At 42.2% G+C, this 144,179-nt stretch overlaps 2 protein-coding genes across 8 annotated transcripts in view; one reads left to right on the top strand and one right to left on the bottom strand.

Annotated features, from left to right (window-relative positions):
* pds5a (PDS5 cohesin associated factor A) overlaps positions 1-15,594 on the bottom strand; it is a 215,291-nt gene extending 199,697 nt beyond the window's left edge. Inside the window, exons 1-2 of one of the 7 annotated variants that reach the window (XM_067988550.1) lie at positions 15,537-15,594; positions 14,225-14,307 (exon numbers count right to left, since the gene is read on the bottom strand). In XM_067988550.1, coding sequence (XP_067844651.1) covers positions 14,225-14,307; positions 15,537-15,594 — 141 coding nt within the window. Of the gene's footprint in view, positions 1-14,224; positions 14,377-15,294; positions 15,431-15,536 lie in introns of those variants that run through there. The other 6 variants (XM_067988542.1, XM_067988526.1, XM_067988505.1 and 3 more) reach the window with 6 other exon arrangements.
* A 23,386-nt stretch (positions 15,595-38,980) lies between these two features.
* n4bp2 (NEDD4 binding protein 2) lies at positions 38,981-125,385 on the top strand. The gene is made up of 16 exons (XM_067988482.1): positions 38,981-39,342; positions 49,283-50,819; positions 57,926-58,050; positions 61,424-61,512; positions 67,491-67,567; positions 81,372-81,527; positions 82,717-85,046; positions 86,271-86,356; positions 88,185-88,230; positions 92,378-92,643; positions 95,950-96,071; positions 103,669-103,798; positions 106,787-106,975; positions 111,696-111,864; positions 114,269-114,392; positions 116,057-125,385. Exons 1-16 carry the CDS (start codon positions 39,066-39,068, stop codon positions 116,100-116,102), a joined length of 5,769 nt encoding a protein of 1,922 aa, XP_067844583.1. The 5' UTR covers positions 38,981-39,065; the 3' UTR covers positions 116,103-125,385.
* The last annotated feature ends 18,794 nt before the right edge of the window (positions 125,386-144,179 follow it).

Genomic DNA, 144,179 nt, shown 5'->3' with positions numbered 1-144,179 from the left:
AAGAATGAGAGGATCCCATTGAAACATACAAAATTCTTACAGGATTCGACAGGGTAGATGCAAGGAGGATGTTTCCCCTGGCTGGGGAATCTAGAACCAGGGATCACAGTCTCAGAATAAGGGGTAGGCCATTTAGGAGTGAGACGAGGAGATATTTCTTCACTCAGGTGGTGGTGAATCTTTGGAATTCTCTACCCCAGAGGACTGTGGAGGCTCAGTCATTCAGTACATTCAAAATAGAGATCGATAGATTTCTAGATATTAAAGGCATCAAGGGATATGGGGATGGTGCAGGAAAATGGCATTGAGGTAGAAGATCAGCCACGATCTTGTTGAACGGCGGAGCAGGCTCGAGGGGCCGGATAGCCTACTCCTGCTCCTATTTCTTATGTTCTTATGCTTGTGTGTGGACTTCAAAATAAATGCGGAACAAGCATTTAGGCTAATCTCTATTTAAATATTGCCAGCTCCAGTAAATCACATGCATGAATTTGAATCAAAAAGAAAAGAAAGAATTTTGTAGCATAACAGAATTGAGATTTTACGGTTATTCACTTTATTTAACCTCATCCACCAATGAATAAAGCAATGGATCAACAAACCTATAAAGTTTCACATTATTTTATACACAATTTGTTCAATCTGGAATTACAAAGAATTGATATTTAACTGTGGATTTCCATAATCTACAGATAAAACAGCCAATCTGCCAATCTCTACTGAAGACCATTTTTCAAATTAAACAAGAATAGAAAATACTAAAAATGATTTATATTTTGAGTGTCTAGACGTTTAAAATTCTGCTTTCTATTGAAACAATTTAGCCTAGTAAGCACCAAAAAGACATTTTCACAGCTTTCAAAATAACTTTTCATAAATTTCTAATCATTATTAAGTACTATATGTCAACTCCCATGGCACCGCTAGTGCAGCCAGTATTCGGGAGTGCGAGGGGAACAATAGCAGGAAACGAACTGTCTGTTGAATTGCATGCCAAGGCAGATCAGTGTCGGGTTGGACAGAGAAGAGGCTGGTGAATGGCAGGACAGAGAAGCAAAGTTAGACATAGAGGCTGAGTGGGGTAAAGGGCTGTGTAGATTTGAGTCAGGCAGAGAAGAGGCGCTCAGTAGGTCATGAGAAGAAAAAAGTACTAAAAATGATATTCAGAAATCTCATTTAAAAAAAAGATTGCTTTTGAAGAGGTGCAGTTGTATGTAGTATCTTGGTTGGGGTGGACCAATCAGCATTACAAGTTCACTACTCTATTAAAGACCTGCAGACAGTTAGGGGGTGATTTTAAACCCCGAGAACGGGTGGGTTGGGGGCGGATGGGGGTTGAAAATAATTGTTTTTCTGGGTCGCAACCGCAAAGTTTTCGGTCTTTGAATTCCCAGTGGGAAGCCTGTACTTTTACGCGCCGACATTAAACCCGGAAATAAAGCCAGGTTGCAATCGCAACCCAAGAAACAACTATTTTCAACTCCTACCTGCCCCCAACCCACCCGTTCTTGGGATTTAAAATCACCCCCATAGACTCTCAGACAAGATTTTTTAAATAACAAATATATACAATGAAGAGAACCACAAAATTATTTCAGAGTACCCTTAGAACAAGTTTTTTTCTGAATTATGGTAAAGAAATCGAAGTGCAGGCTCAAGAGTAAACCATATTTAGCATGCTCAGCACGTGGAAGAGGGCACTGACATTTTTTAAAAACGCGGGAGAAAGTGCAGAACCCTCGGGAACCTCACGTTAATTGAGAAAGAGTTGGAGGATGAACCAGCAACTACAGCACAGCTACAACAACGAGAGGAAATTAGACAGCCATTACAAGAGTTTTGGTGGGTAGCCATATAACTTGTTCAAAAGTGCACAATGCCAGATCCTGTCAAAGACTTTATTGACATCCAAGGCAATGACAGATGATTCATTGAAGTGCTCAAGGACTACGTTCCAAGGTATTGGGAGCGCTTGCAATTCTTATAGTAGCCAGCATTATGTACAATTTGCATTTCGCAACAAGTCCTAAAAATCTGAAACAAAAGTGACTGATTTTGCAGCATTATAGAATCATAGAACGATACAGCACAGGAGGCCATTCAGCCCATCGTGCCTGTGCCGTCTCTTTGAAAGAGCTATCCAATTAGTCCCACTTCCCTGCTCTTTCCCGGTAGCCCTGCAAGCTTTTCCCCTTCAAATATTTATCCAATTCCCCCTTAAAAGTTACTACTGAATCTGCTTAAACCACCCTTTTAGGCAGTGCATTCCAGATCATCATAATTCACTACTTAAAAAAAAAATTCTTCTCATCGCCCCTCTGGCTCTTTTGCCATTACCATAAACCTGTATTGTCTGGTTACCAACCCTCCTGCCAGTGGAAATAGTTTCTCCCCATGTGCTCTATCAAAACACCTCGATTAAATCTCCTCCTTACCTTCTCTGCTCTAAGGAGAACAATCGCAGCTTCTCTAGTCTCTCCACATAACTGAAGTCCAGCATCCCTGGTACCATTCTAGTTAATCTCCTCTGCACCTTCTCCAAGGCCTTGACATTCTTCCTAAAGTGTGGTGCCCAGAATTGGCCACCAGTACTCCTGCTGGGGCCTAATCAGTGTTTTCTAAAGGTTTGGCATAACTTTAATCCCACAGGCTTCAATTTTGATAGCAAGTTTATTATGTGGTACTTTATCAAACACCTTTTGAAAGTCCATGTACACATCAACCACATTACCCTCATCAACCTTCATCAAAGAACTTAATGAAGTTAGTCAAACATGATTTGCCTTTAACAAATCTGTGCTGGCTTTCATTTATTAACCTATATTTTTTCACATGACAATTAATTTTCATAGAAGTAGAATCATAGAAGTTACAACATGGAAACAGGCCCTTCGGCCCAACATGTCCATGTCGCCCAGTTTATACCACTAAGCTAGTCCCAATTGCCTGCACTTGGCCCATATCCCTCGATACCCATCTTCCCCATGTAACTGTCCAAATGCTTTTTAAAAGACAAAATTGTACCCGCCTCTACTACTGCCTCTGGCAGCTCGTTCCAGACACTCACCACCCTTTGAGTGAAAAAATTGCCCCTCTGGATCCTTTTGTATCTCTCCCCTCTCACCTTAAAGTCTCCCCATCAGCTCTATCAGCCTGACTGGCCTGTAGTTTCCGGATTAATCCCTCTCCCCTTTTTTGAACAGGTGTGTAACATTTGCAATCCTCCAGCACCGTCCCCATATCTAAGGAGAATTGGAAGATTGCGGCCAGGGCCTCCGCAATTTCCACCCTTACTTCCCTCAGCAACACAGGATGCATCCTATCCGGACCAGGTACTTTTCTACTTTGAGCACTGCCAACCTTATAAGTACCTCCTCTTTATCTGCAGTTAGCCTATCCAATTTCTCTACCACCTCCTCCTTTGCTGTGACATTGGCAGCATCCTCTTTAGTGAAGACGGATGCAAAGTACTCATTTAGTACCTCAGCCATGCCCTCTGCCTCTAAAAGATGATCTTTTTGGTCCTTAATTGGCCACACCCCTCCTTTGACTATCCTTTTACATGTTTAAAAAAGACTTTTGGGTTGCCTTTAATGTTGTGTGCTAATCTATTCTCATACACTCTCTTTGCCCCTCTTATTTCCTTTTTCAGTTCTCCTCTGTACTTTCTGTATTCAGTTTGGTACTCTACTGTATTTTGAACCTGACACTTATCATAGCTTTTAACATCTTCCAGTTCTGATGAAAGGTCTTTGACCTGAAACATTAACTGTTTCATTCTCCACAGACGCTGCCTGACTTGCTGCGCTTCTCCAGCATTTTCTGTTTTTATTTCAGATTTCCGGAATCCACAGTATTTTGCTTTTGATTTACCATAAACCTCCTTTTTCTGTTTCATTTTAATCTCTATATCTTTAGTCATCCAGGGAGCTCCAGCTTTGGATGCCTTTCCTTTCCCCCACCTGGGAATGTGTCTAGTTTGTACCCAAACTGTTTCCTCTTTGAAGGCCTCCCATTGCTCATTTACTGCTTTACCTGACAATCTGTGATTCTAATCCACCGGCGACAGATCCCCTTTCAACTCACTGCAATCAGCCCTCCTCCAGTTTAGTATTTTCACATTTGATTCTTCCTTGTCCTTTTCCATAACTACTCTAAACCTAATGATATTGTGATCACTGTTTTCCAAATGCTCCCCCACTGAAACATGCTCCGCTTGCCCTACCTCGTTCTTCAGAACCAGATCCAGCACTGCTCCCTTCCTTGTTGGGCTGGAAGCATACTGATCAAGAAAGTTCTCATACGCATATTTCAAGAATTCCTTTCACTCTTTGCCCTTTACACGGTTATTTCCCCAGTCTATATTAGGGTGATTGAAGTCTCCCATCATCACTACTCTTGCATCTTTCTACAGTTGGCCTGCAAATTTGCTCCTCTATCTTCGTTTGACTTACAGGGAGAGGTTAGACAGACTGGGACTTTTTTCCCTGGAGAGTAGGAGGTTAAGGGGTGATCTTATAGAAGTCTATAAAATAATGAGGGGCATAGATAAGGTCGATAGTCAAAATCTTTTCCCAAAGGTAGGGGAGTCTATAACGAGGGGGCATAGATTTAAGGTGAGAGGGGAGAGATACAAAAGGGTCCAGAGGGGCAATTTTTTCACTCAAAGGGTGGTGAGTGTCTGGAACGAGCTGCCAGAGGCAGTAGTAGAGGTGGGTACAATTTTGTCTTTTAAAAAGCATTTGGACAGTTACATGGGTAAGATGGGTATAGAGGGATATGGGCCAAGTGCAGGCAATTGGGACTAGCTTAGTGGTATAAACTGGGCGACATGGACATGTTGGGCCGAAGGGCCTGTTTCCATGTTGTAACTTCTATGATTCTATGATTCTTCCCACTATTTGGTGGCCTAATCACACATATATACATACACAGTACATTGATGCATAGTAATATATCAGCTGTTGAATAGTGGTGCTCCAGTTCCTAGTTATTATTTGGGCATCCTGGCATTTAAATGCACAGAAAGAACAGGCAGCCTAAACTTCAGTGGCTGCATAGTGTGTTGCTTAGCAACATGTAAATGCTGTTCCCACGTCTGCAGACCTAGTGATTCCAGCTTGTGTCTTTACTTAGAATTTACAGCACAGAAACAGGACATTCAGCTCAACAAGACTATGCCAGTGTTTATGCTTCACATGAGCCTCCTCCAATCCTTCTTCGTCTAACTCTATCAGCATACCCTTCTATTCCTTTCTCCCTCGTGTTTATCCAGCTTCCCCTTAAATGCATCTATGCTATTCGCCTCAACTACTCCTTGTGGTAGCGAGTTCCACATTCTAACCATTCTCTGGGTAAAGAAGTTTCTCCAGAATTCCCTATTGGATTTATTAGTGTCTATCTGGTTTTGGTCTCACCCACAAATCTCTGCGTCCACCCTTTCGTAATCCTAAAGACCTCTAACAGGTCTTTAACCAAGAGATTTGGCAGAGAAATCTTATTTAAAAAATTTGTTGAGGGAGTTCTATTTCTTTCAAAATGTTATCTCCAGACTTACTCATATGCTTCAAATCTGCTCAGTTCGTGGCCCACTGTTCTAGAATGTGCAACGGAATCTCAAGAATATATATGCTCTCAAAAACTAGAACTCCCTCAACAATTGAAATAGCATTTAATTTTAGTACATGATGCATTGATTACAACATATTCTTATTAATTGATCTTAGCAAAAAAGTGAAAATATAAGAAAGCAATTTAAGTTTCTTGCAGAAAAATATTCATAATGAACTATTTTGCAGTACAACTATGAAATTGGCTATATTTTGAAGTGATTCTTAATTACATTATTTAGAATCATTTCTAGTTATGATTAAATGTATGTATGCTTCAAATTCATGTTAGTTACAAAAGACATCGGTAGAAAGAACTTGCATTAATAAAGCAGAATCACAAAGATGTGAAATAGTTATCAAAGAAATTGATAAAAAGCTATCACATATACAAGTACCAAATTATCTTCATTTTTCAAAAAAAATTGACAACAAAAAGTAAACACCACTCGTGCTTGCTCAATTATTGCTACTTTCCTATTTTTATTTTAACTTTAAGATTTTCGAATAATGTATTCTACCATTTTCTTCCTTTTTGAGTTTAAAATAATTTATTTGCCTCCTTGCTCCCACTGTCCATTTGAAGGTGGTAGTACTTTTGAATAAAAACGTATTTAATTGGTTAAAACTGACTTCAACTAACCAAATGAGAAAGACCTCAAAACCAATACAGTCATAAGGTAAATTTCTGATATATTTTTCTGTGCCCAAACAAGAAGCGATTTCTGATTGACTAATATGCTCAACTCCTAGAAGAGCCAAGAGTTTCTTCAACCTGAACCCTTATATTCCTTTCATAGAATAGCATTCTTAGCTCTTTGCTGCCTCCTTCAGTCAACACCAAGGGGCAGACCAGGTCACAAACTTCTCCACAACCCTTTTCCAATTCAACAGTCATATGAGGTGCAGGAACAGTGTGTCATTTGAACATTTTTCATCAATTCAATAAATCAATATTTTGGATATTTTCACATCACACATCATATAGTGATTTGAACATAATAGCACTGGATATAACCAAATGCACTAGGAAACCAGATTACACACCAAAGTGGTAGAAATTGATGACATTGGGCAAATATTAGTAGAAATAAGAATTCAAGTTGATAGAAAAACAAAATATCACAATCCCAACTCTGGTGTATTCGATACATGGCTAGACAAAATTCCAACATTTCAAAAATTCCATTATCAAACTTAGCCAGTTGCAGCAATTCTCAAATATTCCAAGGATTTTCTAATATTTTAACAAATATATTCCACCATCTGAATTATCCTCACACATTTTAGAAAAGTAAGTCATCACTGTATTACTGCAATGATCTATACAGATAATACAAATTTTCTCTTAAGTACCATTAGAATATTACACTCAATTTGGGACAAACAATTCTCCAAAGTAGCAATACCATTAAACTTTATTCGGGGTGATGGGGGTGGAGGAGGGAAGGAAGGAGAGCCACTGGGTAGCTCCCCCACACCCTATGTCTATGAATCCAACAAGAACTAAATTCCCATTTGTAGAGAACAAAACAATTTAGCCTTCCAAGGTTGACCAATGGCAACAAGATTGCACACAGACATATAACAGTCAATTTATGGTATTATTCAACTGTTTCTTCAATGCTTCACCAACTTGAAATCAATTATATTTGCATCAGCTGAAACATGTTGTCGCCGCCCAAATCCGTGTCCATTTTTCCCGCCACTCCATGTTTGAATCCCTCCAATCAGGTTTCCACCTCTGTCACAGCACTGAAACGGCCCTTATCGATGTCGCAAATGACGTCCTACGTGACCGTGGTAAACTATCCCACCTCATCCTTCTCGACCGGTCTGCAGCCTTTGATACTGTTGATCACACCATCCTCCTCCAACGTCCAGCTGGATGCGACTGCCCTCGCCTGGTTCCATTGTTATCTATCCAGTCGTAGCCAGAGAATAACCTGCAATGGCTTCTCTTCCCGCTCCCTTACCTCTGGAATCCTTGGCCACCTCCTATTTTTCATCTCCGTGTAGACCCTCTGTGACATCATCCGAATACACATCAGGTTCCACATGTACACTGATGACATCCAGCTGTACCTCACCACCAACTCTCTCAACCCCTCCACTGTCTGATTTGTCACGCTGCTTACAAAGAGACTACAGCCCAAAAAAAGGCCAATGAGCCCAACTTTTCTATGCCAGCGTTTGTGCTCATGAGCCTCCTCGCACCCCTCTTCATCTACCCCTATCAGCATACCCTTCTATTCCTTTCTCCTTCAAGTGCTTATCTAGTTTCCCCTTAAATGCATCTATGCTATTTGCCTCAACTACTCCTCTGGTAGCGCATTCTACATTCTTACCACTCTTTGGGTAAAGAAGTTACTTCTGAATTCCCCATTGGATTTGTTAGTGACTATCTTATATTTACGACCTCTAGTTTTGGACCCCACCAAGTGGAAACATTTTCTCTACGTCTACCCTATCAAACCCTTTCATAATCTTAAAGACCTCTATCAGGTCACCCCTCAGCATTCTCTTTTCTAGAGAAAAGAGCCCCGGCCTGTTCATCCTTTCTTGATAAGTATATCCTCAGTTCTGGTATCATCCTTGTGAATCTTTTTTGCATCTTTTCCAATGCCTCTATATCCTTCTTACAATACAGAGACCAGATCTGTGCACAGTACTCCAAGTGTGATCAAATCAAAATTCTATACAAGTTTAACATAACTTCTCTGCTTTTCACTTCCATCCCTCTAGAAGTGAACCCCAGTGCTCGGTCTGCCTTTTTTATGGCCTTAATAAACTGCATTGCTATTTTTAGTGATTTGTGTATCTGAAACCAGAGATCCCTTTGCTCCTCCACCCCAAATTAGACTCTTATCCAAGCAGTATGTATCCTCCTTATTCTTCCAACCAAAATGTAATAGCTCACACTTATCTATATTGAAATTCATTTGCCATTTCCATGCCCATCCTGCAAGTTGATTAATATCTGTCTTTATTTTGTCGCATTCTTCCTTTGTATTAACTACAACTCCCAATTTGATATCGTCCACAAATTTTGAAATTGTACTTCCAATTCCGTCCAAATCATTAATGTAAATTGTGAACAGTGGTCCCAGCACTGATCCTTGTGGAACACCAATTCCCACCTTTTCCAGTCTGAGTAGCTACCCCATAATCCCTATTCTCTATTTTGTAGCCAGTTTGCTATCCATTCTGCTACTTGTCCCGACTCCGTATGCTCTGACCTTAGTCATGAGTCTACTATGTGGCACCTTATCAAATCTTTTGGCCTTTTGAAAATCCAAATATATTACATCTACAGCATTACCCTTGTCTACACATTTTGTTACTTCTTCAAAAAATTTAGTAAGGTTGGTCAAGTATGACTTTCCCTTTTTAAATCTGTGCTGACTATTCTTTATTATATTTTCAGTTTCTAGATGTTTTTCGATTACATCTTTGAGTAAAGATTTCATTATCTTTCCTACCGACATTAAGTTAACTGGTCTATCGTTCCCTGGACTTGCTCTATCTCCCTATCTCGAGGGGTTTTATTTTCTCTAAGTTTGATTAGTTTAAAAATGATCTCCCCCCTTTCTATCTTAAATGTCTTTATATCTTTTTTGATCTCTTCATCTAATGTTGTGCCCACCTTGTTTGCCTCCTTGGTAAATAATGAGGCAAAGTAACTATTCAATATTTCTGCCATTTTGCTGTCATTACCTGTGAGTTTATCTTGTGCATCCCTTAGTGGCCCTATCCCTATCCTGATTTTTCTTTTGTTATTTATATATCTGTAGAATACTTTACTATTTCTTTTTATATTCCTTGATAATTTAATTACGTAGTTCCTCTTTGCTTTCCCAATTGTTGTTCTGTCTTTTTTAACTTTGTCACATTCCCTTTTGTCATCCTGTCCTTTATTGTGTCTATACATAAAAGTATGCCTTTTTTTGTTCTAATTTTACTCATATCTCTTCATTCATTCATGGTGTTTCATTATTGTTCTTGTTTTTATTTTAAAGAGGAATATATATCTCCTGAATTCTAGTGATCACCATTTTAAATATTTCCCACTGCTTTTCTAGCTCTTTGACTGTCAACATTTTTTTCCAGTTTACCTTCCCTAGTTCCATTCGCATTGCCTCAAACTTAGCTTTTTTCCAATCTATTACTTTGGTCTTTGTCTTATGTCTTTCTCAATCATTATTTTAAAACTTATTATGTTATGATCGCTATTGCCTCGATGTTTCCCTGCACTCACTTCTCATCTGCTCTGGTTCATTTCCTATTACTAAATACAGCAGTGATTCCTCTCTTGGGCTTCTCACCTACTGGGTAAGAAAGGAGTCCTGTACACACTGTAAAAACTCCATTCCCTTTTCCCCTTTCCCTACCTCTTCTTGCCAGTTTATATGGGGGTAGTTGAAATCTTGCATGATTATTCTATGTCTTTTACTCATTTCATAGATTTGTCTACATATTTCTTCCTTCCCTTCACTTCCCTTCCACTATTATGTGGTCTGTAGAACACCCCTATTAACGTGATCGATCCCTTCTTATCCTTTGTCTCAATCCATATGGATTCTGTTTCTATCTTAGTATTACTTATGTCCCATTTTTCTACTGCCAATGTTATCTCTAATTAGTACAGCTACCCAATCCTCCTCCTTCCTTTGCTATATATTTTTTTAAAGATGTTGTATACTGCAATATTTAATGGTCAGTTCTGTTCTTTATTAAACCATGTTTCAGTTATCCCTACTACATCTGGCTCCTCACTACGAATTATTGCCTCCAGTTCCCCCGTTTTGTTTCAGATGCTGCACAAGTTAATTTGTTTTTATTAATTGTTCCACTCACTATTTTTAACAGTCATTTTATACTTATGATCTACAACTGTATTTGTTCCCTGGTCGTATGTTACCCTTATTCTTTACCTTGGTCTGACCTTTACTCTCATCTCCTATTTCTTCAAGCTTATGTTATCTTCACCAAATCCCTCCCCCCAGTCATACTAGTTTAAAGTCCTATCCACAGCCCTATTTATCCTTTCCACGAGCACACTGGTCCCATTCCAGTTCAGGTGGAGCCCGTCCCAGTGGTACAGCTCCTTTCTGTCCCAATACTGGTGCCAGTGTCCCATAAAATGGAACCCCTCCTTCCCACACCAGTCTTTCAGCCATGCATTCACCTTTCTGATCTGTCTACCCTTATGCCAATTAGCACATGGTAGAAGTCCCGAGATTACCACCCGTGAAGTCCATTTTTTAAAAATTTAGTTCCTAACTTCTGATACTCCCTTAGCAGGATCTCTTCCCTTTTCTTCCCTATGTCATTGGTCTAGACATAGACCACGACAATTGGATGTTCCTCACCCCTTTCCAAGTTCCTCTCCAGTTGCTCCGAGATAGCCTTAACCCCTGTACCAGACAAGCAACACACACTCCTGGGCTCTCAGTCGTGACTGCAAAGGATGCTATCTATCCCCCCAATTATCGAATCCCCTATGGCTACATAGGGGGTTCCATTAATTAGGAGGCTAGATCGTGGGGTAGACTACTATTCTGCTTCTTCCCCCCCCCCCCCCGCCTTGGACTGCCTCCAGCTCTACGGTGCCATTGTTAGCATTCTGGCCATTTACCCTGCAGTCTTCATCCTTCTACTCACAGGTAGCAAGTATATTGTACCTGTTGGATAGGACCAGTGTCTGCAGGACCTCCTTCGCTATCTGCTCTTGGTGCACCATACCCTGCTGACTGACAGTCACACTCTCCCCTTCTTGCACCGTGCTTTCCTCTGAGCTGTGACTGTACTCTGTAGAAAACTATCAAGGAATTCCTCCCCCTCCCTAATGTGTCGGAGTGTCTCCAACCCGCACTCCAGCTAATGACTCTGTAACCCCGCTTTTCAAAAAAGGAGAGAAAACAGGGAACTCTCCGCCAGTTAGTCTGATATCAGTAGTAGAGAAAATGCTAGAATCAATTATTAAGGACATAGTAATAGGACACTTCGAAAATTATAATATGATTAGACAGAGTCAACACAGTTTTATGAAAGGGACATCATGTTTGACAAAACTATTAGAATTTTTTTGAGGGTGAAACTAGCAGGGTAGATAAAGGGGAACCAGTGGATGTAGTATATCTGGATTTTCAAAAGGCATTCAATAAGGTGCCACACAAGAGATTGTTACACAAGATTAAGGCTCATGGGATGGGGGGTAATATAAATAGCATGGATTGAGGATTGGTTAATGGACAGAAAACAGAGTAGGAATGAACGGGTCGTTTTTGGGATGGTAGATTGTAACTGGTGAGGAACAGCAGTGATCAGTGCTAGAGCCTCAGCTGTTTACAATATATATCAATGACTTAGATGAGGGGACCGAGTGTAATGGATCCAAGTTTGCTGACAATACAAAGCTAGGAGGGAAAGTAAGCTGTGAGGAGGACACAAAGAGACTATAAAGAAATATAAACAGGTTAAGTGATTGGGCAAGATGGTGGCAGATGGAGTATAATGTGGGGAAATGTGAAATTATTCACTTTGGTAGGAAGAATAGAAAAGCAGAATATTTTTTAAAAGGTGAGACACTAAGGAAGGTTGGTATCCAAAGGGATTTGGGTGTCCTTGTACACGAATCACAGAAAGTTAACGTGCAGGTACAGCAAGCAATTAGGATGGCAAATGGTATGTTAGTCTTTATTGTAATGAGGTTGGAGTATAAGAGTAAGGAGGTCTTGCTGCAATTGTATAGGGCTCTGGTGAGGCCACACCTGGAGCATTGTGTACAGTTCTGGTCTCCTTACCCAAGGAAGGATATACTTGCCATAGAGGGAGTGCAACAAAGGTTCACTAGATCGATTACTGTTATGAGAGTGTTGTCCTACGAGGAGTGATTGAGTAGAATGGGTCTATATACTCTGGAGTTTAAAAGAATGAGAGGTGATCTCATTGAAAGGTATAAATATTTTGAGAGGGCTTAACAGGGTAGATACTGAGGCTGTTTCCCCTGGCTGGAGAGTCTAGAACTAGGGATCATAGTCTCAAGATAAGGGGTCGGCCATTTATGACTGAGATGAGGAAAAATTTCTTCACTGAGGATTGTGAATCTTTGGAATTCTCTACCCCGGAGAGCTGTGGATGCTCAGTCATTGAGTATATTCAAGACTGTGATCACTAAATATTTGGACACTAAGGAAATCAAGAGACAGGGCGGAAAAGTGGAGTTGAGGGAGAAAATCAGCATGATCTTATTGAATGGCAGAGCGGGCTCAAGGTGCCGTATGGCCTACTCCTATTTCTTATGTTCTTATGACACAAAGCAGAGACATTTTCTGCACACTTGGCAATCCAAGACAGTCTTGCTGTCCACAAACTCCCACATGCTGCAGTCCCGACACACTGCCTGCGCTGCCATCTCTGATCTTTACTTATTTATTAGTTAGCAGTAATTTATCTCTAGAAACAGTACTGAATGAGTAGAAATTTCCTCCAACTAAATATTGGGAAGACCGAAGCCATTGTCTACGGTCCCCGCCACAATCTTCGTTACCATCTCCATCCCTCTCCCTGATCACCGTCTGAGGCTGAACCTGACCTTTCGCAACCTTGGAGTCTTATCTGACCGAGACGAGCTTCCAAAGAAATATCCGCATCGTCATCAAGGCCGCTTACTTGCACCTCCGCAACATCACCCGTCTCCGCTCCTTCCTCAGCTTATCTGCTGCTGAAACCCTCATCCGTGCCTTTGTTACCACCAGACTTGACTATTCCAATGCTCCCCTGGCCTTCGTCACATCTTCCACCCTCCATAAACTTGAGCTCACCCAAAACTCTGCTGCCCGTATCCTAACTCACACCAAGTCCTGTTCACCCATCAACCCTCTGCTCGCTGACCTACATTGGCTCCCAGTTAATGCCTCGATTTTAAAATTCTCATCCTCGTTTTCAAATCCCTCCATGACCTCGTCCCTCCCGATCTCTGTAACCTCCTCCATCCCCAAGAGATCTTTGCACTCCTCCAATTCTTGCGCATCCCTGAATTTCATCACTCCATCATTGGCGGCCAAACCTTCAATTGCCTGGGCTCTGAGCTCTGGAATTCCCCCCCCCCCAAACCTCTCCACCTCTTTATACACTTTTAAGACGCTCCTTAAAACCTACCTTTTTGACCAAGCTTTTGGTCATGTCCTAATATCTCATGTGGCTGGGTGTCAAATTTTGTTTGGTAACATTCATGTGAAGCACCTTGGGACGTGTCAGTACATTAAAGGCACAATATAAATGCAAGTTGTTGTTGTTGAAACACAATGAGATCAGAAGCTGTCAAGAGCAATGCCACATGAGCTGCCATATGTTGCAAATCAGACAAAATGATCAAAAACACTGCGCTGAAGGGATGTAAGCATATTAGAAATACCTTACAGGTAATCTTCAACATAAAAGGAAAAGAAACCAGCTTTCGAGTCTCACGTTCTGATGAAAGGTCATTATCTCTCCACTGATGCTGCCTGACCCGGAGTGTTTTCCAGCATTCTGTTTTTAAGTCTTAAGTTGATGGGTCTTTCAGAAAGCAAAGTCCCAAAGCATTAAAAATGAATGTTTCTTAACCATACCTTTAGTCTTTTGACCAATTCATCGTTGGAGATTTTATCAGTAATTTCCTTAACACCAGGAGGGTAGATGATGATCTTTCCATCTGCAGGTTTCGGCAGTGGGAAGGCCATCCTTCAAGTTTTCCCTTTCTGTAGATCACTACCGGCCTCTGCTGGTCAGACACAAGTTTAAAATGTTACTCAACGCTTTTCTCTCTCTCTCTCTCTCTCGATCCACTCTTTTCCCAATTAAATAATATTTTCTTACAAAAAAAGATACACGGCAGGCCCGCGTTCACCGTCCTCGCCCCTTAAGATGCTGAGTGCTGGCGGCCGAGCTCAGTAAAAGGGTGACTCGAGTCCTTGCAGGCAGACACAGCCACAGCGTGTTTTCCCGTCACTTTCTGGGCATCGGCGCTGCGTACGGAGGGAGGGGGGGGGGGGGGTTGGGATAGACGAAACGGCCGAAAACTCCTCTCAATCGGCCTGCATTTTTAAATCAAACCGGGCGGGAACCGTAACTCAGAGATGGACCTCCCCCCTCCGCCCTCTCTCTCCCCCCCCCCCCCCGACACCGGGCTGGAGCAGCTCGAGCGCCCCGCCATCCTCGCGCCAAACCCGCAGCGACAAAAAAAGTTCTCGCGCACGGGCTCCTCGGGCCTAGAACCTTAGGCCTCGGCACCAACGACAACAAGAGATTTACAGCGGCCGCGGCCCCCGTCCCGAACCGCGCTCGTTTATTTACAACTTCATTGTGTGTTGGGGAGGGGAGGCGGGAGGGGAGGGGGCGCGGAGGCGAATCCGGGAAAGACCCGGGAATATCCCGCCACAAATATCAGGGAATCGGGATCAGGCCTTAGCCGAGTTTAGACCGGCCGCCGATTCACCGACTTGTTTTGTTTCCACAACTTCGGTCTCCGCGGCGGATTGTTTTTTTTCTCTCTAAGGAACGGCCGCTCGGCTCGGCTCGGCCTGGCCTTCCCTTCGCGCACCGTCCCGCTCGAGTTCTGAAATAATCCGGCCGACGGAGCGAGAGTCGGGCCGGGTGCGGGTGCGGCGCCTCCATTCCCGACGCTGGCAGCGGCGCTCACCTCATGAATCTCGCCGGATCTCTCTCAGGTGTCCAGGGAGCAGGAGTTTCGCAGACTCGCACCGAGCGGCGGCAGCAAGATAGCGCCGGGGAACAACGGACAGAGCGGCCACAACGCGCCACAGCGACCCGAGAGAGACAGCGCCACCTAGAGAGGAGGAGCTGGGAGACACCGTTGCAACCGCAAGGGCGGCGGCGGCGGCAGCGCCACCTACAGAGAAGGAGCGGAGGTACACGCACCACCGGCAGCGACAGCGCCACCTACAGAGGAGGAGGATTTGTTTGTCACGTCGAAATCCATGATGGTGCTGAACAGTCTTGAGGGGTGACCTGAAAAAGGTCTTTAAAATTATGAAGGGATTTGATCGGGTAGACGTAGAGAAGATGTTTCCACTTGTGGGGAAGTCCAGGGCTGAGGATCATGAATGTAAGATAGTCACTAATGAATCCAGTAAGGAATTCAGGAGAAACTTCTTTGATATGTTGATGGGGTTCGATGAAGAAGGGTGGGAGAAGACTGGTCTGGAGCATTAACTACAGCATGGACCTGTAAATTCTATGTAATTCTTTGTCTAGAGAGTGGTTGGAGTGTGGAGCTTGCTGCCATATGGATGTGATAAATGTAAGGAATCTTACAACACCAGGTTATAGTCCAACAGTTTTATTTGAAAATCACAAGCTTTCGGAGGCTTTCTCCTTCGTCAGGTGAGTGTGGGATTCCATGGAAGGTACCGCATATATAGTCAGAGAACAATGCCTGGTGATTACAGATCATCTTTCCAACTGCCCGCTGTCAAGGCAATCAAAGGAGTCGAATAGTGTTCAGACAGAGAGACATTACATACAGGACGACTGAATATACAAACGGTCAGAACCCAAAGACAGAGAGAGAGAAACATCCGAAAGGAAGAGAAAGAGAGAGAATGATCAGTTGTATTAAAAACAGATAACTCTTTTTTCGCTGGTGGGGTTACGTGTAGCGTGACATGAACCCAAGATCCCGGTTGAGGCCGTCCTCATGGGTGCGGAACTTGGCTATCAATTTCTGCTCGATGATTTTGCGTTGTGTGTCTCGAAGGCCGCCTTGGAGAACGCTTACCCGAAGATCGGTGGCTGAATGTCCTTGACTGCTGAAGTGTTCCCCAACTGGGAGGGAACCCTCCTGTCTGGCGATTGTTGCGCATATCGACACAGACATCGAGTTTTTACAGAGCTGCAAGAAAGCAGACAAGATCCCGAAAGGACTACAGATCACGAACCCACTCAAGTCGACATACAACTCAGATTACGCTGAGAGACACTGCCGTCATACCTCTCGCACACTCCGCAACCATCTCGTACACCAACTCTACAGCAGACGCCGCAACCTCGAAACCCCAAGATAGAGTCCATACTCTCAACCTGTACTCAGGACACAGCAGACCAGCTACGAGACACCGCCAAACAGACGAGGTAACGGAACTACGCTGACTACATGAAAACCAAGAGCAGGAAGCTTGAGAAACTCGGCATCACCACCAGCATCAACCAAGCCTCCCCCGGTACCACGGTTGCAACCACAGGGAAGTCTATTGTCAATTTGTCCAACCACACCCTTCAACCAGACGAAATCGAAGTTCTCAGCCAAGGGCTCAATTTCTGCCCCACCACCAAAATGGACCCCATTGGTCTCGCGGCGGATACAGAGGAATTCATCAGGAGAATGAGGCTCCAGGAATTCTTCCACAAATCCCAAGATTTCAGCAGCGAACCCAATGAGACAATCAACGGTCCGGAACAGCAGACAGAGGGATCCGCGATACAGCAACCGAAGAAGAAAGAATCAAACTGGACTCCTCCTGCCCTCAGCTGGACATGTATGCTCAAGCTGTCAGGAGATGCGTCAATGCCAGATTCATCAGCCGCACTCACAAGACAGTCCAGAATGTCACCCGAGCACAACGCAACGCCATCGACGCTCTCAAGACCAACCGCAACATCGTCATCAAACCAGCAGACAAAGGAGGAGCCATCGTTATACAGAACAGAACGGACTATTGCAAAGAAGCATACCGACAACTGGACAACCAGGAACACGACAGACGGTTACCCGCAGATCCGACCAAAGAACACACCCACCAGCTCAACAAACTGATCAAGACCTTCGATCCAGACCTTCAAAGCATCCTACGCGCTCTCATCCCACGTACTCCCCGCGTGGGAGACTTCTACTGCCTCCCAAAGATACACAAAGCCAACACACCCGGACGTCCTATCGTATCAGGCAACGGAACCCTGTGTGAGAACCTCTCTGGATACATCGAGGGCATCCTGAAACCCATCGTACAGGGAACCCCCAGCTTCTGTCGCGACACTACAGACTTCCTACAAAAACCCAGCACCCAAGGACCAGTTGAACCAGGAACACTTCTCACCACGATGGACGTCTCGGCACTATACACCAGTATCCCCCATGATGACAGCATCCCTGCAACAGCCTCAGTACTCAACACCAACAACAGCCAATCTCCAGACGCCATCCTACAACTCATCCGCTTCATCCTGGATCACAATGTCTTCACCTTCGATAACCAGCTCTTTACCCAAACACACGGAACAGCCATGGGGACCAAATTTGCACCCCAATACGCCAACATTTTCATGCACAAGTTCGAGCAGGACTTCTTCACTGCACAGGACCTCCAACCAACGCTATACACCAGATACATCGACGACATTTTCTTCCTATGGACCCACAGCGAAGAATCACTGAAGAGACTACACGATAACATCAACAAGTTCCATCCCACCATCAAACTCACCATGGACTACTCCTCAGAATCGGTTTCTTTCTTGGACACACGAATCTCCATCAAAGACGGACACCTCAGCACCTCACTCTACCGCAAGCCCACGGACAACCTCACGATGCTCCACTTTTCCAGCTTCCACCCTAACCACGTCAAAGAGGACAAGCCCTGCGAATACACAGGATCTGCTCAGATGAGGAGGAACGCGATGGACACCTACAGATGCTGAAAGACGCCCTCGTAAGAACGGGATATGACGCTCGACTCGTCAATCGACAGTTCCGACGGGCCACAGCGAAAAATCGCATAGACCTCCTCAGAAGTCAATCATGGGATGCAACCAACAGAGTACCCTTCGTTGTCCAGTACTTCCCCAGAGCGGAGAAACTACGCCATGTTCTCCGCAGCCTTCAACATGTCATCAATGACAATGAACACCTCGCTAAGGCCATCCCCACGCCTCCACTACTCACCTTCAAACAGCCACCCAACCTCAAACAGACCATCGTTCGCAGCAAATTACCCAGCTTTCAGGAGAACAGCGTCCACGACACCACACAACCCTGCCACGGCAAACTCTGCAAGACATGCCAGATCATCAATACAGATACCACCATCACACGAGAGGACACCACCCACCAGGTACATGGTTCATACTCCTGTGATTCGGCCAATGTTGTCTACCTCATACGTTGCAGGAAAGGATGCCCCGGAGCATGGTACATTGGCGAGACCATGCAGACAATGCGACAACGGATGAACGGACACCGCACAACAATCGCCAGACAGGAGGGTTCCCTCCCAGTCGGGGAATACTTCAGCAGTCAAGGACATTCAGCCACCGATCTTTGGGTAAGCGTTCTCCAAGGTGGCCTTCGAGACACACGACAACTCAAAATCGTCGAGCAGAAATTGATAGCCAAGTTCCGCACCCATGAGGACGGCCTCAACCGGGATCTTGGGTTCATGTCACGCTACACGTAACCCCACCAGCGAAAAAAGAGTTATCTGTTTTTAATACAACTGATCATTCTCTCTCATTCTCTTCCTTTTGGATGTTTCTCTCTCTCTGTCTTTGGGTTCTGACCGTTTGTATATTCAGTCGTCCTGTATGTAATGTCTCTCTGTCTGAACACTATTCAACTCCTTTGATTGCCTTGACAGCGGGCAGTTGGAAAGATGATCTGTAATCACCAGGCATTGTTCTCTGACTATATATGCGGTACCTTCCATGGAATCCCACACTCACCTGACGAAGGAGAAAGCCTCCGAAAGCTTGTGATTTTCAAATAAAACTGTTGGACTATAACCTGGTGTTGTAAGATTCCTTACATTTGTCCACCCCAGTCCATCACCGGCATCTCCACAACATGGATGTGATGGAGGCGAATAGCACAGAAGCATTTAAAGGGAAGCTAGATAAGTACATGAGGGAGAAAGGAATACCAACGTACAAATCATCTCCTTCCCTCCCTTTCAGCATTCTGAAGGGACCGTTCCTTCTGCGACACCCTGGTCCACTCTTCCATCACCCCCAACACCCGCTCCCCTTCCCATGGCACCTTCCCGTGCAAGCGCAGGAAATTCAACACCTGCCCTTTCACCTCCTCCCTTTCCACAATCCAGGGTTGCAAACGTTCCTTCCAGGTGAAACAGCGATTTACTTCTACTTCTTCCCATATAGTGTACTGTATTTGCTGCTCTTAATGCGGCCTCCTCTACATTGGGGAGACCAAACGAAGATTGGGTGATCGCTTTGCTGAACACCTCCATTCAGTCCGCAAACATGACTCTGAGCTTTCAGTCACTTGCCATTTTAATTCTCCATCCCACTCTCACTCTGACCTCTCTGTCCTCAGCTTCCTACACTGTTCCAATGAAGCACTTTACAACCTTCCGAAATCAACATTGATTTCAATAACTTAAGATCATAACCACTGCCCCCATTTTTTGGGACAGGTGCTGGTAATGGTTCGGCTGTTTCTATTTACAGCTCCTCTAGACCGATCTTTTGTTTCTTTTCTTGTCCCATTACCACCCTCCTTGCCTTGCACCATCGTCCCTTTTGTCATTTAATCACTCCTGCCCTCCACCCTATCACTGACCACCCCTTGCCGCCTTTGCCTGACTGCACCTGCTTAAAAACTATTAAATCTTTACTTCTTCCAGTTCTGACGAACGGTCATCGACCTGAAACTTTAACTCTGTTTCTTTCTCCGCAGATGCTGCCTGATCTGCTGAGTATTTCCAGCATTTTCTGTTTGTATTTCAGATTTCCAGCATACGCAGTATTTTGATTTTGATTGAGTGTTTAATTCACAGCCACTTCTCTTCCAGGAATGCCCACCTTGAAGAAGTTATGCTCTTCTCTCCGATGGGATTTCTGTTTGTCTCTTTTACCTTCTTCACCTTCACTGCTTTCTGTTTCCCTTCTCATGTTTGATCAGGTTTCTACTAAAACTCGCTTTCACAGCCACATCTCTTTCCTCAGCAATTGTCTCCGGCTCCAACTTATTCCACATGGATTCCAACTTAAATTCCACCCTTCATGTTTCAGATCCACCCATGATTACAGATATCTCCATGATATTCAGCGTTCCTTGAACCACTGTTCTCGCTGTTTCCTGTGATCCACACTCAGCACCATGCGTTGCCTCATGCACACTCTTGACCTCTCTCTTCAGCATCACCGACTCACTCTACTTCAGAGCTATCCTGGTCCACAGTTCCATTTTATTGTTCGCCCCGTCCGGCGCTTTAACAAAAAACTTTTTTTCTTCCTTTCAGGTGTCAAGCACCGCAAGCTTAAACAACACTTAGATACCAGCGTCCCTTCACTTTCCTCTGACTCCACCCTTCCTTCCAATCTCACCCTTTGCCGTGTTTTCACTATCCCCTCTGACCTTCCCCTCTCTAACCCCGAATGATGAGTCCTCAATAAAGGCCTCAGCTTCATCCCCATGCATCCCCACCTCAATGAATTTCAAGCTCGATACGACGCTGAGCTGTTCTTCCATCCCCTTCGCCTCCGTACCCATTTTTTTGGCCAGGAATCTTCCCCCCGCGCAGCGGACCCTTTCCCCCGTCTTCAGAATTCTCGTTCCACCTGGACCCCTCCCTCTGGCCTCGTACCCTCTCTTGATCTTTTCACTGGGAACTACCGGCGTGACATCAGCCATCTCAATTTCTCTACTCCCCTCACTCACTCTAACCGAACTTCCTCTGAACTCCCAGCACTCCATTCTCTCAGGCCCAACTGTGACATTGTCATTAAACCTGCTGACAAGGGCGGCGTTGTTGTTGTTTGCCGAACAGACCGCTACCTTGCGGAGGCTGAATGCAAACTCACCGACACCTCCTCCTACCTCCCCCTGAACCATGACCCCACCGCCAAACATCAAGCCATAGTTTCCCAGACCATCGCTGACCTCATCTTCTTTGGAGATCTTCCCCCCCTCCAACCTCATCGTCCCCCAAACTCACACAGTCCGCTTCGACCTCCTTCCCAAGATCCATAAACAGGACTGCCCCGTCATGAATCCAGAGTCATGAGTTCAAATCCCGCCACGGCAGCTGGCGAATTTAAATTCAATTAATTAATTAAATTCAATTAATTAAATAAAATCTGGAATTAAAATACTAGTATCAGTAATGATGGCCATGAAACTACCGGATTGTCGTAAAAACCCATCTGGTTCACTAATGTCCTTCAGGGAAGGAAACCTGCCGTCCTTACCCGGTCTGGCCTATATGTGACTCCAGACCCACAGCAATGTGGTTGATTCTTAATTGCCCTCTGAAATGGCCTAGCAAGCCACTCAGTTGTAAAATCTCGATACGAAAAGTCATAATAAGAATAAAACCGGACGGACCACCCGGCATCGGACCACTAGGCACCGGACACGACAACGGCAAAACACCAAGCCCAGTCGACCCTGCAAGGTCCTCCTTACGAACATCTGGGGACTTGTGCCAAAATTGGGAGAGCTGTCCCACAGACCAGTCAAGCAACAGCCTGACATAGCCATACTCACAGAATCATATCTTTCAGCCAACGTCCCAGACTCTTCCATCACCATCCCTGGGTATGTCCTGTCCCACCGGCAGCACAGACCCACCAGAGGTGGCGGTACAGTGATATACAGTCAGGAGGGAGTGGCCCTGGGAGTCCTCAACATTGACTCTGAACCCCATGAAATCTCATGGCATCAGGTCAAGCATGGGCAAGGTAACCTCCTGCTGATTACCACCTACCGTCCTCCCTCAGCTGATGAATCAGTCCTCCTCCATGTTGAGCACCACTTGGAGGAAGCACTGAGGGGAGCAAGGGCACAAAATGTACTCTGGGTAGGGGACTTCAATGTCCATCACCAGGAGTGGCTCGGTAGCACCACGACTGACCGAGCTGGCCGAGTCCAGAAGGACATAGCTGCTAGACTGGGCCTGCGGCAGGTGGTGAGCGAACCAACACGAGGGAAAAACTTACTTGACCTCGTCCTCACCAATCTACCTGTCGCAAATGCATCTGTCCATGACAGTATTGGTAGGAGTGACCACCGCACAGTCCTCGTGGAGATGAAGACCCATCTTCGCACTGAGGATGATATCCAACGTGTTGTGTGGCACGACCACCGTGCTAAATGGGATAGATTCAGAACAGATCTAGCAGCTCAAAACTGGGCATCCATGAGGCGCTGTGGGCCATCAGCAGCAGCAGAATTGCATTCCACCACAATCTGTAACCTCATGGCCCGGCATATTCCTCACTCTACCATTACCAACAAGCCAGGGGATCAACCCTGGTTCAATGAGGAGTGTAGAAGAGCATGCCAGGAGCAGCACCAGGCGTACCTAAAAATGAGGTGCCAACCTGGTGAAGCTACAACTCAGGACTACATGCATGCTAAACAGCGGAAGCAACATGCTATAGACAGAGCTAAGCAATTCCACAACCAACGGATCAGATCAAAGCTCTGCAGTCCTGCCACATCCAGTCGTGAATGGTGGTGGACAATTAAACAACTAACGGGAGGAGGAGGCTCTGCAAACATCCCCATTCTCAATGATGGCAGAGTCCAGCACGTGAGTGCAAAAGACAAGGCTGAAGCATTTGCAACCATCTTCAGCCGGAAGTGCCGAGTGGATGATCCATCTCGGCCGCCTCCCGATATCCCCACCATCACAGAAGCCAGTCTCCAGCCAATTCGATTCACTCCACGTGATATCAAGAAATGGCTGAGTGCACTGGATACAGCAAAGGCTATGGGCCCCGACAACATCCCAGCTGTAGTGCTGATGTCTTGTGCTCCAGAACTAGCTGCGCCTCTAGCCAAACTGTTCCAGTACAGCTATAACACTGGCATCTACCCGACAATGTGGAAAATTGCCCAGGTATGTCCTGTCCACAAAAGCAGGACAAATCCAATCCGGCCAATTACCGCCCCATCAGTCTACTCTCAATCATCAGCAAAGTGATGGAAGGTGTCGTCGACAGTGCTATCAAGCGGCACTTACTCACCAATAAACTGCTCAACGATGCTCAGTTTGGGTTCCGCCAGGACCACTCGGCTCCAGACCTCATTACAGCGTTGGTCCAAACATGGACAAAAGAGCTGAATTCCAGAGGTGAGGTGAGAGTGACTGCCCTTGACATCAAGGCAGCATTTGACCGAGTGTGGCACCAAGGAGCCCTAGTAAAATTGAAGTCAATGGGAATCAGGGGGAAAACTCTCCAGTGGCTGGAGTCATACCTAGCACAAAGGAAGATGGTAGTGGTTGTTGGAGGCCAATCATCTCAACCCCAGGACATTGCTGCAGGAGTTCCTCAGGGCAGTGTCCTAGGCCCAACCATCTTCAGCTGCTTCATCAATGACCTTCCCTCCATCATAAGGTCAGAAATGGGGATGTTCGCTGATGACTGCACAGTGTTCAGTTCCATTCGCAACCCTTCAAATAATGAAGCAGCCCGAGCCCGCATGCAGCAAGACCTGGACAACATCCAGGCTTGGACTCATCAGTGGCAAGTAACATTCGCGCCAGATAAGTGCCAGGCAATGACCATCTCCAACAAGAGAGAGTCTAACCACCTCCCCCTGACATTCAACGGCATTACCATCACCGAATCCCCCACCATCAACATCCTGGGGGTCACCATTGACCAGAAACTTAACTGGACCAGCCATATAAATACTGTGGCTACGAGAGCAGGTCAGAGGCTGGGTATTCTACGGCGAGTGTCTCACCTCCTGACTCCCCAAAGCCTTTCCACCATCTACAAGGCACAAGTCAGGAGTGTGATGGAATACTCTCCACTTGCCTGGATGAGTGCAGCTCCAACAACACTCAAGAAGCTCGACACCATCCAAGATAAAGCAGCCCGCTTGATTGGCACCCCATCCACCACACTAAACATTCACTCCCTTCACCACTGGCGCACCGTGGCTGCAGTGTGTACCATCCACAGGATGCACTGCAGCAACTTGCCAAGGCTTCTTCGACAGCACCTCCCAAACCCGTGACCTCTACCACCTAGAAGGACAAGAGCAGCAGGCACATGGGAACAACACCACCTGCACGTTCCCCTCCAAGTCACACACCATCCCGACTTGGAAATATATCGCCGTTCCTTCATTGTCGCTGGGTCAAAATCCTGGAACTCCCTTCCTAACAGCACTGTGGGAGAACCGTCACCACACGGACTGCAGCGGTTCAAGAAGGTGGCTCACCACCACCTTCTCGAGGGCAATTAGGGATGGGCAATAAATGCTGGCCTTGCCAGCGACGCCCACATCCCGTGAACGAATAAAAAAAAAAGACCCAGCGTTTCAACCTGTTCTTGCCCCACGGACCTTATTTCTTCCTATCTCAACTCTTTTTTTCCCCCTCGTCCAGTCTCTTCCGACCTACGTCCGCAACTCTTGCGATGCCTTCCACCACTTTAATGGTTTCCAGTTTCCCGGCCCTAACTGTCTCCTTTCCACCATGGATGTCCAGTCCCTCTACACCTCCATCCCCCACCAGGATGGCCTGCAGGCCCTCCACTTCTTCCTTGAACAGAGGCCCAACCAGTCCCCATCCACCACCACCCTCCTCCGCCTGGCTGGAGAAGTTGTTCAATGTTCTCACATTGAACAACTTCTCCTTTGACTCTATTCACTTCCTCCAAATAAAAGGTGTTGCTATGGGAACCAGTTTGGGTCCTAGCAATGCCTGCCTTTTCGTGGGATACATGGAACATTCTTTGTTCCAGTCCTACTCAGGTCCTCTCCCTCATCTCTTTTTTCCGGTACATTGATGACTGTATCGGTGCCACTTCCTGCTCTCGCCCCAAACTGGAAAATTTTATCAACTTTGCTTCCAACTTCCACCCTTCCCTCGCCTTCACATGGTCCATCTCTGACTCTTCCCTTCCCTTCCTCGACTTCTTCATCTCCAGTCTGGGGCTAGGCTGTCAACCAATATCTACTATAAGCCCACCGACTCCCACAGCTACCTTGATCTCAGCTCCTCTCACCCTGCTTCCTGTAAGGACTCTATTCCATTCTCCCAGTTTCTCCGTCTCCACTGCATTCGTTCCAATGATGCCACCTTCCACACCAGTGCTTCCAACATGTCTTCAATCAAGGATTCCCCACCACTGTAGTTGACAGGGTCCTCAACTGTGTCCGTCCCATTTCCGCACTTCAGCCCTCGCCCCTTCGTCTCCCTCCCAGAACCATGATAAGGTCCCCTTTGTCCTCATCTTCCACCCCACCATAAGACCATAAGAGATAGGAGCAGGAGTAGGCCATTCGGCTCCTCGAGCCTGCTCCACCATTTAATGAGATCATGGCTGATCTGATTTTAACCTCAACTCCACTTTCCCGCCTTTTCCCCATATCCTTTGACTCCCTTGCTGATCAAAAATTTGTCTAACTCAGCCTTGAATGTATTCAATGACTCAGCCTCCACAGCTTTTTGGGGTAAAGAATTCCAAAGATTCACAACCCTCTGGGAGAAGAACTTCCTCCTCATTTCCGAGTTAAACGGGCGACTCCTTATTCTAAGACTATGCCCCCTAGTTTTAGATTCCCCCATGAGGGGTAACATCCTCTCAGCACCAGCCTCCACTTTCAATGGATCATATTCCGCCATTTCTGCCACCTCCAGCACGATGCCACCACCAAACACTTTTTCCCCTCCCCTCCACTTTCAGCATTGCAAAAGGACCATTCCCTCAGTGACACCCTGGTCCACTCTTCCATCACCCCCAACACCCGATCCCCTTCCCATGGCACCTTCCAGTGTGAGCACAGGAGATGCAACACCTGCTCTTTCACCTCCTCCCTTTCCACAGTCGAGGATCCCAAACAATCCTTTCAGGTGAAACAGCAATTTACTTATACTTTCAATTTAGTATACTGTATCCGCTGCTCACAATGCAGTCCCCTCTACACTGGGGAGACCAAACGTAGACTGGGTGATTGCTTTGCTGAACACCTCCGTTCAGATGCTGCCTGACCTGCTGAGTATTTCCAGCATTTTCTGTTTTTATTTAAGAGGGATATGCTGATAGGGTTAGATGAAGTGGGGTGGTGAGAAGCTAGTGTGGAGCATAAACACCAGCACAGACCAGTTGGGCTGATTGGCCTGTTTCTGTGCTGTAAATTCTCTGGAAACGTATGTAACTTACCAAGCCACTAAAAATTCAGCAAAGGTAGAGTTATTGTTTGCCTGACGTGGAATGCACGCTCTCCATTTAAGGGGCTGCAGGAACAGAGAGACCTGGGAGTTCACATACAAAAATCTTTGAAGGTGACAAGACAAGTTGATAAGGCCACTAAAAAAGCATACAGGATCCTGGACTTTATAAATCGAGGCATAGAGTACAAAAGCAAGGAAGTTGTGCTAAACCTTTATTAATCACTGGTTAGGATCTGCTGGAGCATTGTGTCCAATTCTGGGCACCACACTTTAGGAAGGCGTTGGAGAGGTTGCAGAGGAGATTTACTAGAATTATACCAGGGATGAGGGACTTCAGTTATGTAGAGAGTCTCGAGAAGCTGAGATTGTTCTCCTTAGAGCTGAGAAGGTTAAGGGGCAATTTAATAGAAGTGTTCAAAATTATGATTGGGTTTGATAGAGTAAAAAGGGAGAAACTGTTTCCACTGGCAGGAGGGTCACTAGCCAGAGGACAGATTTAAGATAATTGGCAAAATAACCAGATGGGAGATGAAGAGAATTTTCTTACGCAGTGAGTTGTTACGATCTGGAATGCACTGTCTGAAAAGGTGGTGTAAGCAGATTCAATAGTAACTTTCAAGAGGGAATTGGATATATACTTGAAAGGGAAAAATTTGCAGGGCGTTGGGGAGAGAGTAGGGGAGTGCGACTAATTGGATAGCTCTTTCAAAGAACTGGCACAGGCACAATGGGCCAAATGGCCTTCTTCTGTGCTGGATGATTCTATGATTTAGTGATACACTTCCCTTACCTAAGTCCAGAGATCTTTGGCATTTGTTAGCAACAATCAAGGTTTAGGGACCCCTAAGTGTGCACAGGGCACGGCTATGAGTTAACCAGCTAAATAACAACAACTTGCATTTATATATTTTTTTATTCGTTCATGGGATGTGGGCGTTGCTGCCGAGGCCGGCATTTATTACCCATCCCTAATTGTCCTTGAGAAGGTGGTGGTGAGCCTCCTTCTTGAACCACTGCAGTCCATGTGGTGAAGGTTCTCCCACTGTCCTGTTAGGAAGGGAGTTCCAGGATTTTGACCCAGCGACAATGAAGGAACGGCGATATATTTCCAAGTTGGGATGGTGTGACTTGGAGGGGAACGTGCAGGTGGTCTTGTTCCCATGTTAACATATAACATATAGCTTCGTTAACATAGTAAAACATCTCAAGGCGCTTTACAGAAGTGTTTTCAGACAGAATTTGACACCGAGCCATATAAGGAGATATTAGGGCAGATGGGAGGTAGGTTTTAAGCAGCGTCTTAAAGGAGGAGAGAGGGAGAGATGAGGTTTAAGGAGGGAATTCCAGAACTTAGGGCCTAGGCAGCTGAAGGCACGGCCACCAATGGTGGAGCAATTAAAATTGGGGATGGGCAAGAGGCAAGAATTGGAGGAGTGCAGAGATGTCGGAGGGTTGTAGGACTGGAGGAGGTTACAGAGATAGGGAGGGGCGAGGCCATGGAGGGATTTGAAAACAAGGATGAGAATTTTAAAATCGAGGCATTGCCTCACCGGGAGTCAATGTAGGTCAGCAAGTGCAGGGGTGGTGGGTGAACAGGACTTGGTGTGAGTTAGGATACGGGCAGCAGAGTTTTGCGTGACCTCAAGCATATGGAGGGTGGAAGATGAGAGGCCGACCAAGAGAGCATTGGAATAGTCAAGTCTAGAGGTAACAAAGGCATGGATGAGGGTCTCAAAGCAGATGAGCTGAGGTAGGGACAAATCACCACCACAAAGCACTGGTAAATGTTCCATTGCCATCCAACCAGGAACACCTTACCTAACAGGGCAGTGGCTTGCAGGGTTATGTGGAGGTGCGTGAGAAGAATCCCAGTTCCCAGTGCAGTTCAATCAGCAATCCACCTGGCTTGTTATTCATAAACAGTGGCACAGAGTACTTTGTACCTCTCTGGCTCATATATTAGATCATTGAGTCAGCCATACGGTGTTAACTTGGTTCCAATCTTCCATTGTCATCCGTGACATTTCAGAGCAACTTTGACCCCAAAAAGCATATCACTGATTCACAGAAACTCCTTACGAGGGGCATAGTGACCAGCATCACTTACAATAAAATATGTGAGCCACCATCCTGACCACAGCACAGCCTGGACATACACCCTACCTTGTCGAATGGTGATTCTACCAATTGGATGTGTGAAGCTTCAGCAGCATCTGCCTGCCTCTATACAACCGAATCACGGTTAGCGTCAAACCCTGTATATATGAGAGTGTCCTCAAACCTAACTTCCAGGTAATTCCTTTCAGCAGCTGCCAGACCAAGTTTCAAAATTTTCCCATCCGCTATAGTGTGGTGGAAGGACTTATGCAGGAAAATTTGCAACATGTCAAGCATGTTGATTTTGTAGACATCCAAGTCCAATGCTGCATACTAAACTTACTAATCCAGCTTCTTATGTGGCAGGGTTTGGCAAATAGGTATACCTGCCGTGAGGATATTCAGTGACAGGTCAGTGATAGCCAGAGTCCTCTCTCCCTCCCTGCGATCATTTTCCCTTTTTGCCATAAACCCACAGCCTGGTCCTGAATCTCACACATGGGCTAGAGGAAGCCCTTCCATTACTTGCTGAGGAATTCTGAGACATGAAGGAGTATTGTTTGGACACAATAGCTGAACCTTCATTGGGATTTTGCTGTCTTTGGAGAATGACCAAAATTCATTTTACCTGCTTCTCAGTGTCCTGAAGTGCTGTGTTGAGGATAGGTTTCGCATCCACCAGGACCTCCAGTACCAAATGAGTCACAATTTTAACAGATACCCTTGTATCTTCCAGTCAATAGCTTCAAGATATTCTCTGGCACCTTATATAGCCAACGCAATAACCCATTGATTAGTTCATTGTTCTAAATGGTGAGTAGAGCACACTAGATCCTCACGTGAGTCCACAGAAACAGCAGTGTTTAGTAAAGGTATGTAAAAAGGAGCATAGACATTCTTTCCAAAATGGCAGGAACATACATTCCAAGACTGTCATTTATGATGCCATTCATTGATGAAGATATCAAGGATGGGTGACATTGGACAATTTTGCTTCACTTCTGTTTTGAGAAAAATAGGCTGTAACTCATCTACCTTTACATGGATCTTGGAATTGCAGTACACATCCTGAATAAAATTCAAGAATTGGCCATGTAACCCCATAGCTTCCAACTTCTTCGTGGAGGGCCACATGAAGCACTGATTGAAAGCCTTATGCAAAAACTTAATTGGCTTTATACAAGATTATAGAGCATCATAAGATTCAGGGGAAACCCACAGAGAAGGAACAAAGACTGGGTGATTCTGGAGAGTAACAGCACCAGCTACAACGGAGGATAGAAGCTGTGCATCCCAGGTTTGCTGCCATGTCTTTCTTCTTTTTATAGGTCATGCTGCTATTCTGCACTAACACAATTTGACAGTTCTTTTAAGAATAGGTATTGCCTATAAGAAAGGATGAGACAGTGTCAACACACCCCAATAATGATGGCTCTATCTATAGGAAGAATGGTGCAGAGAACCAGGGCAGCTTGAGAGTGGAAAGAGCATGTGCAGGAAGAGCAGAGACAAAGGAGTTATAGTGCATCCTGAAGAAAACAGCATCCCCCTGAAGGAGGAGGACATAGACTCACAGCGAATTACCACGTTGTGCCAGTGTAGAATAGCAACATGACCTACATGAGGAAAAAAGGAATAATTCTCAAACAAGTTCCAGGAACAAGTTACATGCTCATTTTTATGGGTATGCAGAGTTCTGAACAACATATCTGCTAGACTGTCAACCGAAAAAAAGGTGAAAGAATTGTATTTATCTCGTGTCTTATAATGTCTCAGAAACATCTTAAAACACAATAAATTAATTGAAATAGTTAAACCCGATAGCTAAAGTCAGAAACCAAATCTTCATCAAAATTTAACAATCCAAACAGTGGAACCAAGATGAGGCATAAAAACATTAAAAGGAATGGCAAAAGTCATGAGGTTCTTAAAACCCCATATCAAGTCCTATCATTCTTGCCCCACCCCGACCATCAGTTCGTGGTTGGGCTATAGGTACATGTGGAAAAGAAGAGATGTTCCGTTATTATCGTCCCTGTAAGGCCTGAGAAGATTGCCATTTGAGAGGATAGATGATATGTGAAGGATATTCATTTGAAGAAGACTGAAAGGCAGGTATTCTATTTTTCTTCTACATATTGCATCCACACACCTCACTCAAGTATTATCTCAGGATAAGGAGGAGAGACATCCTTGAAAGAGAACACAGACTCCAGCTGCCAGGACAATCCCACTAAAGAAGGTATCATCCAGGCTGCTGAGTACAAAAAGCAGTGCTTGGTGAAGGTATGTGGATTACTCGAGTTAAATTAATTCAAATGTTTTTAAATGGACCCACTTCAGGGATGCCCACGAAGGAAATATAGAATGGGTGGAATGAACCTTTTGCTGATACTACAGATTTCCCACTAGTGAGATAATAGCAAAGAAAGATTATCTAATTTGCAGGTTCTTTTATAAAAATTGGAAATGCACATATTCACAATTTGTGATAAAGAAAAAATATCACAACACCAGCTAGTTGAACTGAGTTGTCAGGTTCTATAGTTTAAAATGAGCCTTGGAAATCATTATAAAATAAAGCAATGTTGAAGTCCAGACTGTTTTGTATGGCAAAGTTGTGCAGGGCATAGCAAGCTACAATTATGCATGCACACGAGATAGAGCATACAGCAGAACTCTTCCTGACTTGACTAGGCAAAAAAAATGCCCGTTTAAGACCCCGATGGTCTTCTCAATGACCAATCGTGTAGAAGCAAGTGCCTTGTTGTAGCAAATCTTTGCTGTGTTTTGGGCCATCCTTAGTGGAGTCATTATCCATGGGAGCAGGAGGTAGACTTTTCACCCATAAGTCATCCGTGGACATGACTTTCTTCCCTAAAGAGGTCAGGGAGGGCCAGATTTCAAAGGATGAAAGCATCTAAGAACTTCCAGCATATCTTGCACAGACTCCGTTCCCTAGTCACCGACTCCATCCCACTTCCTGGCCACTGTCTGAGGTTGAACCAGACCATTCACAACCTATTTGACCCTGAGATGAGCTTTTGAACACATATCCGCTCCATCACCAAGACCGCCTACTTCCACCTCTGTAATGTCGTCCGTTTCTGCCCCTGCCTCAGCTCATCTGCTGCTGAAACCCTCATCCATGCCTTTATTACCTCTAGACTTGACAATTCTGATACTCTCCTAGCTGGCCTCCCATCTTCCACCCTCCATAAACTTGAGCTCATCCAAAACTCTGCTGCCTGCATCCTAACTCGCACCAAGTCCCGTTCACCTATCACCCCTGTGGTTGCTGACCTACACAGGCTTCCTGTCCGGGAACGCCTCAATTTTAAAATTCTCAACCTTGTTTTCAAATCCCTCCATGGCCTCGCCGCTCCCTATCTCTGTAACCTCCTCCAGCCCTACACCCCTCTTTGCTCCTTCAATTCTTGCCTCTTGCGCATCCTCGATTTTAATCGCTCCACCATTGGCAACCGTGCCTACAGCTGCCTAGGCCCTAAGCTCTGGAATTCCCTCCCTAAACCCCTCCGCCTCTCTACCTCTCTCTCCTCCTTTAAGGCGTTCTTTAAAACCTTCCTCTTTGATCAAGCTTTTGGTCACCTGTCCTAATATCTCCTTATGTGGCTTGGTGTCAAATTTTATTTTATAATTGCTCCTTTGAAGTGCCATGGGACGCTTCGCTACATTAAAGGCGCTATATAAATGCAAGTTGTTGTTGTTGTTGACGTGTAGAGTTCTTTGCATGTTGTCACACACAATCTTTTGCATAGAGCCGGCACGGACTCGATGGGCCATATGGCCTCCTTCCGTGCTGTAACCGTTCTATAATTCTATGATTCTAATCTGTACGTTCAGGGAGTGGAAGCCCTTCCTGTTGAGGAACTTGAAGAGGTTTTCTGTTGGAGCTTGCAAAGCAACATGGGTCTCATCAATTCCACCCTGGACCTTGAGAAAGTCAGAAACTTCATAAAGCAGGGTGGTCCTATCTCACTGCTGCCTTACTGTGATACCAAAGGGCTAAATTCCCCAGCTCTCCTGTAAATTGCACTAGCCACCTAACAGATGCATTCCCTGCACCCTGGCTGATATTACGGAGCTCCTCCATAGCAGCCTGAAATGATCCTGTGCCATAAAGGTTGAGTGCGGTCATTACCTTCATACCCACAGAGTGCAGTGCAGGTAGATGACTACAGGTCTCTTGCAATAGGTAGCAAATCTCCCCAGTTGTCCCTTTAATGAGGCACAATCTCCTTATAATCATCTCCACAGAACTTCCTCATATAACCTCTGTTGCTTATATATTCCATGGGGGCGGGGGTAATATCTGGTCGGGTCTATCCTCCTTAAATGCTGCCTGACTTTCCTTTTCACCATCCTATGTGCTCTTCCTCCTCCGTGATAATGAATTTCTAGTCTATGCCCATAGGGAATGCCATACCTGCTCCTAGCATATTTACCCCGAGTACTTTGTGAGTGTAAACACAGGAAACTCGGAGCTGCTGTGTCAGTGGCCCCCATTAGACTACATTCAAATGAGCTCACTCAGTGCTCAGCGGGTGGATCGCTGGAAGGGCTAAAAAGCACAAGGAAATTTGGGGGGATTAATTGTGGGGTGAAATATTGACCTAAATGGTTTTGGGCCCTTTTTTGCTGGCAAAAAAGTTACTTGCCCCAATTATAGATTGAAATTATGCTGAAAGTGGTGTGGAAATTCTAAGCCAGTGTATTTTTTTGGGTAGTGTTATGGAAACGGAATCAGTGCTGGGTGGGACTGAAAACTGGGAGTACAGCTTGATTTTAGGGAATAAGTGAGATGTTTTTGGAGCTACAATATGCAAAGTTATTCACTGGCAGGAGTTGTCCATTACAGGATATAGTTGTCTATAACAGATTTCTTCCTGCCAGAACATCCTCTCCATCCATGTAGCTCTCCTCCTCTCTCTCATTCTCTTCTAGTGGGATTCCAGGCCCAGGGACCTCCTCCTCATCCCTCTGTTTGATAAGGCGCCAGTGAAGTGCCTTGAGACGTTTTATTATGTCAAAGGCACTATATAAATGTTGTTGTTGTTGTTGCATGCTCCCTCTTTCTTTGAAAGTCAAAATTGTGCAACGCACAGCAGACAGTGATGATTTTGTAGACTTCGGTTGGACTGTAGCGCAGCAAACTACCAGAGTGGTCCAAACAACAGAATCTTTGCTTAAGTATTCCTATTGTGTACTCTACAGTAACTCAGATGGTGGAACGGCCCTTATTATTATCTCTGCTGTGCTCTGCTGCTTTGTGGGGCTTTTTGATTGGGGTCATTGTAGGGTTGCCAACTCTGGTTGAATGTATTCCTGGAGGTTTCATCACATGACCTCCTGCCGTTACTGGTCGCAGAGCACATCCATCCACATGGTGCACCATCTTCCCAAACCAATTGGAAAGCGAAAAGACTCTTCATTACCCAATTGGATGATTCTTGACTGTCAGTCAAACAGCCTTTTTCCCATCTTCAATATTTTTATAACCAATGAACAGAAAGTGTTCAAAGAAAATGAAAAAAACACGTAATTTTATTTAATGCCCCTAGGATTTATCTCCTTAGTTGCTTGCAGCAGTGTCCTGGAGATTAATCTTCAATTCCTGGAGACACCAGGCCAACCCTAGGTCATCGGTATGGCTGCAAAAAATACCCTGGTCTCTCAAAAGCCATCTGTTCATTCTCTGGAGCCCATCAAATAATGCAGAATAAAAGCATCATGTCTGCTCCTGGGATAACTGGCATTTATGTGCAGGATGACACTTCTGTTGTATTCACAATTATGGAGTATCTTTTCCTATTGATATATGCATTGTGTTCATATATAGAATCAGATGGTCACATGAATTCCATCTATAACACCCTGGACTCGTGGAAAGCCTGCCAGGTGGTAAAGGTTTCTGAAACTCTCCAGCTGGTGTCTCCTTTCCACTGAGAAAGTAATGAAGGTGTTTCCCCTGAGAAGCATGACATCATTTATTTACTTGATGCACAAATGAACAGAAGACTGGTTTATCTGGCAGATGACTCATGCAATGGCTTGAAAGGATCCCAACATATAGTTGCATTGTCTGATGAGGTTGGAAAACACAACACATTTACATTTCCTTCTTTTGCTTTGGTGATTAATAGCTGGGGAGGTTTCATGATTTTTCTCGGCTGGTTGAGTGGCCCAGTCTTACACAGATTGTGAATCTGTGACCTATCAGATATTGCCTGGAAGAGGTGTATTTCAGAATGGGAAGGAGACACTGGCTGTAGGACAATACCAGCTGGTGTAAAGCTCCACCATTTAAAGATAAAACAAATTTTGGTAGTCTGCTGTACCACCATTTACATTTTTATGAAAAGTACAACCATGTCAGGTATTTCCCTTACTGAAATTCAAGCTGGTGATAAGCACTGTGGAGCAGCACTGTGTGTGGATTCTTTCCTTCTACAATTTCACAACAACAACTTGCATTCATATAGCACCTTTAACATAGTAAAACGTCCAAGGCGCTTCACAGGAGCGTAATCAGACAGAAATTGACACCGAGCCAAAGAAGGAGACATTAGGAGAGGTGACCAAAAGCTCGGTCTAAGGGGTAGGTTTTAAGGAGCATCTTAAAGGAGGAGAGAGGGGTGGGGAGGTAGAGAGGTTTGGGGAGGGACTTTCAGAGCTTAGGGCCTAAATGGCTGAAGGCGCTGCTGCCAATAGTGGGGTGAAGGAAGTGGGGGACGTTTTTGGGGCCCATAGCCTTTGTTGTATCCAGTGTACTCAGCCGTTTCTTGATATCACGTGGAGTGAATCAAATTGGCTGAAGACTGGCTTCTGTGATGGTGGGGATATCGGGAGGCGGCCGAGATGGATCATCCACTCGGCACTTCCGGCTGAAGATGGTTGCAAATGCTTCAGCCTTGTCTTTTGCACTCACGTGCTGGACTCTGCCATCATTGAGAATGGGGATGTTTGCAGAGCCTCCTCCTCCCGTTAGTTGTTTAATTGTCCACCACCATTCACGACTGGATGTGGCAGGACTGCAGAGCTTTGATCTGATCCGTTGGTTGTGGAATTGCTTAGCTCTGTCTATAGCATGTTGCTTCCGCTGTTTAGCATGCATGTAGTCCTGAGTTGTAGCTTCACCAGGTTGGCACCTCATTTTTAGGTACGCCTGGTGCTGCTCCTGGCATGCTCTTCTACACTCCTCATTGAACCAGGGTTGATCCCCTGGCTTGTTGGTAATGGTAGAGTGAGGAATGTGCCAGGCCATGAGGTTACAGATTGTGATGGAATACAATTCTGCTGCTGCTGATGGCTCACAGCGCCTCATGGATGCCCAGTTTTGAGCTGCTAGATCTGTTCTGAATCTATCCCATTTAGCACGGTGATAGTGCCACACAACACATTGGATGGTGTCCTCAGTGCAAAGACGGGACTTCGTCTCCATGAGGACTGTGCGGTGGTCACTCCTACCAATACTGTCATGAACAGATGCATTTGCGACAGGTAGATTGGTGAGGACAAGGTCAAGTAAGTTTTTCCCTCGTGTTGGTTCGCTCACCACCTGCCGCAGGCCCAGTCTGGCAGCTATGTCCTTCTGGACTCGGCCAGCTCGGTCAGTAGTGGTGCTACCAAGACACTCTTGGTGATGGACATTGACGTCCCCCACCCAGAGTACATTCTGTGCCCTTGCTACCCTCAGGGCATCGTCCAAGTGGTGTTCAACGTGGAGGAGGACTGATTCATCAGCTGAGGGAGGACGGTAGGTGGTAATCAGCAGGAGGTTTCCTCGCCCATGTTTGACCTGATGCCATGAGATTTCATGGGGTCCAGAGTCAATGTTGAGGAATCCCAGGGCCACTCCCTCCTGACTGTATATCACTGTACCGCCACCTCTGGTCAGTCTGTCCTGCCGTTGGGACAGGACATACCCAGGGATGGTGATGGAAGAGTCTGGGACGTTGGCTGAAAGGTATGATTCTGTGAGTATGGCTGTGTCAGGCTGTTGCTTGACTAGTCTGTGGGACAGCTCTCCCAATTTTGGCACAAGTCCCCAGATGTTAGTGAGGAGGACTTTGCAGGGTCGACTGGGCTTGGTTTGCCTTTGTCGTGTCCGGTGCCTAGTGGTCCGTCCGGTTTTATTCTTATGATGTTTTTTAGCAAGATTGTACAACTGAGTGGCTTGCTAGGCCATTTCAGAGGGCAATTAAGAATCAACCATATTGCTGTCGGTCTGGAGTCACATATAGGCCAGACTGGGTAAGGATGGCAGGTTTCCTTCCCTAAAGGGCATTAATCACCAAAGCAAAAGAAGGAAATGTAAATGTGTTGTGTTTTCCAACCTCATCAGACAAAGCAACATATAAAATTTTGATTTTTTTTTGTTAAACTGCAAATCACAGAAAAAAACAAATAATGGTAAAAAAACAATATATAAATATTAATGTTAAAATATTGCTGTGGTGAATGCGAACAACATAAAAATGATGTACAGCTCTGATTAATTGTGCAAAGCTTTCATTGTCATTAGTGGAATGGATGAACTTGCTTCTTAGCTGTGCACTTTTGCTATTTGGGCGTACAGAGAATCCTAATTCCCACAACTATCTGAATGCAAAAGAATTGAAGACCCTGAGCCTATTGTGCAAATTCAGAAAAATTGAATGTTGGGCCGGAACTTGCTCTGACCGGCGTGGCAAGGCTGTCCGCACATCCTGTGGACAAACACTAAGAAGAAACTTACCTCATGGTCTTTGACGTCCACTTGCTCCCTTTTCATTTTTTTTTTAAGCTCAGCGCTGTGATTTCAGCGCAGGTTCATTCGGAACCGATACAGACCATGGGAATGGAAACCATGCTCACAGAATCTGTCAAGAAGGGAAGTCACGCCCAGAAGCAGGCAACTAGAAATCATTCCTTCACAGTTAACTTCTGTATGTTAGTTTAAATAAAAATTTAACATATCGTATTATAAAAAGCCAAGCAAATGATTTTATGTAATGAAACTTACAGAAGTTAAAAGTAAAATTATTTTTAATTTTTAATTTTTAAATTTTTTTAACGATCAAAAAATATTAAAATAAGAGTAATATGATATTCCACATTTTAAAAATGTAATACTTTGTTGTTTCGCAGTCATTAACAGTCATTGCGCTTTTAAAAAGTAGCATAGGGCTGGTATTTTCCAGCGTACCTTTTGGTGGTGCAAGTATCTTCATTCCAGCTGGGCAGATGGGTAAGTTTATGAATTTTTAATGATTTTATTGATTGTAGCGTAGGTGGCCCTTTAATTCGGAACTGTCAAACCGCCGGCGAACCAATGGGTGCAAGTTCGCAATTTCCTGGTTTTAGTGCACGTGCGCATTTGTGAACTTGCTCCTTGTTTTCCGTCCTTGGGTGAGCAATTTATGCCCCATTATATCCTCCAGAATTGTCCTGGAATCTCCAGGAATTAAAGATTAATCTCCTGGACACTGCTTTGAGAATGTGCGTTTTTTCATTTTCTTTGAACACTTTAGTTTATTTGTTACAGAAATACTGGAAATGGGAAAAAAAAGTTATTCGACTCGGCAAGGCAATTGGAGCCGCGTGGTTATTGTCCAACCAGAGTTGGCAACCCTATTTTACGGACAGCCAAACATTGGCCTGTAGTTTCTGAGAAAATACCAGCTTCAGTGATTGATCATTTGGCAATTCAGTGATGCTTTCTTCCTCCTCTGGTGATAAATTAGCTGTAGGCATTGGCTTGGTGACGAAGAGGCTTTCTGACCAGTCACTCTTGAAATATAAAACGTGTTTATTATTTTTGTTATGTCAGAGTAGATGAAAAAAAAGCAGATTTCTAACCAAACTTCAATTTGTGGGAACCATAAAAATTCAATAAATGTACTTGAGCAAAACTAATCATGGAAATGGGAAATTCATAGCAGTTTGCAAAATTGAAACGTCCCAAATTTCAGGTTTGCAGGTTGAAAGGCACGAGAGCCAATCAGCAACTAAATTGGGCCAAACGCCAGCCTGGGCTTTCTCCACGTGACCTGACACTTAGCCCCTCCCCCTCCCCTGCGGATTACGCAATGATTCCCCCCCTCCCCCCCCGGAACGTCAGCTGTGACTCCGCCCCTCCGCCCCGCTCGCGCTGCGGTCGTTCCCCAGGCCGGGGGTCGGCTGGAAGGAAGCGCAAAAAAAAATGCCGAAAAAGAGGAGGAATCCCGCCGCCTCGAGCCCGGCTCGACCGCCTGGATTGGGGCCTTCGCCCAGGATCAGCACTCCGGCCCCAGTCCCAGTTGATGGGGCCCTGGCTGCAGTTCCGACTCAGGCCTCGGGCTCTGGTTCGGTCGCCGCCTCCGCCGTTGCCGTGGGCTCCGGGGTGAATAAGGAGGAGCTGCTGGACCGTATGACGGAGATGTTCTCTCATCTGGACCCGAGCGTCGTGTACGTGGTGCTGTCCGAATGCGAATTTAAAGGTAATCGCAGCAGGAGCAGCGGCCTTTCTGATCAGACTTCCACTCTCCGGTTGTACCGCGATCGTCTGCGAACCGACTGGTGCACTTTTCTATTAAACATTTCCACTATTGGTTTTCCCCTAAATTGCTATTGTAGTTGGTCCTCTCTCTCTCTCTCCCCACCACCACGTTCTGTTTATTTTGAAGCTGCCCTGTAAAACAAATCGTTTCTTTTTGAGAAAACTTTTAACATGAGGTTAAAGCTGGTCATCTTGAAACCATTTTTAAAAATCTGCATTCTGCCATCTTATGGTGTAAGCTCCTGTGCGCATAGTTTCAGAACTATTAACAAAAAATATCTTAACTATGGAACATTTTAAATTGTTACAGTAACAGTTGAGTGATCCACATGATCATAGACAAGATCCAAGTGCCAGTTGTTATGGTGGTGATTGTTTATCCTCCATTGGTAGAGAAGAGAAAGTACTAATTTTGAAGTACTTTATTGACAGTTGTCAGTGAGTTCTGTGTAGGGATGTTGACCTGCTATCGATTCTAGTCTCGGATATTTGTATGATGTACTGTGCTACTGCAGACCTGAGTTACAGTGCTGAGTGTGCATTTCTCTGTCCAGGGACAAAGGAACTATGTGGTCCGATTGCCAGCTGATTAATGTTAGGAAAGAAGCAGCAGGGATGTTGATTCTGTTCAAATATTAAAAATGTCCATATTTAAGCTTTTAAGCTTTCAAACTTTCCTTTGAATCAGATTAAAAATTATATGTACTGTGTTCGTGCTGTGATACTATTGCATGGAGGTGGTCTTGGCTGTTGCATATTGTGCAGTCAGATGACAGAATTGACAACTAAGTTGTACTAATACATTTTGTTATGCAGCTGAAATTGCTTCACGTCAATACGAAAGCGGTAGTGTGCTGACATCATAAGATACATGACAAGACTAATTATACTCACAAATTAGCCATAAAATAATGTTGGGTGCATAATACGTGAACCAAAAAATAGCTTGTGTTTTAAAAACCTGGTTCAGTACTTCATTTTTGCAAAATCCATGGACTCTTGTGTGTCTTATATCTAGGGATCATTAATGTTGGATTTTACCAATTTCCTCCATAATTTCCAGGTTTGTGGATTGGTAAAAACTGATCTGTTCTTGATTTTGGAATTAAAAATCCTGGATTCTCCCTGGTTTTTGTACTGAAAGGTAGATCCTGAGATGCATGTCTAACACATTAATGTCATCATGCACATTGTGATTTATGTGACATGAGTGATGACATCACTAAAGTAATGAACGCTCATCTCTGGACTGACTTTCAGTGCCAGATTCTTTCAATGGTGTAAGAATTCTTGAAGACTTGAGGGTACTTCAGAATTTGCAGCAGTGTGTATCCAATCAGCAGTGAGAAATGGCAACAGTACAATACACTGTTTTTCATGGAATATGTTTTGAATAAACTGTGACATTTAAGCTCCATTATTTTGTTTAAGCAATTTAATAGAGCCCTGACACTAAATTAGGATTGTATAATTTTGTTCCAAATACTGTTTGTCCCATTGCTTTAAATATGTGCAATATTCAAGCAGAACTGGGGTTATTTTTGTTGAGGAAGCATTTCCTTGAACCTAGTGTTCTGCAGATTTTGATTCGTTGTATTATTGTGCATTGAATAATATAAAATCTATTATTGTGCATTGAAAGTGAATAAAAAGTTTAAAAATAAAAATGCAGCCCTACCTGAACTTGCCCATAGTAGTGTCTATCTTTAAATGTTAAAAAAAATTCTGAATAAAAAGATGATTTCTTTTGTGGTTTCAAATGTGAGGTCCAATTTTTCTCCAGGTTTTTGATGCTGAAGATGGAACTTCGGGGAAAAAAACCCTGGATTTTTAATTGGCAATAAAAACCGTCTGTAATGATCCTTTATTTATACCATTTGTTATGTGGTGTTGAGAAATATTTAGCGGCCTTTAAAATCAGTTTTTACCAATTTCTACCAATATATAGATTTCTTTTGAGTGGTAAATTGATAAAATTAATTTCCCCTCAAATTTGAGGGGAAACCCTTGAAATTTCTTTTTTTTTTGTCTTACCGAAAATCAGGTTTAGAAATGTGTGCATTTTTTTTATTATTCATTCTCCGGATGTGGGCATTGCTGGCAATGTTTCCCATGAGAAGGTGGCGATGGGCCGCCTTGAACTGCCGCAGTCCATGTGGTGAAGGTGCTCCAACAATACTGTTAGGTAGGGAATTCTAGAGTATTGACCCAGCAACAATGATGGAACGGTGATATATGTCCAAGTCCGGTTGATGTGTGACTTGGAGGTGATGCTGCTCCCATGCACCTGCTGCCCTTGTCCATGTGCATGATGCCGAAGAGGGTTTGGTGAGTTGCTGCAGTGCATCCTGTAGATAGTACACACTGTTGCCACGGTGCATCAGTGTTTAAGCTAATGGATGAGGTGCTGATCAAGTGGACTGCTTTGTCCTGGATGGCATAGAGCTTCTGTGGTGTTGCAGCTGTACCCATTCAAGCAAGTGGAGAGTATTCCATTACTCTTCTGACTTGTCTCTTGTAGGTGGTGGAGAGGCTTTGGGGATTCAGGAGGTGAGCCAATTGTCACAGAATACCCAGAGTCTGCTTTAGTAGCCATTGCATTTATGAGGCTGGTCCAGTTGAGTTTCTGGTCAATGGTGATCCCCAGGATATTGATGGTGGGGATTTGTCAATGGTAATGCCATTGAATGACATGGGGAGATGGTTAGATGTTCATTGTGTGGCATGAATGTTACTTGTCATTTATCAACCCAAATCTTGATGTTGTCCAGGTCTTGCTGCATGCGGGCATGGACTGCTTCATTACCTGAAGAATTGCGAATGGAGCTGAATGAACACTGCAATCATTAGCGAACAGCCCCACTTCTGACCTTATGATGGAGAGAAGGTCATTGATGAAGCAGCTGAAGATAGTTGGCCGAGGATGCTGCCCTGAGGATCTTCTACAGCCACGTCCTGGGGCTGAGATGATTGGTCTCCAACAACCACAAACATGTTACTTTGTATCAAATATGGGCCAGCCACCGGAGAGTTTCCCCCCTGATCAGGATTGACTTTAATTTTACTAGGGGTGCTTGGTGCCACCCTTGGTCAAATGATGCCTTGATGTCAAGGGAAGTCAATCTCTCCTCACCTCTGGTCTTTTGTCCATGTTTGGACCAAGGCACTAATGAGGTCTAGAGCTGAGTGGTCCTGTTGGAACCCAAAATGAGTACTGTGAACAGGTTATTGGTGCTGCTTGATCGCACTGTTGACGATTTCTTCCATCACCTTGCTGTCGATTGAGAGTAGGCTGATAAGATGGTAATTGGCCGTGTTGGATAAGAACATAAGAAATAGGAGCAGGAGTAGGCCATCCGGCCCCTCGAGCCTACTCCGCCATTCAACAAGATCATGGCTGATCTTCTACCTCAACGCCATTTTCCTGCACCATCTCCGTATCCCTTGATGCCTTTAATATCTAGAAATCTATCGATCTCTGTTTTGAATGTACTGAATGACTGAGCCTCCACAGCATTCTGGGGTAGAGAATTCCAAAGATTCACCACCCTCTGAGTGAAGAAATTTCTCCTCATCTCAGTCCTAAATGGCCTACCCCTTATTCTGAGACTGTGACCCCTGGTTCTAGTTTCCCCAGCCAGGGGAAACATCCTCCTTGCATCTACCCCGTCAAGCCCTGTAAGAATTTTGTATGTTTCAATGAGATCACCTCTCATTCTTCTGAACTCTAGAGAGTACAGGCCTAGTCTACTCAATCTTTCCTCATACGACAATCCCGCCATCCCAGGAATCAGTCTGGTGAACCTTTGTTGCACTCCCTCTATCCTTCCTTGGGTAAGGAGACCAAAATTCTACACAATATTCCAGGTGCATTACCAAGGCCCTATATAAATGCAGTAAGACATCTTTACTGCTTTTTGTGGACAGGACATATCTGGGCAATTTTCCACGTTGTTGGATAGATGCCAGTGTTGTAGTTATTCTGGAACAATTTAGCTAGGGGCTTGGCTGGTTCTGGAGCACGGTCTTCAGCGCTACAGCCAGCCTGGATATTGTCAGGGCCCATAGCCTTTGCTCTGTCCAATGCACTCCAGCATTTCTTGGTATCACGTGGAGTAAATCGAATTGGCTGAAGACTGGCTTCTGTGATGGTAGGGACCTGAGGAGGAGGCCAAGAAGGGTCATCCACTCTGCACTTCTGGCTGAAGATGGTTGCAAATGCTTCAGCCTTTTGTTGGGCTCTGCCATCGTTGATGATGGGGATGTTCGTGGAGCTTCCTCCTCCAGTTAGTTGCTGACTTGCCCTCTACCATTCATGAATGGATGTGGCTGGGTTGCAAAGCTGTGACCTGATCGGTTGACTATGGGATCACTTAGTTCTGTCTATAATATGCTGCTTCACTGTTAGGCATGCATGTTGTCCCATGTTGTAGCTTTACCAGGTTGGCACCTCATTGGCGATATGTTTGCTGCTGCCTTTCTACACTGCTCAGCGAATCAGGGTTGGTCATCTGGCTTGATGGTGATGGAGGAGTGAGGGATATGCTGGGCCATGAGATTACAGATTTTGGTGCAATTTAATTCTACTGCTGATGGCTCAAAGTGCCTCATGTATGTCCAGTTTTGAGCTGCTAGATGTGTTGTTAATCAAATCCATTTAGAATGGTGGTAGTGCCACACAACACGATGGAACATGTCCTCAGTGTGAAGACGGTCTCCACAAGGACTATGGCAACCAAGTCCTGCCTTCACATTGAGGACACCCTCTATCATGTGATATCTATAATGTCAGGACATGTGCTGAAGAGCCTTGATAGTAACTACAATGATATTAATAAAAAAGATACACTGCCTACAATGATCATAATATAATTTCCATAGCATATATTGCAAAATTCAATTTTAGCACCAACCATTTCACATTTCAATCAGACTTTAAAAAATATTTCTGCTTCACGATACAATGGTGGTGTGCTAGTTTAGATGTTAATTTTAGCAGTCAACATTTAGCAGTGCATAGACCATTTACAAATACTAAAATGTATTTTAATGCTAAAATAGTTTTACAGTATTTTGTGATCGTGGAAATTTAAATTGCATTATTTTTGGAACTGCCATTGAAGCCCACAAAAACTGGTGTCTGAACTGTGTAAATAATTGTGGGTTGTCATTGAGCTTAACTGTGCCTTGTTAATCTCTTGCATTCTTGCTTGCTTAATGTTCAAAATAAAAACTGATTTTCACTGAATTTACTGTTTTTTGAGCTCTCATTTTTCTTCCGATTTTATATATTTATTTCACTATTTCAAAATACTTTTCAAAGAAAAAATTGTTACTACCAGTTAATCTTTTGTGGTGTTGCAACGGGGGAGCGGGTGCCTTCAAGTCCAGTGTTCATGTCAAGCAAGTTAGAAAGCGTGAGATAATTGGGTGTCCGGGGTGGGGGGTGGTGGGGGTGAGCAGAATAGAAGGGCAGGAACTCTTTGTCCTCGGTGGGGGGGAGGGGAAAGTTGAGTTCGCCCTCAATCTTAGGGGCGTGGGGGTTGATCAAACTTTTGCTGTGTGGGGGATGGGGTTTTATAGCCGGATTTTTGCCTGGTGATGCGGGTCTGCTGGTGGTACTTCCATTCAGTATGTCGGCGAGTGGGGTGGTTGTTTTGCGGGGTTGCTGTTCAGTGGAGGGTGGTTGTTGGATTTCTTGAAGTGGGGGTGGTTTGTGTACTGATTTCTACTTGGTAATCAGGGTGCCCTGTTTTCAGCTCAATGCAGGCAGGATGGTCACTTTGGCTTATGCTGATGAATGGGAGTGGGGTGTTGGTGTGCTTGTTTCTGCTCGTTGGGTGGAGCTTGATGGCTGTATTCCTGCTCAATTGGGCTTGACAAAGCAACTTCTGCACATGGAAGGGTGGGGGTTGTGATTTCTGCCTAATAATTTCCAATTTCTTACCATGATTCATCTGCACTTCACTCCATCATTTTCAGCAATTGGTCACTTCAGAGGTTGTTTTGCTGTCACATTGTTTGCCTCTTGCTGGTGGGTACAGGAGATCCCGAAATCTGCTCGGTGAAGGGCAGCAGTGGCCGTGAACAGATGTGGGCAGTGGGAAACATGGGGGTTGCTGTTGGCTATCGTCTCTGTTCACTTTGTGGGGATGTGTGAAAGATTTCCGCTTAATGGGAGGGGGTGGGGATAGATTTGGAGGTTTGCAGCTTTCTCAGCTGTGGGGAGGGACTATCTTACTTACACTCCTTCCAGGTGAAACAGCGGTTTACTTGTACTTATTTCAATTTTGTATACTGTATTCGCTGCTCACAATGTGGTCTCCTCTACATTGAGGCGACCAAACGCACATTAGGTGATCGCTTTGCTGAGCACCTCCGCTCAGTCTGCAAGTGTGACCCTGACCTGCCGGTCGCTTGCCATTTTAATTCCCCGTCCCACTCCCACTCTGACCTTTCTGTCTTCGGCCACTTACACTGTTCCAATGAAGCTCAACGGAAGCTCGAGGAACAGCACCTCATCTTTCGATTAGGCACTTTACAACCTTCCGGACTCGACACTGATTTCAATAACTTCAGATCCTAACCACTGCTCCCTTTTTTTCGGACAGCAGGTGCTGGTAATGGTTCTGATGTTGCCATTTACAGCTCCTCTAGTCCCATCTTTTGTTTCCTTACTTGTCCCAGTACCACCCTCCTTACCTTGCACCATTGTCCCTTTTGTCATTTGATCACTCCTGCTCTCCACCCTATCAGAGACCTTTCCTTTTGTTCTTTCCTCCCCTCCCCCACCCCCTTTTCCCTGGCTCTGTACTTGCTAAAAAACTGTTTAATCTTCAACTTCTTCCAGTTCTAACGAAGGGTCACCTGAAATGTTAACTCTCTTTCTCCGCAGATGCTGCCTGAGTTGCTGGGTATTTCCAGCATTTTCTGTTTTTACTACCGTACTAAGTTGGGTTGAAGAATGGTGTTTGATCTTGGGATGGGGGGGAGGAGGTCCCTGTGCTGTCTGCTCAATTTGGGTTGAGGGAATGGCTCAATCTCATCTTGGATAGTGGTGCTGATCTAGGGAAATGTGGTCCCATCTACTCTATGTTGGTGGGGGGGGGGAGGTGTCTGTGGAGGGTTTGTGCCTGGTGGGATCTGGGGGAAAAATGACCGACTTTTGCTTTGTGTTGGGGGGGGGGGGGGTCACTATTTGCTCTTAAGTCAGGAGAAAGATGCTCGATTTCTTCTGGATTGGGACAGGATTTGGTTGGGCTGTGTGCTCAATAATTGGGTCAGGAATGACGTTCGATCTCTGTTCTCGGAAGAGAACGAAGGGGTAGATCAGGTTTTCTGCTCAATTGGGTGGGTGGAAAGGGGGTTGTCAACTTGGGGTCTGGGGAATTATTGCTTGATTTCTTCTCTATTATTGGAGAGAGGGGTTTCCACTGAGACCAGGGAAATAGCACCCAATCTCTGCATATTGGGGGTTTGTTATGCCTTGTCTAAAGGTCTGCTGATTAGCGTTCTGTGGTGAGCATTGCTCAGTTTCTGCAGAGTGGGATTTGTGTGCAGTGAGTGGGTTGGATACTTTACAGAACTATATTGAGTGTCTCAAAAATTAGGCCAGTTTAACACTGGTTACAAGTAAAATTTTGAACACTACTGAACCGGTCAGGAGCCACAGACAAAACACAAGAAAAACGACTCCTTGGGCACTTGATAGGTATATGCTTTCTGCTCATCAGTTACAAAGTGTTCACCTGGTGACCTATCTATCAGCTGGACAAGTGATGTGTCGCTTTTTGCATCTGGGTTCACGTCTCTCCAATCTTTGGTTGTGGATTTGTAGGTCGGTGGGTAAGTCTGCTTTTTGCACGGTGTGGATGGGGGCCTGGTGAGTTTCCTTTAAGTGTATCCTGGAATATGGGACTATGTTTGGTCAATGGCAATTTGTCATTGCTAATGTTGGCAGATCAGTGTGTCAGATGAACTGTTGATGATTTGTGGAGTGAGTAAGTTTTGAGGGTTTTGGTTAACACGTTCTAGTTATTTGGCAAATCAGTTGAGCCTTGTTTTAAAATGTCTGCTCTGATCCATAAAACTGGAACCTTCCTGACAAGCTTTTAAAATTGCTCCTTTGACTTATTTCATAAGCGTTCATATTCAATACATATCTGTTGATCTTTCAAGGGTAGTGTTTGAATTTATGAAGGTCCTTTTTGCTACACTGCAGCATTTTATGGATTGCTTTCATTCATTTGTACCTATCTTAGGGCCTGCTACTGTGCTTTTTTTATGGAAGAGCATGCTGTTGTTAAGGGTTGAATAGGGTGGTTGCCATGTAACGTTAGGTGCTGCTCCACGGCAATCAGTTAGTCACAAAGGTATGTTTACGGTGGTATCCAGATGTAGTTCTGTTCCATTTATGAGATCACATACTAATTTTAAAAGATAATACAGCACTATAGGAAGATGAATAACATGCATGTTACCAATACATACAAGCTACTGATAAGTTGCATAATTGGTCTCTTGTTACAATCATGTTTTGTTTCTTCTCCTCCTCTCCCTTCCCCATACCAGATAGGGGGGGATATATGAAAATTCCTTCATGCTTGTATGACCTTGCATGGATTGGTGGCTGCCTGGTACATATAATATCAACAGACATTTTTTGCATGTCTAAAAGTTCAGAACATAATATCTGAAATTGTATTTTAACTTGTTGTAAAGCGGTGTCAAAAAACTTTTTTGTATGGTTATTATTATGATTACCTGCAATGTCTTCTCTTCCCGCTCCCGCAGTTACGTCTGGAGTCCCTCAAGGATCTATCCTTGGCCCTCTCCTATTTCTCATCTACACACTGCCCCTCGGCGACATCATCCGAAAACATAACAATCAGGTTCCACATGTATGCTGATGACACCCAGCTCAACCTCACCACCACCTCTCTTGAACCCGCCACGATTTGTCACGCTGCTTGTCTGCCATCCAGTACTGGATGAGCAGAAATTTCCTCCAGCTAAATATTGGACAGACCAAAGCCATTGTTTTCACTCGCCGCCACAAACTGTTCCCCAGCCACCGACTCCATCTCTCTCCCTGGCTACTGTGTTTGAGGCTGAACCAGACTGATTGCAACCTTGGCGTCCTATATGACACTGAGATGAGCTTCCGACCCCATATCCGCTCCGTCACCAAGACCGCCTACTTCCATCTCCGCAACGTCACCCATTTCCGCTCCTGCCTCAGCTCATCTGCTGTTGAAACCCTCATCAATGCCTTTGTTACCTCTAGACTGGACTATTCCAATGCTCTCTTGGCCGGCCTTCCATTTTCCACCCTCCATAAACTTGAGCTCATCCAAAACACGGCTGCCTGCGTCATAACTCGCACCAAGTCCCGATCACCCCTGTGCTCGCTGACCTACGTTGGCTCCCGGTCCGGCAACACCTCGATTTTAAAATTCTCATCCTTGTTTTCAAATCCCTCCATGGCCTTGCCCCTCCCTAACTCTAACCTCCTCCAGCCCTTCAACCCTCTGAGATCTCTGCGCTCCTCCAATTCTGGCTTCTTGTGTATCCCTGATTTTAATCGCTCCACCATTGGCGGCCGTGTCTTCTGTCTAGGTTATAAGCTCTGGAATTCCCTTCCTAAATCTCGTCGCCTCTCTTCCTCTCCTCCTTTAAGACACTCCTTAAAACCTACCTATTTGAACAAGCTTTTGGTCACCTGCCCTAATCTTGTCTTACGAGGCTTGGTGTGAAATTTTGTTTGATAACACTCCTGTGAAGCGCCTTGGGATGCTTTTTACTGTGTTAATGGTGTCAAGTAAATGCCAGTTGTTGTTGTTATCATACTTAAGTGAAAATTCCTCTTTTGTTTTGCCCAGCTGACACTGCAATGGATTCTTTGTTGGTACTGTCTGATGCAGCTGAAGGAGTGGCGTCTTCCTGCTTCTCAGGCTTTGAATGTGTGGCAGCTGCTCTGAGTGATGATCAAGTTAATAGTGACAGCAAAGTGGCTGACCAAACTGTCATGAAAGACCACGGAAGTAATTCAGTTGCTGTTTCTGAAAGTGTTGGAACATCTGGCTTGGATTTAACTGAAGAATTGGACTCTTCCATTGACAATGAATTGGAGAGGTCTTTCATAAACACAAGTTATGAAACTGGCCCAGAACAGTGCATGTCTTTTCAACGATACCAGCCATTTATGAACCGATATAATTCTCCCATTAGCCAGTTTTCTAGATTCTGTGTCAGTGACGAGTTGCCTCAGCTAATTCAGTCAAATTTGATATCTGCTTTGAGTGGTACGTCACATCGACAGCAAACAGGTGCTGATGATAGGGTATCTCTCAGGCACTCACCCTTAGCCTTGAATTCAAAAGACAATGAAGAAAAATTGATCCAGTGTTTTGATGGTGAAAAGAACATCTTTGAGAAAAGATCAGAAGTTCAGTCAAATTATAGCGAGTTCTCTTCGGAAGCTGTTGAAAGACCCGGCACCAAGAAGTCCTTCATTGAGTCTGGAGTTGGGAAAATTGGATTTCCGAGCAATATGAGGACAGACAGTGTAGATATTTGGACAAATCAAAGTGAAAGTAACAGTCTGTCAGCAGCCATTTCTATGAATATTGGCACTATTGGCTCAAACAAATATGGTGGTTCAGAGCATTCTAGTCAAAAGTATGACCTACATCCAAATACAGTGGACCAGCATAGTAGTGGCATTTCTGATAAAGTAATAGGAAGATTTTCTGGTACAGTTGGAAATGAAATATCATGGTTCAGACCGAGCAGAAATCCATCATCTTTAGAAAATCATGAATTATTTGAAGGACCTCAAGAATATAAAGGAACAAATGAATTAAAGCCAAATAGCAGCACCATCTCAACAAAGCCATTAGCAAATACAGGGAGTATTTCAAACAATATGCAACAAAACACAACCTGTTTTCCTTATTGGTTTGATGTAGGGCAAGATACCAGTGGTGAAAAACTCCCCAAATTAATGAACAGTGGGGAAGCAAACTATCCTCAATATTCCAATAGCGTACTTTTTACAAATGTTCCAAATATATCTCCAATATCATGGAATCCATGGGCTCCTGAGTTCCAGCCTATGAGTATGGCAAAAACTTTTGTCACTCCTGTGGCAGTGAGTCCTGTAAAACCGAGGCCTGGTGTTGCTTCAACATGGAGACCTACAGGTGCAGTGTCAAGTCCTGATCCACCTCATCTGACTATGAGATTGGGTGCCAACAACTTGCATTCAAAACCATGGTTAAACCAATATGGCATTCAGCAGCTGCAGACTTACGAGTATCCATCACCACAGCATAAGAACTGGAAGACACTGGGAACAGCGAAAGTGCTGTTTTTGATGAGGGGACTACCAGGATCAGGAAAAAGTACGCTGGCCAGGTATGACATAACTGTAAAATTTTTTTTCATTTTTGTGCAGAATTAGGATAACAATTGCAGAAAGAAAAGAATTTGCCTTTATATAGTGCCGTATCGTGTTCTCAGAGATCTTTACAACCAGTGGATTACTTTAAGTGCTGGCCTTGGTTCAGTGGTAACACTCTCACCTCTCAGTCAGAAGGTCTTTGGTTCAAGCCCCATTCCAGAGATTCGTACATAATCTCGGCTGACATTTCGGTGCAATACTGAGGGAGTGCTGCACTGTTGGAAGTGCCATCTTTCAGATGAGATGTTAAACTGAGGCCCCATCTATCTGTTCAGGTGGATGAAGAAGATCCCATGGCAATAACCAAAGAGCAGGGAAGGTCTCCCGGTTCCCTGGCCAACATTTATCCCTGAACTAGCATCACTAAAGTAGATTAACAGGTCATTTATCTCATTGCTGTTTGTGAGACCCTGCTGTTAGCAAATTGGCTGCTGAGTTTTTTTACATTACAAAAGTGACTACTCATTGGCTATGAAACACTTTGAAAGGTGCTATATAAATGCAAGTTCTTTTATTTTCTTTGTTTAGAAGAGCAGTTACTGTCCTTAAGTCGGCAAAAGGAAACAATAGTTAAAAAGTGTTGCAGTATATGCTAACTGCATTTCAATTGGTTGAAATATTTTTTACTGATTCATATTTTAATATGTTAACTTTGTACTGATTTGTGAACTATAAGTGTAAGATCACCTTATTGTCCTGTGGTTAGTTTCTCCTTATTGACCTCCTGAGCTCCACTCTACATAGCTGCAACCTGTCCAAATCCCACTGCCTGCATCCTGCCATTCACCTCTGTCCTCAGCAACCTCTGTCCAGTATTGCACTGAATTCTAAGTCTTTGTGTGTGTTTTCAAATCCCTACATGGCCTTGACCCATCCTATCGTTTTAGCCTTTCTGACGACATGTCCCAGCTAGTGTCTTTTGATCTTTCAATTCTGACATCTTGTGCCTCTGCCCTTCAGCCGCCATTGCCCTACTCTGTAAAATTCCTTTCCAAAGCCCCACTGCTGTGCTATTTCTCTCTCTGCCTTTATTGATCCTGCTTTTGCTCATCTGTCAACTCCTCTATCACCGCTTGCTGTCTATTCTTTCCTATGTAATATAATGTGGGGCATTTATTAGATTAAGTTATATAAATGCAAATTGTGAGGATGTTAGAAGATTGAAAATAATTTATTAGTTAGAACTGGGAGTCATATTGATGTGTTCATTCCATGTACATAGATGCAGACTCTGTGCACTTAATTGGTTTAGAAATCTTGAGTGCACAATTGTCAATACACTTGGTGTAGGTATTAAATTGCATTTGAAATGAAAGTTACTGAAACCAGAAGAGTATCCCAGTACATTTTGCACACAGTTTTACTAATTCCACTCCTGGAAGACCATTGATTTCAGGAAAGAAGAGAACACAGAAGGGAATTACTTTTCTGGCCTACAATCAGGTTGGGAGAGGAAGGAGAGAAATTTCCTAGTCCTAACTTCCCAACGCAATATTAAAATAAACACAGATCACTTACCTTTGCAAACATCCAACAAGCTACAAACAGCTCACAATACATTGAAAACACGTATATCAATCAAGCTTTGGCAATGGGAAGATCCATTTTGTAAGTGTCAACATCTGTCTGCAATACTTGTTATGCTTGTAATTGATCCTGTGATTAGCATTATAATGTTAAAAGACCTGTCATGTAATGGTGGAACTGTATTTTTGTCGTTAGTCAGATTTTGTCTACGCATACAGCTCCATTTAAAGACTCCCCTCAAAGCATCAGGAAATGCAGCCTCTGGCAACCTTAGAGAGAGAAAATACACAGCACCCAGAATGCAATTCTGCCTGGTTGGACCTGCAACGACAGCTTCCTCTAGCCTCTCTTCCCCTCCCCACCCCCTCGCCTCTCTTCCCCTCCCCACCCCAGCCCCCTCGCCCCAAATAAATCATCATCTTGCTCTCAACTTAACTTGACTCTTTAAGGTGAGACAGTTATATTGACCTCCCAACATTTGAGAGCTTAAGCAGGGCTAGAGGGGATCAAGTTCTCTAACCAAACCCTCTTCAACCCACGGAAGAAAAATTGAGGTTAGTGAGGAAATCAAACTGTTCCTCACATTCAAGCTGCCCCTCACAATCAAACAAGTGGGGGTGGGAATATGACGTGAACTGTAGGATCTGTACTCAATACGTCCATTCCACCCCCCCCCCACCCAGACTGAGAGCAAAGTAGGTGCTATGGATCTATAAATTGCCCCCCCTCCCCCACTGAAAGTAGAACTAGGGCCGATGGTGAAAGGAAGGTAAATTAACATTCTCCTCCTCCCCCCCCCCCCCCCCCAAACAGAAGGGAGGGAAGGGCAGCCATTGCACCCCTCTCCCTTCCCTATCCCCTTTCCACTTCCTTCTTTCCCTTCCCCACACATTTTCCTTCCCTCACTTTCCCTCCCACCTCCCCCACCTTTTCCATACACCACCAAATATTAATCCAACCTATTCAACCCAGGACTGCTACCCTCTATACAGATTTCCTTTTCCTTGTCCCAGCAGCACAGGAACCATTGTGTTACATGGAATCCTTATCATTGCAGTCTATACCCATTGCTATAACTTCCAGCCCAGTTATCAACCAGATACAGTCCCCACCGCGATTTGCCCGTGATACGCGGTGACCGGCGAATCCATCAGACTCCCTAATAGTTTCAGCGCCAGGCCCCCTCGTGGAAATTAACATCGAAATTAACTTAAAACACCTGCAGATAAGCAGCAAATATCCCGAATGAGGCATAGAGTTTAGAGCCAACATAAATAAAAGTAGTTAGACCCGTACACTTAAGAAATCAAATAATTAATGTCTGTTAAATATATTTTAAATTTAGATCATATCTCAATCTCCAGCAAATACGTTTAAGGATCGCTTAATCTCCGCCCAAGCAAAATACCAACGGTACAATTATTGAATCAGGTTGAATGTCTTTCTATGTATTTTCCTAATTATAGGGAAAGAAAAGTTACTATTTACTGCATTTTCTACTTCAAATTGATCATCTCCTGGTTTGTACAGTGTTAAAAGTTTGGATTGGCAGAGTTGCGGTAAGAATTCTTTGCTGCAGAAAGTGATTGTCAACAGCTCTATTAAGAGTTACCCACCGCCTCTGAAAGAACTGCTCTGACACCTGGAATCGTTTGACTATTCATTCCAATACTTGTACCAAACACGTTTCAGAGACCAGATGTAGTTTTTGTTTCAATCTGGTAAAGAAATTCTCAAAAAGCAGCTTCACAGCCCAGTTCAATCTTTGTGTCGCTGTTGAATTTACCGACTATTGTATTTTGTTACTGTCATCTACAACTAACGGCAGTGACAATCTGGAACCAAATATACAGTAATCCTAATCGAACTGCATAAATCAAAGCAAGTGAGAGAGAAATAGAGAGTAAGAGGGAAGACCAAGAAGAGAGAACTTAAACAGAAAAAATCGCACTGCGAAAAACTGCTTGAACTGCCTGAAATAGCGGCCCGCTTAATACAGTTTAAGTAGCGCCTTTGTAATTGACGCCTATGGTAATGGAAAATGGTTCGCGCCATTTGCCCGATTATAGGGGGCAGTCTGTGATAAACGGGGACGGTGAAAGTGGTGGGGACTGTATTTATCTAGCTCAGGAATTAATTGACTCGGCCTCAACTATTTTTCTTGGGCACCAGTTCTGCATGTCTGCTGTTCAGTGAGGTTAAAAGTCAATCTTAATTGAGGTTTGTTAATTTTAAACCTGTGACCTTCAGTTCTGTGCACACATTAAAAGTCAAATAGCTTACCTATTTCTGCATCGTCTATATCTTTCACCCATTTAAACAGCTGGATCATGTTCATTTTGTTTCCTTTTCTTCATTTGAGACAGTTCTGCAAATATCGCTTCATAATTTAGAGCTATCAAGTTGTTTGACATTTGCTTTGACATTTTATTGTATATAAACTTTTCAGATCCAGTTCCCCCAGTGCTTCAGTTGAGTATTTTCACAACATGTTGTATTAATCTAAACAAAACAGAAAGTCCTGCATTTGATTCCATGGTCTGCTTAGGTTAGCTGATATCAGCCTGGAAACAGTAACAGTTGGTCTTAGCAGCCCTATCCTGTGAAGGTTGGGGGGGGGGGCAAACAAAATCAGTGGCAACTAATTGCTATCTAGCGATTCCTGCTGGAATGGTAATGTGTGTCATTGTTGGGCGAGAACAAGATTGGGTTTGGCTGTAATGCCATCACACTTAAATAGCTTGCTGACCGTTGCTGTTTAGGCAATTGTGGCCAACTGCAACAGAGCCACATGCAGTTATTCTGTGGCAGAAAGTGGCTATTTCCCTTTCCATCTGTTTGGCTGCACAGCTTATTCTGTGTATCCGGAGCAGTCACGTGCACTGGGCTGACAATGGCATTGACTGCAGAGGGGAATTGATATTTTGAGAGAGGGGAAGTGACCTTTCACGATGTCCCAAAGCACTTTACATCCAATTAAGTTCTTATGGAGGGTAGTCACTGTGTTATGTAGGAAATGTGGCAGCCAACATGTGCACAGCAAGGTCCCACAAACAGCAACGAGATAATGACTAGATAATTTTTTTGGTTGAGGGGTAAATATTGGCCAAGATACTGGGGAGAACCTGCTTTTCTTCTAAATAGTGCCTTAGGATCTTTTACATCCACCTGAGAAGGCAAATGGGGCCTCAGTTTAACATTTCATCCAAAAGACGGCACCTTCAACAGTGCACCACTCCCTCAGTACTGCACTGAAGTATCAGCCTAGATTATATGCTCAAGTCTTTGGAGCGGGACTTGAGCCCACAACCTTCTGACTCAGAAGCGAGAGTGCTACCGATTTGAGCCATGGCTGACTCAAGAAGGTAGGAGTGTATTTGAAGGTGGAGTGTGGGCAGCAACAAGAGAGGAGTGGGTATGCAGTTGAGCAGGCAGTGGAGTCTTGGGAAGTGTGGCATTAAATGTGGTTGAGCAAGGGGTAGCTATGAGTTGTATTTTGAAACTTTCAGGTCTGCCAAAAGGTGTTGCCATCATCAACAGCAAAATACCCTGACTTCATACCGCTAACGTTACTTTTGGTATCACTCTCCCTGACCCAGAATTGTGTCAAGCTGTAGTGTATAAGAGCCTGAAAATTTGTGGCTGTTTGTCAGATACAAATTTCTGCCTCTGGCAGGTTGCAAGGTTATCCAAATTTGGGTGTAGGGTTCATGGACTTTTTAAAAAAAAAAAATTCTTTGACAAGGTACCGCTACTGAAGCAGAGACCATGTCAATATTTGAGAATAGGTTAGATAGGCATTTGAAGGAAAGGGGAATAAAAGGATATGGAGTTAGAACTAATGCTGGTGTGGAGGATAAATACCAACACAGGCTGGTTGGACTGTTTCCTGTTTTTTCTGTTTCTTTGTAATATGTAATTTCTATGTAATAAGTGCTTCCTTAAAGAATGGAAATTGGGTATTCAAGGGCTGCTGGTGCTCATGGAGTTAGGATCTAAGCTGAAGAGCAAGGTCTCGAGGGTAGTAGTCTCAGGATTATTCCTCGTACTAGTTAGGGAGAGGAAAATTACATGCATCAATTTGTGGTTTAAGAATTTGTGATTTCAGATTTCTGGGGTGTTGCGACAAATTCTGAGAGAAGCAGAAGCTGTACAGAAGGGATGGGCTTCTCAAGGACACTGGTGCCATTTTCATTCAGGTGGAGATGTTTAGTTAGATAGTGGGAAAGATTTAAAAAGCATGCGACTGGCAAGATGGACAAAAACTAGGAAACTTGAAGATCCAAGATGCTAACCACAGATAAACGAGGCTTCAAGAGTAGCAAAGTGAGGGGAAAAATAACATAAACCATATAATATTAGAGATGCTAGGATGGAGAACACGGAGAGGGGACAAAAGAGGGACAATCCACCAGTATAGCCGTGAGCAAAAGAAGGAAATAATGAAGGAGAAAAGCTTACCCATAACAATAAGGAAAAAGATTTGAGTTACAACATTGTTAAGAGATAGAGAAAGCAAAAAGGGAGGGGATATCTTGTTACATAGTAAGGTAGGGGTTTCAGCCACAGAAATAAATATTTACCGAGTTATAATATACTGATAGAGTTTCTGTGGGTTGAGCTAAGGAGTAAAAACAGGCACACTATAATATTGGGTGTCATTTATAGATTGCTAAATTTTTTGGAAGAAATTCAAGAGGAAAATTCAGAGAGGAGTGTAGAAATAATGCAGTAATAAAGTGAAACTTTAACCTTTTGAGAGATAAATTGGAAGAGCACATCTGACGGAAGTTTAAATGAGAAGGGATTTGTAGAATGCAGTCACAACTGTTTTTCTGAGTCAGTACATTGCAAATGCAACAAGCTAAGTTGAACTACTGACTTGGTTCTGGCTAATGGAGCAAATCACAAAGAACTGTAAAATTTTACAGCACAGAAGGAGGCCATTTGGACCGTTGTGCCTATACCGGCTCTTTGAAAACCCCATTCCGCTGCCCTTTCCCTCCACCCTTTTAAACTTTTCTGTTTAAAATATTTATCCACTTCCCTTTTAAAACCTATTATGCTTAAGAAGAATTGAATACAAAAATGAAGAAGTCATGATGACTCTACAAGATGATGGTTGGACCACGTGTGGAGTACTGTGTGCGCTTTTGGGCTCCTCACTAATGGTGGGATATACCAATTCTGGAGAAAGTGCAAAGCAGATTATGAGGATGATATGAGGGATTGTGGGGTCTGTGACACAAGGTAAGAAGATTAGAGCAACTAGAGCTGTATTCTTTCAAACTGAGAAGATGAGATAGGGGCGATTGATAGAGGTTCTTGAAATGAGGCGCCGAATTACGACGCAGACAAGAAGGACCCAATGGCAATTTCTTGTGCTAAAATTTATGTTACCACGGAAATAAGCAAAAGCCATTTCCAAATTGAAAAAGTACACCTTTTTCTGATACAAACTTATTATACAGTTTAGTTACCTGAACTTAGAGTTATCAAACATAACTAATGAGTCTCCATTGCACTTGGATAGAATGCTTGTTCAACAGGGGCCTAATGGAATGATTTTAAGCACAGATGACTATTTTAGTCGGAGTGGACTCTACCAGTTTGATCCCAGTTTGATCGGAGAGGCTCATGAGTGGAACCAAAAAAGAGGTGAGAAATTCTTGGTTACTGTAGACATTATTACAGTACATTGGAAGATGGGAATTTAATACAATGTTCACCTCTGTGTAAACAGCAATCATTAACTTGTCAACTTAGTCATTTCAAAAATTACTTGAATATTCTCCTTTCATAGATGTAGAATTCTTACTCAAAATGGGCAGGTTTAGAAATGTCTTTAAGAAGCTGAGTGTCAGCTTTGAGTTTTTAAAGCATGCAAGAACAGGCTGGGATGACTCATCATTTTATTTTTGTCAGTAAAACAAAACTGAAAGGTTGTGGGGCGGTGGTGGCCTTATGTTGGTATACAATGCAAGCTTGACCAATTATTTTCCCTCACCATACCCCAGGTTTTTCAAATAATGGTATTCTTGGAAGGGGGAAACTGGGTGGAATTAGGTTTGAATCTTGACTGGACCAATGGATAAAAATATCTCTCTCCTATTTATCATTGTTGTTTGTTGAAGAAGCTCTTTAAAGCTTGCAGAAAAGTACAGAATCTGACCGAAATTGATATTAATTGCCTTCAGCCATCTAGGCCCTAAGCTCTCCCTAAACTCCTCCACCGCCCCACCGCCCCCCCCTCCTTCTTTAAACCCCTCCTTAAAACTCACTTCTTTGATCAAGTTGTCCTAATCATAGAATTATAGAAAAGTTACATTCCGGAAGGAGGCCATTCGGCTCATCGAGTCCATGCCGGCTCTATGCAAGAGCAATCCAGCTAGTTCCACTCCCCTGCCCTATCCCTGTAGCCCTGCAAATTTTTTCCTTTCAAGTACTTAGCCAATTCCCTTTTGAAAGCCATGATTGAATCTGCCTCCACCACCCCCTCTGGCAGTGCATTCCAGATCCTAACTACTCGCTGTGTTGAAAAAAAAGTTTTTCTTCATGTCATCTTTGGTTAGAATCATAGAAAGTTACGGCACAGAAGCAGGCCATTCGGCCCATTGTGTCCATGCCGACCGAAAAAGAGCTATCTAGCTTAATCCCACTTTCCAGCACTTGGTCCGTAGCCCTTTAGGTTACGGCACTTCAAGTGCACATTCAAATGCGTCACCTCACACTTCTCTGGATTGAATTCCATTTTCCACTTTTATGCCCACCTGACCAGTTGATTGATATCTTCCTGCAGTCTACAGCTTTCTTCCTCACTATCACCACGCAGCCAATTTTTGTATCATCTGCAAACTTCTTGATCATGTCCCTTACATTCAAATCTAAATCATTAATATATATCACAAAAAGCAAGGGACCTAGTACTGGGCCCTGAGGAACTCCACTGGAAACAGCCTTCCAGTCACAAAAACACCCATCGACCATTACCTTTTGCTTCCTGCCACTGAGCCAATTTTGGATCCAACTTGCCACTTTTCCTTGGATTCCATGGGCGTTTACTTTTTTGACCAGTTTGCCATGTGGGACCTTATCAAAAGCCTTGCTAAAATCCACGTAGACTACATCAAACGCGTTACCCCCATCTACCCTCCTTATTACCTCCTCAGAAAATTCAATCCATGCTGACTGTCCTTGATTAACCCGTGCCTTTCTAAATGATTAGTCATGCTGTCCCTCAGTATTGGTTCCAATAATTTGCCCATCGCCGAGGTTAGACTGACAGACCTATAATTATTCGGTCTATCCCTTTCTCCCTTTTTAAACAACGGTACAACGTTAGCAGTCCTCCAATCCTCCTGCACCACGCCTGTAGCCAGGGAGGATTGGAAAATGATGGTCAGAGCCTCCGCTATTTCCTCCCTTGCTTCTCTTAACAGCCTGGGAAACATTTCGTTCGGGCCTGGCGATTTATCTACTTTCAAAGATGCTAAACCCTTTAATACTTCCTCTCTCACTGTTTATCCCATCCAATATTTCAAATTCCTCCTCCTTAACTATAATCTCTGCATCGTCTCCCTCTTTTGTGAAAACAGATGCAAAGTATTCATTAAGAACCGTACCAACATCTTCCACCTCCATACATAGGTGACCTTTTTGGTCTCTAATAGGCCCTACTCTTTCCTTAGTTATTTTCTTGCTCTTTATGTATTTATTAAACATCTTTGGGTTTTCCTTGATTTTACTTGCCAGTATTTTTTCATGCCCTCTCTTTGCTTTCCTAATTTCCTTTTTAATTTCACCCCTGCACTTTCTATACTCCTCTAGGCTTTCTTCAGTGTTGAACTCTCGGTATCTGATATAAGCTTCCTTTTTTTTTGCTGTATCTTACCCTGTATGCTAATATTTCCTTTTTTGGCTCCGTGTGGATTTTTGACTGTATACTCTTCTGTGAAGCGCCTTGGGTCATTTTTCTATGTTAATGATGCTAAATAAATGCAAGTGGTTGTTATTGTAAAGAGGCAGTGTTAGGTTCCCTGCAGACCCAGCTGGTGAAGGCAGTGAGTAGCTGAGCCACAGAAGCCAGGAAGATCCTAGATTCCATTCCTATTTTATGCTGAGGTGTTGAAACTCAGGATGGTGGTAGGGTGCTATAATTGAGCTTAGCACTACTGGGTAGGGGACAGGAAACTGTAAAGGGTTCTCGTCCCTGAATATTAACCAGAAACTCCTGTTGGAAATGCAGATGTCAGATGAGAGCAGGTTTAGACTTGCTGTCTTTAATTGCCTACCAACAATGCCCGTCTAGATTAATATATGAGAAATGGTCGCTTCGGTGAAGTATGGAGGAAGCTGTGGAATTGTACTCGAGCTGGGAGTCAGTGGCGTTCACAGAGGAGGGGGAGAGGAGAGAAGAGAAAATTGGCAGAAATGATGGCTGGTGTAGAAAGTAAAAAAAAAATGACACTTAACATTCTTCTGAGCTTGGGACTAAGGAATCAGAGATCACTTTGCATCTGGTCATAATCTCAGAGTGTGTGATAGGGATATTGAATGTGAAAGCTGGAAAATGTATTCCTTTCCACAGTGCTAAACCAAAAACAGACTTCAAAATCTTAACTCTGAAATGGATCTTGTGCCTGTTAGCATTCTGTAAGAAACTGGGGTACTAAATTTGCAGTCTGTGGGGGGAAAAAAAAACAGAAGTCCAAACATTCAGCACTAGTGGAAAATGAGGTGTAAGAAGAAACGTTTACAAAAGAAACAATACATTTTGGCACAAAAATAGTGCCTTTTTTTAAAGAAAGATTCTTAGTTTACAGTGACATTTGCATATTAGAAATGTGTTTAGTAAGTTTGCTTTTTGAATGATTTGTATAATGTTCTCATCGAACACTTGTAGATTTAAAGGAAACATGAACAGATAAATCAAGTTTATTTAACTAAACTTGAATCTCAAGTAATATGCACTGTTGTCATTCATTTTACGTTTTTTTTTGAGTACAATTTAATTTTGATCATTTTATTTCAGCCAAAGATGCCATGGAAAAAGGTTATTCTCCTGTTATAATAGATAACACAAACACACAGGCCTGGGAGATGAAACCTTACATTGCTATGGTTAGTGAAAACTATTTAGAAATGACTTGTATAGTCTGGATGTTTCTGTAAACATGCAGTATCTTGTAAAGTATGTCAATTTCTTTGAAATACTAAATGTTGTTTCATATTTTTTTCATATGCATTGTGCCCCTTTTATGGAGGTACTGGATGGTGTGGAAATAATAGTTGCAGAAATAGAACCTTTTGGAGTGGTTGAGTTCTTGGTTGCCTAATACTGTTCAATGCATAGTGGTTTGAAGAGAGAATGGATGTTTTCTAGCAGAAAACAAAGTACCCAAACTGTTGGATGAATTTAGGTCAAAAGTTCTACAATTTGACACATGCAAAGCTAGATATGTTATTTTTCTCATCACATCTGCAACCAGAGTGGAAAAAAAATGCCTATGTACCACACACAGATGCACACTCGAGTCCTGGCCAAGAGAGTGAGCAGGCAACCTGTGTGGGTTGGTAAAGCTCACTTTGCTGGAGCAAAATACTGAAGCGTTGGAGCAAAATCATTAAAAATTATTTTTAAGCCCATCTTTACTCGTCTTGCTAATGCAACGTAACACTCTTGACATTATGGGTTATCTAACTGTTCCTATAAAATTTGGTGCACGCTCCCTTTATTTTCACACCTTTTAATTCTTTTATTCATCTCCTGTCTCTTTTAAATGTGAGTTACTTTTGTACATTTTGTCAGACAAAGCTTAAATGTTCCACTGTAGAATTGGTTAACAGCTCCTTTTCCACCTGAAAGGCATTGAAGGTGTGAACAACTAATTTTCATTGAGGGTTCTGATGAAGGATCATGGACCTGAAATGTTATCCCTATCTTCCTCTCCACAGATGCTGCCTGATCTGCTGAGTGTTTCTAGGATTTTCCGTTTTCAATTTTAATTTTCACTGAGCAGCGTCATGCATCTCGCTGCTGGTCCTTTTGTAATACTTTCTATGCAATTATGTGTCCGTTTGCTAGCAATATTCCTAACTGTTAATTGTGTAGCAGTGAGAAACTATATATGGAAGAAAATCTGAAGGAGAAAAAAAATTATATATTTAAAAATCAATAAAGGTTTGAGAGGCCCTTAAAATAATTTGTTTGATTTGAACTGTTGGGACTCTGGTGGGGGTGGGGGGAATGTTAGCCTCGAGAGGAGTGTAGCCAGAATTACCTCTGATGAATATTAAAATCAATGAGCCCCAAGTTTTTCCGTAGTGTTCTAATCTTGGGTCACAACAGCCCTTAATCAGCAGCTGTAGTCGTGAATGTGTGGAGAAGGGAGAAACTACTGCTGATGAATGTTATCCAGTGCTCCCTTGAAATGAATCTTCAACAAAAAACTTTACCTTTCAAAATGTGGACAACTTAAGGTGAACTGCTGATTTTAGTTTGAAAATATTAAGGACAAAAAAGTTGAATGATTTTTATTTCATGATCAGAAGTTCATTATATATATTTTTGCCATATGCATGATGTAATTTCCATTAAATGTTTTATATTTTGTAGGAATAACATCACTGTCTAACTACTGTAGTTGTTTCCCCTTTTGAAAATTCACTTTAAGGGAATATTGAATACATTGACATTCTAAACCCACATTGCATAATCAAATAATCAGCACCCACTGTTTCCAGCTGCATTGAAACCAAATCACAAAGTATATTGCACAAACAGCAAAATTGCTGCTTCAATGCAACATGTGTTGGTGTTACTGGGCATCATCACGGAATTAACCTCTACAATACAACCTGGGGTAGTGGGCAGCTCGTGAGGATGTTAGAGGACATGGAGGCCAATCCCTGCGCAGTAATTTTGGTCTTAAACCCTTTCTCATGTGATAAACATGTTTTAACCTCTTAATTAACTACTTTAATAGGATACATTAAGAAGGCCTGTAAGTTATAGTGATATTAACACTACTTTTTTATTCAGGGGAGGCAGGGGAAAAATTCATGATACTTATAAAGGGGATCGACAGTTGGTGGGGCACGTCCATGATAGAATAATCATACATGGACTTTGGGTGGAGCATGTTGAATAGCCTTTTCTCATTCTGGACTTTGTGTATCCCAGTTATGGTGATAACTATAACTTAAGATTTGCAAAAGATGGCACTGTGGCTGAGAGAGAGCACATTTTACAGTCACATCAGATAGGTTCCATTTATAATAATTTATGTTTTAACTTTAGTCATGTTAATTACTTGCCCAACATGTGGTACAAAGAAAGCATGAGGAGCCATGTTATCCCAGTCATGGAGCAGATCTTAACCATCATTTATGAATTACCCAAACCCACTTTGATTTAGATTCCACTGTTGTTATCTATGTTTTTCTTTGTGTATATGATATGTCTCCCATGCTCACAGTGAGTTGTAGGATACCTTTTTTTATAATAGGGGTGGTGTGTCATGCAATGCACAATGTATTATCACAGCCCCAGGACCACTGATTTTATGGTGATTGAACAAGTTCAATTCAGTTTTTATTGTGTGGTAGTCTGGAATTTTTAACGGGCATTCTGAGTTCGGATCCTGCTGCTTTTATCCTGTTGCGAAAACTATAAATCAATGGCCATCATTAGTATATTTTTCTTCACCTAATTTTTACTTAATCTTTTATAAGGCCTGCAATGCACAGGAAGATGGTACACAGCAAATTGGAGGTAGTTATGTGGAGATTAGCAGCAGTCAGTAGTTTGTGGGTTTTAGCAGCAATTATGGCATTGCTGGGCATTGGAAGCATTTAGGAGGATCTGTTAATAAGTGTATGGCTGTGGTATGGAGGGATACCTAGGGTTTGGTAGCCTTAGGGACTGGAACATGAAGTTTGATTTACTCTGCAATTCCTAGCATCTAGCAGTAGTCGGTTAGGAGGTTATGAAGTTTGGCAGCAGTGAGGAAAGTCCCTGGGTATGGTAGCACTATGTGAAGTGAGGGGTATTTCTGGAATTTTCAAACTATTTGGTAAAACAAGTTTGTACCGATGCCAAGATGTGTGTTGGGTTTTCTAAGGAGAAAATACATTTTCTATTAGCATTGATTATTTTGGAATTTAATTTTTAACTTTGTTCTTGGGATGTGGACAATGCTGGCAAGGCTGCATTATATGCCTAGTTGCCCTGCAAAGGTGGTGGTGATGGACTTTCCCCTTGAACTGCTGCAGTCTTTGCAGTGATGATGCTTCCATGATGGTTTTAGATCCAAAATTTCAGGATTTTGACCAAACAGCTATAAAGGAACATCAGTGTACATCCAAATCATGATGGTGTATGACTTGGAGGTCATGGTGTTGCCATGATGTTAATGCTGTTGGCCTCCCTGATGGTAGAGAGCTGGGAGGAGCTATCACTGAGCCTGTGAGACTGATTCCTAAAATTAGAGAGCTGAATTATGAGGTAATATTGTTTACCCTGAGACTTTACTCTCTGAGGAAGAGCAAGATGAAGGGGAGTTCTGTAAGATTTTCACAGTTATGGAGAATTTGGATCCAGAAATGTTCTTCTGTCAAATACAGGATTTTAGGACGAGGAGATGGCAAAAGAAAATAGGAAATTTAGAAAACTTTTTATTAAGAGTGTGATAGAATTGTGGAGCAGATTGCCAGCAGGGATGTTGGAACAGAAAGCTGTGGCAGGTTTTAGAAAAGGACTGGATGAATTTCTATTAGGAAAAAATACGACTATTAGTTCCAAAATCACGGGAAGGAAATTGATAGGTGAATTTGAATGGTAGGCCAAAATAAGAAAGAGGAAGAAAGACATAAAGACTTGAATTTATATAGCGCCTTTCATGACATCCCAAAGCACTTTACAGCCAATTAAGTACTTTTGACCCATTCCCAACCAGTTTGGCCACTGCTAACGGGTTCCCAACCTCTCCTGCCTTTCAGCAGCTTTTTACTGTTTTTTTCAGAGGTTAGGCTTCGAGGCAAAATTTAATATGCATAGGGTAATTTTATGGGTAAGCTGAAATACATTTTGCAAATTTTGTACATTTTTGTGTTATGCAATAAACTGTGCAATTCAACTGTGTGCGGATGGCAGGTTGAGGCAAAAATATTGGTGGTTGAGAAAATGTGAGCAAAAATATTTTGAGCAACTTAGTTCATTGTCTTTGTTTTTTATTGGTAGATTTTCTTCATTGCTCAGAGCTATTTGTTCTACGATGTGACCAAAAGCTTTGAATTTTTTTTGTGATTTTGATTCGCTCAGTTTCTGTTCTTTAAATTGGTAGTCATTGCTCATAGTAAAAGTTCTGATTTGTTACTGTTTTAGGAAAGAGATTCAGTTGAAAGTGTGACACAGAATTTGCATGTATACATGTGCAGTGTTAAGTGTGATGGATAAAATGCACACTGAATGTGTAGTAGCTGATTTCCAATGGTGTTGCTCATGGTAAGTTTGATGTGCTGTTTCATAAAGACAGGAGCACTATAGCATTTAACATGCAATGTATTATTCTACTGCTTACGCGAAGCTGCGTCACTTAAGGCCCATAAGGCATAATTGCAGTTGGGTAAGTATTGGGTGAGCTTATACACAGTTAACAAACTGCAGACATTGTGGCTCCAGTATTTCCTTTGTTAGAGAATTCGTACATTCCCAGTATCTGCCTTTTTTTTACACTTTTTATTTTCCTCCAAATGTGACACAGAAATATTCAATAGTTGATGACTTCTGACATGTGATAGACAGGAAGTATACACATAGATAATTTTTTTTATTGTATGGCCTCATTGATCACGTGTGGTGTTGCACACGAGTAGTTAAGACCAGAATGTGGTCTTCAGTGAAATGGGGTTAGAGGCTATGTGCACAGATGTAATTCAGTCTCCCATTTTAAAATAAAACATTCTATTCTTATTTTTATATTTCCATTTTCAATTCCTTTGTCCACATTTATAATTTTTTACATTAAAGGCGTTATATAAATGCAAGTTGTTGGGATGTGGAAATAGGGGCGGGTGCACTTCTTGATGGAGTTTGGAAAGAAGTTTCAAAAATTCTGCCTTAAGAAAGTGAGGCTGATAATGTGATTGACATCCATTGCACTTTCAAAGTATCAGGCGCCCGCTCCCCACATTATTGAGCATAGAGGCCTGATGGGTTCAGTGCTGTCCAATGCAGCCAGACAGTGTGAAGAGTGTTTGCATCCATTATCCTGCAAGGTCAACTTATTTTGGCACAAGCAAATAGCGGATCTAGGTAACTGTGGTCTCATTTTTAGGTTCCATTGAAGCAAGTGTTTTTAATTGTTTGCTGGATTACAAATAACTAGTACTTTCTTACAACAGCTAGATAAAATATATAGCCCAGCTGCATAAGCCTATTGAGAATTTGAAAGCAGTGGTTGCTTTCGAATTCTCAACATTAATTAAAAAAAGGAGGTGCTGTACTCGTTCGTCCATGCATATCTATCTTTCTCTCTCTTTACCTAAAATTCTAAAATTTACGCTGCAGCTTGTTTTGAAATCTTTTGGAAAAGATATGCTTAAGTTGTGAGAATAATGCTAAAAGATGAAAAATCAAATACATAAATTAAGGAACAAATAATAATCAACGTAGGTCATTAATGGTTTTCACGGATATTGGACAGAGTTGCTGAATTTGACCTAAAGCAAAAGGAAAGATTGGAATGTATAATAAACAGAATTAGATGTAATTAATTCACCGTAAGTCTGTGGTCCTGATAATACATTGTGTGTTATAGGGCATAGCACCTCTAACTTACCATGAGCAATGATGTGGGAGATCCACTTTTAAGCATACAGTATAAAAATAATTTTTCAGAATGCAGTTTGTGATATGTATTATGTGTATTAGGATGTATGTGTATAATAGAAATCTTACATTGATCTGCCTTTATTGAAAACTGAAAGCATTCTTATGGCATTTTAAGACTGTGAAGTATGTGTTAAAGCTACAATTGTTTGTTTCAGATTAATTTATTTTATCACAGATTTTGAAGCCTTTTACTTGTTTTATACAGGCTTTTAAACACAATTATAAAGTTGTATTTCGTGAACCAGATACCTGGTGGAAGTTTAAACCACGGGAGCTTGAACGGTGAGATTACCTTTTTTTCTGTCTTGGTGATGTGAAATCATGGCAACACTAGTTGCTTTGCTCATGATCCATTAAAGTGAAGGAAAGTAAAGAACTTGTCAAATGGCGCCCCAAAGCGCTTCATATTCAATAATTATTTGTGAAGTGCAGTCACTGTTATGTAGAGAAACTTGGCAGCCATTTTGCATACAGCAAGGTTGCACCAACAATAAATTAATTAAATGACCAGGCAATTTGTTTTGGGTGGTGCTGGTTGAGGGATGGATGCTGGGAGAATTCCCTGGTTCTCTGTAAAAATCTCATGGCATTATTCAAATTCACCTGAGCCAGTAGGCAGGGTTTTGGTTTAACATCTCTTCTGAAAGATGGCACCTCTGATCGTGCAATGCTCCCTTAAAGTGTGTGCTCAAATCCTGGACTGAGGTGAGAGTGTTATCAGCTGAGCGAAGCTGAAGTAGTAAAACAACTTTGAAAATGGCATTTTTGGTGCCAGAACGATAAGATCCACATCAGAGGAACACTTGAGATGTTTATCCAACCAAACGCTGTAGTAATCCCAATGGTATATAACCATTCTGTTTTGGTTTTGCTGATGCAGAAAATGTTATAATGTGCTCAGAATGCTTAGAAGTCATCCAAAAACCAATGTTCTAACAAAGTTGCACCATTTGAAGAGCAGTTTGTAGGTCAAAATGGTGGCATTTCTTGGTCAGGCTTCCTCTGTGTAAGAGAGTGGTTTCATTTTTGTTAAGTTTGTGACATCAGAAAGTCAAAATGTCAGATCCTATTACTTAATCTTCTCACTACATATAAAAGCTACGTTGCTGTGAAATGTAATGAATACTCATCATAAGTTACTTCTGTAAAATTTGAAGTTTATGCAAAAACATTATTAAAAAAGACTAGTTTTTTGTTGCATATCCTGGATACCACATATAATTTACATGTGCTCTATAAAATCTGTCCAGATAGTGCACTGTGTACTCACACATACTCTTGCAACACAAACATACCAATAATCAGCTTTTCAACCCATGTGTCAACTTGTCAGCATTTTACAAGAACATTTTTTTTTATCATTGGTTCATATTAATTACCTCCAATCCCAATCAGTTAGAAGGCATAACTGGAGGCTGTCAGAACCACGTCACTTATATTAGAGCGGATCTACATGGTCCTTTTCGACCTGAGTTCTCCTTCACAAACACTGCCTACTTCCACCTCTAACGCTGCCTGCTTCTGCCACTATCTCAGCCCACCTGCTGCTGAAACCCTCATCCATGCCTTTGTCGTCTCCAGAACTGACTATTCCAGTTCTCCTGGCTGGCTTCCCATCTTCCACTCTCCATAAACTTCAGCTCATCCAGCAATCTGCTGCCCATATCCTGTCCCACTTGCCCATCATCCCCGTTTCAGTGACCTACGTTGGTTCCTGGACCTCCAACACCTCAGTTTTGAAATTCTCATTCTCGTGTTTAAATCCCTTCATGGCCTCACCACTCCCTATCTCTGCAAGCATCCCCCACCCCCCAGTCCCAAACTCTCTGTTCCCCTGACTGTGGCCTCGTGTGCATCCTCCTGCTTTCACCCGGGATGCACAAGAGGCCACAGTCAGATGGTCGTGTCTACAGCTGCCTAGGCCGCTTGCTCTGGAATTTCCCCCCTAAACCCCACTGCATCTCCACCTCCCCCTCCTCCTTTAAGAGTCACCTAAAAATCCACCTCTATCTCCTCCTTAGGCTCAGCATCCTTTTTTTTGATTGCCTTTCTGTGATGTACCTTGGGAGATTTTTCTACATTAAAGGTGCTATATTGTAAGAAAGCTGGGTATTGGTATCCTGATAAATGTATGCCGAGGAAACGGACAAATCCTTAATTCCCTTTTTTAACTCCTTACGAAGGAATCATCTGGGATTTTACCTCCCAGCGTAGGTATAGGGATGAATGACCCGGCTCCCCGAACTGTCTCTCACTAACTAATTTAATTTTCTAATACTTACTGCTGAGTGAATTAACTCTTTCTTGCCAAATCATTAAGGAAGAAACCAGACCACAAGTCATGCTCTAAAGACTATTTATTGGTTATAAATTACAACTTAAAGTTGGTTACATGAAGGCTTAATAGACATGCATAAATGCAATCAGATTTATCTGGCAATTGAGTAGCAAATCATTAATGGACAGAGTTACTTAACAAAACGAGTAGCAAAGATTACACAGGCAATTCGGTGTATCACTGTAAATCAGGACTAATGGATTCTGGTATTAACTATAGCAGTAACCAGAGTCTGAGGTTCTAAATTGGTGAGTTTACTTTAAGACCACCAACTTCCCTTCTTGGCCCCCATGTTAGCTGATATTGTTGACACTCCCTCTCCCCTTCAAATCTGCCGTCATCACCTCCCTCCTCAAAAAAACCCACCCTTGACCCCACTGTCCTTACAAACTAACGCCCCATCTTCAACCTCCCTTTCCTCTCCAAAGTCCTTGAATGTGTTGTCGCCACCCAAATCCGTGCCCATCTTTCCTGCAACTCCATGTTTGAATCCCTCCAATCAGGTTTCCGCCCCTGCCAGAGTACTGAAATGGTCCTTATCAAAGTCACAAATGACATCCTATGTGATTGTGGCGATGGTAAACTATCTCTCCTCACCCTTCTTGACCTCTCTGCAGCCTTTGATATGGTTGACCACACCATCCTCCTCTAACGCCTCTCCTCTCTTGTCCAGCTGGGTGGGACTGCGCTCTCCTGGTTCCATTCTTATCTATCCAGTCATAGCCAGAAAATCACCTGCAATGGCTTCTCTTCCCGCTCCCACACTATTACCTCTGGAGTCCCCCAAAGATCTGTCCTTGGCCCCCCTCCTATTTCTCATCTACATGCTGCCTCTCATCAACATCATCTGAAAACATGACGTCAGGTTCCACGTGTATGCTGATGACACCCAGCTCTATCTTGCAACCACTTCCCTTGACCCCTCCACTGTCTCTGATTTGTCACATTGCTTGTCTGACATCCAGTACTGGATGAGCAAAAATTTCCGCTAACTGAATATTGGGAATACCGAAACCATTGTCTTCGATCCCCGCTGCAAACTCCATTGCCTAGCCACCAACTCCATCCCTCTCCCTGACCACTGTCTGAGGCTGACTCAGACCGTTTGCAGCCTTGGCATCCTATTTGACCCTGAGATGAGCTTCCGACTATATATCCGCTCAATCACCAAGATCCTACTTCCACCTCCGTAACATCGCCTTTCTCTGCCCTGCTCAGCTCATCTGCTGCTGAAACCCTCATCCATGACTTTGTTACCTCCAGACTCGACTGTTCCAATGCTCTCCAGACTGGCCTCCCATCTTCCACCCTCTATAAACTTGAGCTCATCCAAAACTCAGCTGCCTGTATCCTAACTCCCACCAAGTCCCGTTCTCCCATCACCCCTGTGCTCGCTGATCTACATTGGCTCCTGGTTTGGGATTTTAAAATTCTCATCCTTGTTTTCAAATCCCCCATAGCCTCACCCCTTCCTATCTCTGTAACCTCCTCCAGCCCTACAACTCTCCGAGATCCTCCAATTCTTGCCTCTTGCAAATCCCTGATTTTAATCGCTCCACCCTTGGTGGCTGTGCCTTCAGCTGCCTGGACCTTAAGCTCTGAAACTCCCTCCCTAAATCTCTCTGCCTCTCTAACTCTCTCCTCCTTTAGGACGCTCCTTAAAACCTACCTCTTTGACCAAGATTTTGGTCATCTGTCCTAATACCTCCTTATGAGGCTCGGTGTCAAATTATGTTTGATAACGCTCCTGTGTTGCGCCTTGGGACATTTTACTACATTAAAGGCACTATATAAATGCAAATTGTTGTTGTTGAAGAGTAATTCCTTAGTTAGCTGACAAGTTAACAGCTTTGAATAGCCAGTCTATCAAAATAGCTCTGTTCTGCATATGTGATTTACAACGCTCAGAGCTTACTCAACCTCATCCTGATGAGTGGTATGACTGTGTCAATCTACTGACTTCCTTGGGATGCAGGCTTGAGCTTATGGAGTGTTTAGTCGATGAACCCCTTCATGCAGGGTTATCTGTCTCACTTGGATCTTTGGTTCCGACTCGGCTCACCTTTCATACGAGTGACTGTGTCTGAGCTGGCTTTTTTTCTCATCTTTCTCGACCAGGCTACTCGCAGTTAACGCTCTTAGCTCTGCCTGTAATGGGATCGTGTAGCCACAATTGTTCTAACCTTTGACAGTCTGTCCTTGAAACTACCCTGTACTGGTAAGGATACCTCTTACACCTGCTAGGTAAAAGTTCTTACAGAAGAAGAATAGAGGAACTAAAAGTCTTCTGATTAACATGGAAACTAAGAAAGACTGCTACTTCTACCAAAGACAAAGAAAAACTCTGCTTTTGAATGAACGAACCATGTGTCATAGTCATCCCTTAAAAGTCAGTATTCAAGCATTGACATGCAGACAGGTTGGCTCCGCTTTTACAACCCCCTTTACCTTGCAGCCTTACTTTTAACAAAGAGACTTGCACAAATATGAGAGGTTGTGACCTGTTTAGGACTCACTAAGTGCTTCTTCTCTGAACCTGAGCCAGGGATAATGATTTTACGACTTGATTCTTAAAAGCCTGTATTAACTGTTCACTTCCCAGCACTCCGTTCAACATAATATATAATTTACTCTATATCTTCTCTATAAATAATGCAGTTTACTTGGCCCCATTACTAGTACAATAGATTGCAGAGTAATGTTTAACATAGTTATGTAAAAACAAAGATTTGATGTAATTAACCAGAATTATGAGTGATTTGCAGCCAGGAAATGTAGCAGAACAGCAAAGACTTGACTACTGTTCTTTAGTGGCTGAGCTTCTGTAGAATCCGTGACTGCTGAAAATAGTTTATATGTTGTAGTTTTGTCAACAATTGTTGTTCTAGAGTCTGGGGCTTCTTTCAGCCTTTACAGTCAGTTGTGGATTTTCTTGATAGTGAAATATATTCACCTGTGTAGTTGGGAACCTGTTGTCATTTGACCATCCCCCATGTTGCTGAGAATTGGCTTGATGATCATTTAGCCTAATGATACAATCTCCTATTTTGTCAGCCATGGCTCAATGGTAGCACTCTCGCATCTGAGTCAGAATGTTGTGGGTTCAAGTTCTTCTCCAGAGATTTGAGCACAAAATTTGAAGTAATTTGACACTGGCACTTCAGTGCTGTACTGAGGGAATGCTGCACTATCAGAGGTGCTGTCTTTCAGATGAGATGTTAAACCAAGGCCCTGCCTGCCCTATCAGGTGGACGTAAAAGATCCTATGGCACTATTTTGAAGAAGAGCAGGGAAGTTCTCCTCAATAAAGCATAAAGCGCTGGAGCAGCGGCTGAGGGGAGCATAAAGCGCTGGAGCAGCGGCTGAGGGAAGCATAAAGCGCAGGAGCAGCGGCTGAGGGGAGCATAAAGCGCAGGAGCAGCGGCTGAGGGGAGCATAAAGGGAGCTGCGCGAGGAATCAAAAATCAAGAAAAAGGTCAAAAAGCAACGTCACAAGACATGAAGTGACGTCACAAGACATGAAGTGCCGAGGGTAAATCAGTAAGCATTTAGTTTATTGGTTAGTGTTTTCAGTGGTTATTGTTCTTAATGGTTAGTGTCTTTAGTGGTTGATTAATGTTTTTTAGTGATTAGTATTTTAGTGTTAAGATAAGCAGTAAATTGCCTTAAAGCTAAACAAACAATTTAACTGTAGCTAACATGGCAGGACAGCTGAGGTCTGTCACATGCACATCCCGTGCCATGTGGGAACTCCAGAACACTTTGTGTGCCCTGGAAAACCACATGCGCAGGACGTACTGCCAACTGCTCAAGCTCAGAGTTACTGAGAGGTCAGTCAGAGAGCGAGTAGTGACCACCGGACAGACTAGGAGGAACAGGCAGTGCAGGAGTCCCCTGGGACTCAGTGTTGAATAACAATGAGGGTGTTGACACCTTGGGGGAGTGCAGTCAGGAGCAAATCCATGGAACCATGGGAGACTGCTGCACAGGGGGTCAGAAGAATTGCAGTTGTTATAGGGGATGCGATAGTCGGGGGATAGACCGGCATTTTTGCAACCGCCGCCGTGAGTCCCGCATGGGTGTGTACTGGGGTACTGGCCTGGTACCAGGGTAAAGGACATCACTGAGGGTGCAGAACATTTTGAGGGGGGAAGGGGAACAGCCAGAAGTCGTGGTCCGTGTGGGAACCAATGACAGGAAAGAAGAGGGTTCAGGTCCTGCAGTCAGAGTTTCAGGAGCTAAGGAGGAAGTTAAAAAGCAGGACCTCATAGGTAGTAATCTCTCGATTACTCCCAGTGCCACGCACTAGTGAGTATAGGAATAGTAGGATAAAACCGGTTAATGCATGGCTGGAGCAATGGTGCAGGAGGGAGGACTTCAGATTCCTGGGATATTGGGACCAGTTCAGGGGCTGGAGAGATCTGTTCAAGATGGACGGTTGCTCCTCAACAGAGCTAGGATCAATATCCTTGCGGGGAAGTTAACTTGTGCTGTGGGGAAGGGTTTAAACTAATATGGCAGGGGGTGGGCACCAGGATGAAACATTAAAGAGGAGAAATAAGGTGCACAAAGAACTGGGAGGGACAAATAGAACTCGGGTAAAGAATATTTCAGAAATAGGAGTGATCAGACAGGCAATCTAAGATGAGTTTAGAGTGGATGTGCGTAAATGCACATAGGGTAGTAAATAAGCTTGGTAAACTGCAGGCTCAAGTGGCAATAACAGAGACCTGGCTGAAAGAAGGAGAGGATTGGGTACTGAATATTCCTGGCTACAGGTATTGAGGAAAGATGGGGAGGGAAGAAAGGAGGGGGGGGGGCACAGTATTGATCGAAGAAATTATTAAAGCACTGGAAAGGGATGATGTAGTTGAGGGGTCAAAGACTATCTATTTGGTTAGAATTAAGGAACAATAGAGCAGCTATTACGCTACATGGGTACATACTATAGGTTACCAAATAGTGGGAAGGAGATAGAGGAGGAAATTTGCATGCAAATTACAGAAAGATGCAAAAACTATGGAATAGTGATAATGGAAGACTTTAATTATCCCAATATAGAATGAGACAGTAACAGTGTAAAGGACAAAGAGAGGGAGGAATTCCTGAAATGTGTACAAGAGAACTTTATTGAACAGTGTATTTCCAGCCCAACTAGGAAGGAAGCAGTGCTGGATCTAGTTCTGGGGAATGAAGTGGAGCAGGTGGAGCATGTTTCAGTGGGGGAGCATTTGGGGAACAGTGATCATAATATCATTAGGTTTAGAATAGTTATGGAAAAGGACATGGGACAATCAAATGTGAAAATACTTAACTGGAGGAGGGCAAGTTTCAGTGAGTTAAAAAAGGATCTTGCTCAGGTGGATTGGAATCAAAATTTGGTAGGCAAAACAGTAATTGAACAATGGGAGGCCTTCAAGGAGGAGTTGGTTCGGGTACAGAGTCGATACATTCCTACGAGGGGGAAAGGAAGGACATCCAAAGCTAGAGCTCCCTGGATGACTAAAGATATTGAGATTAAAATGAAACAGAAAAAGGAGGCTTATGACGAATGTAAGGTTCATAATACAATGGAGAACCAGGCTGAATACAGAAAGTACAAAGATTAACTTTTTTTTAAAAAAGGGAATAAGAGGGGCAAAGAGAGAGTATGAGAATAGATTAGTGGCCAACATAAAAGGGAACCCAAAAGTCTTTTATAAACATATAAATAGTAAAAGGGTAGTCAAAGGAAGCGTGGGACCAATTAGGGATAAAAAAGGAGATCTTGTGGAGGCAGAGGGCATGGCTGAGGTACTAAATGAATACTTCGCATCTGTCTTCACTAGGGAAGAGGATGCTGCCATTGTAGCAGTAAAGGAGGAGGTAGTGGCGATATTGGATAGGATAAAAATAGATAACGAGGAGGTATTTAAAAGATTGGCAGTACTCAAAGTAGAAAAGTTACCCGGTCCAGATATGATGCATCCTTGGTTACTGAGGGAAGAAAGGGTGTGCCGATGCTCTGGCCACAATCTCCCAATCCTCCTTAGATATGGGGATGGTGCCGGCAGATTGCAAATGTTATAGCCCTGTTCAAAAAAGGGGAGAGGGATAAACCCAACAATTACAGGCCAGTCAACCTAACGTTAGTGGTGGGGAAACTTTAAGAGACAATAATCCGGGACAAAATTAATTGACACTTGGAAAAATATGGGCGAATAAATGAATGAAAGCCAGCACGGATTTGTTAAAGGAAAATCGTGTTTGACTAACTAGATTGAGTTCTTTGATGAGATAACAGAGAGGGTTGATGAGGATAGTGTGGTTGATGTGTATATGGACTTTCAAAAGGCATTTGATAAAGTACCACATAATAGACTTGTTAGCAAAATTAAAGCCCATGGGATTAAAGGGATAGTGGCAGCATGGATACAAAATTGGCTAAGAGACAGAAAGCAGAGAGTAGTGATAAACGGTTGTTTTTCAGATGGGAGGAAGAATACAGTGGTGTTCCCCAGGGGTCAGCATTAGGACCACTGTTCTTTTTGACACATGTTGATGACCTGGACTTGGGTATAGAGGGTATAATTTCAAAGTTTACAGATGACACGAAACTTGGAAATGTAGTAAACAATGAAGGATAGTAACAGACTTCAGGAGGACGAAGACAGATTGGCGAAATGGGCAGACACTGCAGATTAAATTTAACGCAGAGAAATGTGAAGTGATACATTTTGGTAGGAAGAATGAGAAGATGCCTTATAAACTAAATGGTACTATTTTAAAGGGAGCACAGTAACAGACACCTGGGGGTGTACCTACACAAATCTTTGAAGGTGGCAGGACAAGTTGAGAAGGCAGTTAAAAAAGCATATGGGATCCTGGGCTTTATTAATAGAGGCATGGAGTACAAAAGCAAGGACGTTATGCTAAACCTTTATAAAACACTTGTTAGGCCTCCGCTGGAGAAGCTGGGGTTGTTCTCCTTAGAACAGAGAAGGTTAAGGGGAGTTTTGATAGAGGTGTTCAAAATAATGAACGGTTTTGACAGAGTAAATAAAGAGAAACTGTTTCCAGTGGCAGAAGGGTCGATAACCAGAGGACACAAATTTAAGGTGGTCAGCAAAAGAGCCAGAGGTGGCATGAGGAAACATTTTTTTATGCATCGAGTTGTAATGATCTGGAATGCACTGCCCGAAAGGGTGGTGGAAGCAGATTCAGTTGTAACTTTCAAAAGGGAATTGGCTAAATACCTGAAGGGAAAAAATTTGCAGGGCTGTGGGGAAGGAGCAGGGGAATGGGACTAATTGGATTGCTCTTACAAAGAACCGGCACAGGCACGATGGGCTGAATGGCCTCCTCCTGTGTTGTATGTACTATGATACTATGATATTTGTCCTGGCCAATATTTATCCCTCAATCAACATCACTAAAACAGATTATCTGGTCATTATCACATTGATGTTTGCGGGACCTTGCTGTGCGCAAATTGAGTGCTGCGTTTCCTACATTACAAGAGTGACCACACTTCAAAGATACTTCATTGGCTGTAAAACACTTTGGGACGTCCTGAGGTTGTGAAAGGTGCTATATAAATGCAGATCTTTCTTTCTTTACTTGATAATGACCCCTCTCTGCTTCTTTCCTTTGATAGCGTTTGTTTAATAGGTTCCTGTGTGCAAAATTATTTGTATGTTTATCAGGTCTAATTTGACATAAAGTGCACTTGCTCTTGGTATTGCCACTTTGTTTCTCTATTCTGGTGTAAAATGATACCAGGAAACAGATTTGTATTTTGTTGGAGATTTTTTCTTTTCTGTTTCCTGGTATGTTTTTAAAGCTATAGTGAAAAAAGTTATTTGCTTGTCTTTTAAAAATCTGACTCTACGTATCAAAATATATTATAGCACTGCCTGTTTATGTAGACATACAAGATCTCATAGCACTATTTGAAGAAGAGCAGGGAGTTCGCTTGGTGTCCTGGCTAACATTCTTCCCTAAACCAACACCATTTGGGGGTGGGGGAAACCTTTTACCTTGTCATTTATTCATTTGTTTTTTATGGGATCTTGCTCTGTGAAAATTGCTGCATATGATTATTTAATAACTGTAATCTATTGGCTGTAAATTGCTTTGGGATGCCGTGGGACATAAGGCTTGTCGCTTCCTCTCTTCCTCCCAATACTTAAGATGGGCCTTCCATGCTACTGACCCTTTGTGCATGTGCAAGCTCATGAATTCACTGTTTGTTGTTATGACAGCTTTGTTGCGTAGGTTCAGTCCTCTATCCCCACCCAGCAAAGAGGCATCATGACGGATCTTCAGTTATATTAGTTGGCATCAGGCCTGCTTTCTCCTGTCACTTCTGCCACTCTCCCAGCTGCAGCCTCGGTCCCACTTCTCACTGCTGCCTGTGTTTCATTCCCAGGCCTGACTGTAGCCTACCTGTTCTTCACTAAATGGAATAATACCTGGATGGGCTGTGTCTGGCCCATTCTGAGAGGGCTCTACTGTGATCAGTATTTGACTGGAGTTATGTTGGTTGTCTCTCTTTGAACTGCAGAGTTGTCTCTATTCTCACTTCTGGAACACTATTGCCAAATGCCATTTTAGTGTCATATTTTGGTAAACGTCATGGACCTTCTTGATATTCAGTCATTTCCTGTTTTAATTAGTTTTTTTAGAACATTTAAATAAGTTAGCAGATAATATCCAATGAGCTGCATATTACTTTGACAAAATAACATGTCTGTTAATTTCATCACTGAACTCCGTGGTAGAGAAGTGATCAGCAGTGCTGTGGGGAGGCTTTATAAATTACCTTAAATCCTTTATTTTCTATTTTTTTACTTCTAAACTTTTCGATATCTCTAGATCTCCTGTCTGAACAGATAGAAATATAAATGATTACAGCACAGAAGGACACTATCCAAAACTAATCTTACTGACCTGCTCTCCCCATAGCCCAGTTTCCTTCGTTCTACCATTGGTGGCCGTGCTTTCAGTTGCCTAGGCCTTAAGGCCTGGAATTCCCTCCCTAAACCTTGCCGCCTCTCTACCTCTCCTCTTTTTTAAGTCACTCATTAAAACCTATCTCTTTGACCAAGCTTTTGGTCACCTGTCCTAATATCTCTGTGGCTCGGTGTCAAATTTTGTTTGATAACGTTCCTTTGAAGCGCCTTGGGATGTTTTAGTACGTTAATAAATAAGGGCATAAAATATAAATGCAAGTTGTTGTATCTTCCTCTGTTTCAAATTCTCTACCCCAGAGGGCTGTGGATGCTCAGCCGTTGAGTATATCCAAGACTGAGATCGATAGATTTTTGGACACTAAGGGATATGGGGATAGGGCGGAAAAGTGGAGTTGAGGTAGAAGATCAGCCATAATCTTACTGAATGGCGGAGCAGGCTCATCTTTCTTATGTTCTTATGTTCGATTATTTTTTAGCCATTCCCTTTGAAGATACAATGCCCTGTTTTCACTGATGCCCTAACCAGACGAAATAGTCTTTCCCTATTCATTCGGTCTAAACCCATCAAAATTTTTTAAACTTCTGTTAAATCTCCTATCCTCTGCTCCAGTAGAAATAGTACCCGTATCTCGAGACTCTCCACATAACTATAGTTTCTCATCTCTGGCATCAGCCTGGTGAGTCTATTTTGTGTTGTTTTTAATGTCCTTTCAATAATGGATTGCCCTAAACTCTCTACATAACTCTAAATGTGGCCTAACCAATGTTTTGTATGAATTTATCATATGTTTTTGTATTGTATGCCCTTATTTATTAAACTTTAAATACTAATGGCCTTTTTTAATGAGTCTATCTACCTACACTCACACTTTCAGAGAATTCTGCATTTGAACCTAAGTGTCTGTGTTCAGATTTGGAAGAAGTGTTTAGTACATAGAACATAGTGAAATCATAAAAGGCATTTAAAGGGCACTGTCTACTGGTGAGTTATATTGCAAGATAACAACTCCCACCACATATAGATTCCAGTCTTCTCCGTAATTGTCCGAGATTGTTCTGGAATTGCAACACCTCTGTCCCAAAATGCAGCACATAATGTGTATTACAGGGCATTGCGTGATGCATTCAATTATCTGGTGTATGTGCCACTTACAATTTGCATGTGCCCTATAAAATCTGGATGTGACCATCTCCTGCTTTTTGCAGCAGTACAGTAAAGTGCTATAAGGAAGCATTGCCTGTATGCTGGCCCTGTGCCCCATCATCCAGCCCCATCGTACACCTCAAAATTGCCAGCCCCGCCCCCTCCTGGTCCTTCCATCAGTGGCTTCTGGCGTCCAGCCCTGGCCCCTTAGTGCTCCAAATCCCCTTCTTTAATTGCTCCCGTCCCCAGCCATTCAACCTCTCGAGTGCTCCCAGTGTAACATTGATAAATCCAATAAAATATGTAAGGCATATTGTAATTGAAATCCAAATAGCCAATTGCTATTAGCGAAAGCGTGCCAGGTGAGTCTGTTACCCCTTTTTATAACAAGTTTACAGTGGAGAATTAGGTTAGAATTTACCATTAATAAGATGTCTACGGTTTTTAAATGTCTAAATTCGCTCACCTTTGCTCCGTTTCATATAACCCAGTGCAAATTCTATGCATAATAATGCAAGTGAAATAAAGTACAACAGGACGGCAGTGCAATACCGAGTGAAGTATAATTTATTTCTATTTGTCGAAGTCATCAAAGATTAACACACAGCTGTGTTAAGTAACACTACTTTATTTAACTATATCTATGATAATACAGTTAATAACATCACAGGGTTAAGCATTGAGGAATGCAGTGAATATTTGGATGTTAATTCAGAGTCCCAATCTTCATAGACACAACTATAAGTGCATTGTAATTTGTTGACCATTGCTGGGTTTTAACAATATAACAGGACTCCAGTTAGGTGCTGCACACTGTTCCTTTTCTCATCACCTAAATCAAAATAGGGAGACACCTCTTCTGATATCTGGGATACCCAAGCACTATAACACATTAATTGCTCTTGAGTGTTCGCAATGATGACTCACAGCTATTTGCTTCCTCCCCCACCCCACCCCACCCCACCCCAGTGTTTCTTACTGTGAGCACTATCAGATCCTAACCCCTCTTCTCTCTTTCCCCCCCCCCCCCTGCCCTTCTTTCCACTTCACCTCTCCAACATGCTCCCAGACCCTTGATTGCGACCCCACTGAATGCTCCCAGGCCCATCCCTCCTCAATCTCTTGCAAATCACTGCTTCATCTGTCTGCTTGCCTCCATGGGCTTGCTCTGACCCCATGCTTGCTCTGGGCTATATACAGGAGAAAGAGGAGTATGGTTTACAAAAAGTGAGACAAGTAATGGGAAATACAGATACCATAAGTGCATGAGAATATGCAGATATAGTTGAGAACAATATTTGAAGATCTTGGTAAGGTTCCTGCCTTGCAACTCATTCAGGTATTCATTGATCTGTATTTAAGCTATTTGCTAACAGTTTTCATTTTTAATTGATGGCTAAAATTATTGTGCAATGATATTGTCTGATTTAGAAAGCTGTTTCAAGCCTGAGTTGGTTAAAATCATCTTGGATGGAACGGAAAAGAAGATTGGGCGCGGTGTAAAATAGGCTGCAGATTCGCTATCGCTCATTTTTCACTACTGCCCAAGTCAAATTTCACCCCTTGAGATTTTAACCTGATTGTTGCCTTTTCTTTTATTTTTTTGTTATCCAAAGTACACTTTTGAAATTGTGCTTATTTTGTCCTTAGACGTAATATTCATGGCGTGTCAAAAGAGAAAATTAAGGCAATTTTAGAGCGTTATGAGCATCATGTGACAGTCAGCACTATAATAAGATCATCGCAACCTATCTGCCCTGAAACAAAAGCCTTAGAACTGTATCCTACTGAGAGTGCAGAAATTGGGTAAGTGCCCTGCAGTAACAATATATACCATGGTATACTAGTATGATTTGAGTAATTTGTAATTTTCTAGAGAATGCTGAATGGGAGGGTGAGTGCATTCTTTTTTCTACCTTCTTATTTGTCGAGCTATTCTGCAAAAAATGGGGAAGCATTGACTTTTGTTTACACTCCATACCTTGGTGAGAACTGTAGATAAAACTGTAAATGGATTTTTTTCTTGTTGTAAATGATAATGTAGGTTTAAACATCTCTCAATATCGGAGTTATTATAGCAGGAGAAATTTGAATCTATCTAAAATCTAGGCATGTTTTGCTCCCATAAATGATCGAGACACACTCCACCTAAATCAGCATCCAGGTCAATGATTCCTATTCGAATAAATGTGGAATCCTGCCAGTATAAGCGACCTTATAAGGAGTTAGCCTGTATAGTGTCAAATAGCTCAATTGATTGAGTGCCATGCACAGGATCGAAGCTCCAAGATTCAAATCCTAGCAGGGTGCACTGAGTCTATGATCCTTCCAAGGTGGATACGATGAGCGCCACATGTTGGAATGTGGGGAGAAAGCAGGAAACTGTATTTATTGCAGTCACAATACCTGGCATATTACATTCCAGGTTCTTCACAATGAAAACTGGTATCACTGCTTTGTCAAGGAGTTAGACGTCTCTTAGTTTGTTCTCTCTCACTCGTTCATTCACACACTTGGCAGGTGAATTCACCATTTTTGTGTGCTTGTTTTTAATCGCCAAAATCTTTTCTTGCCAGTTTAGAAGAGATAGTGGGGTATATTGGGCGGGGGCATAGAATGCTGAATGGGAGGTGAGAGCATTTTTTTTCTCCCTTCTGCTTCATGGTCCTATTCTGCAAAATAGGAAATTCCACAAGCTGTAAATATGTTTTAAAGAATACATGTAGGTAGAAGGCTTGGGGAAACAATTCTGTGCTGCTGGGATATATTCTGACTGTTAAGGCAGGTGGTACCCACTATGGACTTAATCTGTATTTTAGAAAGTTGTTTTTAAGCACCAAAGATTAAATGTACCGGCGTCATAAATTTATTACCATTAATGATAAGTCCTGTTCCAATTCTGTTAACCAGCTTGGAACATTTATTTAAAACATAGAAAATCCAATCCTAAGCTTATTTTAAAATAAGACATTTACTTGTTTTTGACTTTATGTAGAGAAATGAATGCAGAGGTGCATCCTGCAGTTGTGGCAGCTGGACCAGCAGCTTCTCCAGACCGCCAAGGTTTACCGTACGCCCTGATGCCTCTTTCAACTTGTACAGAAAACCCGTCAACTATCAAAACAAAAGTAGCATCCTCTGATAACATGGAGCAATGCACATGGCTGCTAGGAGATTTCCCCAGTGAAAGTGGAGAACGTGGGACTGGAAATGACACTGGCAATAGTACTAAGTATTCAGAATTTATAAATGGAGAAAACATACAAAAAATAGATCAGACTGTTGGACCAGATGCCAGCAATTATAATTCAGCATCTCATTCCGAAATTGAAGATGAGAAAAGGGAAGTAATTGATGTGAGAACTGTTAAATCTGAGGTTGAAGTAACAGAAAATACTGATCAGTTGAAGTGTTACAGAGATAATTTAACACATTGTGATAATTTGCCAACTGCATTTAGTACATCTATTGGTCAAAGAATTAGGAGGGGGAAACAGCAAAGTGCCGATAGTACAAATAATGTTTTAGAAAAAGAAGGAACACCAAAGCTGCCAGTTGAAGGAGAAATATCTGGAGAAGGCACTTTGATCATAAAAGAGTTACAAGCTGTGGAACAATCTAATCAGAATATTGTACCTGAATCCTTGAACTTTGTTGGAGATTGGCCAGCAGCAGAAACACTGAAACCTCAAGATCAGAGGAAAAGGAGAACCAGAAAAATATCAGAACAAAACTTCAGAAATAAGGACAATTTAAATCAATCCGATAACTTGGAATCCATCATTCCAAGTGATTCATTAAAAGAAGCCGCTGGCAGTTTGGTTGAACATAAGAATGTTGAAGTCTCCCATGGATCAACTAGGTCTGAGGCTTCTGTAAATAGTTTTGATGAGTTTTCTGTACTGTCTTCAACTGCTGAAAACTCTATTTTGGGAAGAAATTCTGAAAACCGTGAGGAGCTTAAAAGTCCGGATACTTTTGAAGAGCAAGTTTTCGAAGCATTGCCTGAAAATCACGTAAGTAAAAAATCTTGGCAAAACAGGAGAGTAGGAAAAGCCTGTAAACTGGCACTAACATTCACTGGCAGCAGCCCTATCTCTGCAGAATTTCTGGAGCCTGCCCCCATGACCTCTGGTCAAATGGAGAACTCTATTATAATTCCACATAATTTGGGACAGGACAACTCAACACAAACTGCACCAGAAGAATTTGCTCTGTTATGGAAAATTGAGAAACAAAAAGCTAGTTTTATTGAGATTAAAATATTGACAGGCACTGTAAATGGATTTAAACCAACAGATTTAGATGCAACACAAAAGTCTGTAAATCCTATGGAGTCAGTGCCCTATAGAGTTGTGCATGACAAAAGTACGTATGTGGATGAAAATGCCTTTGTTAATAAAGAGGAGAATCTGCAGATACTCAGTGATTGCTTTAAGTCTGTTCCTTTTGAGGATCTGAATGATTTATATGAGAAGTGTAACAAAGATGTAGAATGGACAACCAATTTATTGCTTGACTCTGATGTGAAACTCTCAAATGAAGATCCAGTGAATCAACCATCAGTAGCAGATCATGAACTTGCAAGCAACAGTGTTGTACAAATGAGCCATGTGCCACACACACAGAAAATAGACTCGGATGAACAGTCACCAAATGATAAATCTACAGCTGTAGCAAATCAGTTGTCTAATGCCAATAAAAAGACACCAGACATAAATAGTCAATCATCAGAGGCGAATACAGAGAATAATACCATGGAATATCTGGTGCCTTATGTTGACTGTGAAGCCATAAACCCATCACCTGACATTATGACAGAACCTGTAATAATAGCCGAAGAATTGAAAAGTACAAGTGATGCATTATGTGATGCCAGTCCAACATTTGATATTAATTGTGAACAGTTTACTAATCCAAGTAAGGGATATAATGATTCACTGCTTAGGAAGGATTTGGTAAATAACAATGTAATGTGCATAGAAGATGGCCTATCTGTTACTTCAAATGTAAAGATAATAAAAGAAACAAACATTGGTTTATCTGAATATATAGACATAAAGGAGACCACTTCAATATCGAAGTCAGAACTTAATTCCTGTACTGAAAATGCAACAGAAAATCAGTCCAGCTCTGATGCAGCACAAGTCTCTGCACAGAAGGAGAATGGAAGTGAAGTAAAGACCGGCGAAGGTGGAAGTACAAATCAGGATGGTTTAGGATTGTACTCTGACCCACTGCACATTCAATCTTTGGAATTGTGCTTGGCACCAGAACTGGCAATTCAACTCAATGACCTGTTTGGATCGGTAGGCCTTGATCCAGGTAAGTTAGAGTTGACTCTACTGCTAATTAATTAACTTATATTTGTTTGTATTTTAGACTTCAAGGAAGGACTCAGATATCCTGAAGTATATATGCCCATATGTGTCTGTAGAGTCATGCTACTTCTCCCCTTTAACAAACATCAAAATAATTATTGTTTCATATGGCAGAACCTTATTGGAAAATATTCTGGCAAAATTAATAAAAATTACATTTTCAAGTTCGATGTCTGTCTAACTTAAATGAAGTGCTTAAATGAACTTCCTATGGCAGTTTCATGTTCTGTCTTATAAGTTGTGTAATGTTCAATGATATTTCTAGTCCAATTTCACTTGATGCCCTGAAAACGTCAGCGTTTATACTTGAAAGTGCAAACTTTTTTTTGTCACTAGTCACACTAAAAATGCTATTTACAAATAAACAAAGGAAATGTTGATGCTTCCAAATAGTTTTATGCCTTAAATATAAGAGCATAATGTTTGGAATGAAGAAAGACCATTTGGCCTATCAATCCTGCTGCATTCAGAGTCCATGTATGGTGATTCTATCATAAATTCCTTTTTTTTTCTCTTCTTCCACTTCCCCTTCCTGTTGATCTCCTACTTCACGGAATGCTAAGTTACTTCCCCTAGCTCAAAATGTATTTGCAATTTTGTATGTAGTTCTATTCTGCAGTATTTGTTTTATCATTCTCACTGTTCTCTGGTTGCTTTGCCAATAGTCTTTATATATAAATATGTGCCCTCTCATTGACAAATAATGGGCAGACCAGAGGGTTCTAAGAAGGCATAACCCTCCCATCGTTTCAAGGGGAGTCTGAACATGGTTGTGTTTTATAGCTGCTGTACCTTATATGGAAAGTATACAATCAGTACAAATAGTCATATTTTTACCTAAATAGTTTAAATCCTGCAATTTAAAAAAAATTATATAAAATGTTTGAAGACTGTAGCTGATTATGGAACAACCTGGCTACCGTTAGTCACAAAACACTGAATAGTGCAGTAATCTATTCTGTGATATACTTCCTTGAATGTTTCCTTGAAATTCTGTAAGTCATTTACGAGATGAACAGAAATCTTAAAAGTGCCTTTGGAAAATGATGCTTAGTAAATGTCCCGTTTTCCTAATGGTCTTTATTCTCTGCAAAATGTGTAGTAGTATGCATCGGTTATATTTTTGTCTCTTACCATTTATTCAACTATGACCATTACTGTTTCCTAGATTCTTTGACGCCAGAGGAATGTGTTGTCCAGATAGATTTGAATTTGGCAAAAGTTATTCATCAGAAGTGGAAGGAGACCATATTGGTTAGTATAACTTCTGTTCATCATACTTTATTTAGAGTCTAGACTAGAGTTTGGAAGTCCTTAAGAAATGTGTTGATTACTTATTGTGATTGATACTTCCATGTAGTATATTTTGGGTGAATAGGTGGTGCAGGCTAATATGAAGAATGGATCTGGGTTTGAATCTATTTGAGAGAGCATGAAGGTGTCTTTATTCCTATTATGGTAATCAGGGATCCTCTGTTAAGTAGGTTTGCATCATATCAGCATAATTTTTAGAAGATGTGATTTATACATTCCAAAACCATTTTCATTAATGTAAGGAATCTTACAACACCAGGTTATAGTCCAACAATTTTATTTTAAAATCACAAGCTTTCGGAGATTATCCCCTTCGTCAGGTGAATGAGTGGAAGGTTCTCAAATCGCATATCTTATATTAGGCTGGGACAGCATCACACCTATCAAAAGGTGTCGTTGTTGTTCAAACAGGCCAGTCACGGAGAACAGCACGTCCCAGTACACTGGATATACATTGTGTCAATTACACAGACAGAAAGAAAGAGACCCAAATGGCAGAGAGAGAGAGAGAGAATATTAAAACACATGACTTTTTTTCCCCTTTTTGCTGGTGGGGTTACGTGTAGCGTCACATGAACCCAAGATCCCGGTTGAGGCCGTCCTCATGGGTGCGGAACTTGGCTATCAACTTCTGCTCAACGATTTTGCTTGTGATTTTAAAATAAAATTGTTGGACTATAACCTGGTGTTGTAAGATTCCTTACATTTGTCCACCCCAGTCCATCACCGGCATCTCCACATCATTTTCATTAATATTGAGATTGTACTGCCAGCAATCTTATAAAATGTGTAATATAAATTAAAGATAAAAATATTAACAGTTGTTGAGCTGTCGTGAGGTCACTATTTTGCTGATAGATGGATTGAGCAGATTCAATTTTGTTGCAATATCTTGTCAGTTCAAGCAACTTGGAGTGATGTGGAGAGTGGTATTAAATTAGGAAATCTTTTCTCTTTCATTTATTTTCCTTTTAAAGGTGCAGCTTTCAACACTAAAATCTTAAGATTTTGCAACTAAAATTATGTAGAAATAAAATATCTAAGCTTCCCTTATAAAACAGTTAAAATAATGTGTGAAAACCAGTGAAGCAGTCGATAATCTATGTGTCTGGTTTGGAAGATTGATTACTGTGTCTGCTGCCTTCTCCTTCTGTTTCACTTGCAGTGTATGGTGTAGGGATAGATGCAGTATTTCTTCACCTGAGGCTAAATTAGAAGTAGGACAAGTAAGACTGTCTGTTTGAAGGAACAGTACAGAATATAATTTTTTTTTAAAGTTCTCTAAAAGGATGAAGGCAGGTAAAGAATTTTTAAATTAAAAATTGTGGAACACAGTTTGTTTTTAAGTGATGCCTCTTCATGCAAATATATATATTCTGTTACTAGCTGAAGGTGAAGCGGTTCATTGAGAATTCTCCAAGTGCACATCAACAAAATGATGCTGCAGAAAGCATGTGACAATTAGAATATTTATGCATTATTCAGGATATCTACATTTCTAGAGATGAACTTGAATAATTTGTTAATAGCTAGTACCATTGGCTTTTCCACCTGGTGAGAAAAATAACATTGGCTCTTTTGAGTATGAACATCAAAACAAATAAAACCATGTGCAGCACAATTCCCCATTATTTCAGCCACACTTCATATTTTCCATTGTTGTATATAATGTGTGTTGTGAATTTTAAAGGTATCATGTTATCTTGTACTTGTAATTAATTGTTTGATCAGTTTACCTTGCTTGGATGTAACTTATTCTCATTTCTAGGAACGACAAAAACAAGAATCTCTGTCGTACCAGCTCCTTTTGGAAGGTAATAAATATTGTTAATAACTTCATTGAAGACCTAATTTATTTTGTTCATAAGTGATTTTCATTCTTATGAAATGTTGAAACAATAAGTAAGGAGAAGAAGGACGAGTAGCCTAGTGGTTATGATACAGGACTAGCAACGCAGATTGTGACTTCAAATCTCACCATGGCAAGTTGTGGAATTGCATTCAATAGATCTGGTAATTTGTGGGCTAGCACCACTTATCAGCCCAAGCTTGAATGTTGTCCAGGTCTTGCTGCATGCGGGCACGGACTGCTTCATTATCTGAGGGGTTGCGAATGGGACCGAACACTCTGCAATCATCAGCAAATGTCCCCACTTCTGACCTTATGATGGAGGGAAGGTCATTGATGAAGCAGCTGCAGGAGTTCCTCAGGGCAGTGTCCTTGGCCCAACCATCTTCAGCTGCTTCATCAATGACCTTCCCTCCATCATAAGGTCAGAAATGGGGATGTTCGCTGATGACTGCACAGTGTTCAGTTCCATTCGCAACCCCTCAGATAATGAAGCAGTCCGAGCCTGCATGCAGCAAGACCTGGACAACATCCAGGCTTGGGCTCATAAGTGGCAAGTAACATTCGCGCCAGATAAGTGCCAGGCAATGACCATCTCCAACAAGAGAGAGTCTAACCACCTCCCCTTGACATTCAACGGCATTACCATCGCCGAATCCCCCACCATCAACATCCTGGGGGTCACCATTGACCAGAAACTTAACTGGACCAGCCATATAAATACTGTGGCTACGAGAGCAGGTCAGAGGCTGGGTATTCTGCGGCAAGTGACTCACCTCCTGACTCCCCAAAGCCTTTCCACCATCTACAAGGCACAAGTCAGGAGTGTGATGGAATACTCTCCACTTGCCTGGATGAGTGCAGCTCCAACAACACTCAAGAAGCTCGACACCATCCAAGATAAAGCAGCCCGCTTGATTGGCACCCCATCCACCACCCTAAACATTCACTCCCTTCACCACCGGCGCACTGTGGCTGCAGTGTGCACCATCCACAGGATGCACTGCAGCAACTTGCCAAGGCTTCTTCGACAGCACCTCCCAAACCCGCGACCTCTACCACCTAGAAGGACAAGGGCAGCAGGCGCATGGGAACAACACCACCTGCACGTTCCCCTCCAAGTCACACACCATCCCGACTTGGAAATATATCGCCGTTCCTTCATTGTCGCTGGTTCAAAATCCTGGAACTCCCTTCCTAACAGCATTGTGGGAGAACCGTCACCACACGGACTGCAGCGGTTCAAGAAGGCGGCTCACCACCACCTTCTCGAGGGCAATTAGGGATGGGCAATAAATGCCGGCCTTGCCAGCGACGCCCACATCCCGTGAACGAATTAAAAAAAAGCTGTGGATGGTTGGGCCTAGGACACTGCCCTGAGGAACTCCTGCAGCAATATCCTGGGGCTGAGATGATTGGCCTCCAACAACACTACCATCTTCTTTTGTGCTAGGTATGACTCCAGCCACTGGAGAGTTTTCCCCCTGATTCCCATTGACTTCAATTTTACTAGGGTTCCTTGATGCCACACTCAGTCAAATGCTGCCTTGATGTCAAGGGTAGTCACTCTCACCTCATCTCTGGAATTTAGCTCTTTTGTCCATGTTTGGACCAAGGCTGTAATGAGGTCTGGAGCCGAGTGGTCCTGGCGGAACCCAACTGAGCATCATGGAGCAGGTTACTGGTGAGTAAGTGCCGCTTGATGGACCATTGACGACACCTTCCATCACTTTGCGGATGATTGAGAGTAGACTGATGGGGCAGTAATTGGCCGGATTGGATTTGTCCTGCTTTTTGTGGACAGGACATACCTGGGCAATTTTCTACTTTGTCAGGTCACCATTGATCAGAAGCTTAACTGAACCAGCCTTTTCAACACCATGGCCACAAACAGCAGGGCAGATGTTGTGATGAGTGGCTCAATTTGCTGATTCCTTAATGCCTTGGCACCAACTACAAGGCTCAAGTCGGGAATGTGATGGAATACATGGGTGCAGCCACAACCACACTCAAGAAGCTGGACACTACGACAGAGAAGTTGACTTGATTGCACCCTTGCCACTGGACTTGATATGCCTTCCCTCCATCACTGGTGCATTATGACTTCAGTATGTACTATATCCAAGATGGAATGCAGCGAATTACCTCGGTAACTTCAGCATCACTTCCCTGCCCTATGACCTCTACCACTGCGAAGGACAAGAGCAACAATGTCTTGGGAACACCATAATTACAAGTTACCCACCTATTTACACACCATTCAGAGTTGGATGTTTATAAGAACATAAGAAATAGGAGCAGGAGTAGGCCATACAGCTCCTCGAGCCTGCTCTGCCGTTCGATAAGATTATGCTGATCTTCAACCTCAACTCCACTTTCCCGCCCGATCCACATATCCCTTGGAGTCCAAAAATCTATCTATCTCAGCCTTGAACGTAGTCAACAACTCAGCATCCACAGCCCTCTGTGGTAGAGAATTCCAAAGATTCGCAACCCTCTTAGAGAAGAAATTCCATCTCCCCTCAGTTGTAAATGGCTGACCCCTTATCCTGAGACTATGCCCCCTCGTTCTAAACTCTCCAGTCAGGGGAAACAACCTCTCAGTATCTACCCTGTCAAGCCCTTTCAGAATCTTATGTTTCAATGAGATCACCTCATTCTTCTAAATTCCAGAAAGTATAGGCCCATTCTACTCAATCCCTCCTCATATGACAACCCTCTCATCCCAGGAATCAATCTAGTGAACCTTTGTTGCACCACCTCTAAGGCAAGTGTATCCTTCCATAGGTAAGGAGACCAAAACTGTACACAGTACTCCAGGTGTGATCTCACCAAAGCCCTGTATAATTGTAGTAAGACCTCCAAATTACTCTTGTATTCCAACCTTCTTGCAATAAAGGCCAACATGCCATTTGCCTTCCTAATTGCTTGCTGTACCTGCATGCTAGCTTTTTGTGTTTCTTATACGACAACACCCAAATCTCTCTCAACACCAATATTTAATTGTTTTGCACCATTTAAAAAATATTCTGTTTTTCTGTTCTTCCTACCAAAGTGAATAACCTCATATTTCCCCACATTATACTCCATCTGCCACCTTCTTGCTCATTCACCTAACATGTCTATATCCCTTTGCAGACTCTGTGTCCTCCTCACAGCTTATTACTTTCCCACCTAACTTTGTATTGTCAGCAAACTTGGATCCATTCACTCGGTCCCTTCATCTAAGTCATTAATATAGATGGTAAATAGCTAAGACCCGAGCACTGATCCTTGCAGCACTCTACTAGTTACAGCCTGCCAACCTGAAAATGACCCGTTTATCTCTACCCTCTGTTTTCTGTCCAATTCCCTATCCATGCTAGTATATTACCCTCAACCCCATGAGCCCTGTTATCACTGTTGCTGGGTCAATATGCTGGAATTCCCCCCCAATACCTTTTATGTGAGCACCATCATCGTAAGGAGAAGGCCCATCACCACTTTCTCAGTGGAACTAGGAATGGGAAATAAATGTGGCCTTGCCAGCGTTGCCCACATCAAGAGAACAAATATTTTTAAAAATGTATTCTTTTGAAATAATTATTTTTCACCAGAGCTCTAATATCACTAAGATGCTATTAGTGATGCAGAAAGGATTTTTAATTCTTCTGCAGCATCACCAATAGGATGTTGATGGTGTTATATTGCTTAGAAAGTATGCTTTAAATATTTTTTAAGTTGTAGTGAGACTCTGGGTTGTCCTGCACCACACACCATTCACTTGAGGAGAACTAGACCTCTGCTGTGAAATTGGTTACAAGAAAAGTGTGACATTGGATGGGAGTGGCATCTGACTCTGATTACGCCCCCCACTTGTGAGATGGTGCTTGATCTCCAATTAGGACATCCTTACAGCAGTATAGCAGAGATCAGGAACTTGTTGTGGAATATCATGGATGTGAACCTTCTGTGCCACATCAGAGCTTCATGAGAAACCGTCCTTTTTCGGCTGCTTTCATAGTCCTCCTTGTGATCAATTTTAGAACGTCATTACATTGTGCTATCACTTTAGCTGCATAGTATATTGTATGCGAATTAGAAGCTACAAAATTGTAACATTTCCTCTTTAGGCGGCAATTTTTCTGAGAGTTTAAAGTGGGAGCTTGAGGGTGAAGTGGAGGAGGAAGCGGAGGATGTTTCTCCTTCTGTGCAACGTGATAGTAAGCCAAAGAAAAAGGATGGAAAGAAAGCTGTTCCTTCAACTGCTACATTGACTGCCAAGACAGATGTGGTGGAAGGCTTTCCGTTTATGGACCATTGGAGTGCTCGGGTACCTAGCGTGTCATTAAGGGATATCATGTCTGAGGAGATGGATTTTCAGATAAAACAAGACCAGGTATGTATATGTCTGTATGTAAAACATAGTTTATTAATTTAGTTTATTGGGGTTTAATCCCCTCACTGTGATTGGTAATAATGAACAGCAGAGTTGAGCTGTATTTATAACTTTCATGAATTATATGCATTCATTTAGGAATATGGACTGAATTTTGTGTTTTCATGTTTTCAGTTTCAGTGATGTCAAAGCAGCTTTTTTGGCCTTCAGAAATAAGGGGATGATATTATGTGTAAACACTCCATTACTAAACTGCAGAGATATGAGATGTTGGGTATAAATGGTAGGAGTAACTTCATCAACATAAGAACAGTCAAGGATGTAAGAAGACTAAGCAGCCCATCATGCTTGTCCCTCTAGAGTGGTGATGAATAGTGGGGTTCTTTTCTGCATCACAATGAGAAAATATATTTAAATACATTTTGATTTTTTAAAAAACAATGATACTGCACATGATAGGGCTAGCTTTGATTCTAAACATTTTTGAGAGACTCTGCTTGACCACCTTGTTCCAGCTGGAAGTCATCTTGTAATCCCATTGAACTATTCAGGACCATGACCCTGATTTGAGACCCATTAAATATTCATACCAAAACATAAGAAATATTGCACTGGTTTTTGTACTTCTGATGGGTTTTATCTATTCAACTTTTGCACTTAATTATGACATTTTTTCCTTAGGAGCAGCTTAGATTAGATGCTTCTTGTAGTCTTACAAGTGTATTCCATTTGCAACTGTGTATTGTGTGCTTTTCTTCATTTTCACAGGAAGGGAGCACAAGTCGGGGAATCTGTGCTACAGTGTTGTAACCCCTTCTCGACCTGCGCTCCATTTGAGTGTAGCTCCCCTTTGGAAGTGTGTAATTGCTGAGTTTTCTCAAGTATGTTAACACCAACCTCAGCCTAAAGACTTTAATAGCCTGATCATAATTTCTGGTGGGCGAAGCCCAGCACGAGTGCAGAAGACAAAGCTGAAGTGTTTGCAAGTGTCTTTGGACAAAAGTCCCGAGTAGACAGTCCTACTCTGCCTCCTCCCGAAATCCCCACCATCATAGACACACACCAGTGTCCAGTCAATTTGGTTCACTCCACGTGACATGAAGAAGTGGCTGAATGCACTGGACACAGCAAAAGTTATGGGTGCTGACAGCGTCCTGGCTGTATTATTGAAAACCTGCATACCAAAGGTTGCCACTCTCCTAGCCAAGCTGTTCCAATATAGCTATGACTGTGGCAACTATGCAATTACTTTTTCTTCTTAGTTTTGAGACTTGTAAACTCCCTTAAGTTCAACTCCTTGTTGCTCGGTATGCTGTTTACATTTTTTTTTACATAGAATTTCATAGAATGTACAGCACAGAAACAGGCCATTCAGCCCAACAAATCCATGCTGGTGTTCATGCTCCACACGAGCCTCCTCCCTCCCTACTTCATCTAACCCTATCAACATATCCTTCTATTCCTTTCTCCTTCATGTGTTTATCTAGCTTCCCCTTAAATGCATCTATGCTAGTCGCCTCAACTATTCCTTGTGGTAGCACGTTCCACATTCTAAGCACTCTCTGGGTAAAGAAATTTCTTCTGAATTCTCTATTGGATTTATTAGTGACTAATCTTAATATTTATGGCCCCTAGTTCTGGTCTCTCCCGCAAGTGGAAACATCTCTATATGTCTAATCTAGCAAACCCTTTCATAATCTTAAAGACCACCCCTCAAGTCTTCTTAAGAGTCCCAGCCTACTCATTTTTTCCTGATAGGTATAACCTCTCAGTTCTGGTATCATCCAGTAAATCTTCTTTGCACCTTCTCCAGTGCCTCCATATCCTCTTTATAATATGGAGACCAGAACTGTTTGCAGTACTCCCAAGTGTGGGCTAGCCAAGGTTCTATCCAGTAACCTGCTTTTCAGTTCTCTGCTTTTCAATTCTGTCCCTCTAGAAATGAACCCATGTGCTTGGTTTGCTTTTTTTAATGGCCTCATTAACCTGCGTTGCTACGTTTAGTGATTTGTGTATCTGTACCTCCAGATCCCTCTGCTCCTCTACCCCATTTAGACTTTTATTATCCAAGAAGTATGTGGCCCCCTTATTCTTCCTACCAAAATACTCTCACTTATCTATATTGAAATTCATTTGCCAATTACACGCTCATTCTGCAAGTTTATTAATGTCTTCCTGTATTTTGTCGTAGTCCTCCTTGGTATTAACTATACTCCCCAATTTGGTGGTGTTGGCAAATTTTGAAATTGTACTTCCGATTCCCGAGTCCAAATTGTTTATGTAAATTGTGAACAGCAGTGGTCCCAGCACCGATCCCTGTGGATCCCTGTCACTTAAATCTGCTGCTCTGTTGATCCCTTCCTCCGATCTTTTCAACCCTCTCCTTTAAGGTGCTGCTGCAGGCCCGCTTTAGTCTCTGTCTCATCCCAGTTTCCCAAATGGCCTGTTGCATTTAAGCAGTATGATTACCACTGGCAGCTCGCCTTCTGTATTTAAATGAAACTCGATCACGAAAATCGATTGTGCCTCCTACCGACCCACTTATTTCACTTAAAGCTCTCTGTAATGTGGGAAGGGGAAGCAGCATTTTACCTTTGTCTGTTTGGGGTGTAGCTTTTTATAGCAAAGGCCAAGAAATATTTAATTTAATATTTTCTTATTCACATATTTCCTTCTTTACCAAATATCTCCATAACCTACTTAGCAAATCCTTTTGATAAAACATCGTAAACGCAAAAAACACTCCTGACTCTGCTGAGATCCGGTACAAATTTCTTCCCAAATGCTTTCATCAGCGATGTGCCCTCCCCCCACCCTGTCCTCTTGCAACAGCATAACCGCTGACTCATCATGAACAGTGCCGTGACAGACCTGCTGAAATTTAATAACTTCCCTCCAAATTTGAATAATGGCAGTCTTATTAGAACTTGCTACCTTTTTATATGAGCAATTGATGTTTTTGGCCACTTGAGTAGAAATATAAATAAAAGAGGTGGTGTAAGGTCCTGAGAAATTTTGCGCTCAGTAAGTAACATGTCATGTTTACACTATAGTGGACGAGAGAGTGGAGTTCAGATTTGTTTATGGTGTGGTGGAAGAAGTATTACTGTAGGCAGGTAGTCCTTGGAAGTACAGTAATAGCTGGTTGATGAGGGCAAGTGGTACCAACCTTATTGTCATTCAACTTGCTACATATTCCACTATTTAGTAAAATTTTTAGCACTGCCAAAGTATATCAAATGAACACCAAATTATTTAATATTTGTTAGATCAATCATAACTTGATTTGCTTTGTATCCCTTGTAGTCCATTATGAGATCTCTCCTATCCAGAAAGGACTGCGCAACTAAGTTGAAGGAAAAACACCTTCTAGAGATGTTTCCGGGTATTGATCAGCACTTCATCATGGACATGTATAAAGACAACAAGTGCGTTTCAATCAAAATTTTATAGAGCAGTTAATTGTTAATTTTGATGTTTTGAGTGTTACGACAGTATTATATCAAATCTTTAGGATATGTTGAATCTTAACTCTTAAACATTCAAAGCTTTAATGATTTGTTCAGCATTCTTTTGTTTCTATTTTCTGTTACTTCAAATCGGTTTTCCTTGTCCAATCCAATATACAGCTTTGAAGTCTAATGTTGGGTATGTAACTACTAAAAACATAACATAAGAAATAGGAGCAGGAGTAGGCTATACGGCCCTTCGAGCCTGCTCCGCCATTCAGTAAGATCATGGCTGATCTTCGACCACAACTCCACTTTCCCGCCCGATCCCCATATCTCTTGATTCTCTTAGAGTCCAAAAATCTATCGATCTCACTCTTGAATATATTTAATGACTGAGTATCCATAGCCCTCTGGGGTAGAGCATTCCAAAGATTCACAACCCTCTGATTGAAGAAATTCCTCCTCATCTCAGTCCTAAATGTCTGACCCCTTATCCCTGAGACTATGCCCCCTAGTTCGAGACTCTCCAGCCAAGGGAAACAGCCTCTCAGCATCTACCCTGTCAAGCCCCCTCAGAATCTTGTATGTTTCAATGAGATCACCTCTCATTCTTCTAAACTTCAGAGAGTATAGGCCCATTCTAGAAACATAGAAAACAGGAGCAGGAGTAGGCCATTTGGCCCTTCGAGCCTGCTCCGCCATTCAGTGTGATCATGGCTGATCCCGTAATCTCAATACCATGTTCCCGCTCTCTCCCCATACCCCTTGATGCCTTTTGCGTCTAGAAATCTATCTAGTTCCTTCTTAAATATATTCAGTGATTTGGCCTCCGCAGCCTTCTGTGGTAGAGAATTCCACAAGTTCACCAGCCTCTGAGTGAAGAAATGTCTCCTCATCTCAGTCCTAAATGTCTGACCCCGTATCCTGAGACTGTGACCCCCTCGTTCTGGACCCCCCATCAGGGGAAACATCCAGTCTGTCTAGCCCTGTCAGAATTTTATATGTTTCAATGAGATCCCCTCTCATTTTTCTAAACTTGAGTGAATGAGGAGAAATTCTACCTAATTTCTCCTCATAGGACAACCCTCTCATCCTAGGAATCAATCTAGTGAACCTTTGTTGCACCGCCTCTGAGGCAAGTATATCCTTCCTTAGATAAGGAGACCAAAACTGTACGCAGTACTCCAGGTGTGGTCTCACCAAAGCCCTGTACAATTGCAGCAAGACTTCCTTACTCTTGTACTCCAACCCCCTTGCAGTAAAGGACAACATACCATTTGCTTTCCTAATTGCAGTACCTGCATGTTAACTTTCTATGTTTCATGTACCAGGACACCCAAATCCCTCTGAACACCAACATTTAATAGTTTCTCATCATTTAAAAAATATTCTGTTTTTCTGTTCTTCCTTCCAAAATGAATATCCTCACATTTCCCCACATTATAATCCATCTGCCACCTTCTTGCCCCACTCACTTAACCTGTCTATATCCCTTTGCAGACTCTTTGTGTCCTCCTCACAGCTTACTTTCCCACCTAGCTTTGTATCGTCAGCAAACTTGGATACATTACACTCGATTCCTTCATCCAAGTCATTAATATAGATTGTAAATAGCTGAGGCCCAAGCACTGATCCTTGCAGCACCCCACTAATTACAGCCTGGCAACCTGAAAATCACCCATTTATTCCTACTCTCTGTTTTCTGTCCATTAACCAATCTTCTATCCATGTTAATATATTACCCCCAACCTCATGAGCCCTAATCTTGTGTAACAATCTCTTGTGTGGCACCTTATTGAATGCCTTTTGAAAATCCAAATATATTATATCCACTGGTTTCCCTTTATCTACCTTGCTAGTTACATCTTAAGAAAAACTCCAGTAGATTTGTCAAACACGATTTCTCTTTCATAAAACCATGTTGACTCTGCCTAATCATATTATGATTTTCTAAGTGCCCCGTTACCACATCCTTAATAATAGATTCCAGCATTTTTCCAACTACTGATGTCAGTCTAACTGGCCTGTAGTTCCCTGTTTTCTCTCTCTCTCCTTTCTTGAATAGCGGGGTTACATTTGCTACCTTCCAATCCACTGGGACTGTTCTAGAATCTAGGGAATTTTGGAATATCATAACCAATGCATCCACTATCTCTGCTCTTTTAGAACCCTAGGACGTAAGCCATCAGGTCCAGGGGATTTGTTGGCTTTTAGAATCATAGAAAGGTTACAGCACGGAAGGCGGTCATTCGGCCCATCGAGTCCATGCCGGCTCTATGCAAGAGAAATGCAGCTAGTCCCTCTCCTCCACCTTACCCCCGTAACCCTTTTAGTCCCATTAATTTCTCCAGTACTTTTTCTTTACTAATATCAATTACTTTAAGTTCCTCACTCTCATTAGACCCTTGGTTCCCCGCTATTTCTGGTTTGTTTTTGTGTCTTCTATTGTGAAGACAGATACACAATATTTGTTTAATTTCTCTGCCATTTCCTTATTCCCTATTTTAATTTCTCCTTTCTCTGTCTCTAAGGGACCCACATTTTTTACTTTCGCTAATCTCTTCCTTTTTACATTCTTGTAGAAGCTCTTACAATCTTTTTATATTTCTTGCTGGTTTACTCTCATATTCACTTTTCTCCCTCTATCAATTTTTTGGTCATCCTTTGCTGGTTTCCAAAACTCTTCCAATCCTCAGGCTTACGACTCTTCTTGGCAACATTATAAGACTCTTTTAATGTTGCAATATCCTTATCTTCTTTAGTTAGCCACGGATGGATCACTTTTCCCATGGGGTTGTTATTCCTCAATGGAATGTATATTCATTGGGAATTATGAAATATTTCTTTAAATGTTTGCTGTTGTTTATCTACCATCATATCTTTCAATCTAATTTCCCAATCAACTTCAGTTAACTCACCCCTCATAACCATGTAATTGGCTTTGTTTGTGCTTAAGACTCTAGTTTCATACTTAAGTACGTCACTGTCAAACTCAATTTGAAATTCTATCATATAATCACTCTTCCCCAGAGGATCCCTGTTGTGAGATTATTAATTAACCCTGTCTCATTTCACAAGATAAGATCTTAAATGGCCTGTTCCCTGGTTGGTTCCACGACCTAGAGGGTGGTTGGAGTCTGGAACTCACTGCCTGAAAGGGTTGTGGAGGCAGGAACCCTCACAACATTCAAGAAGCATTTGGATGAGCACTTGAAATGCCATAGCATACAAGGCTACGGACCAAATGCTGGAATATGGGATTAGAGTAGACAGGGCTGATGGCCGGCGCGGACACGATGGGCCGAAGGGCCTCTATCCGTGCTGTATGACTCTATGACTCTATGACGCATTGTTCTATGAAACTGTCTCGAATGCGTTCCATGAACTCGTCCTCCAAACTATTTTTGCCAATTTGATTTGCCCAGTCTATATGAAGTTTAAAGTCGCCCATGATTATTGCATTACCTTTGTTACAAGTTCCTCTTATTTTTTGATTGATACTCTGTCCAACAGTATAACAACTGTTAGGGGTGCTACAAGCTACTCCCACCAGTGTTTTCTGTCCCTTGTAATTTCTTATCTCCACCCTTTCTGAATCTATTTCCTGATCTTCTGAGCCAAGATCCTTTCTCACTACTGTCTTTGTCATCCTTTATTATCAGGGCTACCCCCCCCCCCCCGCACTTCTTTTCCATTTTGTCAGTCTTTTCAAAAAGTCAAGTACCCTGGAATATTTAGTTCCCAACCATGGTCACCTTGCAACAATGGGCAGGATTTTAACTGTGGAAAACCGGGTGGGTAGGGGGTGGGAGGCATTGAAAATTGCAACAATTTCAGACCTGCCGTAAACCCGCCCATTTCCAGTTTTCACTGGGGCCTCCATTTTTTTCATGTTTTGCAATTATAACCCCTGGTGACTGGTATTCCTGGCCTTCTCCTTCACGCTGCGTGAGAGGAGGCCAGAAGGCCCGAAAGTGCAGGTAAGTACCTTTCTGGCACAGCTTTTGGGCCCGGAGGAGCAGGAATGCTTACCCCAGGCCCAATGAGCCTACTACAGCGAACCCCTCCCCCAAAAAACAATCGTGGACAACCGTGATGACCCCTGATCCTGCTCCCCCACCCTCGGTGACTGACACCTGATCACGCCTGCATGATCCTCAATTCCGCGCCCCCCCCACCCCCACCAAGACTGACTCTCCTGCTGACTGACCTCCCCCACCCTGGTGCCCCCTTGTTCATCGGTGTCGGTGTCTTCCCTCCCCGATCCATACAACGTAAGACCTACCTAAAGACTTACCTTTTCACGTCTTCTTCCTTGCTCTGCTCCCATCCGATAATCAGGTTGGCCTGTCGGATGGCAAACCGACAAAAATAAAATAAAAGACGTCCTTACGTCAAAATCGTAAGGAAGTCTGGGAAACCTGTACTTCCGGGTTTCCCGTCCTCGATTCGACCGGCTCCGAATCAAAATTCTGGCCCATGTCTACGTAATGGCTACTAGATCACACCCATTTATCTCTATTTGTGCCATTAATTCGTCTATCTTGTTACGAATGCTTCGTGCATTGAGATAAACAGCCTTTAATTTTAACTTTTTACTAATTTTCCCTGATTTGACCTTATTCACTGATGCACTATTACCGTTAAACTCTTTGTCCCTTCCTGACACATTCTGCTTATCTTTACCCAAATTGCTACACTGCTCTATGGCCTTGACTTTTCTCTTTAGATTTACAAATTTATCCTTACCTGAACCCCCAGCCAGCCAGCTTTTTAGTTTAAAGCCCTATATACCGCCCCAGTTATTCAATTTGCCAGGACATTGGCCCTAGCCCAATTTAAGTGGAGCTTGTCCCAACATAACAGCGTTTCAAACAGTACTGGTGCCAGTGCCCCATGAATCAGAACCCCTGTCTCCCACACCACTCTTTGAGCCAAGCATTTAACTCCCTGATTTGTTTGACCCTATGCCAATTTGCGCATGGCTCAAGTAGTAACCGAGATTATTATCTTTGAGGTTCTGCTTTTTAATTTGGACCCTAGCTCCTCAAACTCCCTAAGCAGAACCTCACTCCTAGTCTTGCCTATGTCATTGGTTCCTATGTGGACCACGACAACTGGATCCTCTCCCTCATGCTCCAAGTTCTTCTCCAGCAGCAAGGAGCTATCCTTAACCCTGGCACTGGGAAGGTAACAGCCTTCGGACTCCCGACCACGGCTGCAGAGAACAATGTCTATCCCCCTGACTATACTGTCCCCTACCACTACCACATTCCTTTTTACCCTCGCCCCCCCCCACCATTTGAATGGCCTCCTGTACCACTGTGCTGTGGTCAAATTGCTCATCCTCCCTGCAGCCTTTATTCTCATCCACACAGGTAGCAAGTACCTTGTACTTGTTGGACAAGATCAAAGGCTGAGGCTCCTCCATCACTGCATCCTGGGCCCCCATACCTGCCTGTCTCGCAGTCACATCCTTCTCTCCCTGAACACAGACCAAATTTAAACTACTACCTAACCTAAGGGGTGTGACTGCCCCCTGGATCAAAATGCCCAGATAACTCTTTCCCCCTCCGGATGCATCACAATGTCTGCAGCTCCGACTCCAGTTCAACAATTCTGAGCCGAATTTCCTCAAGTTGCAGACACTTACTGCAGATGTGGTTGCTCAGGATCTCACTGGTTTTCACCAGCTCCACGTGCTGCAGTTACGACACACCACCTGCCCTGCCATCCCTTGTTTTATATATTTAATTAGTTAAATTTTTTATTCACTCAATATTTTTAGTTTTATTAACTAATTAGTTTATCTAGTTTAAGTTGTTATTTTAATAAAGTAACAACAAGTCATAGTTTCCCCGTTCTTAATTTAAACCACTGCCCTAGCTTAGAGAGCCAAAAAATGGTAATACTCACCAATCAATCACCTATCTGCTGTCCTGAAAGACATCACTCCTTGATTATTTTTTGTTTGTTTTTGATTTCACCCTTTTATAGGGGCCCTGCTCTTTAAATCTTCTCCTCAGCCTCTCTCGTGGTGCTCTGCTGATTCTGCTGCCGCCGCTCTTTAAATCTTCTCTTCAGCCTCTATGGTATTGAAATCCCAAACCTAATATAAATACTTAGTGCCAAATCTTATGAGCCATGATAAATCGGAATAGTTAAAGTTCAGAGTTTTCTTTAAGTTTTGCAATGTAAGCAAATTCCTCATGAAATCTGTTCTGGTATGTTTATCTTACAATTTACCTGTAAAGACACTCAACTATAATTAACAGACTTTCACCCTTGATGAGTCTCATTTTAATTTAGATCATACGTGAAGTAAAGTGAAAAGCTTTCTAATGAATTCAGAATTTCCATCAACATGTGACTGGTTATGCTTTTTATGACTGGAAGCTTCACTTTCCTTTGATCTTACAAGCTGAAAAATAGGGGATTAGTCTTCAAAGTTTCACCGAATACCATTTAAAAAAAAACAAAACATAATTTGATTGAGATTGAACGTGATTTATATGATGAGCAGCAAGTGTGATTTCAAGCTCCATCTCCACTCCCTTTGCCCTGTCTCCTCTGAATTCACTACTCTCATGTCCACTTCCTTGTATCCCTCAACATACACATTCCCCAACCCACTTCCTTCTACATCTTCCCCTGGAAAAAAAAGCTCTTCTCCAGCTCACTTACAATTGCACTTTCAAAATCCTAACTGCCTAGTTTTTGGTTCTCTGTTTGTCACAATACTTCTGCAGTCGTCAATTTGCTTAACCACTTCCTCACCTCGACCTTCAGTACCTTGACAATGCATCAAGCACTATCAGGCCTCACTCTCCTCTGCCAAAACCACCCAGTGCTCCAGGATCATTCTGGAGATCAAAGATAACCCCCAGGTTCCTGTCTCCACTATCAACCATCTTCTTAAACTCCTCTCCTCCCCCCCCCCCCCCACCCCCCAATCTACCCTCACCTCCAGCAATGTGCGAGGAGTTCATTGACCTCTTTCTCACTAAGATTAATACCATCTATTCAGTCTCTGCTGTTTACCCCACCACATTTTCCCTTGCCAGCCAACCAAACCAAACCCACTTCTTTAGTTTCTCTCCTATCCTAATGTCCTCTGTGAGCTCATCTTGTCCACCTATGATTCCTTTGACCCCATAGCCATTAAACTGCTGACCAACCAACTTCACTTCCTGGCCCCTATGCTAGCTGACATTGTTAATGTTTCCCTCTCCTCAGGTACTGTCCCCTCCCCTTTCAAAACAGCTGTCATCACCCTGCACCTCACAAAATCCAGCCTCGATTTATCTATCCTTGGAAACAACTGCCCTCATCTTCTCTTTCCTCTACATGTGGCCTCCCAAATCCATGCCCTTCTTTCCCACAGCTCCCTATTTGAGTCTCTCCAATCAGGTTTACACCAGTGCCACAGCAACGGCCCAAACAAAAGGGAACACCTCTATGTAGCGCCTGGGGATGTTTTTTTTACATTAAAGGTGCTGTATGAATGTAAGTTGTTTCTGCTGTTCTCACCCAGTTGGTTGATCGAGGAAGATTTAACTTTTTTTTGCTTTAGCTATTCCTTTGAGCAGACAGAACAGTTTTTGAAGTCAATATTTGACTGTGATCTAGAATCAACAAAAACCGTTAACGTTCAAGAAAGTGTCCATCAAAATGAACCGGCTGTGGGCAGGAATAAGGATAAGGTAAGCCCTGGATTGAAACATCTTAAAAACACTTGAAGTGTCTAGAGACTATGGGCTCGATTTGCGTTCGTGGCGGGGGGGCTGCGAAAATTGGGGATTCCCGGGGCGGGGCGGGAGCCCGGCTCCAATCCGCCCCATTTCCGGGTTCCCCACTGACGCGCACACATGCGCGCGCAGCCCCCGCATGTGGGACTCCCGCTGGCAATTAAAGCCGACGGGGTGCCACTTAAAGGACTTAAACAGGTACTTCAGGTTGTATACAGACCTGATTGACCTGTTATTTTAGCAGGGATGGGATTTTGCAACTGACTGAGGTCCCGTACTGGGGGAAACACTCCTAGTTGAAATAGACATGTTGCAGCCACCAGCCTGTAGCAGCTGCAAAGGTCCATTTGACAGGTGGGGTGGGGGGGGTGAGACCCTCACTCATTGCAGGAGGCCACTCTGTCACTTTGGGCAAAGTTTGACCTCCACCACCCTCCTCCTAACAACAAAATTCACCAACTTGCACACTTACCCCGGTGTCCAGACACATTTACCTACCTTGCGGACCCCCTCAAATGTACATCTTCCGGATGGGGGCCGCCGTAGCTGCAGTCATGACCTCCTCGGAGGGCGAACAGCATCACCAGCCTCGCCGGCCACGCCGTCCACCTCTGACACGTGGAGCTCCACAACACAGTGCTGTGATACATCCACCTGCACAGCAGGAGGGAGGGCAACCGCAGAGAGAGGTTGCGTCGCAGAGGGCACTACCCTCGCCACAGGGTCCACAGACCGAGGCTCAGCTTCCTGGACCTCTCTGAGCAGCAGTGCACACGGAGGCTCAGTCACTCGACATGTAGTCGTGGACATCTGCAGCCTCCTTCATGCCGAGCTGCTCCCGGCTGGCCCGAGCACCATCTTCTTACCTGTCGCTGTCATAGTCACCACTGCCCTCAACAATTTCTCCTCCGCATCCTTCCAGGGTGCCACCGGGGACATCGCCGACATCTCTCAGTCGTCTGCACAAAAGAGCCCTGCAAATACACCTACACCCACTCTGCAGTGACACAATGGTTGGCATCAGTTTTGGTCTTCATTGTGATCCTCATGAAAGGGCATTATTGCACAAACCAGACAAGATTCCCAAAGACGTGGCAGTAGTGGTGTCAATATAATATGTAATGTGAGTTGATCAGAAATTAAATATAAGTAAAAACCATGACAAACCCTCAAACACCCTTGTGTATCCCCTTCATGGTCACGACACGTTTGCCTTATGCTTCCTACTGCACATATGTGATGCATGCCCTGTGGCTACAGCACAGGTAGTGGCAGGTTGAGTGAGGCTGACTGTGAAAGAGATGCATGAGAGGGTGAGTATGAGATAGAGCCATGAGATTGTATGAGGATTGGGTTGAGTGGTAGTGGCGGGATGAGTACAGGCGAGGTGAGTAAGTGCAGGTAAGATGAGGATGAGGTTTGAGTGGGTGTGAGGAGTGATGTGACAGAGTAGTGTTGGCTGTGCAGAAGGAGATGTGGGGTGGGGGCGGTGATGTGGCAGACGGAGTGTAGGGGAATGAGTAAGTGTACTCACTTTGGATGACCTACTTAGGTCATTGAAGCGCCTCCTGCACTGTATGCAGGTGGGCGATATGTTGGTGGTGCAGGTGACCTCCTCTGCCACCTCGAGCCAGGCCTTCTTGGTGGCAGAGGCAGGCCACTTCCGCCCGCCTGCCGGGGTGGGGAGATCTCTGTCCTCCCCCTCCTCCTCACCCCATCCAATAAGAGCTGGAGTGAGGTATCATTAACCTGGGAGCAGCCTTCCCCTTGGGCTGCTCCATGCTGTAATTTTTACCTATTTCTTGCAGCATCAGTCAATGGAGGACTGCCCCTTTAAATAAGGCTCCTCCAGCTGACAGACCTTACTGCGCATGCGCAGTCCGCCCGCCGCGCAGCTTAGCAGCAGGGAACCCGGAAGAACACGTAAGTGGATCCAATCAGCCTGCGATTGCGTGTGGAGCAGACTGATTTCACCGGGCGCGTTACCCACGCGCCCAATCTACCCCCCAACGCCATGGTAATATCGGGCCCTATAATTTCAGTAAATTATTCTCTTCATGGTTTCAATAAAAAAAATCAGACTTGAAATTATCTGAACATTGTAACTTTATAACTGAAGGAATTATTGCATAGTTCCTTATTGCCAAATACTGAGTTGTGCCTCATGTTGCTTCCTTGAGAAGGAAGTACAAAAGACAGGAAGTAAATGTGAAAATGACGCCTCAATACTGTCTTGATATCTGGTTCTATTGTTTAGGTTTCTTATGTACTTTCTCTATCTAATTTGTTTCTTTAGTTTTCATGCGCTTGTCATTACGGCTGTTTTTACACCCTTTATCCTGCACCCTTTATCCTGCACCCTTTATCCTGCACCCTTTATCCTGCACCCTTTATCCTGCACCCTTTATCCTGCACCCTTTATCCTGCACCCTTTATCCTGCACCCCTTATCCTGCACCAAATTTTTTGCATCTTTTTACCAGAAGAACATAGCTATGTGTTGGGAGGCAACAGTGAAGCACAGTCCCAAGATACGTAGTACTGTTTTAATTTGCTCAGGATTACCAGTATCACCTGTGATGCTTGGAAGTCAATTCCATACTGTAGCATGTAGAACTGGAGCCTTTGCAGTGCCAATTAGTTAGAATATTCTTAAACATTACAGGAGTAGTTATCTGAAATGTGTGCCATGTAAGCCAGAGCTGGTGTTATCCCTTTTTAATAGAGATTGATGGTGGCAACAGCCGTGATGTCTATAAACATCTTGCACATTTCTGTTTACATTATTCAGCATCTTGGATGCGTAAGTGCCATGCAGAGATCTGTCTGTAAATCTTGCTAAGAATGTTTAACAGTATTACACTCAAGTTGGGGTAATTGATGCAGCTATCAGATTTATTACCATAGCTAATACAATTTTCTTTGCCTTTTGTATCTGTTTTAGGTAGTAATGAACAAGGACTTTAAGGAATTTGAAAATGAGCATGAGTTCCAGGATGTAGAGTATCCAGATTATGAAGACTTTCGGGCTGAAGCAGTTCTGCATCATCGCAAACAGCAGGAGTTCTTCAGTAAGGCAGCAGAAGCCCATCGAAGGGACATGAAAGCTGTGGCCACATTTTATGCACAGCAGGTGAGTACACTAAAAAAACAATAGTGATCAAGGAGCCGAGTAACTAGCTGATACTGACTTTTTCTAGTTTGGGCACCTGCAAATCAACCAAATTGTAACACCAACTTCTGTGCAAGTGAATTGAACTGCTCCAGCACGCACAGGTGCCATCTCATTGGGGAAGTTCTGAGTGAGTGGAAACCTGAAATGGCAGACCTCCTAGGAGGGAAAATGGAAAATCAAAAAGATGATTTCTCTTACTGGAGATGCCCTGCAATAACAAAAAAATAAAATACAGCTGTTGGATTATTTTGTTCTGAAAGTACTCCTCAAGCTTTTCTAGTTTAACGTTGCAGTGTCAATTTTGTGCTTGCAAGCAAGAAAATTATAATGATGAATGTTCATTGTGGTTATGCCATCTGCTAAATATGCACACTCACCTTGTTGCACTGTGGGTGATTTGAAAACTGCATCTCTGTTGCAAAGAACATTGGCTGAGCAGTTTCAAGCAGCGAAATTAATGTGCCAGATACCTCTGTTGATGTCACAGGGTCATTAATTGTAATTATTGAACATATAATCAGTGTTATTCTTTTAACCCCTAACAATTACTGACTTTTTAGAGCATACTAAATATACACTGTGTTAATTGCATTTGAGTGTCATTCTTATGAAGTGGGGCAGGTGGAGCATGTTTCAGTGCGGGAGCATTTGGGGAACAGTGATCATAATATCTTTAGGTTTATAATAGTTATGGATAAGGACAAGGAACAATCAAATGTGAAAATGCTTAACTGGAGGAGGGCAAATTTCATTGAATTAAAAAGGGATCTTGCCCAGGTGGATTGGAATCAAAAATTGGAGGGCAAAACAGTAAATGAACAATGGGAGGCCTTCAAGTAGGAGTTCGTTCGGGTACAGAGTAGATACATCCCTATGAGGAGGAAAAGGAAGGGCATCCAAAGTTAGAGCTCCCTAGATGGCTAAAGATATTTAGATTAAAATGAACAGAAAAAGGAGGCTTATGATAAATGTAAGGTTCATAATATAGTGGAGAACCAGGCTGAATATAGAAAGCACAGAGATCATCTAAAAAAAGGGAATAAGAGGGGCCAAGAGAGTGTATGAGACTAGATTAGCGGCCAACATAAAAGGGAACCCAAAAGTCTTCTATAAACATATAAATAGTAAAAGGGTAGTCAAAGGAAGCATGGCACCAATTAGTGACAAAAAAGGTCTTGTGGAGGCAGAGGGTATGGCTGAGGTACTAAATGAATACTTCGCATCTGTCTTCACTAGAGAAGAGGATGCTGCCATTGTAGCAGTAAAGGAGGAGGTAGTAGCGATATTGGATAGGATAAAAATAGATAAAGAGGAGGTATTTAAAAGATTGGCAGTACTCAAAGTAGAAAAGTCACTTGGTCCAGATGGGTGCTTCCTAGGTTACTGAGGGAACTAAGGAAATTGCCGATGCTCTGGCCACAATCTTCCAATCCTTCTTTGATATGAGGATGGTGCCAGAGGACTGGAGGATTGCAAATGTTACACCCCTGTTCAAAAAAGGGGGAGAGGGATAAATCCGGCAATTACAGGCTAGTCAGCCCAACGTCAGTGGTGGGGAAACTTTTAGAGACAATAATTCGGGACAAAATAAAATGGCACTTAGAAAAGTATGGGATAATAAATGAAAGTCAGCATGGATTAGTTAAAGGAAAATCGTGTTTGACTAACTTGATTGACTTCTTTGATGAAGCAACGGAGAGGGTTGATGAGGGTAGTGCGGTTGATGTTGTGTATATGGCCTTTCAAAAGGCATTTGATAAAGTACCACAAAATAAACTTGTTAGCAAAATTAAAGCCCATGGGATTAAAGGGACAATGGCAGCATGGATACAAAATTGGCTAAGGGACAGAAAGCAGAGAGTAGCGGTGAACTGTTATTTTTCAGACTGGAGGGAAATATTAGTGGTGTTCCCCAAGGGTCAGAATTAGGACCATTGCTCATTTTTATATACATTAATGATCTGGACTTGGGTATAGAGGGTATAATTTCAAAGTTTGCAGATGACCCAAAACTCGGAAGTGTAGTAAACAATGTGAAGGATATTAACAGACTTCAGGAGGACATAGACAGATTGGTGAAATGGGCAGACACAGGGCAGATGAAATTTAACGCAGAGAAGTGTGAAGTAATGCATTTTGGTAGGAAGAATGAGGAGAGGCAATATAAACTAAATGATACAATTTTAAAGGGGGTGCAGGAACAGAGAGACCTGGGGGTGCACATACACAAATCTTTGAAGGTGGTAGGACAAGTTTAGACGGCTGTTAAAAACGCATATGGGATCCTTGGCTTTATTATTAGAGACATCGAGTACAAAAGCAAGAAAGTTATGCTAAACCTTTATAAAACATTGGTTAGGCCTCAGCTGGAGTATTGTGTTTAATTCTGGGCACCACATTTTAGGAAGGATGGCAAGGCTTTAGAGAGGTTGCAGAAGAAATTTACTAGAATGGTACTATGGATGAGGGACTTCAGTTATGTGGAGAGGCTGAGGAAAGAGCAGGGAATGGGACTAAATGAATAGCTCTTTCAAAGAGCAGGCACAGGCACGATGGGTTGAATGGCCTCCTCCTGTGTTGTACCTACTATGCTACTTTTATGAAGGTAACCTTATAGATTTGTTTTCTATAGAATGACAGAAGTTTAGTAGTCAAAACATTTAAAAACGTCAGTCTAAATTTTCAAGTTGTAAAAATTTACAAGTTTTCTGGAAAAGGACCTGTAAAGGTTAGGCATGAAGACAACTTGTTTCCTTTTCCTATTCTGAAGAAGAAAATATGTTGTACAGATTTTCATGCCTGAGCTTAGTCAACTCGCTTGCCAAGGCTGTTGTGGGTTTCATGGCTGATGTCTACATTTGATGTCTACACATACGAAAATTACAGTAGGCCTTCACTGGCAGCAGTTAGATCACAAGTTCACAAGATAATTACAAATATGGAAGACTAATCGGGCCCATCTTTATTCAACTAGAAAGTTGATTCAACTACATACCCCTCTTTGCAGCAACTAATTGTTTCATAATTGATTCCAGGCTTTTTGCCTCCACTACTCTATTTGTAAGTTCCATGTATTGAAAGAAAAAAGAACGTATTTGCATTTATATAACACCTTTTATTACCTCAATGTCCCAAAGCACTTCACAGCCAATGATGTACTTTTGAAGTGTGATCACTGTTGTATTACAGGGAAATCACAGAATCATTACAGCACAGAAGGAGGCATTTGGCCCATTGAGCCCGTGCTCACATTTTGCACACAACTAGGTCCCATAAAGAGCAATGAGGTAAATCTGTTTTAGGTGTTGGTTGAGAGATAAATATTTGCTAGGGCACCAGGAGAGCTCCCCTTCTTTGAAAGGTGCCATGGGATCTTTAATATCCACCTGACGGGGCAGACGGGACCTCAGTTTAACATCTCATCCAAAAGATAGCTCAACACTCCCTCAGTACTGCACTCAGGTCTCTGGAGTGGGGCTTGAACCTACGACCTTCTGATTCAGAGGCGAGAGTGTTACCACTGAGCCAAGTCTGACACTTGAATGCTCTGTGTGTGATGAAGAATTTCCTGATAACGGTCCTAGTTTAAACTCATGTTCCCTTGTCCAACATTTGCAATTTAATTTGTAATATTCCAGATTTACCTTTTCCATACTCTTAACTATTTAATATGCTTCTATAAGGTGCCTCCTCAGGCTCAAAAGTCAGTTTCTTCAGTCTTCCTTCATTACTCACACCTTTTACACGAGGGATCAGCCTTGTGGCTCTTCTCTGCACTACCTCCAGTGCTTAAATGTTTCTTTGTTTCTTGACGACCAGAACTGTACACGGTACGAAGGATACAGTCTGACCAGAGCATTGTACAGCTTGATCGTGACTTCCACTGATTTGTATTCTACTGTAGTTCAACTACCTATCAGCTTTGTTGATTGCTGCTCTCCATTGGTTGGATGGATTGATTGGATATATTAACTGTCAAGCTGACTAAGATTCTTGGGTCTCTTTCAACTTCATCCTTTAATTATTTCAACTCCATTCATGATGTGCATGTGAGGCGAATTGTAGTGCCCATCACTGTCCTGGCAGAGATCAGCTACCTCAGCACAGATCAAGGATTGAAATATGGGCCCTTGCTGGTCTAAGTGCTTTATCATCACAGGTTGCATTTACCCACAGCATCAGGGAAGGATCCAAACATTTTGTCGAACAAAATGTGTCTGAACATAAATTTGCTTGCAACCAGAAGTAAAGTTCATACTGATGTACATCTTGTGCATACCAGAGCCCTAAGCTTTGGAATTCCCTCCCTCAACCTCTCCACCTCTCTCTCCTCCTTTAAGACGCTTCTTAAAACCTACCTCTTTGACCAAGCTTTTGGTCACCTGTCCTAATATCTCCTCATGTGGCCCAGTGTCAAATTTTGTTTGATAATTGCTCCTGTGAAGCACCTTGGGACATTTTACTACATTAAAGGCGCTATATAAATATAAGTTGTTGTTATTTAATTCTGGTGAGTATCAAGATAGTTCAGAGTAGTGAGGGCATGTTTACATTTACTGGAATTGCACCAATGCTTTGGCACTATAAGTACTCAGTCAGAGATTTATTAATTTAACATGTCTGTGCCTGTAATGTTGTGATGTTTTATGAGTTTTAATATAATCAAGTACTTTTAAAGGGTCACCTTCATGGAGAAAAGATGAAAGAAGCCAACTACAGAGCTGCTGTAAGAATTTTGAAGCGAGTGAATGTGTCCTTGCTTCCACGAAATGTTTTAGACCTGCATGGCCTTCATGTGGACGAAGCTCTGTACCACCTGGACAAAGTGGTGATTGAGAAGATTAATGGTAGGTCACTGATAACACCTATGGTGAAAGGATTACTGAAAGTCAACTTGGGAAAGAGAAAAAAGCTCTGTCATTCTCCTTGTCTCAATGTCTCTGCTATTTATCACTGTCCCTCCCATACTAAGCTTCCAGATGTGAACATGCACATACACACAGATATGCACATTCGCTGAGAGCCTGCTATTTGGCAGAGCCCTAATGAACTGCAGACATCACCAACGTATTATAGCATGAACCATTCCACCTCAGCAAACATAATTGCCGATTAAAAAATGTCCTGGAATCGTAGAAAAAAAACAAGTTTTCTACTTGAATCTGTAAATGATGCAGTAGATATTTATATATAGGATATATGCTTAAAAATGCGAATATAAATAAACCACTGAAGCATGGTTGATATAACTCATACCTACAGCAATGCTTTGCCACTAAAACAGGCATTTGACCTCTTGATATAAGAGGCCTAACTTCTGTTTTAGGACCCCTCTAGCAAATTGAGCTGCCCTGAGAGGAGCAATTGTAAACAATTTTACAACACCAAGTTATAGTCCAACAATTTTATTTGAAATTCACAAGCTTTCGGAGGCTTCCTCCTTCCTCAGGTGAATGACACAACATTCACCTGAGGAAGGAGGAAGCCTCCGAAAGCTTGTGAATTTCAAATAAAATTGTTGGACTATAACTTGGTGTTGTAAAATTGTTTACAATTGTCAACCCCAGTCCATCACCGGCATCTCCACATCATGGCTACCACTGAGAGGAGCAGGCATAGGGCCAACTCCGCTCGGGTTTTCATGGCGTGGATGCGGCTGCCACCAAAGGGTCAATTTCTATATGGCTGACAGTTGCTTTTTAATTTTGAGTGGTGGTGTATTCAAAATCCAGCAAGCCCCGGTAACTCGTTCCTGAGATATAAAAAGAATTACTCTGTTCAAATCAAAAAATTTGTTTGAAAATTTCAGAGAAGCAACTGATCAGTTTGAAATAGAGGTTTGAATTTCTAAGGAACAGTTTAGATTAATTAGTCTCCAAGTATTAAGAAACTCTAGGAAAAGAAACACTACTGTTTAAAAGTCATGTACACGAGGTTAGCTTAGTTCTTAGAGTTGTAATCTGTTTAGTACTTAAGTGGAAGGGTGTCTACTATAAATACATAACTCTTGTATGACTGATACATGTGTGTTTGTTCATCTCTTGTAAAATAAATGTGCTTGATATTTTAAACTTAAAACAAGGTGCGATCTTGTACCGTGCTCAACGACTTAATGAGATCTTATGGAGGCATAGGATAAGTTCAGTAACCTAAGTGATTAATAGATAGATTTGCTGTACGTTTCCTGGCATATTACCGAAAGCTTACCTGGATCTTAAGGCAGGGATAGGCATCATCAAAGGTAAGGGGAGTTAGGCTTCATCCATGAGAGTGATCTAAGAAATGGGAGTCAAAATAATACAGGGTAAGGAGGTCAGAAATTACCCCAAAATACCACCCCCCCCACCCCCCTTTAGCAATGTGCCTCAACAATCAGAACAGAAATGTAGAGTTTTGATGGGCAATAGCTAGGCCATTATGTTGATGGACTGGATTGTATCAAAATTGCATACAAGGAAGAATGGTAATACAGTACTGATAAATTAAAAGAAAGAAAAGAACTTGCATTTATAGAGCGTCTTTCACGATTTGAGGATGTCACAAAGCACTTCACAGCCAATTAAGTATTTCTAATTTGTAGTTGCTATTGTAATGTAAGGAAATGTAGCAAATCTGTGCATAGCAAGGTTCCACATACAGCAAAGAAATAAGTGATCGGATAATCTGTTTTGGTGGCATTCATTGAGGATTAATATTGGCCAGGACACTGAGAGCACTTTTGATTAGTGCCATGGGATCTTTTACATCCACCTGAGAGGGCAGACATAACCTTGGTTTAACATCTCATCCAAGATATGGCATCTCTGACAATGCAGCATTCCCTCAGTACCGCACTGAAATGTCAGGCTAGATTATGTGCTCAAGGCTCTGGAGTGGGGCTTGAACCAATGACCTCCTGACTCAAAGGTGAGAGTGCTATTGCAGATCCAAGGCTGACATGAAGAAAGTTGAAATGGTAAAACTTTAGCATTGTCATGAAGAAAGTGATTAGATTAAATTGACTATCTTCATGATTGTATTCTCGCTGTTTCTGGAAATACTTCAGTATATCAAATGAGCTTGAATAATTGTTGCGATTTTAACTGAACCCATATAGTTAGGAATCTATAGGCAAGAACTGATGGGTTGCATCAGCATTTAAAACAATGAATAGACCATTAAAACTCTTGCAGACTGTTGTTTAATTGAGTTTATGCATTGCTGTTACTTAAAGTGACAGAATGTGCTTCAACCATTACAATTCTGTTTCAGAATACCAGCAAAAAGGTGGCAATTCTTACCTGTCTGTCATAACTGGGAGAGGAAGCCACAGCCAAGGAGGAGTAGCACGTATTAAACCAGCTGTCATTGGCTACCTCAAAAGCCACAACTTCAGGTACACTTAGGCTGTGCTTCCACTTTTAACTTTTGCTTGATGATTGTCTAAGAAACCAAGAGTATTGTTTTAGTTGTTGCACTGTAGATTGTTTGAAATCTTGTTTCCTGCCTTCTGCCATGACAATAAGAAAAGGAGAGTCCTTTTACTGTAGCATTAAGTAGCAGATCATTGTCTCTTTTTAGCGTGTTTTCACCATTCCAGATCAGCCATGATCTTATTGAATGGCAGAACAGGCTCAAGGGGCTGAATGGCCTACTCCTGTTCCTATGCTCCTCGTAAATTTATTGGGATTAGATTCCTTTTTCTAAAAAAAAGTGCAGCAACTATCCATAAATGATATTCATGCTGGCTTTAAAGTAAGGAATTTAACATTTGGCAAAAATTGTGTCATCTCAGTCAGTTTCCCAAACATCCACATGGATTGTTTATAAAGCACTGAAGAGAATCCTACAATGCTGGGTCCTTGCTTTTTGGTTAGGAGGAGCAAGTGTTGCAGAATGATGCAGTTATGGTTGAAATACAGTTTCTTCCAACCAAACATGGGGAAGACATTGTTTTTGGCTCCCACCATAAACTCTGCTCCCTTGCTACTGATTCCATCCCCCTCCCCGGACACTCACTCAGGTTGAACCAGACTGTGCGATATCTTGATGTTCGAGCTTCAAACCCCACATCCTATCAATCATCAAGACAGCTTATTTCCATCTCCTCAACATTGCTTCTATCGCAACTTCTTTGCCACTGAAACGCTTATCCATATTTTGTCACCTCCTAGATTTGATTTCTCCAATGTTCTCCTCATTGGCCTCCAATGTTCCATCCTCCAAAAACTACAACTTGTCCAAAATGCAGCTGCTTATACCCTGTCCCATGCTATGTCCCATTGCCCATCACCCCTGTTCCTATAAACCTACACTGGCTACCTGCTCCAAACATATTACATTTTAAATCTTTGTTCTTCTCTTCAAATTCCTTCTTGACCTCATGGCACACCCTATCTTTGTAAAATCCTCCAGCCTTGTACCCACTCCCACACTCTGGTCTTCTGACTCTAGGCTTTTGTGCATCTCACCTTCCTTTGCCCCATCATTGGCCCCTCTCTTTGGATCTTCCTCCTAACCCTATCCACCTTTCCAGCTCCCTCTCCTTTTTAAAAAAAAAGTTCTCAAAACCCATCTTTTTGGCCAAGCATTTAATCACTCATTCTAATCTCCCTCCATGGCTCAGTGTATTCCTCTACCTTTTCATTTGGAAAGTGCATTGGAGCATTCTTTACATTAGGCTCTGTGTAATTGCATGTTGTTGTAAACACTGAATGTGCTTCAACCATTACAGTTGCTAGATCTTGGTCTTGCACTGAAAATTGTTGGTATGAGTAATATATCTTGGGTGGGGTGGAGGGAGGTGGAATCTATAGATAACCATACTGATTACAAAAAAAAACTACTTGAACTTTCAGCAAAACTGGTAAATCTAAAATGTTTGAGTATTATTGGTGTAATGTCTACTGTCATGATCCAGTTGAAGTGCTTAATATTGCCTAATACATCAATTTGTATTTGATCCTGACTGCAAAATTTTCAGATGTTAAATGCAACTTGGGGGAAAGGGATGTGCTATTGGTATCTGTATTGATTTAATGTATGCTTTGTTTGTTATAGGTTCACCGAGCCACAGCAAGGTGTTGTGAAAATCAAGTTGAAGTGAAGGATGGTTTGATAAGAAGATTCCTTCCTAATTCTGAGAGCATGCAACTATCTCGTATTGGTGTACAGAGTCAATGCACTGTATCAAACATTTTAGTGTACGGTACTTTTTAAAATGGCAACACTCAGGGAGAGCAAGCAGAACTGAATACAGTGAAACTTTTTTTTATAATCAACTCCCTTTATAGTGAAATGTTTAAAATTATTCCAGTGTGCTAAGAGTACCTATTTGACTCCTACTGGAGTAAAGCATCTTTTGCACTGGAAGTGTTGTTCTGATAAATGTAAATTCAACCTTTTAAAAAAAATTAGTTTTGTGTAATCGTCCTGATTTCTTAATAGTTTCTATTTGTAGTGTTTTGAAATGTCAGCAGATAAGGTTCTGAAACATCTTGGGGCTGCCAAAGCTTGAGTAATTTACTCTGTTTTGTTGATTGTTCCAACATGCATATTATGGTTGAAAAGTAATTTTTCCCCAACTGCAAAATGTTTATCTTGTGCTGATATAATATGATGCAAAGTAAAACTTGAGGGAATCTAGACCTATATACTCTAGTGAGATTATGGGTAAACTCAAAGGTTTTTGTTTTAAGAAGTAAAAACTTTTAAGTTTTAACTTTTGTAGCATTTTGCACAAAAATTAAGTTCACAAATGTGACATCTAGATTTTAACTAATAAAGTTCTTCACTCTGCTTGGTATTTACTATCATTTTAAAGCAGTAAAAAATAACACATTTTTAAGGTGGTTTGAAGTTTGATACAATAATGAGTCAAGAAAAATACTTTGCATTGGGATATAATGCTGCTCCGCTTTACATTTCTTTTCAGTAAGTATACTTCTTACCACTATTTTTGTTTTAAAAGGCTGTGAAGTTGCAATGCAGTAAATGTTTGTAGACTGAAACTACCTCTGTTGGGACAGAGAAAAAAAGCTCCAAGTATCAGACTTCAATTGCTCAGCACTAACTTAACCATGAATTAATATTCTAAACCTTTACAAGAGATTGCATACATCTCTCTTTATGCAAACCGTTCACTTTAGAGATTATAAAGTTTTAAAAAGATATGCATCAATTTTTAATTGGACAAGTTTGCAGAAGGCTTATGCTGTAGTGACTGTATAGAACTGCATTTTGTTGGAGTAAAAATGATGTACGTTTCCACCACGGAACATGTAACAAAGACAAAGTACTTAAAGTTATAATGCTGCTCAGTAACTAGATTCATAAAAATGCAACAAAGAAATCGGGTTTATTCTGTTTTTTGCAGTTTTATAAAGCTTACAAATACCTTAAAACAGTGCATTTTGTTTCCGACTTTGATCCAATATATATATATATATATATATATATATATATATATAATATACACTTCCATATTTTATTGTGATTGAGAAAGATTTGACATAGTGAGCCATAATTAAGTCATAGCCTAATGCTTAACAGTTCATATTGATCATTTAAATGTGTAATTAAATATTTTCAATTATGAACAAAAGGCTTCTCCAATGCTTCACACTCAAAACGTTAAGACCGCAATTCATTGCTGGAATAATGAACATTGTTGGGAATGAACACACAGGGAGAATGTTTTGGAAATAATTTAAAAGTTATATATGAAGTTATCAATTGAGTTTGTAGTTGCATAGAAACTTGTTCCTCAGATCACTAATTTGCTTCACTGTTCAACAAGCTGGAAATAGTACACATATATGCCCATTCACGCCTACATATGAACCACTTAAGGTATTAGATTAAAATTTTAATATTTTTAAAATTTCTTCCCCACACACACATTGTCCCTTCCTCCTCAGCCTGTGCTGCTGTTTTATGCCCTGTATGGGAGTGTACGGGATCCTGGGCTTTATAAATAGAAGCATAGAGTACAAAAGCAAAGACGTTATGTTGAACCTTTATAAAACACTGGTTCGCCACAGCTGGAGTATTGTTTCCAATTCTGGGCACTGCATCTTAGGAAGGATGTGAAGGCCTTAGAGAGCGTGCAGAAAAGATTTACTAGTGTGGTTCCAGGGATGAGGGACTTCAGTTATATAGATTGGAGAAGCTGGGTTGTTCTCCTTAGAGCAGAGAAGGTTAAGAGGAGCTTTGCTAGAAGTGTTGAAAATCATGAAGGGTTTAGATGAAGTTAATAAAGAGAAACTGTTCCCATTGGTGGACGGGTCGAGAACCAGAGGGGTCAGATTTAAGATGATTGGCAAAAGAACCAAAGGCGACATGAGGAAAAACTTTTTTACGCAGCAGTCTGGAATGTTATGATCTGGAATGCACTGCCTGAAAGGGTGGTGGAAGCAGACTATAGGAACAGGAGTAGGCCATTCAGCCCCTCGGCCTGCTCCGCCATTTGATAAGATCATGGCTGATCTGTGATCCAGCTCTATATACCTGCCTTTGGCCCATATCCCTTAATATCTTTGGTTGCCAAAAAGCTATCTATCTCAGATTTAAATTTAGCAATTGAGCTGATATCAATTGCCGTTTGCGGAAGAGAGTTCCAAACTTCTACCACGCTTTGTGTGTAGAAATGTTTTCTAATCTCACTCCTGAAAGGTCTGGCTCTAATTTTTAGACTCTGCCCCCTACTCCAAGAATCCCCAATCAGCAGAAATAGATTCTCTCTATCCACCCTATCTGTTCCCCTTAATATCTTATAAACTTCGATCAGATCACCCCTTAACCTTCGAAACTCCAGAGAATACAACACCAATTTGTGTAATCTCTCCTCGTAACTTAACCCTGGAAGTCCGGGTATCATTCTAGTAAACTTATGCTGCACTCCCTCCAAGGCCAATATGTCCTTCTGAAGGTGCGGTGCCCAGAACTGCTCACAGTACTCCAGGTGCGGTCTAACCAGGGTTTTGTATAGCTGCAGCATAACTTCTGCCCCCTTGTACTCTACTCCTCTAGATATAAAGGCCAGCATTCCATTAGCCTTATTGATTATTTTCTGCACCTGTTCATGACACTTCAATGATCTATGTACCTGAACCCCTAAGTCCCTTTGGACATCCACTGTTTTTAACTTTTTACCATTTAGAAAGTACCCTGTTTTATCCTTTTTTGATCCAAAGTGGATGACCTCGCATTTGCCTACATTGAATTCCATTTGCCACAGTTTTGCCCATTTACCTAATCTATCAATATCCCTTTGTAATTTTATGTTTTCATCTACACTGCTTACAATGACACCAATCTTTGTGTCATTGGCAAACTTAGATATGAGACTTTCTATGCCTTCATCTAAGTCGTTAATAAATATTGTGAATAATTGAGGCCCCAAGACAGATCCCTGCGTGACTCCACTAGTCACATCCTGCCAATGTGAGTACCTATGCATTATCCCTATTCTCTGTCGCCTTTCGCTCAGCCAACTTCCTAACCAAGTCCGTACTTTTCCCTCGATTCCATAGGCTTCTATCTTAGCTAACAGTCTCTTAAGTGGGACTTTATCAAATGCCTTCTGGAAGTCCATATAAATAACATCCATTGACATTCCCCTGGCCACTACTTTAGTCACCTCTTCAAAAAATTCAATCAGGTTTGTCAGGCACGACCTACCTTTCAGAAATCCATGCTGGCTCTCTGATTAACTGAAAATTCTTGAGGTGTTCAGTCACCCTATCTTTAATTATAGACTCCAACGTTTTCCCCACAACAGATGTTAGGCTAATTAGTCTATAATTCCCTGGTTTCCCTCTCTCCTTTCTTAAAAAGTGGAGTGACATGTGCAATTTTCCAATCTTGAGGGACAGTTCCTGAATCTAGAGAACTTTGAAAGATTATAGTTAGGGCATCTGCAATGTGCTCACCTACTTCATTTAAAACCCTGGGATGGAAACTATCTGGTCCTGGGGATTTGTCACTCTTTAGTGCTATTATTTTCTTCATTACTGTTGCTTTACATATGTTAATTTTGTTGAGTCCCTGTCCCCGATTCAATATTAGTTTTCTTCGGATTTCCGTCATGCTATCCTCTTTTTCTACTGTAAATACTGACGCAAAGTAATTGTTCAACATGTCCGCCATTTCCCCATTGTCAATGACAATATTCCCACTTTCAGTTTTTAAGGGGCCAACACTGCTCCTGACCACCCTCTTTTTTCCTAATATAACTATAAAAGTTCTTCATATTGGTTTTGATATCCCTTGCAAATTTCTTTTCATACACTCTTTTTGTAGCTCTTACTATCTGTTTTGTGACCCCTTGTTGATCTTTGTATCTTTCCCATTCGCCAGGATCTGTGCCATTTTTTGCCTTTTTGTATGCCCTTTCCTTATGTTTTATACTGTCCCTTACCTCTTTAGTTGTCCACGACTTTTTTTTGGCAAGTAGAGTTCTTGCCCCTCAGGGTATAAACCGATTCTGTATCACGTTAAATGTTTCTTTTAACATTTCCCACTGATCATCAGTCGTTTTACCCATTAACAGATTTGCCCAGTTTACTGTGGACAGTCTCTGTCTCATCCCATTGAAGTCGGCCTTACCCAAGTCTAGAATCTTAGCAGCTGATTCACTTTTTTCCCTTTCAAACACTACCATGAACTCGATCAAGTTATGATCACTATTGGATAGATGTTCACGCACAGTCAAGCTGTTAACGAAATCTGGTTCATTACTCATTACTAAATCTAGTATGGCTTGCCCCCTTGTTGCCTCTAGGACATACTGCTCTAGAAAACTATCCCGGACACACTCAAGAAATTCACTACCTTTCTGACGGTTGCTAGTCTGCTTTTCCCAATCTGTGTGAAGGTTAAAGTCCCCCATTAAGACCGCTATGCCTTTGTTACACGCTTGTCTAATCTCTGCATTTATACAATCTAGCACTTCAGAGCTGTTGCCAGGGCTTCAATACACAACTCCCACTGTCTTAGATCCTTTCCTATTTCTCAATTCAACCCATAAGATCTCTGTTGGCTGCTTACCTCTCGTTATATCCTCCTTTACGATTGAAGTGATTTCATCTCTAATCACAAAGGCTACTCCTGCCCCTCTTCCATTTTCCCTGTCTCTCCCGTAGACCTTATAACCCGGTATATTTAGTTCCCAATCCTGACCATCCTGCAGCCATGTCTCAGTAATAGCTATCATGTCATACCCTCCAATTTGAATTTGAACCTGTAGTTCATTTAATTTATTCCTTATACTCCATGCATTTGTATATAGAACTCTTAGTTGGACCACACACCTTAGCCTGACCTTCAGTTTTGATGCTGGGTTAATTGCTTTACGCCTTCTAGTTTTCACTTTATCTGTAGTGCCTAAGCTACACTTTCTTTCTGCTGCTCTGCGCTTTTCCCTTTCACTTGTTCTTGAACAACTGTTTGTACTATTTGTATTGTAAATTTCCCCTGGGTCTTCCCGTCTCTTGCTGCTCTCAACTTTACTCCCTTCTGACTCCCGCTCAGGCTCCCATCCCCCTGCCACTCCAGTTTAAATCTTCCCCAACAGCTCTAGCAAACACCCCCGCGAGGACATTGGTTCCGGTCCTGCTCGGGTGTAACCCGTTCCACCTCCCCAGAACCGGTCCCAATGTCCCAGGAATCTAAATCCCTCCCTCCTACACCATCCCTGCAGCCACGCATTCATCCGGTCTATTCTCCTGTTCCTATACTCACTAGCATGTGGCACTGGTAGTAATCCTGAGATCACTACCTTTGAGGTCCTGCTTTTTAATTTATCTCCTAACTCCTTAAATTCACCTTGCAGGACCTCATCCCTTTTTTTAACCTATGTCGTTGGTACCGATATGGACAACGACTACTGGCTGTTCACCCTCCCCCTCCAGAATGCCCTGCAGCTGCTCCGTGACATCCTTGACCCTAGCACCAGGGAGGCAACATACCATCCTGGAGTCACATATGCGGCCGCAGAAACGCCTATCTGTTCCCCTTACAATTGAATCCCCTATCAATATAGCCCTGCCACTCTTCTTCCTCCCCTCCTGTGCAGTCGAACCACCCGTGGTGCCACGAACTTGGCTGTTGCTGCTTTCCTCTGATAAGCCATCTCCCCCAACAATATCCAAAGCGGTATATCTGTTTGAGAGGGAGATTGTCCCAGGGGACTCCTGCTCTACCTGCCTAGTCCTTTTACTCTGCCTGGCGGTCACCCATTTCCTTTCCGCCTGCCTAATCTTTACCTGCGGTGTGACTACCTCACTGACCGTGCTATCCACGATAGTCTCAGTATCACGGATGCTCCACGGTGAATCCACCCACAGCTCCAGCTCTGAAATGCGGTTAGCCAGTAGCTGCAGCTGGACACACTTTCTGCACACATGGTCGCCAAGGACACTGGTAGCATCCATGACTTCCCACATAGTGCAGGAGGAGCATATCACAGGTGCGAGCTCTGCTGCCATGACTTGCCTTAGATTTACACTGCGTTCACCTCTCAGACTCTCCTCCCGCTCTCGGTCTCTCCTTTTATACTGTGCTCACCTCTCGGACTCTCCTGCCTCACCTGTGACGTCGCACAGTAGTTTTCTCTTGTTGCAGGTCTGCTGCTGCTTTTATCCCCACTCTGTCTTCTGCTGCTCAGGTCAGCCGCTGCTCTGCGGAAAAAGTTAAGAAAAGGAAGGCAAAGCAGCACCTCCTTCCCCCACTTCACCGAACTCCCACACTCACCAAATTCTCAGTTGACCACTCAATGCTCCGTTGCACTTGTGGCTTTCAAAAAGCAATTAGATAAATACTTGAAGAGAAAAAATTTGCAGCAGGTCTATGGGGAAAGAGCGGGGCAATGGGACTAACTGGATTGCACTTGCAAAGAGCCGGCATGGGCTCGATGGGCGGAATGGTTCACGCCATAACCATTCTATGACCTAAGAGATTCTCCCTCTTATTCCATTTCCCCCATGGATCCCAATGTTGCATGGCTAAGATTGGTAACAGTGTGAGGAATCAAGTGCAGACCCACATTCTAGCACTCCACGGTGCAGCATATTGGAGTTATAACATACTATAACATCCTCCTGCCTATAACAACTGAACTTGCAAGAGCGTCATTAGACAAAAGATTATTTTAAGCATGGCAGAAACTGTATTTGTGCAGCACTTGAGTGCCTAACTAATGTGCTATATTTCTATCCATGTCAAAATGCACAGATGTTTAATAGCTGAACAAGATAGCAATTAAATATATAGAAAGTGCTCTCCATGTGGGTTAAGCGCATAGATAATTATGTGAAGGGAACAAGTCGATATTGATCCCGACGTGATTTCAGCAGACAAAAGAAGCAATCAAGTTTACAAGGTTGTAAAAGGCACTGAGTACCTGAATCAATTTATATTTTTAATATATATATATATAAAATGTGTGTATATTTGTTTCTGACATTAAAGAAAAATAATCAATCATGGCTAAGGTTTATTTAATGGATTTCTGTAGAGCTAAATGCAGGTCGAAGAATGCCTTTTTAAGGGGACTGCAACTATGGATAAGTTCAGTTACTGAAAACTACTTTATCCAAGTAAATCATTCTGGGTTATAAATTACTTTATGAAACCAAATATTCATTTTTCACAGCAGGGTATGGAACATATATATGTGAGTTAGGGGAATCCCCTTCAACATATTTGCAAAGCATTTGTTTTCCAATTTCTCAGTATGCCTTTGGGAAGAATGTTTTAAGTGTTGGCTGAGTATTTGCTATCAGTGATTGCATTTGCTTGTAGAGTTGCTTTCTCTTTTAATTATAAGTTGTATTTTCATTAAGTCCTGCAAACACTCAACAGGCAGCATCTGTAGAGAGAGGAAGGTAGGGTTATCGTTTTCTCATAAAAGTATTTTCAGTATTTATGTCAGATCTCCTGCAACTGTTTTTCTAATGTTTGCTTGTGTCTAGTATCCACCATGTGATGGGGTAATACTTTTAAAAGCCCTAGTACATTCATTACGAATGATTGTTGATGATCCTCCAGTTAAATATTTTACTTATTCCAAACCAGTATTGAAAATGTTGATTTTCTTTTTTTTCCCTCTTCTTAATGGGACTTAATGGATAAGTAAAAAATACAACCTCACCATTGTGATTTTTTTTTTGGTTTTGTAATCGGTATGCTTTATGTTCGGAATGCAATACAACTTCAAAACTAAGGTTTGCTGTGTGGTTCCCACCTAGTTGCATAATTTAGTATCAGCTAATTCTTCTTGAGTTAACCAGAGGAAGTTAAAACAGATACGATCCATATAAATCAATAAAGCTGCAGCTATGCTGCTGCCAGTGGTCTCAAACTGGTATCTGTCGATTGCAGAGATCAGCAACAAAGAAGCTTGGACTCGTGAATAGAACTCCGCTTCTTAGGAGACTAATTTTTAATAGGAAAAAACATCTGCTTTCTCCTAACATCAAAAACATTGCAAAGTATATTTATATAGTGCCCAGGTGGTTCACTGGACTGCCAGGGCACTTTTAGAATAGAGCTTTACACTGTGATGGAGTAATACCACACCCAGTTCAAACTCAAACCAGTGTGATACAGCCTGATAAGAGCTCTCACAATTTAGCTTTACTGTGTTCAGGAGTCAGATCAGGATCTGACTCCCAAGTTCTACCATCACTTTTTTGCCTTGCTGTGCCTGCAACCAGCTTTGTGGTAATATAATTTCACCCTAAAACATACTGAATTTTGAGTAACTGAATTTAGCACTAATAGTGAACTTAAAACAAATTGCAAGGTATGAAGGTTTGGGACATTTGAGATGTAATAAGTACGATATAAATGCAATATTTTTTTCTGTATGTTGGTTATGGGATCGAACCAACGTGTTTGCTGACTTCAAACATGTGCAAATTTTGTCCATTATTGATCAGTTGTAAGTTGAAAATTGATGGGGCTGGGCAGTTTTAAATTAATGTTGAGTATGTGTTTGGATATTTTAGACCACGTGATTTTATTTTACCAGTGTACCGATGTTTGCTGTTGAAAGGCTTACGTAACTGAATTTGAAAATGTAATTTTGTGATTTTTTTTTTACAAGAAGCACAGGATGTAATCTTCATGTTACATTTACCATTCACATTAGCCGTAAGGACCAAAATTTTTCAGTGTTTACACATTTTGATGTATCTTTTAGAACAATATATAAAGTAAATACTGGAAGGTTATAATTTTTAAAATGTTTTAAAAAATATTTTTCCTTATGGTTTGAAATGTTGTGGTTTAAATCTATCAAACTAATTATATTGGATTTTATTTTTTCAGAATATAATGTAATGTATTTTACAAGATTTTTTTCTAATAAAGATGTTTACGTTTCATATTTGTGTGAATATGTTTTTTTAATACCTGGCATTTTGTACTTATATCCTTTTTTAGGTTTGTGAACAGTCCCAGTTAAATAAACTTGCATCTGTATTGTATATGTGTCCCAGTATTTTAAAGACTTGGAGCTTGCCTGACTCAACTTTTTCTTCAATAAAAACGCCTTTATTCCACGAGTCTTTTCATAACTTAGAGCTTTGCTTCCTGAAATTATCTTTGTCACTTTTCTCAGAATCTTCTCAAATGCATCTGTGTATTTCTTAAAGAAGGATGCCCACGTTTTTCTAAATTTGCACATTTTATTCTGCCCAATGGTTACGCAAGAGTCTATCTTAGAAATAAGACTTAAGATTCAAATCCATTATCTTCTGATTCACACACTAAAGATTTGGACATCGATACAACTTAAGCTTCACGCAGTGTCAAAGCACGTACTTCAATATCCTCTTAGTTAGGGGATGGGTGTGAATCTGAGCTGAACAGGGAGTCTTGATTGAAATTATTGATCAGAAGTGTATCTGACAACTTGTTCTTTTGATGCAGGAATTTTGAAAATTCTGAACGATGCCAGTGATCATGATCAAAAGAACATTAATCAGTTCTGGAAATTCATCAGGTAGGATATGGCTTTATTGTTGGTCAACATTCATCTCCCAAAATCACATAGAACATGCAAGGAACCCTTATTAATATCTTGTTTTGCTGGTATCCAGTGACATCACCACATAGTAAAGGACTTCCATGACTCCACATAAAACAACTTCACAGAAACCTGACACTGATTGCTTTGTTGAACATTTAAATTGTCTGCAATAACCTCCCTGTACCTTGCCTCTTCAACTCCCCCTTGCATTCTTACACTAACCTTTCCTTTTTTGGCCTGCTGTCCTTACTCAACAGAGCACAATGCAAACTTCAGGAATAGTATCTCACCTTTTTCCTACACTTCAGCTTTCTGGTCTAAACATTTAACAAGTTCAAATCTTAGCTGAATCCCCTATTTTCTTGCTCAACTCTCCTGATATCATTCACACTACTATTCTTTCTGTTTTGAACTCCTTTACCAACTGCTAAGCACTTTACACCTATTGACATTTTAAAATCTGTTAACTTATCCAATCCAGCAGCTGGCTTTTTGTAAAAAAGTTAACTGATTACATTTATATCTTGATTTGAACAGTTTTTTTAAAAATATAAATATCTGAATATTTGAGAACGTGTCCGGCCAGAAATTTCCACAGATGTGTGTGGAGAACATGTGATGTGCAATGCCATGTATCAGAAAACAACAATACTGATCTCCACCTACCCTTCCTTCCCTGCTTTTTATTCTTTGGCCTGACTTGTGCCATATAAGGGATTTTCCAGCCCGACCATGCCGGGTCTGATGAAGGGTCACATCCAAAAGCTTTTTAGCCTTTTATCAGAAGCTGATGAATGTGCTGTGCATTTCTGGTATTTTCTGTTTTCTTTCTCCTTCACTTTTCTGGATTGGGGGGAGGGGTGGAGATAATTGATAAACTAATCAAATTTAGAGAGGATAAAACCTCTGCATTGCATGCACACATATTAAAAGACGTTAGGGAAGAGATAGCAGAGGCACTGTAACATATTTATGAAAAATTAATTAGAAAAAGAAATAGTGTCAGAGGATTGGCAGACAGCTAATGTGATTCCTATATTTAAAAAGGGAGTTGGAAGCATAGAAAATAGGAGTGAAAATAGGCCATTCGGGCCTGCTCCTCCGTTCAAAATGATCGTCTAACTCAGTACCCTGTTCCCACTTTTTCCCCATATCACTTGATCCCTTTAGCATTAAGAAATATATCTATCTCCTTCTTGAATACATCTAATGACTTGGCCTCCACTGCCTTCTGTGGTAGAGAATTCCACAGGTTCACCACCCTCTGAGTGAAGAGATTTCTCCTCATCTCCGTTCTAGATGGCATACCTCATATCCTGACACTGTGACCCCCGGTTCTGGATTCCTCAGCCATCGGGAACATCCTCCCTACATCTAGTCTGTCTAGTCCTGTTAAAATTTTATGTGTTTCGATGAGATCACCTCTCATTCTTATAAACTCTAGTGAATATAGGCCTAGTCGACCCAATCTCTCCTCATATGTCAGTCCTGCCTTCCCAGGAATCAGTCTGGTAAACCTTTGTTGCACTCCCTCCATGGCAAGGACATCCTCCCTCAGATAAGGAGACCAAAACTGCACACAATACTCCAGATGTGGTCTCACCAAGGCCCTGTATAACTGTAATCCCTGTTCCTGTACTCAAATCCTCTTGCAATGAAGGCCAACATACCATTCGCCTTCCTAACTGCTTGCTGCACCTGAATGCTCGCTTTCAGCGACTGGTGTACAAGGACACCGAGATCTCGTTGCACCTCCCCTTTTCCCAATCTATCACCATTCAAATAATAATCTGCCTTTTCTGTTTTTACAACCAAAGTGGATAATCTCACATTTATCCACATTATACTGCATCTGCCATGATCTTGCCCACTCACCCAACTTGTCTAAATTGGAGCCTCTTTGCATCCTCCTCACAGCTCACATTGCACCCCAGCTTTGTGTCGTCTGCAAACTTGGAAATGTTACATTTAGTTCCCTCATCCAAATCATTGATATATATTATGAATAGCTGGGGCCCAAGCACTGATCCCTGCGGTACCCCACTAGTCACTGCCTGCCACCCAGAAAAAGACCCGTTTATTCCTACTCTCTGTTTCCTGTCTGTCAACCAATTCTCAATCCATGCCAGTATATTCCCCCCAATCCCATGTGCTTTAATTTTGCACACTAACCTCTTGTGTGGGACCTTATCAAAAACCTTCCGAAAATCCAAGTACACCACATGCAATGGTTCTCCCCTATCTATACTAGTTACATCCTCAAAAAAAACTCCAGTAGATTTGTTAAGCATGATTTCCCTTTCATAAACCCATGCTGACTTTGTCCAATCCCGTTAATGCCTTCCAAGTGTTCTGTTATCACATCTTTTATAATAGACTCGAGCAATTTCCCCACTACTGATGTTAGGCTAACTGGTCTGTAATTCCGTGTTCTTTCTCTCCCTCCTTTTTTAAATAGTGGGGTTACATTTGCCACCCTCCAATCTGTAGGAACTGTTCCAGACTCTATAGAATTTTGGAAGATGATCACCAATGCATTCACTATTTCCAGGGCCACTTCCTTTAGTACTCTGGGATGTAGATTATCAGGCCCTGGGGATTTGTCAGCCTTCAGCCCCATTACTTTCCCTAGCACTATTTTTTTTTACTAATACTGGTTTCCTTCAGTTCCTCCCTCCCACTAGACCCTTGGTTCCCTAACATTTCTGGCAGGTTATTTGTGTCCTCCTTTGTGAAGACAGAACCAAAGTATGTGTTTAATTGTTCTGCCATTTCTTTGTTCCCCATTATAATTTCCCCATTTCTGAATGTAAGGGACCTACATTTGTCTTCACTAATCTTTTTCTCTTGACATATTATTTATAGAAGCTTTTACAATCAGTTTTTATGTTCCCTGCTAGTTTACTCTCATACTCTATTTTCCCCCCTTAATCAATCTCTTTGTCCTCCTTTGCTGAATTCAGGCAACAAGTCCAGGGAACTATAGACCACTTAGTTTAACGTCAGTGGTAGGAAAGCTAATGGAATCTTTACTCAAAGTGTAATAGAAAAACATGTAGAAAACAAAAATATAATATAATCAGCACAGATTTCAGAAGGGAAAGCCACGTTTGACCAACCTTATTGAATTGTTTGAAGAAGTAACAGAAAGAGTAGACAAGGGTAATGTAGTAGATGTAATATATTTGGATTTTCAAAAGATTTTTGATTAGGTGCCGCATTGTAGACTCGTGACTAAAGTCAGAGCACGTGTGGTCAGGGCACAGACAGCAGAATGGATAGCAAGCTGGCTACAAAACAAGGAACAGAGTAGGAGTTAAGGGTAGCTGCTCAGACTAGCAAAAAGTGGGAAGTGGTGTTCCACAGCGATTGGTGCTGGGACCACTGTTGTTCACAATTTACATAAACAATTTGGACTCTGGAATTGGAAGAACAATTTCAAGATTTGTGGATGACACCAAATTGGGGGCTGTAGTTAATACAAGGGAAGAATGTGACAAAATAAAGATGTTAATCAACTTGCAGAATGGATGTGTAATTAGCAAATTAATTTCAATATGGATAAAGGTGAGGTGGTGCATTTTGGTAAGAAGAATAAGGAGGCCACGTACTGCGTGGATAATAAGAGTCTAAATGGGGTAGAGGAGCAGAGGGATCTTGGGGTACAGATACACAAATCACTAAAAGTAGTGACACAGGTTAATAAGGTCATAAAAAAGGCAAACCGAGTACTGGGGTTCATTTCTAGAGGGATAGAATTGAAAAGCAGAGAAGTTATGTTAAACTTGCTTAAAGCTTGGTTAGACCACACTTGGAGAGCTGAGCACAGTTCTGGTCTCCATATTATAGAAAAGATATAGAGGCATTGGAGAGGGTGCAAAAAAGATTCACGAGGATGATACCAAAACTGAGAGAATATACTGATCAGGAAAGGCTGGATAGGCTGGGGCTCTTTTCTCTAGAAAAGGGAAAGCTGAGGGGTGACCTGATAGAGGTCTTAAGACAATGAAAAGGGTTTGATAGGATAGATGTAGAGAAAATATTTCCACTTGTGGGTGAGTCCAAAACTAGACGGAGATGTGCGATTTACGTAGGTGGAAGTAGGCAGTCTTGGTGATGGAGCGGATATGTGGTTGGAAGCTCATCTCGGGGTCAAATAGGACGGCAAGGTTGCGTATGGTTTGGTTCAGCCTGAGATAGTGGCCAGGGAGAGGGATGGCATCAGTAGCTAGAGAGCAAAGTTTGGGGTGGAGACCGAAGACAATGGCTTTGTGCTTCCCAATATTTAGTTGGAGGAAATTTCTGCTCATCTAGTACTGGATGTCAGGCAAGCAGTGTGATAAATCAGAGACAGTGGAGGGGTCGAGGGAGGTGGTGGTGAGGTAGAGCTGGGTGTCGTCGGTGCACCTGTGGAACTTGACATGTTTTCGGATGGTGTCGCATGTAGATGAGAATTAGGTGGGGGCCAAGGATAGATCCTTGGGGGACTCCAGGGGTAATGTTCCGGGAGTGGGAAGAGAAGCCATTGCAGGTGATTCTGTGGCTACTACTGGATAAATAAGAATGGAACCAGGCGAGCGCAGTCCCACCCACCTGGACGACAGAGGAGAGGCATTGGAGGAGGCTAGTGTGGTCAACCGTGTCAAAGGCTGCAGACAGGTCAAGAAGGATGAGGAGAGATAGTTTACCATGGTCACAGTCACATAGGATGTCATTTGTGACTTTGATAAGGGCCGTTTCAGTACAGTGGCAGGGGCAGAAACCTGATTGGAGGGATTCAAACATGGACTTGTGGGACAGATGGGCATGGATTTGGGAGGCGACAAGGTCTTTGGAGAGGAAAGGGGCTGGAGATGGGGCGGTAGTTAGCAAGGAAAGAGGGGTCAAGGGTGGGTTTTTTGAGGAGGGGAGTGATGACGGCAGATTTAAAGGGGAGGGAGACAGTACCTAAAGAGAGGGAACCTTTAACAATATCAGGTAACATGGGGGCTAGGAAGGGAAGTTGGGTGGTCAGCAGTTTGGTGAGAATAGGGTCAAGAGAGCAGGAGGTGGGTCTCATGGTCAAGATAAGCCTAGAGAGGGCATGAGGGAAGATAGGAGAGAAACTGTAGAAAATGTAAGTTCAGGGGGGAACCGTAGGGGAAGTTTGGCTTGGTGGGCTAGAGCAAGAGGGAAGTGGCAGAGGCAGCTGAACAGATGGTCTCAATCTTTGTGATAAAGTAGACCATGAGCTCCTTGCACTTGTTGGAGGTGAGGGTGGAGGAGGTCGGGAGACAGGTTTAGGAAGTTTTTTAGTGGAGAAGAGAAGCCGGGGGTTATTTTTGCATTCCAGGATGATCCTGGAATAGTGAGCAGTTTGGCAGAGGAGAGCATGACCTGTTAGTGCTTTATGTGGTCCAGCCAGATGTGGCTATGAATGGCTAAACCAGTTGTCTGCCACAAACGTTCAAGTTTGCAACTTAGGGCACGGAAATGAGGGCCGTATTAGGAGCAATGACCAGGGTAAGAGAGAGTAATGGTTTTAAAGTTGGAGGTGAGGGTATGATTGAGCAGATCGGTAGCTGCAGAAATGTCGTGGTGAATCGAGGGCCAAAGGCTATACAGTTAGGAATTTGAAAGTGCCGTTGTAAGTGACTTTATATTTTTACAGAGGTGAACACAGAGGAAGTGGGATTGGGAGGGGGATGTGGGTGGAGAGGGATACAAGGAAGTGATCAGAGATGGCCTGATCCCTGATTGACATGATGGGAGTAGAGAGGCCACGTGAGATGGCAAGGTTGAGGGGGTGGCCGTGAATATGGGTCGGGTAACATATAATTAAACAGGAACATCACTCCTAGAAGAGCAGGAGTTCCAAACTACAAAGGAGAATGGCTACAGGTATTGTTTCTTTTTAATGTCATCTCATGATGTGGATGATGTAAAGGTATATTTATTGCCCATCCCTGTGATCAGGAGACTGGTGGTTATTCATTCATGTTACAATGAATTATGGTGCTCACTATGCGATTTATAAGGAGCTCCTGATATCTGCTGTTTGCCTAATGAGGGCTAACCTGTGTTATATAAGAACATATGAATTAAGAGCAGAAGTAGGCCTTTCGGCCCCCCTGCTCTGCCATTTGATAAGATCATGGCTGATCTGATTGCGACCTCAACCCTACTTTCCCGTCTACCTACTATAACCTTTGACTCCCTTGTTAATCAGGAATCTAACGAACTCGGCCTTAAAATATTCAATGACCCTGCCTCCACCGCTCTCTGGGGAAGGGAGTTCCACAGACTCATGATCCTCGGAGAGAAAAAATTTCTCCTCATCTCCATCTTAAATGGGAGACCCCTTATTTTTAAACTGTGTCCCCTAGTTCTAGTCTCTCCCGCAAGGGGAAACATCCTCTCAGCATCTACCCCTTCAAGTCTACTCTGGATCTTATGTTTCACTAAGGTCACCTCTCATTCTTCTAAACTCCAATGTATACAGGCCCAACTTATCCAACCTTTCCTCATAAGATAACCCCCTCATCCCAGGAATCAGTCGAGTGAACCTTCTCTGAACCGCCTCCAAAGCAATTATGTCCTTTCTTAAATGAGGAGACCAAAACTGCACACAGTATTCTAGATGTGGTCTCACCAATGCCCTGTACAACTGTAGCAAAACATCTCTACTTTTATAATCCATTCCCATTGCAATAAATGACAACATTCCATTTGCCTTCCTAATTACTTGCTGTACCTACATACTAACTTTTTGTGATTCATGTCCTGGGACACCCAGATCCCTCTGTACCTCAGAGTTCTGCAATCTCTCTCCATTTAAATAATATACTGCTTTTCTATTCCTCCTACCAAATGGACAAGTTCACATTTTCCCACATTATACTCCATCTGCCAAATTTTTGCCCACTCACTTAACCTATGTATATCCCTTTGCAGACTCCTTATGTCCTCTTCACAACTTACTTTCCTACCTACCTTTGTGTCATCAGCAAATTTAGCAACCATACATTCGGTCCCTTCATCCAAGTCATTGATATAGATTGTAAATAGTTGAGCCCCCAGCACTGAGTGGCACTCCACTCGTTACATCTTGCCAACCTGAAAATGACCCATTTATGCCTACTCTCTGTTTCCTGTTAGCTAACCAATCCTTTATCCATGCTAATATGTTACCCCCTACACCATGAGCTCTTATTTGTGTAGTATCTTTTGATGTGGCACCTTTGTCAAAAGCCTTCTGGAAATCCAAGTACACCACATCCACAGGATCCCTTTATCCACGTTGCTTGTTACTTCCTCAAAGAAATCTAATAAATTAGTCAAGCACGATTTCCCTTTCACAAAGCCGTGTTGACTCTACCTGATTGCGTTGAGATTTTCTAAGTTCCCTGCTATAACCTCCTTAATAATAGATTCTAGCATTTTCCCTATGACCGATTTTAAGCTAACTGGTCTATAGTTTCTTACATTCTGTCTTCCTCCTTTCTTGAATAGTGGAGTTACATTTGCTATTTTCCAATCTGATGGGATCCTTCCAGAATCTAGGGAATTTTGGAAAATGTAAGTTGTTTAATCATTGACCAGTAACTGTTCTCCTTATGTCTCCAAAGTGACATACCTGGTGATGGAAGACTAAAATCGAGGTAACCCTCTGATAGACTGGGTCATTGATATCTGAGCTGGCAGATCTGCAGTGTGTCGGGGCATTTGCTGATTGACCAGCCAAACAGACTCATTAATAGAACCTGGAAAGGTAGATCTATTACTGGGGGCTAGGATTCATCCAACTCTGCTCCAGACAACATTGCAGCCGAATGCATTAATGGGTAACGCTGTGCCTAAGCTCTCTCAGCTAACTGGGTTGCATCCCTGTGAAGCAAACAGAAACTCCACCTTTTATGGGTTTCTTAGCAGTTAGGTTTGAAGACTCTTAAGATGATAGCCGGTTTCCAGGCGTGTCAGACAAAAATAAACCAAGACTGAGGGGGGGTTGGGGGGGTCGTGCGGAGGGAGGAGGGGAGCGCGGAGGGAGGAGGGGAGCTCTATAAAATTGCTTCCTTCCTAAGAGGAGATATTCCATTTGCATCCTTCAAAAAGCAGTCTGCCTGAGACCTGCCATTTTGGATCTTCCATCCAGAATAGATCCTACTGGAGGGTATACCTGATGGGATTGCTTTCAGCTGGGTGCTTTATTATTGAGTGGAGATCTCCATCCTTAAGGTTTCCGAATGCCACCACAGTATAATAATGCTATTCAAAAGTTCAGTGCTGCTCAGAAGTAATTCACCTCATTTTGGGTTAATGGATTTTGTTGCGTTATTTCACAAAGACAGATTTTATATTAGACCTTTAAAATATTTATGTTGACATAGATTAATTCAAAATTCTGCAGTGGCACTAAATCCAGAATGTGCAGATTCTTGTTTCTGCATCAGCTGTAGTTCTGTGGTGGTCTTGCCATTTATAATGGGTAGGTATGTATGAATTGGCTCCAAATTAGAATTTGTTTTGAATTTGAGTGTATGTGGTTATAATTTAGTAAAAACTTTCCAAAATACCTATTCATAGTTTAGATAAATACCTGCCATAATCTGTAGGAAAATTAATTGCACAGAAAACTATGAGTATGCACATTTGGAAAGAACCTTTCTGATAATAAAACAATGTCAGCTTCCATTATTACTAATTGGTCATAGTTCAGTATTCTGCACACATTTCAACAAACTTGGAAAACGTATCAATTCCTGATTCAGCCAAGAGTGGAGGAACATGGATCCGGGGTAGTAAAATGGCGTTGAATGTGGACAAAAATATGTGAGCTTGAGTTTTGATGAAGTATCTGAATGAACAAACAAGTTGAATGAATTAATAGGCCTTTTCTTGTTCCTTAAGTAATGGGTCTGTCTTACAGTAGCATATTCAAAGTCTATAACATGAAATATTTTTACACACATCCTTCTACATATGCCAAACCTCGTCCTGTCAAACATACTTATCAGTATGCGGTCTGGTATTTGCCGGTCGTAACACCTGTTACTGGAGCTCAGATGGAAAGGTTTCCTATTACATATGTAGTAGAGGTTTATAAGAGGTTACAAAATATGAGCATTCTAGAGGCAGGCTATCACTGAATAAAACTATTAATCAGAAAATATGCTTGATCATAGTTGGATCTTCCATTCTCCCAGAGTGCATTGAATTTTGCCTTGCAATCTTTTATCATGCTGAATTCAGTCATTGTAGTTTCAGCTCAAATGATTGCCAATCCATTCTAACTCATACAACAACAATCAATATAAAAAGCAATGCTGGGGAAGTTACTGGTATTTGAGAGTGCTGGATGCCAGATAATTGTAATATATTCTTAACCATTTGTGTACCAAAAAGCCACAATTCACAAATCACTTTTCTTCCTGTAAGTCCTAATCTTGCGTTTGTTCGTACACCAGATGGTGCTGCATTGCACGTCCCAAGATAATGAATGTTTCATTTCCATGTCATACCAGACAATAGAGCACAATTGCCTCTTTGACAATAGAGTTACAACACTATTATGAGGCTAAGTAGTTGGTTGTCAAAGTGCATAAAAGCTTTTCAGCTATTGCTGGGAAACTGGCAGGTAGATCTAATTGATTTTATTGGCCCCTTCCCCTGTTGATCTGCATGTGCCAAAATAATGGAAATAACAATTTCATAGATCTTCACATTTTAGAAACATGCTCACTAAAGGATCAGATCCTTCTCTTTCTAAGTTTGGTGTGGAGTCAGATTAAAAAACTAGACAAAAGAAAAACAATCATGAATTTAAAAGAGAAAATAAAGTTAATGAAGCAGAATAAACTAAGATTGGCTTCACAGATCTGCAGGAAAATTTATAAGCAAACTATACAGAAAATTAGCTCCATTTCTAATTGAAGTTTGATCAGACAAAATCAATGATAATGTAAATAATATGCCTATGAGCACTACTACAAGAACTTTTATTTATGTAGCACTTTTAATATTAAGAAGTCTCCAGGTGCTTCACAACTAGGTGTAAGGAAAATAGATACTGAGCCAGTCGGGAGAGAATAGTAAGGACGATCAAAAGCTTGGTCAAAAAGGTCTTGAGTTTTCAAAGGTGAAGAAAGAGATAGGTTGAGTGCTTGGTCACCCAAGAAGGGAGAAGGGATGAACAGAAGGCGAGAGTCAGAGGAATGAAGATTTCAGAATGGGATATAAGGCTATTGTTGATGTAGGGTGAGGCAAGGTCATGGTGGGATTTATAGACATGACAAGGATTTTAGGTGTAATGTGCTGGGAGACAGTGAGTCAGTGCATGTAAGCGAGGATGACAACCTCACCACCCACACCCCCTACCCTCCTTTCTTTCAGCATCTCTCCCAAATTACTGACGACTACAATTTCAAACTCCCAATGCCTTTGACCCTCCATTTGCCACACTGCCTCTGCAGCAGTTGATTTGATCAACCACTCCCTCGCCACTACTTTTGATGGCCTTATTCCCAGCAAAACCTCACTCTCTCCCACACCTCTTGTTCTCTCTGGTACAGCCCCATCTTCATTCTATCAAGTCTACGGGCGCAAACATGGAGTTACATTGAAACTACAGCACAGAAACAGGCCATTCGGCCCAATAGGTCTGTGCTGGCGTTTATGCACCGCACAAGCCTCCTCCCTCCCTACTTCATCTAACCCTATCAGCACATCCTTCTATTCCTTTCTCCCTCGTGCTCATCTAGCTTCCCCTTAAATTCATCTATGCTATTTGCCACAACTACTTCTTGGGTAAAGAAGTTTTACCTGAATTCCCTATTGGATTTATTAGTGACCATTTTATATTTATGACCTCCAGTTTTGGACTCCTCCACATTTTCTCTACGTCTACCCTATTAAACCCTATCTTAAAGATCTCTATCACCTCTACAGAAAACAGCTCAGCCTGTTTAGTCTTTCCTGATTAGGATATCGTCTCCGTTCTGGTATCATGCTTGTGAATCTTTTTTGCACCCTCTCTAATGCCTCTATATTCTTTTTATAATATGGACACCAAAACTGTGCATAATACTTCAAGTGTGGTCTAACCGAGGTTCTATACAAGTGTAATATAACTTCTTTGCTTTTCAGTTCTATCCCTCCAGAAATGCCAGATTTGGCTGTCTTTGGCTAAGCTGTATGCTGGCTATCCTCATGTTGGTAGGAAGAATGAGGCCACATACTGCTTGTATAATAAGAGTCTAAACTGGGTAGACGAGTCTAAATGAGTCTAGAAAGAGTAGAAAAAAAGAATATTTTTTAAATGGTGAGAAACTATTAAATGTTGGTGTTCAGAGGGATTTCGGTGTCCTTGTACACGAAACACAGGAAGTTAACATGCAGGTACAGCAAGCCCTTAGGAAGGCAAATGGTATGATGGCTTTTATTGCAAGGGGGGTAGGAGTAGAAGATTAAGGAAGTCTTGCTGCAATTGTACAGGGCTTTGGTGAGACCACACCTGGAGTACTGTGTACAGTTTTGGTCTCCTTACCTAAGGAAGGATATACTTGCCTTAGAGGTGGTGCAATGAAGGTTCACTAGATTGATTCCTGGGATGAGAGGCTTGTCCTATGAAGAGAGATTGAATAGAATGGGCCTATACTGTCTGGAGTTTAGAAGAATGAGAGGTGATTTCATTGAAACATATAAGATTCTGAGAGGGCTTGATAGGGTAGATGCTCAAAGGCTATTTCCCCTAGCTGGAAAGTCTAGAACTCGGGGTCATAGTTTCAGGATAAGGGGTCGGCCATTTAGGACTGAGATGAGGAGAAATTTCTTCACTCAGAAGGTTGTGCATCTTTGGATTTTTCTACCCCAGAAGGCTGTGGCTGATCAGTCGTTGAGTATATATTTAAGACTGAGATCGATAGATTTTTGGACTCTAAGGGAATCAGGTGATATAGCAATCGGGCGGGAAAGTGGAGTTGAGGTCGAAGATCAGCCATGATCTTATTGAATGGCGGACTAGTCTCGAGGGGCTGTATGGCCTACTCCTGCTCTATTTTTTATGTTCTTATGAACCCTAGTGCTTGATTTGACTTTTTTATGGTCTTATTAACATGCGTCGCTACTTTTAGTGATTTGTGTATCTGTACCCCTAGATTCCTTTGCTCCTTTATCCTGTTTAGACTCTTATTATCAAAGCAGTATGTGGCCTCATTCTTCCCACTAACATGAACATACCTAGCAAACAGCTTAGCCAAAGACTGCAAAATCTGGCTTGACCACATCAAGCTCTAATGGGCCTCACTTCCCTCTGCCAAAACCGAGTACAATCAGTATGATCATCCTGGAGGATAGACAACCTCAGGCTCCTTTTCTCTATCACCAACCACATCCTTAAACTCCTCTCTATCCACACCTCCAACACCAAGTGCAAGAAGTTTATCGATTTCTTCGTCAACAAGATAGACATCCATTCTGCTACTTCTCCCCTTCCCCTTGCTCACAAAGCCAAACACCCTCCTGGTCCCCCTCCCACTCTGGCCCTGACCCTCATCTCTTAACTGAAGCAAACGGAGAGTAGAGGTTAAGGATAGTTTCTCAGAGTGGTTGGGTGGGTAGTGGTGTCCCACAGGGTTCTGGCTGGGACTACTTCTATTCAATCATTTGGATATAGGCCCAGAGGGAGTGGTGCCAAAATTTGTAGACAATATTAAAATAGGTGCATAGATGAAGGTAGTGCAGTAGATGTTGTATATATGGACTTTCAAAAGGCACTTGATAAAGTGCCACGTAACAGACTTAGAAGCACATGGGATTAAAGGGACGGTGGTAACTTGGGTACGTAACTTGGCTAAGGGATACGTGGCAGAGAGTAGTGGTGAATGACTGTTTTTCTGACTGGAGAGAAGTATGCAGTGGAGTCCTCCAGGGATCGGTATTAGGACCACTGCTTTTTTTGATATGTATTAATGACCTGGACTTGGGTATAGGGAGTACAATTTCAAAGTTTGCGGATGGTACAAAACTTGGCAAATTAGTAAATAGTGAGGAGGAGAGTAGCAGACATCAGACTGGTGAAATGGGCAGACACATGGCAGATGCAATTTAATGCAGATAAGTGTGAAATGATGCACTTTGAAAGGAACAACATGGAGAGGCAGTATAATCTAAATGACACTATTTTGAGGAGGATGCAAGAGCAGAGGGACTTGGGGGTGCATATTCACAAATTTTTGAAGGTGGCATAGCACGTTGATAAGGCGGTTAATAAAGCATATGGGATACTTGGCTTTGTAAATAGGGGCATTGAATACAAAAACAAGGAAGTCATGCTAAACCCTTATAAATCACTGGTTACGCTTCAACTGGATTATTGTGTACAATTCTGGGCACCATACTTTAGGAAGGATGTCAAGGCATTGGAGAGGGTATAGAGGAGGTTTACCGGGATGATACCAGGGATGAGGTACTTCAGTTATGTGGAGAGATTGGAGAAGCTGGGATTGATCTCCTTAGAACAGAGAAGGTTAAGGGGAGACCTAATATAGGTATTCAAAATTATGAGGGGTTTTGATAGAGCAAATAGAGACAAACTTTCCTCTGGCAAATGGGTCGGTAACCAAAGGTCACAGATTTAAAATAATTGACAAAAGAACTAGAGGGGAAATGAGAAGAAATTATTTCACACAGAGGGTTGGTTAAGATCTGAAATGCACTACCTGAAACTGTAGAAACTTTCAAAAGGCAATTTGACATGTACTTGAAGAGGACTAATTTGCAGGGTTATGGAGAAAAAGCTGGGGTGTGGGACTAAATTGGGCAGCTCTTTCAAAGAGCCTGCACAGGAACGACAGGCCAAATGGCCTCCTTCTGTGCTGTAAGATTCTACAGTAAATAACTGAGGACCAAATGAAACTGCAACGCAATATTGATAAGATAATGAGATGGGCAAAAAAGTGGCAGATTAAATTCAATATCATTAAGTGCGAGGTGATATATTTCGGTAAAAATCAAAGTAATAATTATACTTTGAATGGGGGAAGGCTGGATGATGTGGAAGAGCAGAGGGTTTTGGGGGTTCAGGTTTATAAGACATTAAAAGCAGCATCACAACCGGATGAGGCCATACAAAAAGCTAATGGAATAGTTAACCTTGGGTTCTGGGGTTAGTTAGGTTGGGCACAGTGGAGGTTCTCCCAATCCCCCACCACAACTTTGGCAGAAGATGGTTCGAAATCCCAGAGAAATGACATAAACGCTCACAATAACTGTACCACAAAATGTTTAAAAGAATGATCAGAAAGTTAATTTTCCTTTTTGTGTCTATTTCTACTGATTGTTTTCACTATCTTTAAATGAGTGCTGATGACATCATTAGGTGATCTGCCTAGGAATAATTACTGAGCTTCAATTAATATGTACAGAAATATCATTATTACCCGGGTTGCTTCCGCAATTGTGCCATTTCAACTCTTAATTGAGCTTGCTCACTCTGTTGCAATCAAAACATCCTGCCAGTAAGTTCCCCTAATTGTGTATCAGTACTCACTATTTCAATAAATAAATCTATAGAGGCAGACAAGAATAAAATTATATTCAAATTAATCCTATTCTTCATAACTGCGTTTTGGGGAGAGAGGGGTCCTGGTGATCTTACATTACCAAAAGCTGAAACAAAGGGAAAAAGCTGTGTATATGTAAGTATTCCCAAAAATGTAGAAAAAGTTTAAATATATGTACTTAAAAACTGAAAATCTGCCTTGCTTATGCAGTGTAATTTATGACGGCTGAACTTTTCGGAGAGTCATGTGGGAAAAGAGGTCTTTCAGTGTGGAAACCATTATTGCGAGTGCAAATGATCATCTGATCTTTTCGATGAAATATATACTTCCTTGTGACACAATGAAGTATAACTATAACTCCTTGCAGACAGTGTATATCATAGAAGAATTAGCATTAAAGTTAACGAGCAAGCTCAACGACCAGTGGAAATTAATCATTTTCCTAAACTGCACATGAACAGAACTTTGATTGGCTAATCTAGATGTGGTCAGTTTATTTTTCATTTCTTGTAAATGATGTGAAGTTTCATTTTCTCATTGGCCAATTTCTGGAGCCATGCACCAATACATTATTACTAGGCTTGATGCTGAGGTTTCTTTTATCATTGCAATCTAATGGAATTTAGTAAACTGTTCAAAAAACTATACAAGAAAAATTAAAAACATTGACCAATGTAATGTTTTAGTTACTAGTTTCATAGAAAACCACTTGGAAACTATATAAAATAATGCAAATAACTCAACTGCAGCAATTAGTGAAGTAACATTTATTTACTACAGAAGTGCCATTTGTATATTTTTCCTGATAGGGGTAAAATATGCAGTTGTGTCGCTGCTTTTGCCAATCTATCCCCAAAAACAGGTGGAAATGTTTTAATCCTGAATAGTGAGTCTATTAAGACAAATGGGTACCAGTTTTTGAAATGAGTAACATAACTATCTTAAGGTTCCCAAGTCAAAAAAACAAAATTCATTCTTGCTTAAATAACAGTGCAGAATCATGTTTTGATCACACAATGAACTTTGCAGGTAAATGGGAATCCTCAGGTTCAATAACTACGTACAAAGGTTTATATTTTAGTAATAGTGGGTCCATTATTAACAGTAGAATATTCAAAACCAAGTCCAAAATGGACCAGAGGGGAAGAATGTTGGTGTTTCACTACTTGTAGGGCCTGGGCCATACTTACAGTACTTTATCCAGGGACCTTCTGGTTTTTGTCATGCTGTGAAGATAAGTCAGGTGACATTGGCAGTGGCCAGGAAGAAGATTCCTTGCATGCTTTCAACCAGGAATGACAAATGACATGAGGGAAACAAAAAAACAGGCACAAATAAACAATTAAAATTCTAACCTTTCTTCCTTTTTATAATTTATTCTTTTCCTCTTCAACTTTCTCTCCTCCTCTTCTGAAAGCAGTGACTCATTTTTGGTAGTTGCTCAACAGCAGCACTCTGGTACTTTCCCAAGTCATTCATCATGTCTGGGCCTGGGCAAAGAATGTCTGTGGCTACTTAAATGGAACCCCAGCTGAAGTCAATGCCTTGGAAGGGACCAAAGAGAATTGGAAAAAGTACATCTCCCACAATGCCCCTTAAATTTCTGTTGTGAAAGTGGAAGGTATAGTGTGTGAATATCACAGTCAAATTGGGAGTACCAGCATATCTACTGATGCAACACATAGAACTCCCACAACACACTAAAATACAATCATTTTAACTGTGGAGTCATTAGCCAAAAACTTTCAGAACAATCATTAAAAGATGCAATTGGGTGACATATGCAGTAGGGTCATCCTTAGACAACTGCCTTTATCTTGATCAGGAATTGTCTTACTTCCCTGATCTAGATGCTGGTGTCAATTTCAATTAAAGCCATATGTGAATAAGCTAGTATATTAATTTACCCTCTACAATAAGCCGACTAATTGCTAAATGGTATAATCTGCTCTACCTGAGGGTTCTCGCAAAATGTGGGGAACCGTTTCTCTCTGTAATGAGACATTCTAAACAAAATGTGTTATGATGTTTCAGGATATATACAAGTGAAATCTGCTAGAGGGAATCACTTTGGTTCAGGATGTTTTGATTCTCTTAAATAAATAATTCTATTAAGTGGACAAACCCTGATTGCTAATTTTACAGAGAGTTAATTTTCTATTCATTGGAATTCAGCAGGCAGATGCAGCAGTGACATGGTGTAGGAAGAACCTGTACTGCCCAGAGTCTGGAATCCAGCATTTGTGACAGAAACACAGAGTGTAGAAAGAAGCAATTACAACAAACAGACTCAGTTGGACAGAAACAAGGAGAAACAGACAAAGAGATTGTTATGAATCTTATTGGTTGTGTTTGAAACGTTATAACAGTAGCTGGATCATATGACAAAATTAAAAAACAGGATTATAAGGACAGATTGGTTCCCTTATATGAAATATAAATGTTTTCATTTTGATGAACAGAATGATTCCTTCAATGCCGGTGCATCCAAATTCGCCCCTGGGCCACATCAGGCCCTTGAGCCTGGCAATCTGGCCATTAAACCCATGCAACTCAGTCTATTTACACTTAGATGTCTTACTTGCTTGTTTGAATTTTGTGCACTTGAAGATTTGGAAAGTTTCTTAATGCTGTTGCCTCATTAGTGGATTGAACCTAAATCAGAACATTTAGATCTGTCGGTGTTTGCAGCTTGAGATATGTGTATATGAATGGAAACATGAATTTAAACATTTTATGTGGTCTGTGGGGGCACCGTGGTACGCATCTAAGCACTCCCACTCCCTTAACCAGCGATTCCCTTATAAACAGACTATCGTACATTCATAGAACATATTAGTCATCATATAGTGCAATTCTGGATATTTAAACAGCCTTTTTTCAATTGAATCCACAAAAATGTCATTTGAACCAGCCCATTATTCTAATGTTTACATTGCCATAGAAATTACCCAACCAGGAAACCACTTGAAAATGTTGAAACAACTTATGTGAATAAACCTTCTACTAAGAAAAAGTTTACCTAACTTACAAGGAGAAAGAAAAGGGATTTTTCAGCATGGAAAAACTAATTTACCATCAGTGTGATCTGACCATTACCCTTCGTAAACAATAAAAATAATATGAATTCATTCTTATGCTGTGGCTGGAATTGCTCATTTTATTGTGCACAATTTTGAATATGTCGATAGCAAAATTGTTAATTTATACATTTGAAATAACAAAGCAATGCACACTGATCCCAAGTTAATTTATGAATACCTTTAAGGTGGGATCAAGAGTTGTTTGCTCAGTATACCACCTTATGTGTCAGTCGTGGCTCAGTGGTAGCACTCTCATCCCTGAGTCAGAAGGTTGTAGGTTCAAGTCCCACTCTGGAGACTATGGCATAAAATCTAGGATTACCCCCCAATACAGCTTTGAGGGAGTGCTGCACTTATGGGGGTGCCATCTCTTGAATGAGATGTTAAACCAAGGCCCCGTCTGCCCCCTCAGGTGGACATAAAAAATCCTATAGCACTATTTCGAAGAAGAACAGGGGAGTCCTGGCCAATATTTATCCCTCATCCAACATCACTAACAAAACAGATTATCTGGTCATCACATT

This window comes from Heptranchias perlo, chromosome 1 (assembly GCF_035084215.1).
Source record: "Heptranchias perlo isolate sHepPer1 chromosome 1, sHepPer1.hap1, whole genome shotgun sequence".
Lineage (NCBI taxonomy): Eukaryota > Metazoa > Chordata > Chondrichthyes > Hexanchiformes > Hexanchidae > Heptranchias > Heptranchias perlo.
This window is presented reverse-complemented; position numbering and strand designations above follow the sequence as displayed.

Excerpts from the sequence above, each read along its gene's own strand:
- n4bp2 (XM_067988482.1), top strand. The coding sequence starts at position 39,066 with ATGCCGAAAAAGAGGAGGAATCCCGCCGCCTCGAGCCCGGCTCGACCG. Across the intron at positions 58,051-61,423 it reads TGAGTGGAACCAAAAAAGAG|CCAAAGATGCCATGGAAAAA; the intron begins GTGAGAAATTCT and ends ATTTTATTTCAG. Across the intron at positions 103,799-106,786 it reads TGGGCAGGAATAAGGATAAG|GTAGTAATGAACAAGGACTT; the intron begins GTAAGCCCTGGA and ends TATCTGTTTTAG.